The following is a 144179-nucleotide window of genomic DNA, read 5'->3' as shown; positions in this document are numbered from 1 at the left end:
TGTTATTCATGCTTGTCAAATATTTATAAAATGACTATTAGCTCAACCAATAAATAAATGAAATTCAACATTAAAAATAACATCAAACCCAATATACTGAGTAATTTTTTAAAAGACTACTTTATAAATTCACAGCCACTTCCTAAAGTACCATATATTGTACACTATTTTTTTGCTATTCAGGCTGTCCATAACTATCTATAATCTAGAGACGGTGATGATCCAAGTATCTTTCTCTTTTCCTCCCCAGGTTCTTCTTCCATTCCTTTTACTCCATATAGTAGACTAATAATACTTTAGACCAGTGGGTCTCAACCTGTGGATCATGACCTGTTTGGGAGTTGAACCACCTTTTCATAGGGGTCACCTAAAACTGTTGGTAAACACAAATATTTAATTTCTAGTTCATAACTAGCAAAATTACAGTTATGAAGTAGCAACAAGAATAATGTTGTTATTGGGGGTCACCACAGCATGCGGAACTACGCTCAAGGGTCGCAGTACAAGAAGGTTGAGGATCACTGTTGCAGACTATTATGTAGTAAAGTAGCTTCTCTTTTTACTGTGCACCAGCACTAACAGTGACCAACAATAATAGCAAGACCCGGTCTCAGAACCACTAAAATCCTATTTTAAGCAGTACTATTGTAAAATCTTATTGGTTCAATAATGCTGTGGCCTCTCCCCATTTTTATACCTAACACTTCCTGGACGTAAGAGGATAAACATGAATGCAGAGTAAGGGAACTACATAAAAAGCCTGTTGGAAGCAGGAGCTGTTGAAGCAATCTAGTGGATACAAACGTCTACTTCATTAAAGAACACTGTAAACACTCCTTTGGTATCCATGGGAGGTGGTTCTGGGACCTTCACAAATATCAAAAATCTGTGATGCTCAAGCCCATTACATAAAATGGTGTATCTATTTCCTCCCATTAACTTTACATCATGTCTAGGTTACTTATAATATCTAATACAATGTAAGTGTTGTGCAGTGTAGGTACATTATTTAGGGAATAATGGAATAAGGAACGTCTGTGCACGGTCAGTACATTTTTTCCCCCAAAGTATTTTTTATCTGCAGTTGGTTTACTCTACAGGAAAGCTACAAGGGTAGAAGGCCAGCTCCACTGCTAAACAGTGGATGCTCTAGACAGGAGGAGTGCTAGGGTGAGGACAGCATTCATAACTATTTTACACACACAAAAAAAAGGGACGGTAATAAAGGCTTCCAAAGTAGCCAGATTCCTTAAAATTCTGTGAGAACAGAACAATTTTTCAGCTGACAACAACAACCTTCATTGCTGCCAAGCCTGGTAGCACAGGTCAATAATCCTAACCACCTACTGGGTGAGGCAGGAGGACTACAAATTCAAGTCCTGTCTAGATTACTGGACCTTGTTAATTTAGTGCACCTCTCCATTAGAATACAAAGGAAAGAGAGAGGGTTGGGAATCAGCTAAGAAAGAGTATTTGCATAGCAGAAGGAACCCCCCAGGCTCAACCTCCACTATTACAATAAATATTTGACAAGTTACTGTTTCTTTTGTAAAGTGGAGGCAGTACTAGGTTAATGAAGGTAATATAGAAATGCCTACCTAGCACACTGCAGGTATTGAAGGGTGGGTATCAGGGAAACATATCCAAAAGCATTAAGGCAAGACATGAAGCATCAAAACTCTAAGTTAATGTAACTAGAGTATGAAGTCACAGGAGGAAACTGAAGAGGTAAAGATAAGATTACAAGACATTTTAAATGTTCATTAAGGGACTGGCCTCTGTCTCTGAGGCAATGGATACATATTAAGACTTAAGCACTGCATCTACTAGAATAAATATATTTAAAAATATATACTTGTACCTTTTTTACAGAGTCTGTATTGGAGAAGAGCTTAAGTGAAGTAGAAACTAAAGGAAACTGTGGTAGCAATCCAGAAAGAAGCAGAGGTGAAATGGCGAGGCGAGCCTGAGGGGTATCAAAGGACCAACCAACTAGAATTTGGGAATAAAGGGGACAGAAGAGAGTCAACTCTAACTCCCAAATCTGATTTAGACAGCTTAATAAACCAAGATGCTACTTGCTGAGATGAGGTAGACGGAGGGGAAGGGGAAGCTGGGCATGCTGAGTTTGAGGAGGCTGTGGGATAATCCGGCAGAGATCCTCAGCAGATGCTGGGATACTGTGGTTTGGGCTCAACAGAGAAAACAGGAGCATACTGATATGGAATCTGTATAAATTACACCAATTTCATCTTCAAGACCAGGTCTCTGTAGAAATTTACACTACCAGAAAATAATTCATTTCTTACATAAATACTAGTGACTAAGGACAAAACCAATTACACTATCTTATTCCAAAGGACAAAGATACATCCAACCATCTAAACAAAACACTCACATATACCTAGACGAAGAAACTTTGTCATCAGAGCTCATTCTTGGAGGAAAAATTTAAAAGCTCAAGAAAACAGAAAAGTAGACACTGATTTTTTTTTTTTTAAGACTGGAGCCCTGATTAAGACAAAACCTAAGGGCCAAAAATAAAGTTCCGTGCTCCTGAGTGCTGTGCAGCCAAATATTGTTTATGTAAGTTGTTATATAAAGATCCGTATGATGGGTCTTTAGTCCCAGGTACCTGTGATGTCTTGGATAGTGCTTCATATAGAAGAAACTAGGCAAAGCAGAATGTAGTTAAGATTTAAGTCTGCTTAAATTTCCATTATCAATTTCTAAATAACATGCATGCTTCTTTTGCCGTAATTCCAGAGTCCCCATAAACGGTAACAAAGTCTCTAAGCTGTTCATCTCTCACTTCAGCCTCAGCCACTTATTCAGGGCATCACTCACAGAGCCTTGTTGGTTACTTATTTACTAGGGTGACTGTGATAATAGTTACATTGTTTTCCCCTCATCCTGAAAAAGACAACATTAAAAATAGGGACAATTGAAGGCCCAAGAAAATCCTTTTCTAGGTTCCTCAACTGTCTTATGCTGAAAATGTTCCAAAGTTAGAAGATGAAAGGTAGTGACAGGGCCACAAAGTTGTTAGAGAAGAATAGAAGGAAAACTGCTCATCTGAAGACACAGAAAGAAGAAGAGAATTTAGATTCAAGAAGCCTATGAAATACCACCAACTGTGACTAAGAATTCTAATGACTTTAGTCTTTTATTACCACTTTTAAAGTATGTCATCATAATGACTTAGTACACTCTAGGATACAGTCACTGCCAAAACTTATTCGATATATTGTACCATAGCATTAGTAAGTGCCTACTTTACATTAAGAAAGAGGTTTATAAGTCAAAATTAAACTGACCTTTTCTTTTATTTGCCATGATGAATTTCCTTCCGGATACTTCTTTTTCCCCCACTGCAATATTACCATTCCACGAGACTGAAGTAAACTGCCACAGACGTCCCTCATTAGCCGGGACACACATGCAAGCTGGCATAAACTGAAGCCATCAAGGAAGCCTGCAATATGTTGGAGTACCTCAAAAGGGAGACTACTTAGACGGTCACTGCGTCGTAATCCCAACACACAGTTTCTAGAAGGCTCTTCTAACACTGTAGATACACATGGCTGAACTCCAAATGACCTTAAATGGCGGTCATGTATGATCTTTGCTCCTTGTGTCGATGGGCAAAATCTACGCTGAGAGTAGGTACAGCCATAATACGCTAGAGGACACCTCTGTTCCATCCATCCATTGAGTCCAGCATGAATGTCACCATGCACGTTCTTAAAATGGGAAGAAAATTCTTTTCTTCTAAATAACTGTCCGCATACAAAGGTAAACATTGAACGCTGCTTAGGCTGGTACCTAGCAACACATTCCAAAACTAAGTCTAGCCCGAGTGTCTGAAAAGGGCTTGGATTTGAAAGCTGTGGATTGGCATGATCACAAGCTGAAGCCGAAGCTATTTCTCCAACCATTGTATTTGTGGCTAATATTGCAGATGGAAGTGAAAAAGTCTGCGTCCCAAAGTCAACACGATAAACATCAACCATGCGGCTATCAGATATTCCCCTCCCGCCTGGAGAATCTCCCAAACAAAACAGTAATGCTGCTGTAATCAGGTCTATTCCTTGGAGGCCCATGGGATCTTCTGCAACTTCTAAATCTGATGTATCAATTGCTTTGTCTTCCTTTGATATATACCAGGAATTAGAAAGAAACTTGAATGCAGGTGCATGACTGAAAGGTGAGCCATTAACATCCTTCAAGTCCCCTAAATCTACTTTTTTCCAACGCAAGTCCTTGTCATCATCTTCATCTGGCATGAGGATACGCTGAAATGTACTATCTGGCAAAGAACTGAAAGGACTTATTTCCCTAAGTTGTTCTACTACTGAAAGTGAACTGGAAGGTTCTGAAGTATCATCTGCTTCCACACATTCTCCATTTATTATGTTACTTTCTGTGGAATCACCACGAAACTTTTGATCCTGGTCTTTGACCTGTATACACATCTTCTCTGAAGGGAAGCCATTACAAAGGACAGAAGGACCATAAGGACTTGTATTTAAGTCGCATAATAAATCACTTGAGCCATTTTGTTCAGCCTGAGCATTCTGACTTGTGCCATTATAATCAACTCCACCTACTGCCCCGATCTCACTCTCATCAAGATGGTCCTGGTCTTTCAAGTTTCTGTCCTGGGAGCTTTCTCTGTTAATCTCCTCATCCATTTCATTTGTGGTAGCACGGAGACTCGTATTTAACATGCCAATGTCTCTTGTGGCAGAATTTAGGATATCTAAAGCAGCAGCCAAACTTCTGGTTGTTTCTACAGTAGCTTGATAGAGTGCACCATATGATTCTTCATCAACGGATACCAACCCGTTAGTACGTGGTATTTCCTGAACACTTGATTTCACTGAGATTTGTTCTCTAGGTTCAGATATTTTATCAGTTGCTTTTGACATCATGGTGGCTACTTTGAGAGATTCCAGAAGCATTCTTTGATCTTGAAGAGCCAAAGCCATGTCTAATTGTGCCACTTCATCAACATCTCTGCTTAGACTTTCATATGATTTCCGGTCTGAATAACTAACAGGCCATCGATTCCATTCCATAGTACAGCATACCACACTTGCAGGACACATTTCTAGATGTTCAGCAACTTTATTTCGTGCCAGGGTAAATGGACATCCAAAGTTACTATTTAAGCAAGGTACTCGTTCAAAGGGACACAAGAGTCGATGCTCGTCAGCTTTACAAGAATGGAAAACTGCTCCACAAACCAATGGGCAACCAATCAAGTCACAGGAAACCCCAGGCTCTGGTCTGGTCATACACCTTCTACTGACACAATTCACACAGTGTGAGTGCTGCTGTACCTCTTCTTCCATAATGGCCAGTCCAGCTCTAGTTTTTGAAACAGAAAAAGGTAAATAAATAGATAAAATTAAAAACTGCATAATAAATCAAAACACTGATATACTTGATTATTATTGAGAATGAAATATACAAAGTGTACAAAACATTTAATTGGTTAATTTGACATGATAAATACATCTTAAAGAACTTAAGCACTTAGAATATTCAAAGTATAGTAAGTACTGTATACTAAATAAATTAATTCTAACAACAGTGCTATTTTTAGTTCCTGACTTTCAGAGAATACTAGACTTTAGCTTTTCAATTTCAATGAGCCTGACTTCGGTATGCCTCATTGCAGACCCCTCATCATATTGCTGAGAATAGTCTGCATTTTATTATTACATTTAGACAAAATTTTATTAGTTTCTTTCTTCCCTCTAAACATATGAATTCATGTTTATCTACTGACCTCTTCTATATGGTCACACAAATTCTACTAATTATCAAAGGATTAACTAAAATATACAGCAACTTTACCAGGAAAATACTGGATCATATTATGGGATCAATACAATAGAAGGAAAATGGTAGCAAAGAGAAGATAATTCACATAGGAAAGGGCTAGAACACGTAAATTAGGAGGGGGGATTGATTTAGTTTGATTCATTCATTTCTAAAGTAACAGCATATGAACTGACAAAACATGTTCAAAATTCCTAATATGAAGAGATTGTGATGAAATGCTACAAAGTTCTGAGAAATGAGGACAAATGGGAATTGGGTCAATCATGAGTGGCACGTGCTCGTCAATGAATCTCAATTTAGTAAATTCAGGAAGTGAGCATCACGGAGAACTTTAAGGTAGAGAAGCAGTCTCTATCAACTAAGAGGGATTATAGACACACCCTCATCTTAAAATTGATTAACAATTCATCAAGCAAGGTTTATACCAAAAATAAGAGAAAGCAAAACCAAAATATGCAAATTTAATTGTAACTGGACTTATTCAATACATTTTTTCTCCTAAATCTTTAACTGCTTTCTTTGTTTCGGTTAGCTGTGAGAAGATAAATAATCCCTGTCTTTCACAGGTACCACCTAGACGGCCGTTTTATTCTCATCACCTTTGCTGTGTTATTAGAATTACTAACTTTCTGGGCAGTGGTGGAACATGCTAAGCTCAGCACTTGGGAGACAGAGGTAGGCTGATTTCTGAGTTCGAGGCCAGCCTGGTCTACAGGGTGAGCTCCAAGACAGCCAGGGCTACACAGAGAAACCCTGTCTCGAAAAACAAAACAAAACAAACAAAAAAAAAAGAATTAAAGAATTACTAACTCCTGTGGGACTGTTAATCCTTTCCTTACTTCCATGTTATCACACTTAAACAGTTTCCCTTCTACCTCTCTTCAGTCTTTTCTTTACATAGTACTTTTCTTTAGCATTTCACGTCATTTCTTGTTCACACTATGCATTCTTTCTGGGTGTGTCAGGGTTTTCCAACTTTCATTTACCATCTATAAGGTAAAAACTCATCTATATATCTTGCCTAAAAATCTTCCAAACTCCAGACCTCTAGCACTATTTCTAGACGCAGAACACTCTTGAGTTTCAAAATAAATAGCCTCTTCCATTGTAGACTGAAGAGGCAATTCAACTTAATGTTTTTCAAACTTAAACTGTAGTATATAATATTCTAAATAAAAAAAATTGTAGCCTATTTTCTTTATTGGGTGCATATGGCTGCTAAATCTCTGGCATTTATTTGATAAATTCTAGCTTGGTTTCAGGTAGGTAATCATTCCACAAATTGTTACAATTTTTTCCTCTGGTTGAAGACTAACATTCCTCAAATAATACTAAGACCTAAGCTGCTATCGACAGAGCTCTTCTTTATTAGGAGAAAAGTCTTGAATTGCTAATGTGACGTTTGTTCAGTGGAAAACGGTACACATTCAACATCAATTTATGTTTCATTGTGCTTATAAATAACAACGAGTTGAATACTTTTTATGTTATTTTCTCACAAAATCCATAGGCAAGTGTTTACTCTAAATTTAAACTGGTTGTACTAAAAGAAACACAAGAGGAAATGATAGATTAATTATAACAAATATTTATAATTGAAGCAATGAAAATGCTTCATAAGAATTAAGACAAACCTTACTGAGATGGGGTTAGAGTGTGAAAACAGCTGGAGCTTTCTTATTTTGCAACAAGGTTGAGTTTATCTCACAAGCAAGAGGTTACTGTTACTAAGAGAGAAATCTAAAAACACAAGCAGTGTTTTTGAACTTGATGTGGTGGGGACACTTTATGTTATTATCCACGCAATCACACCAGGCATAGCTTGATAATATTATTTAATTCAAAGGTGTTTAAAATAATAACCACTGCAGTTCTGACTCACATGCAAAGGTAAATGCAAAAGGCTCCTCAGTTTCAAAATAAATAGTCTCTTCCACATTACTCCCCTCTCAATAAAAATGTTGTAAACTGTAGCCATAGCAACATGTCTATAGTATTTTATTTCTTTTTGAAGTAGACTTAGACTTAGAAAAAGGATTAATATCAAATGCACATCTCTTTTATCCTTAATAAATACAAAGTCAATTTCTTACAACTCAGAGAAAAGCTGTGTTCAATAGTACTAAGTGGCTGCCCACAGTCATCTGTCTAGTAAAGTGACAGAGGTGGGGACTTAATGTACATCTTATCACTATTTATGTGGGCTAGCAGACATGTTTACTTATAAAAATTTAAGAACATGAGTTAGTTCTTCAACAACTGGTGATTCAATTCTAAGACATTCTTTGACAAATGAAGATTACACAATTTTGCTTGTAGTTTATTCTAACACTTAATCACCCTGTGATTAGAGCTAGTAAGAGCTAAAATCTTTTAGCTCTCTATAATTATTAAGTCATAGTACATTGCTTTGACCATATGTTTTAAATATGAATACATGAATTTAACCATTCTCCCTCCGCATGTCTATACAAAGTAGGAATCTAGGTCATGTCCATTTTATAGTTAAATATACAAAGAAATAAGAAAGTTGAGTAATAGCCTTTCTGGGGAAGGGACTCTGGCTTTCAAACTTTAAAGCTCTTCTAAATCGACTGTTTCAAATCAAGGTCACTATTATAAAATTTAAAACGCCTTCACAAGGTATTTGAAACTGTTCATGAATCCTGTGTAACAGGTTTTTAAAGTTGAATCTTTAATTTATCAGTTAAACAGTGGCACACTAGACCTGGAAGAAAGCATGTTGTTAAAATTATGGCTTCACCTTTGAGATGAGCTTCATTAAACTCAATAGTGGTTATTAAACATAACCAAGTCAATTTCTATTAAGCTACACTTAAAAGAATTACTAAAAAAGTGTTAGTGGACAAAAAATTATTTGTTTATGATGGAATTTTTTACAATTTCAGTTTTCTCTAAGAGAAGCTGGTTGCCGACTTAGTCTACTCTGTGGCTGACTAGCAGTCCTTAGTCATGGTATTTTCCCATACAATGAAACAAGAGCTTCTTCTCATTTAAGGCACAAAGACAGTGCCTGCTAATAGTTCTCAAAATTCACTAACTGATAATTTAATCATAAACTAGCACAATTTTAAAATATGCTAAGAAAAGAAGTTGTTTAATACAACTGAGGGTGTTTCTAATGTCTACCTAAGACATACACACACACACAGATACACATCTCTCCCTCATCAGATGCCATGTGAGTCAACTCTAGTTTCAGCTTGTAACCTTCCCCTAGAACCCAAGGCAAGGCATGGATCCCTTACAAAACATATGCTATCATGTCTTGTACTTCCTATGGCAGTGCTAGGGACAACTGAAAATAAATCTTTTTTGTTTTGTTTTGTTTTTTTGTTTTTTTTTTTTAAATAATCAGCTCAATGGGAAAACTGTAATCTCCAAGAACACCCAAACTACACCTGGCCATACATAGTCTTCTGTTCCCTGAGTTCACAACTGTGCTTCCATTTCATATGTACTTGTGTAAATACAGGAATGAAAGAATACAAGAAAATAAATTCCCGGGCATTCTTGACTTCATGGAAAAATACATCATGACATGTTTAAAAAATGTACATATTTAGCATTAGAAAATTAGTTTAAAATAAAATACTTCAATTAGCCATACAGAGTTAATGGTGCTTAAACACTAAGCATTCAGTTAACATGTCCCAGGCTTCTTATATAAAGTTAAAATCTAACATTTTATAAAAGCAAATCAAAGAAAAAGGTAAATCAAACAGTAACTTCAATTTACACTAAAAACAAAAACAAAAAAAAACAAAAAAACAAAACAAAACCTTAGAAAACTGGATATCTAGAAAAGCTCTAGGTTTAAAAAGAAAGGTATTGGTTGTTGCCTGTAAATGTACAGGTGCCTGAGCAGGGTGTGAAGGAAAATAACCTCACAATCAGAAGTGGCCACAGCCTATTGCTTAGCATTACACTTTTATGTTATTAGAGGAAACAATTCTACTAGACATGTTCTAATGGAAGGCTGGTGTGGGACCAGTCTTGTCTAATTCATTAATTATGATAAGGAAGTTTATTACCAAAAATCAACAATTTATCAGTTATGTGTCTCTAGGAAAATCTTATCTTTATGTATAGGCAGAGGTACTAGTACGTGATAATCAGAAATACTTGCTGACTCACTAACCAAATGGATGCATTTAGTTTTGAAGTTAACAAATCTATATCTCAGTCATTTTATCTGCTTTTAAAGGCTGGTGGTGGTGGTGGCCAGACACGGAGCTCAGCAGTAGAGCACTTGCCTACCAGATGCAAGGGCTTGGGTTCCGTTTTCACCACAGTAAAAACAAAACAGAACAAACAACATAAAACAGTCAAAGCTTTGGTGGTAGTGATGGCTCCACTCCACATGATGAAAATTAGGGTTCCCACTAAATTCCCAGCTCATAGCACATGTATCTCCAATCCACTGATTTTCTAGTTTCATTATACTGCTGAGGTAGCACATAAAACACCTGGACCAAAGCAACTGCAGGGAGGAAAAGGTTTGTTTCAGCTAACACTTCCAAGTCACAGAATATCCAGGGAAGTCAGGATAGGAACTCAAGCAGAAGCCATGATGGAATGCTGCTTTTTTTTGCCTGCTCTCTGTCTGATGCTCAGCTAGCTTTCCTGTATATATAATCCAAGATCATCTACCTAGGGATGGTACAGTCCACAGAGGGCTAGGTCCTCTTCCAGGAATTAAAACAGTCCAGCACCGACATCCTCATAGGCCAGTGACCTAGGTACTTCCTCAATTGAGGCTGCTTCTCTCAGACTCAAGGTTTTGTCAAGTTGACCACTGAGACTAGCCAGGACAAATGGCTAAATGAGTTATACTTTAATTATTTTATTAAACTTGGTTTCTGGTTTTACAGAAAAATGAGCTAATGATATGGAAATTTATGTTCTTATCCCTCCAGATATAATCAAAACATACAGCTGTCACTTCTAAACCTGTTCATGGATAAAGTTTTTAAAATAAACGTTCTAACTAACTACTCACAATTTTCTCCCCTAAATACACAAATGAAACAAAATCATGAACTTGGATCAGAAACTTAATTTACTACTCCAATGAGAACTTGTTTAAATAAATACATAGATGAAAACAGGTCTCCTCAAGTGGCAGAAGGACTCAGTCTAAGATGGCAAGGAGAGTAGGCTTCTAGGAAGCCTCAGCTTTTGACCTTGAGGCAATTATTGAAAGCAATCCTGAACTTCTGAAAAGCTGACTACAGTTACGTCTGTGTCCAATAGTACATAAGTACTCACAAATGGAATTACTCTGCTTGACATCATAATCAGATTTATATACAACTACTTTTAAATGTTACTTAAATTACAAAGCTTACTAAACGCAGTTATAAGAAACCACTCTACCCAGTGCTAACATTAACCATTCTGTAAAAAAGAAAAAAAAAAGGCACTTTTTTGTTTAAAAAAACAAAAACAAAACAAAAACCAACAAAACCAACCAGGTTTTAATTGAGGTGTATTCAGATGTATATTCAACTACTTCAATTTGAATCTCACCTATCTCATCACAATTAATATGAAATGTAATATTTACTCAAGTCTTTTTAACTTACAATTTTTATCATTGAATATAATGCATAAATGCAATGATATTCTCCAAGAAAAGGCCCAGCAAGAATAAGTCCTTTCATTAAATAAACAGCAGTCTTAAAAACCTATTTAGAAGATTATCCAACAGCTACATTTTAGAAATATGCTATATCAAATAGTAAACACATAACTAAAGCCTGTTTGTCTGACCTTAAAGCACCTCTCTGTATGGCTAGTGTTAGCAATTATTTTATGCAATATTACTTTTTAAGGTATATTTTATTTAAGTATTTTATATTTTAAAACAAAAAATATACAAAAAACCCTCTTAAACCTAAATCTAAACATTCAGCAACATTAGATTGAAATTAAACACATGGAATACATAGGTTTCAGTTTCTTATATCATTCATAAAACACCTACTATTTCTAGAATCACACACACACACACACAAAAGCTTATGTCCCTATGTTAAGTATCGGGTACAAACTAGTGATCTAAGAAGTTAGCAAAACATCAAGTTGTCCCCAACTAAACTCCTACAGCAAGAAACAGTGACTAAGCATAAAGGAGAGTGATTCAACGAAACTGTATGCTTTAGAAAACTCAAACAGGGATAATTCATGGAATCCTTTGTCTCTTTGTCAGTCAACATTGGATTGTTTGAGGAAACTAACGTAAAATCGTGCAAAACATGTTAATGTAACTTATGCCTGAAATTTAGCAGGGAGCAAATAAAAAAAAACCCTCAGAAACTTTTTGAGACTTCGTTTTAAAAACGTTAACCCTCTTTGATACCAGAATGCCCATAAATAACTTCATCTTGGACCACAGTCAACAAAGCAATCATGGAAGAAAAGGTCAATTCCTTCCCAAGCATCTTTTTATCCCGGATTTACCACGGGGCTCAAAGAAGGGAGAGGGGAGCAGGAGAACCACGGTAAATACAGGCCTCCGTCGAGGTTAAAATGTATTCCCTCTCGAGTGACTTTGAATCCGCCGTGCGTTCCTTGTTCTGCTTCCAATCTGGAACTCCACGAGCCGGACCCAGTAACTTGGGGGGGTGATCGCTAAGTCTCCCTTTAACGAGGGCCACGGCTAAGCCTCCGCGCCTCTCACTTCCAAGAATGGAAAAGTTACCAACTTCGCTTATCCCGCGGAGACACTTGGAGATGCCTCGCGGTCCTTTAACCCGTTTGCGCCCAAACTACAAGTCCCTATGAGCCCCAGAGGGTGCGAGCCACGCTTTCCGGGGTCCCCCGGGGCTCCGCCGCGCTCATAGTGGGGGTGGGGGTCTCACCCGGGTCGGCGTCCCCGGGGGTCGAGGCGCCATTTGCCGAGAGCCTCAAGGGCGGGCCACACAGGCGGCCGGGCGCGATCCGCGGCCGGGGCGAGCTGGACCGGAGCCTCGGAACTGCGCCGACACCACCGGCCCCGCCGCCCCCGGGACCCGCGCCGTCCCGGTCGCTGACCGCCCGCGTCCCCGCGCCAGCCTCCCGCGGCCTCGCCACACTCACCGGCCCGCGCGGGCCGAAGCGCCGCTCAAACCCTGGCTGCCCTGGCCGTCGCGCTTGGCGGCTCCGCAGCGTCCCCGCACCGCACCAGACCGGACCGGACCGGACCGGACCGGACTGCGCACGGAGCCCGTCCCGTCCCAATCCTCACGCGCCTCTGCCCCGGCCCGATCGCCGCTTTTTCTCCTCGGCCTCCAAACGCCACCGCCCTCCTCGCGCGCCCCGCCCCGCTGCGCCCCGCCCCCCGGCCTGGCCGCGGGCGCGCGGGCCCGCGCACGTACGGCCGGCGAGGATGCGCACGTTGCCCCCTGCCCATGAGGCCGGCCTCAGCTAACTCGTGCGGCGTCCCTGCTGGCGTGTCGCCGCCTCTCCCTGCGATGCTTCCGCTAGGCTCCCACTGTGCTCCCAGCCCTGTTCGGCTTTCGAACCTTTGCTTTTTTTTTTCTTTTTGGAAGGACTCCCAGAGCCCCTGTGGCACTGTGGAGGACACAGGCCCCAGGAGCGCGACCCGTCCTCCTAGCTCGCCGGCAGCTCGCACCCGCAGGAAATAGGTCAGCTCCGGTTGTCCGTGGTAACTGCCACCACCTCACGTGCCTGAGCCCTGTGACTCGGTGACCGCTCTGCTCTGTGACCCGTTTCCCCTTGTAAGGGCTCTGCCGCTCGTCAGCCCGCGGAGGGCGGCTTCGGTGGGGCGACCCACGCGGCCTCCAGAGGGCGCGGCGCGGCCTCCGGTTAATGTCTTAGGGCCCGAGCGTTCCCGTAGCCACCCAGGGCTACACACACCGCGTGTAGGCGTCCCCCTTACTACCGCCGAGCCAGGTGTGAGGCTGAGGGACGGTGATGTCACCGACGCCCACCCCGTCTGGAGGCCTCCTGCCGGCTTCCATCTCAGAGCCACCTTGAAGGAGTCGTGGCCCTGGCTGGCAGAGGTGAGAAAACCCCTTGGGTGGCCGGTCCGGTGGCTGCACTTTTTATCCCCAGCTGTTGGAAACGGTGGCTCAAGTGATTCACGGTATTGAAGGGACTGAGTCTCGGACTTTTTCACCTTAAAGACCAGCACATTCAAACAACAACTACACAAAACCCGGAGGAACTTAAGACGGAACACACTGTATAGGTCCGAGTTTTTGTTCTGGTTGGTTGGTTGGTTGGTTTTGTTCTAATGAAGACATTCGGATTTTGAAATATTTAGTGGGTATGTGTGGAGTGCATAGGAAACCGTGTATTAAATTTTTGTTTGGCCTGCTTTGGCTGTAGGAGGTAGGCTCTTGTCCTCAGTTCAGAGTGAGAATCAGTGGGGCCAGGTAAGAAAAATGAAGCGGACAGATGAAATGGTGGGAGACTTGTGTGTACTCTACTGGTGGTCCTGACTGGGTCACACATCCTTCCATCCCCTTCAATAAAATAAGGGGACTGCAGCAGGTAATCTCAAAGGCTCTCTGCAGCTTCAACATTCCCATGATTGATTGTATTTTGGGGCTTTCTGCTTTTCTAAATCACCTAGTTGATGCTAGGGCATCTCCCACCTCAACCTGAGTGGGGTCAGTGCAAACCAGAAACCTCTGCCCTTTCATAAATGGCAACCAGAGACTACCAGAAATCAAATTTCTTCAAGTAGTCCTCAGAAGTATATGTGGACTTTGGTCTAGACTTGTGGAACAAAGCTTCCATTTATGTGGCTTAGCCACCCAGAAAAGCAACAGGTACTTCAGCAATTTAAAACAAACAAATAAGCAGTAGCAGGTTTGACTTGTCTACTCTTTAAAGAGAGGAGCATCTCCCCCCCCCCCCACACACACACCCCTGTTCTTAAATTACTCTTGCATCGATTTAGGAAAAGTACATATCCTTGTTTTAACCCCTAGAGGTCAATTTCATGGTGGGTGCTATAAAAACTATGGGATGGGAAGGTAACTCCATTGGTAAAGTTTTTGCTGAGCAAGCAAGAGAACCTGATTTCATCCCCAGCACCTATGTAAAAAGCCAGGTGTAGTGGTGGCATGAGTATTTAATCCCAGGGCTGGGGAGGCACGACCATCTGGTCTCAGTAAGAGCCCCTTTCTCAAAAAGTAGGGTAGATGGGGCCTGAGAAATACCACCTAGGGCTGGTCCTTGGTTCCACATATATACAAAAACAAGTTAAAATAAGACACCAGTCATAAAGCCTGCGGGCAAGGCTGGATTATAAAAGAGAGGAGCTTTCAGAGAAAAATTGAATTGGCTAAACAAATCCTGACAAATAGCTCCTCCATTTGTTGAGTGTCAAGGCGAATAGCAGCTTTAATTTAAACAAGTTTTCTTGCGCTATTAGACCACCGGCCTGTATTTGGATAGCCTAAGGCCAAAGCAATCGAAAAATCAAGACTAAAATTTAAGTCATGTGCTAATTATGAAAGCATCATTGACCAGAGACGAGTGTGAGTGGGTAAAGGCAGATTTGCAGCTGTGAAGCCATGAGACAACTGGAATTAATAACTGAGATAGTAATACTAACGGGGATTAGTATTAGATACTAATACCCGGTATCGAATATTTACCAGTTGTAATTATGTTGCTAATGCACATTCATTTGAAGTACAAAAAAATATGATAGCATCAAATTGCAATTTAGAAGAAACCTCCCACGGACAAACTTTATAGCCCCAAGTCAACCGTGTAGTTTTAAATAAGTAATCAAAGGAATTTGAATCCTTTGGAAAATAGAAGGTCCAGGTTTTGTCCATATGTATTACAGACTTCTTAAACTGTATTGTAGAAAAGACTGTGAGTATCAGTGCTCCATGTGTTGAGTTAATAAGATAAACTTCTCTATACAGTGTCTAGCATACAGGATATGTATTCACTCAATAAATGAATGATTCTGCCCTGCCCCCACTCCCAAGCTAAGCCTGCAAAGTGTTGCATTTCAGGTGACTAGCATTTGATGGTACTCACACATGGGGTTGAGGAGAGAACCAGGTGGGAAAGATAGTCATTCTTTCTCTCATCCGTCTAAAAATAATGTGGAACTTGATGCTAACTGTGCTTGGTAGGGAGGTAGTAAATTTTTCATTCAGAAACAAATATACATTAAACAGGAGAAACCAATTTTAAAGCCCATAAATGAAAATTCCATTTTCATCCTTACTGTACTCTCCTGGAGTGGTGTCGAAGAAAATGCCATAGTGTAACAAGTAGACTCGGAGGGCGCTGTTGGCAGCAGAAGAAAGAGCACACTACACTGTTCTAGTCAGCCTCTGGAGCACACGGCAGTAGAGGAAATAGTAGCTCCATATCTTCTGTTTTTTTTTTTTTTTTTTTTTATTAGAGCTTCTGAAAAATCCAGCTAGTTACATGAACACCATATGATGTTTTTGAATTTTCAAAAGCCCCATGTGTGCATGGCTGGGGCTGAGAGGGAATCAAGCACCACAACAAAGTTTCATCTTTTTAGTGAGTCATGTAAAAGATGATAAAATAGAAGTTTGTGCTTATTTCTAGAAATAGTCTGGTTCTTAAGCTATTAGAGTGTCACTTTCCCCTAAAATGGATATCTGTGCTGAATGGCTGACTTGTTAATTAGCCCTCAGCTCCTTGAGAAATTCCCTTCAGTATGACAGACTCTAAGACTGCTGTGACCCATGCCTCCTAGTAGCCACATTAAGGATGAAATGTGTTAACATCACCTTGCCATTCATATAGAGAAATACTGTAAACAACAGGTGGCCCCATTTCTTTCTTAATGAAATCATACATCTTTTTTTTTTCCTTTGAAAAATAAAACACATTGAGGCCTGTGCACTAGTATAAATTCACTTTCTCTCCATGTACCAACAAAGGGAAAGTCCTAGGCATTGCCTTCGAGCTCTGAAGCATGAGGAGGGCTGGAAGTATCTGCAATACCTTTTCAGCCTCAACCTCCTGCTTTAGGAATCACAGGCACATTGAGCCAGGAAAGCTATATTTGGACCACAAAGCAGGTTTCTGTTACTCACTGTCTGAGTCTGATCTCTGCCTTTGAGTTCTGGTATGGACATTTTTCTTTTTCTTTGCTGTTTTCATGAGAAAACAAGTTGTTTTCCAAAAGAGTCATGAATCATCTGGATAAGTAGCTAGAGCTCAGATATTTAGAGGGTGTCTTAGGGTTTTACTGCCATGGATAGACACTATGACTAAGATAACTCTTACAAAGGATAACATTTAACTGGTGGAGGCTTACAGATTCAGAAGTTTAGTCCAGTATCATCAAGGCAGGAGCATGGCAGCTTCTAGGCAGGCATAGTGCTGGGACAGCTGACAGTTTACATCTTGTTCTGAAGTCAAACAGAATATTGGCATCCAGGCAGCTAGGAAGAGGGTCTCAAAGCCCACTTCTACAGTGACACATTTCCTCCAACAAGGCCAAACCTCCATGGTGCTACTCCCTGGGCCAAACGTATTCAAATCACTACAGAGTGGGAGCCCTGAGAAAGCCAGACAGAGAAGGGAGGGACACACACAGAGTCATGCACACATACTGAGATTCAAGCCCAGGCCCATGTACATACTGGGAAAATACCATTGAACTAAACCTATCCCAAGAAGCCATTAAAGTTTTTAATATATTTAAAATTATTTCAAAGTTTATGTAACCATATATAGCCAGATTAGAACTTTGTCATGCTTGTGTATCAATCATTTTCATTTCACATTCAAGCAAGTAGAGAGAAATAGGATATTGAGATCTTGTGATTCTCTGTGTATTCTTTCCAGAAAGACCTCAGTTTTCAAGAAAAAAAAATATTCTAGCAAATAAGTTGGACCTTAGAGATGATTAGCCTCACCATTCTATAAAGGCAGACAAGACATGTCTATCCAAGTCTTGATGTTAATCACTGAATGCCACAGAACAGCTAAGACTTAGTTACCTATTTGGCTTCTATACCACTTTGACACAGAACCTTTTTCTGAAAGGTATGAACCACTAGACTGCTGATGCCTCTGTTTTCAGTGTTTACAATATTTTCCTTCAGGAACTCTGTAGATTGCAACCTAAGTCTCTATAGGATCTACTTCTGTAATTGTTGTTCCACTTGATATGGAGGTTGGTAAAAGATCATGGTTCCTTCTGAATAAAACTTAACCTTCTCAAGATGCCAATTTTCTTTATTGCTTTCAAGGCTTAATTTTTAATATAATTTATTCTTTGAGGATTTTATACAATGTATTTTGATAATATTCATTCCACACTCTCCTGTCCAAAGTCTCCCATATTCACCCTATCCACTTATGTTCAACTAACAACTTGTTCTTTCTTTTATTAACAAAGAAAGTTTAACTATATCTGTATGTGTGGAAAGAATAAAGGGGATACATAATTAAAGGAGACTTTGGTAATGAAAAGATTAAGTATTTGATTTAGAACCCATCTACTGGCATCTGGGATTTGCAGGCCAAGGACAAGAAGTTCTGTGGAATAGGAGAGACACCAGTGATGACAGTGGGGACAAATAGATCCTACATGAGGAAAACAAAAAAACAAGACACTCTCTTCACAGTGGTGGATGGGTGGAATAAGAAGACAGTTTTTAATAATTACCTCTGAAAGTCATCTATTGGTCCAGAGAGATGGTTAAGCCGTTAAGAGCCCTTCCTGCACTTTAGAAAGACCTGCGTTCAGTTCTCAGTACCCACATTGGGCAGCTCTTTACCCCCAATTCTAGGAGTTGTAAGATTGTCTTCTGGCTTCTTGCACTTCATTTACATGCACAACCCAGCCCCACCACACAGATACACACCTATACACATAATTAAGAATAAAGTCTTAGTTAAGAATTATCTGTATTCTGATAGTATTTTGCTGTATTTGTGATATAGGGAATATTAACCTTATTTGTTCCATCTTATACACAAATTCTTTCAAATAACAAACCATACTATAGTAGTAGGGTTCTACCATAAACCTTATAACAAGAAAATTATTTCCCACCACAGGAAGTCTTTGAGAATATTTTTGAAAAAAACCATTTAAAATTTACATTTTTCCTTGTTTCCTATAAAAGCCAGTCAGTATATATTTACTGATAAAATACCCAAATTTCCTCTAATGAGTATTCATTACCTCTTCATTAATATTAATTACATAGTATACACCTACTGATGAAGCAAAAAGCTATGGGTTATACTGTAACTCAGAATCCCTGGGGAATGAAAATTCAGTGCAGTCGGGGTCAGCCACTGGAATACAAGCAGTTTGAGAATTTACTGTCACAAAGATTGACACAGTTTTGTGCTGCCTGGAGAGTCCACAAATTGCTGTGACCTACCTCAACCTGTTTGCCTCTGGCTGTGTGACCCATGTTCTTGGCATACCTCCCTTTGGCATGACTACTGCTGGCCTCTTGCAGTGGTCTGACCTGCCCTCTTCTACTTCATTACTTTTTGATGCTTTGTCCAACAGCCCTGCTTTTATTCAGCCTCTTGTCCTTCCTGACTATTGTCACTGAAGAAGAGAGGCATCTTGAAAGAATGCATATGGTGGCTCATGCTTGTAATTCTAATATTCCAAAACAGAAGTACTGTTGGGTCACTAAAGCTAGTCTGCATTACAAAATGAGTTCTAGCACACCTCAAACTAATAATTACAAGAAACATATTTGGAGAATTTAAAAGGTTAGTTGGAACAGAAAATTAAGATCTCGAATGAAAAGATCTTACATACATATATACTGGTTTCCTCTTTGAATACAATTGTATCTTCAAAATTTTGAACCAAGAGTGCATAAAATAAAATTTATATACTAGAAGCTGGAAAGATGGATCAGGAGTTAAGAATACTTGCTGCTTTCCTGCAGGACAAGAGTAATTCCAGTTCCAGGGCATCTGTTACCCTCTTCTGGTCTCCATAGGCATCAGGCACATACACTGTGCAAATACAGAAACTCAGACAAAATATACACAAAACAGTTAATGAAAAAATACTAGATATTATAATATCAAATATAAGGGGAAAAAATGAAAGAGAAGATATATCAAAGTTTATACCAACCTACATTTTTAAGGTTGGCATTGGATTCTATAGTGAACTTCAGTTAATAACAATTCAGTTTCTCAGGATCCCATACTATCAGGCTAGAAGCAGCTTAGTGGTGAAGTGTCTTGATAGATTTGCAACCAAGCTGCCCACAAATGGGCTCAGCTCCTTTTGTGCTCTGGATATCCATATTTGCCTTGTCTACTTTGGCAGAAATATTTTTCTTTGTACTTTTTAAATTTTTGATAGAGTGAATGAAAGAAGTCCAATTTTAAAACATACAAGTGTGTGTGTGTGTTTGTGTGCATGCATGCATGTGTTTATGTGAGGCCTGCCCTCTCCCCTCTTTTCTGAGACAAAAGTCTCTCATTGGCCTGGAACTTGCATGTGGGCTAGGCTGGCTGCTCTCTGAGCCACAGGGATCATGTCTCTGCCTCCCTATCACTCTGATTACAAAGCCCCAAACCTGGCTCTTTATTAATTTTTTTAATTAATTAATTTTTAAACCATGAAATCTGAAGATTAAATTCTCCACTTACATTGCTTAGAAGCTGAATCCAGGCGTGGTGTTACCTTCTCATGTATATCTAAAAGTTGACTTTTGGTTTGTTTCCATATCACAGTATTTTTTTTTTATAATGATCATACAAATTATCAGGTCAGTATTTACATATTCCAAATTTTCTATGTAATAGTCACCATTTTGAAAAATCAGAAACAAAATTAAACCCCTGTGTTATAAGTAGTTGATTTTTGCACCATTTTTTAAATGTGGAATTATAATTTTCATAGAGCTACACCTACCATCTAAACATCTTAAGTTTCAAGCAAGACATATGTTCTTGCAATTAGCATCACAATCAAGACAATATTTCTGTCACCCCTAAAACTTTTCCTGCACCCCTTGTTAGTCCTCCCCATCCTCAACCTCTGGCAAGCACTAAACTCGTTACTACTATAATTTTGCTTTTTCCTGTCAAGCCAATAGAGCCATACCACAGAGTTCCTTTGAGTTACAGAAAACTGTAGCACAGAGGCTCTTGCTCTGTGCATTAGCGATTTCTCCCTCCCTTTTGCTAGGTAGTACTTCATTGTATGGATGTGCTCTCACTTGTTTCATAACCTTTTGAAACTTTTGATGGCTTTATCCTTGGAAAGTTATATGTAATGGCTCTTCCAAGGATCCATGTATAAATTTTCATTAACTTGGGGAAATTAAGGATATGACTTCTGGGTTATATGTTAAGTATGTATTCAACATTAGCAGAAGTAACTAAAGTGTCATTCTACAGTGTAATATTTTGTGTTCTCACAGAAACATGAAAGTATCAGTAGTTTTCCACTGCCAGGATATTTTCATATTGTCAATATCAGATATTGTCAGATGTTTCCTCTTTTAACAGTAAACATTGTAATAGATAGGTAAAGCTATCTCAATTTTATTTTAAGCTAAATTATTTTAGTAAGTAATGATGAGTTATTTCATTAATTATTTGATCTTTTTTTTTTTAGTCTATTTGCTTGCCCATGTTTTGTGGGAGATTTTTGAGAATTCATATATTCTGGATAAAAATCATATGTTTTGAAATTTTACTTCTATCTAGTCTATAATGTCTTTCATTCTCTTAATAATGACTTTTGAGAAGCGAAAGTCTTTAGTTTTGATGAAATTAAATTTGATCTATAGGTTTTCTTTTAAAATAATTACTTAAAATATATTTACTGGAGAAATTAAATTGCATAGCACACATTACAGTTGGTTGATGTGTCTCTCAAGTTTCTAGAATCCCCTAGATTCCACTTTTCTCTTCCTTCAAGAATGGTGTTTATTAAAATAACTAGACAAGCTGCAGTGGTTGCCTACTTAGTAAAGATCTTGCTGCGTAACTATGAAGACACAAGTTCTAGCCCCATCATCCGTGTAAAAAGATGATTTTGGAGAGACATACTTGTAATCCCAGAACTGGGGAGACAGAGAGAGGGAGATCCTTGGATTCAGTAGCCAGTCAGCTGAGCTTAATCATTGAGCCCCAAGTCTTATTGCTTGGCAAACAAACATCAGTACCTTAGACCAAACCCTAGAATTCACGTAAAGAAGATGCAAGAGGACATATATGTCTGTGATTCCAGTACTCATATGGAAAGCTGGGAGGTGAGACAAGAAAATCCCTGGAAGCTCATGGACCAGCTAAATCAATACACATAGGGGAGAACAGGCGTCAAGGTAGAAATAGAAGAGCGATACCCTCCAATGCATACTAGCAAATATGCACACAGAGAAATACTCCGTGCACAACCAGTATGCACACACATACAAATTATATGTAACCAGGTTGTTTGTATAACAGAGTCTCCAATAATGTAGAGATTCCTGGTTGCCTATCATGCATGTATTTGCTGAAAATTAGGAATTAGCCCTAAAGGTTTATGAAACTTACTTTTTTTGTTGTTGTTGTTTTTCGAGACAGGGTTTCTCTGTGTAGCCCTGGCTGTCCTAGAACTCACTCTGTAGATCAGGCTGGCCTCAAACCCAGAAATCCACCTGCCTCTGCCTCCCAAGTGCTGGGATTAAAGGCGTGCACCACCACTGCCCAGCTGAAACTTATTTATTAGTAAAAATATTCTATAGATTTTGTCAGTGAGAAGCCGTAATATGTGATAATTAGACTTTGAGGAATATTTGTAGCCATTGAGGACAATGGCTATAAAGATTTTAAATTAAATAATATTCTATAATCAAATATTGTTCATCCTTGACATCTTAATTTATTATATTTTAAATGACATCCTAAACAACGTATTGGGCAGACTTGTCTTACCTCTATTTTTCTATTTTTCTCATGAAGTCACTAAAGTTCTGAGATAGGATATGACTTATTTAAAGTCATAAGCAGTCAAGAAGTTAAGGACTTGTATGACATTGAATCTCTTGTCCTTTACATTAGGAAATGGTGCATCCCTACCAACTATGGTCATAAATAGAATAATTTGAAAAAGTTATAGTTGGTAAAAATGACATTGTTCTTAAATGTACAAGTTTACAGCACAGAACAATGGGCATGAGGGACATAATGACATAAGCACGTAGGAATCACTACCTATAATAAATGCTCCCTGATTTCGTTTTATATATACACTTTATAACATGTTATGAAATACTCATATTTATTTAGCTTAGTTATCTTCCCATCACCATTTCATGAGACTTAGACTGGCACAAAATTGAGTAAATCTTCCATCCTTTGAAATAAATTACCCAACACATATATAAACACTATTTAACATTGAGAAAAATACAGAATATCATTAAATACATTTATTGCTAGAATGTTTACTAGTCTTCTGTATGTACCCATTCTTTATTTCAAAGAACAGAATTTATCCTTAAAACTTAACTAGTCAGAATATACCAACATCCCAGAAATCAGAAAAGAATGAAAATATATGTTTGATAAGTAGCTGAAATGTGGAACAGTGCTCAAAGCACATATACATATTTTTTTCCACAGATGGTACAGTTGAAGTACTTAAAACCTACATTCTCTTGCTTTATACATAGTATTTTTGAATGTAGCTTCTAATATCTTAACCAACTACAGATGAGCCTAGACATTGATAACAGAATTGAAATAAGACCATACATCAACGGAAGGGAGAAGTAACTGCCTAAGAGACTGCTGGAAGAGGAACCAGTTGGATATTTTCAACAGAAATTCTGAAAACTACAACTATTGGGTGTCTGTATGATTTTGTTGTTCCTGGTAAAAGTGCTATCTGGAACGTTTATAACACTGCAGATGGAAGAGAAGGTTTATATGACTAGTACAATCTGTTAAGTTATTTAAGAAGCGTGCACACTTAATGAAAATTTTATTTAAAACCAGCGAAATTGTTCAGTGTTTAAAATCACTGTCTCGTAAGCCTAACCACGTGAGTTAGACACTGAAATCCACATAAAGGTAGAAGGAGAGATAAAAGTTGTCTCTGACCATGGCATGTGCACAAACACATAACATATACACATATTAAGAAATAAAATGAAATAAAATTTTGGGTGGGAAAGATAATTCAGTAGTTAAGAGCACTTGCTACTCTTCCAGAAGAAGTGACTTCAATTCTCAGCACTAATGTCAGGCAGATTCTAACTTCCTGTCATTTCAGCTTTAGGGAATCTGACACTTTTCTGGCCTCCTTGGGCACCCAACACAACTGGTGCCTGTGCATGCAGCCACATACACACATAAAAATAATTTTTTTAAAAAAAAATAAGGAGGAACAGGGACAATTGTCCCAATTAAAAGAACAAGACTTTAATTTTCAGAGATTTTTATATAGCCAAGTTTTCATTATAAACTTACAATTGAATCAATAATTCTCAGAGTCCCAATTAATCCATTTCTAATGACATAGATCCTTTTGAACTCTCAAAGTAGTAATCACCTTTGCTGACTCATTATTTCTCCAACAAGAGTATAGAATATAGAGCATCTATTTACAGGCAGGGAACCCTCCACTCTCCTACTGAGTAGTCCATTCAGGAGATGTTGACTGAGTGACTACTACTATAATCCAGACAGTGGCTCAATCCTTTTATAAGGAATAGGTTCACATTAAATAAAACTAGCTTACTTCTGGATTATTTTTTATTCTCTCTCATACATGTCAATAACAAATAAGAGGGTGAAAACATTGAGAATATTTACATAATTGCCAATCTCTTGCTATTCTTGATTTAATAAGGATATATGGCCCAAGGCAAATTATCTCAATATAAACAATAAACTTCCTGTGTGAATTAAGACATTTTAGTCACAAAAATACCAACAGACATAAAAATGTATTGGAAATAGTAAACTAATGTCCATTCTTAAGTGGAATCAGTAAATTATTAGTAAAAAATATAGTAATTATACTATTTATCTGCATGTTGCCTTGACATAACAATCAGTAAGGAAAGCATCTTTCTATAGAATAGGTTAAATTATTGACTTATGACTAAGCTAATAGTAATATCCCTTGATCAATACCAATAATCCTGAAATTCAAATTCATTTTGATGCACAATCAATACTATAGAGCTTTAGTTTGATGAATGAATTATTTTAAAATAAAAACATAGGCTCTAGGCATTTCTTTTGGGACTTATTGGCCATTGCTCATTGGACACAGGCTTTTCAAAAGTAAGCTATGATAAATTAAGGTAAGCTTGTGTTTATACGTGTCCACTATTTTCTTTGTTAAATATCTCTTCACATCATTTGTATAACATGGACTGGATTGTTCTTGAGCTTTTTTTTTGTTTGTTTTTGTCATTTAGTTTGAGGCTTTTTATCTCCAGGGTTGTCTCCCTTTGTGATTTCTTTATTGTTTCTATTTCCATTTTTAGATCCTGGATGGTCTTGTTCAATTTCTTCACTTGTTTGGTTGTGTTTTCATGTAATTCTTTAAGGGACTCTTGTGTTGCCTCTTTAAGGGAAACACAATAAACATTAAGTTAAAAACACAATTATATTTCCTCTTTCTACCTGTTTGTTTACCTGTGTTCTCCTGTATTTCTTTAAGGGAGTTATTTATGTCCTCCTTAAAATCCTCTATCTTCATCATTAGATGTAATTTTAAATGACAGTCTTGCTTTTCCAGTGTGTTGGGGTATCCAGGACTCACTGTAGTGGGAGAACTGGGTTCTGATGATGCCAAGTAGCCTTGGTTTCTGTTGCTTATGTTCTTGTGCTTGCCTCTTGTCATCTGGTTATCTCTAGTGCTGCCTGCCCTTGATGGTTGTATCAGAACTCCTCAGAGTCCAGCTGTCTCTGGGATCCTGTGATTCTGTGATCCTGTGATCCTGGGTGTGTCAGAACTTGTGGGAGTCAAGCTGCCTCTGGGATCTTGAAATCCTGGGGTGACCAAGCTCCTGAGATCCTGTTGACAGATCTACTGGAAGTCACGCTTTCTCTGGGTGTTGCAGGAGTGGGTGGAGAGACAGAGCCCTGGCTCTGCTCTGGGCACAGGTGCAAGCTGAAGGAACCCATGTCTATGGTTGGACAGGGGTTTGTGTTTCCCTGGTTCCTGTGGGGGTCCCTTTTTATATATTCCTTTTATATATTCTAGGATGTCTACCCCTTCTCTTAAGGTCACAATAATGAACTGAAACAGGATTTCACCAAAGTTCACTCTGGGGAACCAAAACATTTATTGGGCTTACATGCAAGGCAAGGGGTTACTTGCAGGCATATGAGTCATCTCCCACGAAAGACCACACAGTGTCCTGTCCAGCAGGGCATTAAACAGGGGTCCAGGGAGATGACCTGAAAGAGAAGATGGGGGAAACAGGCAAACAAAAAGAAATGACGATCTGTCTATAGTCTGATAAGATCACAATTTTTACTTTTTCACATGGGTTATTTACACAAAAAAGGCAGGATGTGGGGAAGGGGATGACGCAGGAATGTGGGTGTTCAGGGGGAGTACAGATATCTTCCAGAACAGAGTGTCAGCTGGGTGAAGGTTCAGGGGACAGATCACTACGACTCCGCCTATGATTCACTTGGTACTAAGTTGGTACTATCCACTAAGGCTACCTATCTACAAGGTCTATGTATTCAGCCTGGCAATTTTCCACCAAAGCTGCTTGTTTACATTAGCTTCTAGGCATCTGTTTCAGTGTTTTTCCACAGAGACCCAAGACTTTGTGTCAGCAGGCATGTATGTCAGGCCTATTGCTGATTTTAGGCCTATGGCTGATTTTAGGCCTTCAGTGTATAAGCAGGGCTGCCCCTGACAACACAGGAAAATTTTTACCTTTCTCCTCTTCATGTGTCATCTTACCCCACTGAAAATTTCCCTCCCTATGCTCCAAACTTATATAAGCAAGAGGCTGATGCAATAAAGTTGAGTTCCTGCTTTGACAAGACTCCAAGCTCAGTATAGTTGACACTCACTATCCTGCTCAGCCTGGGAGAGACCCAGCGAGACCCAGTGGGTCTTGGGCTTCTCTTCTCACAGCTACCTGCCAGCAAAGACCCAACAAAATTCAAAATCAAAATTCAGTGTATCATGTCACCTTGTTCACTGATACTGATGTGTATATGAAAAATAGCTTCTTTTGATGGAAGCTGGGTGTTCTTGTGTATTTGGGTAAATAATTCTCTGTTGATACAGGCATTCAGGCACATTGTCTTGTAATTTTTTATCAACTGAAATTATTGATAGTTTTTTAATATGAAAATATCGAGGGCTTTTTGGCCATTATGTTTTAAGGATAGAAATTCTTCTACTCATTTCTACAAGGGAGTAGAGTGGTTTCCTGGAACTGTTTCCATTCTTGGCTTTTCACATAGTATCCTATCCCTAGCACTTCTCTACAAGAATATAATTATTCCCTTAGTTGGCAAAGTAGGTAGTTGCTTGCCAGTGAGTACATTCTTAACTTCTTTGTCATTTAAGTATGTCATTAAGCTTGTATGATGACTAGTTTTCTGCTGTCCTATGCATCATCCTATGGAACTCACATCCCTGTGATGTGATATGAAATATGTTCTATGAAGTATCGCAACTTTTATGAAATATGTCACCCCTTTTCTTTTGATGCTAGTTTAAAAATAATTATTTGAAACACTGGTTTGTTTTTATTTTTGTGGATACCATGAATTGTGTTAGCCAGCAGATTACCCACATTGCATTACAGAGAAAAATTATAATATAAGCTGTGATACATGATCTCACAGTTTCCATTTAGCTCATTTCTATGTTTAGTTTTTACCATGTGTTTTGTTTCTCTGCTTTCCTATGAGGTAATCTATAGTTAAAGTTCTGTTGGTGTTTTTCTGGTAGCTTGTTGGTATGTTTTATAAATCCCTTTAATTATCTTAAAGGTCTCTCTCTCTCTCTCTCTCTCTCTCTCTCTCTCTCTCTCTCTCTCTCTTTGGTTTTGGTTTTGGTTTTGGTTTTGGTTTTGGTTTTGGTTTTGGTTTTTCGAGACAGGGTTTCTCTTTATAGCCCTGGCTGTCCTGGAACTCACTCTGTAGACCAGGCTGGCCTCGAACTCAGAAATCCGCCTGCCTCTGCCTCCCAAGTGTTGGGATTAAAGGCATGACCCACCACTGCCCGGCTTAAAGGTCTCTTTCAATCAGATGTTAATAAGTAAATATTTTAATTAATCAATGTGGTGATTTCAATATGCTTGGCCCAGGGAATGGCACTATTAGGTGGTGTGGCCTTGTTGGAGTAAGTGTGGCTTTATTGGAGGAAGCATGTCACTGTAGAGATGGACTTTGAAACCCTCCTCCTAGCTGACTGGAGGTAATCATCTCCTGTTTGCCTTTGGAACAAGATATAGAACTCTCAGCTCCTCTAGTGCTATGGCTGCCTAGGCTCTGCCATGCTTCCCACCATGTTGATCATGAACTGAACCTCAGAACCAATAAGCCAGCCCCAACTAAATATTGTCCTTTATAAATATTGCCTTGGTCATGGTGTCTCTTCACAGCAATGGAAACCCTAACTAAGTCAATTATCAAAATGTTCACTCCATTGTGTATAGACTTTAACTGTTGTCATTTCTGCTTTTGAAAGACTCTGAACCAAAACAACATTGTGGAGAATTAGTTACTGGTTGTTCTTCCAACCACTTCTTTTTTATTCTGAAGAAGGAAATTTCTTTTAATGGAGACTGTTTGTTTATCTATGTATTGTCTATCTCTGGAACATATGGAGTACTGCAGGGATGAACAACCAAACCCAGCTGTTCTGATCACTGTCCCTGGAGACACTGCTTGAGTTGTGCCTTGGTTTGAGAAGGACATAGTGGAGGGCAGTCCTCCTATGATGGAACTGAGAATGAACTGCCTGTGATCATATTTCTGCCACATGGAAAGGGCCTGGCTCAGGGACAGAAAAAGCTGGCACAGAGCAGAAACAGCAAGGAAGGAAGAAAAAAATGAGAAAGAGACCTGGCATTACTCAAGTTCCTGAGGATACTTTATGCAATACTTTGCCTGCCTGTGTTTTGACTCTGCTCAATCACATGAAATAAGGTGTGAAATTTCTTTAAAAAAAGGTATTATAAGAATATATTTTCATTTTAATCCCAGGTGTGGGATATAGGGACGCTTCAGATTATCCACAACAGACTGTGATTTACCCCATGCTCAGGTGGACGGTGTGATTTTGCCAGCTGCAGATAGCTCCTGCAGTTGTATGATACGTGGAATTCTGGGAACTTTCAGAGGGTATATAAGCACTAGGGCCCTGAGAGGTGGCAGTGGTGGGGTAGGTATTCAAATTTATGAGACATATGAGGACAGCTCATGTAACTCACCACAATGTCTGTATCAAATAAACAAACAAAACCCTATCTGAGTGTGTGGAATGAAAAAAAAAAACGCAACGTAATTTTAGGCCTAGCAGCTTCAAATGCTCTTGGTTTATAACTAGACCAAGTTCCTCCATCTCTTCCAGTTCTACCCTAGGTATCTTGTAAAAACAGTAGCATCCACTTCACAGTACTGCTGTAGAAACTAAGTGTAAAGCCTGAGGCAGTGGTCTGAGTGTGTCTAACTTCCAACACCAAAATGCTCCAAACTTTTAACTTTCCCGTGTGACATGATTCCATAGGTGGAAAATTTCACACCTACATATGATTGAGCAGAGTAAAACACAGGCAAGCTAAAAGTATTACATAAAGTTATCCTCAGGCTGTGCTTGATAGCACACACTATAATCTCAGCACTTGGGATGGAAGGGCAGGAAAAAATGGTAAGAAATTAAAGGAACTTGGTTTATGTAGCAACTTCAATCCCAATCAGGGCTACATAGCAAGATGGTCTCTCAGAAACCAAAAATCAAACAAATACCTCAGACCATTAATACACAGTATAGATGAAACTCAGCATGTGTAAATTTGGGTTTCATTCTCAGGATATCTTACTATATGTGTAAATATTCCAAGATCTGAAAAATAATAAAAAATACAAACACTTGTGGGCTTAAATAAAAAAAACCCCAACATATCATAAGTGGGAGCCATTGTTACTCTGTGGCTCCATATGAAAGACCATTACAAAAATCAGAAAATTGCTTTTAGCTTTTGTTCAGAATCCATATTCCCCCCAAAATATGCATACACATGAGCTATATCTGTGTCTTTTGTACAGCTGTTCATTAGTTCATCACTCCAAAAAAAATACCCTTACAATATATTCTTTGGGATTTGTTCAAGAGGAAGAATAAAAAAGATATTCTGGATTATTTGTTTTCAACCTAATGTAAGATGAGATCTTGTTCCCTTGTGCGTTCTCTTCCTCACCCCGTTTCCTTCTCTTTCCTTCTTCCTTTTCTGCTTTCTCTCTATTTAAATCTTTGATCATTAGTGGAAACAGAATTAAACAACTGTGTCAATTATCTACTCAATGCTTATCAGTGGTTGCTGTACATGTAGAATTAAGAAATCATTTCCAAATTATTTCTAAGCATGCAGTAGGGTGTGAGTAATACCTACAATTAAATGTCAGCACCATTTCATAAACTGTCAAATAAAGACTGCTTGATACAGAAGCACAGGGTGCCACTCCCTTAGTCTGGTAGTTTTAGGACAGTCTGCTGCAGTGTTTTGGAAACACCTTTCAGTGATTCTAGGTCAACTACAAGCAAATGTTTGAGAAAAAATACAGTTAAAAAAGGATGGGCTTATATTGGCTCACAGTTTAGAGGGATATAGTCACCACAGTAGCAGGAGTGGCTTTTAGTCTGTCAATAGGCCTTCTCTTTTTTGCTGCCCTGTTTTCACATCTGGTTAGGTTTGTGAGAAGAATCATGTCTTTCATATCCCACAGTTCATACTGTGAATAACAAAGAAGGACAAGTCATATTCCTTTAGCTTTATTCAAGGTATCTAACGCAGAGAACAAGTAAGTAAGCAGAGGAAGGCCATGCCTGTGGCTGGGTATACGGTACATATTTAGAGAACTTACATTTCCTTCCTTTCTCTGAAGAAAGCTTTCCACTTTCCACTGTGTTTTTATTCTTTCATTTACCCAATACCTGTATTTCTTGTTTACCCATCAATCTGAGTTAATATGTTGTGCTATAGCAGAATATCATAGAAAGGGTAATTTGCTAAAAAGAGATAAACTCATCATAGTCTAGAGGCCGGAAAACTTTAGACCAGGGCATCAGCAGGATCGATGGTGAGGGCTGGTAAGAGCTGCTCTCTGCTGCTGAAGCAGTGCCTTGTTACAATGCTGTCTAGAAGGCTGTATGTGTACATGACAGAACCAATAGAATAGGTACAAGAAACAGATTTCTTCAATGAAGCTCATTTATAAGAGAAACTAACTGTGACCACCAATGAGGGAGGGCAGAGGCCTGGTGACTCAGCCATCACCTTCAGAACTCTTTAAAAATGAACAGATTCAGTTTCCACAAGAGTTTGAAGATAAACAAAACAGCATTATCCTCTTCCCCAGCTAGGACAGGAAGTCATTGAATTAGAAGCTCTGCCTTCCTCCTCTTAGACTCTGCAGTGTATCTTACAAAGTGGTACATAGTTTTCAGTATAGTGAATAAAAAAAATCACTGGTCCTTATTTAGAAAACATTTTTCAGGATAGCAAGATGAAACAATCATTAAGTAATTGTACAATGCCTTTCAATGATGTAAAGGTTAAGAGACAAAACAAATAGACATAATTATTTGCTCCCAGGAATGAGGTACAAGTAGAAATAATTTATCACAATAATATTTTGTTCTCAGTTCTAGAAACCAGACTTAATTCTTTTGTAAAGAATATTCAGTCTCTGTGCAAAGTATTACAATTAAAAATGTACATAATGCTGGGCAGTGGTGGCACACGCCTTTAATCCCAGCACTTGGGAGGCAGAGGCAGGTAGATCTCTGAGTTCGAGGTCAGCCTGGTCTATAAAGCAAGTTCCAAGACAGCCAGGGCTACACAGAGAAACCCTGTCTCAAAAAACAAAACAAAAAAAGTACATAATGTATATATATTTTTTGCATAGTAAATGTCCTGACAAACCTCAAAATGTCTTTGGAAGAGAAATCTGGGAAGTTTTTCTGGGACAGTAAGTTTTAATTTGCCTAACAAAATATATGTCAGACTATATGTTAGAGCAAGAGTTTCTATTTGGGGTTAAGATATGCCAGCTTCTAGAGATTCTCCTCATATGGTTGCTATCTGGTATCTATCACACACTCAGGTTACCTGAGTTGTATACAGTAATGTCACTGGTCATTGGGCACTCTGTACAAAAATGAAAAGGTAATTATAAAGGTGATACATATTTATGAAAGTAAGATTTTTAAAGAAGTTACATTTCAAATTGCAGTGACTACTTTCTGAAACAAATAAACCACCTATTTTCTTATTTAAGTCATAATCTGCAAGTTTCAGTCAGTGTGTGAAATCTTTGCCTACACTATGTTTCCACCTTATCATTTTAAGTCTTTTTGTTTTGTTTTATTGGATATTTTCTTTATTTATATTTTAAATGTTATCCCCTTTCCTAATTTACCCCCAGGAAACCCCATCACATCCCCCCACTCCCTGCTTCTATGAGGGTATCCAACCACCCACCCACTCCCTCGTCCCTGCTCTTGCATTTCCCTACACTGGGACATCGAGCCTTCACAGGACCAAGGGCCTCTCCTCCCATTGATGCCCAACAAGGCCATCCTCTGCTATATATGCAGCTGGAGCCATGGGTCCCCAATTTAAGTCTTACTGACAAGGAGTGGGCATGAAGTGCTGTCCTCAACAGCATAATTCAGGGGACATGAGAGAAATTAACTTACAGCAATTAATTACTTCCTGTTATTTTAGGATAGAGCCCTTCAGACTTCAGATAAGACTTCTAAGGTGTTTTGCTTTGAACTACAGTACAAATGTATTTTTCTAACTTCAAATATATCCTGGTCTCTCAGTATTTTAATTGAGTTTCAAAGGTAGAAACAAGAGTAAAGTAACATTATACTGTTAACATTGACTGTTGCGATTAATTTTACACTAAGCCATACCAACTTGGTAAAATGTCACTCTAGACATTTCTGTGGAAGTGTTGTTTTAGATGAGAGTAACAGTGAAATAGATCAACTTTGAGTAAAGCAGATTACTTTCCACAAGGAAGGTAAGTCTCCTTCAGTCCACTGAAAGCCCCTAGTCTTCCACAGAGGGAATTCTGCCAGCCGATGCCCTTAAACTCAGACTGCAATAATGCGCTTCTTTGAGTCTACAGCTGCCAGACTACTCTGCAGTTTTTAGACTCCCCACATCTTGGACCATATAATGTAGTTTCTTACTAACAATCTGTGTCTGTCTCTCTAATACATATATCATACATATAGTTAGTTGTATTCCTGTGTCAGAACATGGCAAACAAATGGAGTCATGTGAGAATTCTGAGTGCTTATGAGAAGACTTGAAGAAAACAAGACAAGAGTCATGTGACTTCAGTTTCTTCAAAACAAGGAATTGTTCTTGGGATATGTTTTCATGCTTTCTCCAGGTATTGCGGATAGGAGTGTGTTTACTTCATATTACTCATTATTGCTTGTTGATGTTATTCAATTAAATGTTTATACTTTATATGCCTCTATGGAAAAATATGTTTTTGACACTTGAAACTTGTCCTTGTGATTGTATACAGCTTGAACACATGAGAACTTTACTCATGTGACCTTTCTTAACCCTCAGAGTATAAATTGTCCGATGTTCTGAATAAAGTTGGCTTATTGCATGATGCTTCACTCTTTCTCATTTATCAACTACGTTCTCCCAGGTCCCATCAGCTGCTAGAGTAGTGACACTCTTAGAGTCCTGGCTGATGCAACTGTTACTGGAACCTGAATAATGTTAGATGGTATGCCAGAGAGATTTCATTGTATTGATTTGCTTTAATGATGTATGCAATACACTAAATATCAAAAATGGAAAAGCTTACATAAAACCAATATCTTATAAAATTTTATATTAGAGTAGAATATCACTTACTAGATAAACTATAATCAATAGATATTTCTCACAGGTCTATGAAGCAAAGGTGTCTATGATCAAGATGCTGCAGATTTGTTATATAGGTAGAGGTGCCCAGTACTGCAAGATGCCACCCCTTGATATGTGCTCAACATGGAGGAAGGGAGAGAAAAGGAGACACTGTCATTACATGATATAAGCACTAAAAGAAAGAAAAACACATTAAAGTGCTCTATCAGCCCCTTTTAGAGCAAGAGTCAGTTTCTGGGGGAAGAGACTTTTTTGGACTAATCATCTTCCCAGGACTCAAACTTAACACTATCACATTGAAGGTTAAGTTTCAGCATGAATTAGAAGTAATACATGTATTTCCAAACCATTGCATCCAGGAATTATTTTAATTTATGTCTAAAATAAGGCATCTCTTGTGTTCAAGGCAATTTACCTACACCCCTGAACTGCAGTTACTGTCTGCTCCAAGAAGAGCAGAAGTAGATGGAAAACTGGTCCTGCATCATTGATGTGATGTCAGGACTACACATCTTAGATACCAGAAAGCCATACAAACACTTAACTTCCCCTCCCACTTGGGAGGGATGTGGTGAAGCAGGCAGTAGAGTCTACAAAGAGAGTTTCTGATTTTCTTCTACCTCTTCGCCAGCCATGACCATTCACTATTTACATGTACAAAAACCCGAGTTCCTTCCTAGAAGCTGATATTTTTCCAGATTTTCTGGTTGGTAGAAACCATAAAAAGACAATGGGTCATCAATTAATCAATTATTTAATACTTTTCAGGCATTTGATGAGTTGCCGTTCTGTTGATCCCTTCTTTTCTATATATGCAATGGTACCTGCAGAAATACAGGTTATTTGTAGAATGAGCAGATATTTTATCATTTATACCAGTACAAGGGAAAAGAGACACAATAATTAACACATTGATCCTATATAGAGATACCTAGTCATTAGGCATGTCTTCCTCTACTGTTGGCCTAGTTTCTCCTTAGTGGTCCTATGAGTAAGAAGGCCTTGTGCTGTTTTACATCTAAGTATCTGTCTTTTGTTCAGAATAAAGAATGTAATAATGCCATGCCTCCATATGCAGCATGCTCTAAGGAGGAAGGAGTGAAATGCTCAGGCCAGTCTGTATTTCTGATCCAGGAGGCAGTCTTCAGTTAATTAAATTCAAGTAGAGGAAACTAATACTTCAATAAAATTATGTCTACATCGGGGAGGGGTGGTGGGGAAACCCACCATACAGGAGTTGGCTTCTTTCCAAGCATCTGTCTAACATCCAGCCCCAGGAAATTACTTTCTGTAAGGAGATAGCCCAGTGCATAAAAGAAGTCAAAGGGGGCACCATGGTATGTTTAAAAAAAAAATAAGAAAACAAATTCCTTTAATTTCCTCAGAAATCAATGGTGTATTATCCTTCCAAAAGTAATGGGGCCAGTAGAGGAGAGGATTCTGGGAGACGCTGGGAGTCTTTGTCATCAGTGGAGGAACAAGGGAAAGAATAAGGAATGTTCCCTTTTTCAATCTTGGTCCTCCTTCCTGAGGACTGGGGGGTGGGGATAGGATTATTTAACTTGCAAGCTGCCGTTTATACAATCTGCTTGGAAAGCATTTTGTTTATAACTCGTAACTGTTCCAGCTTCCATGAATTCCTTTCCTTTCTTTCTTTTTTTAAAAGGCCTGACATGAAATACTGTCTGTTCCTCATCTCAATAGCCTCTGTTCACTCCTCCAACTTCTGCTTTTCCCTGGCTTAGACTCTCACAGTCAACTACAAGCAAAACAGATCAAACATCTGTTTGTATAATGATAATGAGATAAAGCTCTTATCTTCTGTACTGGGTATAAGGACAAAGTTTTTCAGCATTTTGTTAAAAATATCTGTTAAGCAGAAAGTTCTGAAAGATTCTGGGAATTTTGAGCAATAAACTCCAGAGTTTGGGGTAATATGATTTTTACTACAAAATAGGAATCTGCTACTTAATTTAATTAGTTCTCAATGTTAGCCTTTCTCTTATGATTATTGTCTTTGTGAGCTGTGTCAGTCAGCTAGCTGGGTAGATTCTTTTGTTCCCACAGCTAATGTGTGTATCCATAGTCCTTTGTGTTTAGAGCAGCTTCACTAAAAATGTATTTTAGTTCTTATGGTTGCAAGGAAAATCTTTTGTGATTTTAAAACAATGTTTTTCTGTAGAAGTAAAACAGATAAGCCATCTCCTTCTAATAGGATCAGAACATATTCCAAAAATGTGTGAAAAGTATTGAAAATGTTTTTAGTATTCGACTTTTTTGAGAATTTCATACATATTTTTCCTGTATTTACATACTTTCTATTCTTTCCAACTATCCCTACTGATGACCCCTTTTGCATAATTATTGTTACCTATACACATACATCCATGTATTCACACGCACACACACACATGCACACACACGCACACACACGCACACGCACGCACAGAACCTACTAAGTCCATTTAGTGTTTGTATATACATAGTTTTAGAGCTGAATACTTGGGTTTGAAAAATTGTTCTGTCTGTCTCTCTGTCTGTCTGTGTGTGTGTGTGTGTGTGTGTGTGTGTGTGTGTGTGAGAGAGAGAGAGAGAGAGAGAGAGAGAGAGAGAGAGAGAGAGAGATATTGCTTGCTTGCTTTCCTGTTCATGCTCACATATGGGAATGTGCATGTAGAATGTGCCAGAGGTTAAGAATGAATGTCTTCATTATTGCCTTCCACCTTATTTTATCATCTTGTCTTTTAAATTTAAATTTACTTTTGGGGGGTTTTAGTTGAAGTAGAATTACATTATTTCTTCCTTGTTTCCTCTCCTCTTCCCAACTACTTCCTGATACCCTCTATTAAACCCCTCAATGTCTCAAGTTGATAGCCTCTTAAAAAATATTTAGACTTTCAAAAAGGTCTTTCTTTAGACAAATATGGTATGTACTTACTTATAAGTGGATATTAGCCACTTATAAGGATGACCATGCTACAGTCCACAGACCCAAAGAAGCTAAGTAACAAGGAAGGCCCAAAGGAAGATTTGTTAATCTCACTCAAAAGAGGAAATAAAAAATAGACATGGGGGCTGGAGAGATGGCTCAGTGGTTAAGAGCACTGGGTGCTCTCCCTAGAGGTCCCGAGTTCAATTCCTAGCACCTATATGGTGGCTCACAACTATCTATAATGGGATCTGATACCCTCTTCTGCTGTGTGTGAAGATAGCTACAGTGTACTCATATATATAAAAAGAATAAATCTTTTTTAAAAAATAGACATGGTGGGTTAGAGGAACGGAGCAAACTGGGTGGGAGAGTGAAGTGGAAACTTAAGGGTTCTTTGGAAAGTCAGTTGTGTTAGATGATGTTTTGCTGGGGCAGACACAGGAAAGAATGTTCTAATGAGGCAAACACGGGTGAAAGGCTAAGACAGACTCATGGAGGAATGTTTCATTTCACTGAGGCAGACACAGGTGAAAGGATGTTCTGCTAAAGCATGTGAAAGGACACATACTGGAGGATTCTTTGCTAAGGATACACATGTATTCGTCTGCTTTATATTGTGTAGTTGAGCTCCATTTGTTGGGATTCCATAGAGAGATATGCACCAAAAATCTTCTGGTGGTCGTGTTGGGGCTTCCACAACCACAGACCCAGGCTGACAGAGTGATGTTAACTGAGACTGACACACATGCTGAGACAAGACACGTGTCCATTGGAGGAATATAAAAAGGACTCAATGGACAGCAATGGAGAGCAATGGGGGCTTAGGTAGCTTGCTTGTATAGCTGAGCTCTTCTTGGTCTCAAGTCTTTGCTGATCTTCATTTCGCCAAGAGAGACACAGCCAAGAACTCTGGTGTTCTTGTTGGGCCTGGTCCCTCCTGTTGACTCATGATGATTCAGGTTAAGGCATGACTGTTCCTGCTACATTGTGCCACTGCTACTGCTACCCCAACACTCCTAAACTGTGCTATGGGTATATAAGTGTTTACAAACACATCCAGCTGCCACTGCTGACCTGCTGATTTCCTGGAAATACAGATGGGATTTGCTCCAAAGAACCATTTCTAAGCAGGTCCACTTCCCCAGGATCCTTTCTTTTCCACTACCTCTGGTGGGTGATGGGCTAGAAGAGAAATTAAAACATTTAAGAACCATCATTAAAGATAGGTATTTTAAAAAATAAGTTACAGGAGAGGGGAGGGAAGGGAAACAGGAGGGATCAAGTGTGGGCAGGACAGAGAGAGGGAGGGAGGGAGGGCGGGGGGGGGGGGGGGAGGGAGGGGGGGGGGGGGGGGGGGGGGGAGGGGGAACTGGAATTGGTGGTGGTGATCATCTCTGGGAAAAGCTAGGAATTTAGGACAATGGAAACTCCCAGGAATCTATGAGAGTGATCCTGAGACTTCTAGCAATAGGGGATATGGAACCTGAAATGGTCACCTCTTGTAACCAGGCAAGGCTTCCAATGGAGAGAGGGATATGAACATAATCACAAAACTTTCAACTCACAATTTTCCTGCCTACAAGATGTACAGGGATAAAGAGGAAGAAGTTGAGGGAATGGCCTCAACCCAACTTGAGACCCATCCCATGAGAGAGAACCCAACCCTGATACTATTAATGATAGTCTGTTATGTTTGTAGACAGGTTCCTAGCATAACTGTCATCTGAGAGGCTTCACCCAGCACATCTGATAGAAACAGATGCAGAGATCCAGAGCCAAACATTAGGTGGATCTTGGAGAGTCTTATGAAATAGGGGGGAGGAAGGACTGACTGAAGGAGCCAGAGAGGTCAAGGACACCACAGGAAAACCTACATAATCAACTAACCTGGGCCCATAGGGGCTCACTGAGACTGAATCACCAACCACAACACATGTATGGGCTGGTCCAAGGTCCCCTACGCACATATAACAGCTATGTAGCTTAGTCTTCATGTGGGATCCCTAACAGCAAGAGCAGGGGCTGTCTCTGACTCTGTTGCCTACCTTTGGATCTCTTTCCCTTAACTGAACTGCCTGGTTTGGCCTCAGTAGAAGATGCACCTAAATATGCCAAGGCAGGCTGACATCCATGGAAAGCCTCCCCTTCTCTGAGAAGAAAGGGTGTAGTATGGAGGAAGGGGAGGGGGGACTGGGAAGATACCAGGGAGCGGAAGCTTTGATCAGGATACAAAGTAAATAAATACATTAATGAAAAAACTTTAATTTTTTTATTTTCTTGTGAAAATGTTATCTTTAATTGATTAGCTATCAATTCATTAAAACTCACGTTTACTTGATTACCTTTTTCTTCTGGAATATCACATCACTTTTTTTTTTCACAGCTCAACCAAGTTCAGGATGATTATTTTATCCTCTGCTTTATGCTAACTTGAGTAACAAAATACTCAAGAGACCAAATATGGAGACAAAGTGTGGGACAGAAACTGAAGGAGGGGTCGTCTGGAGACTGTTCCACCTAGGTATCCATCCCATGCAGTCACCAAAGGTAGATGCTGATGTGGATGCCAGGAAGTGCATGCCGACAGGAACCTGATATAGCTGTCTCCTTAGAGGTTTGCCAGAGCCTGACATATTCAGAGGCAGATGCTCACAGCTACCCATTAAACTGTTCATGGGTTTCCCAATGGAGGAGTTAGAGAGAAGACTGAAGGAGCTGAAAGGGTTTGCAGCCCCATGGGGAAAGCAACAATACCAACCAACCAGAGCTCCCAGGGTCTAAACCACCAGCCTGGGAGCACTTAGGGAGGGACTCATGGCTCCAGCTGTAGGGGAGAGGGGTCTTGTCAGGCATAGGTGGGAGAGGCGATCCTTGGTCCTGTGAAGGCTGGATGCCCCAATATGGGGGAATTTGAGAGTGGAGAAGTGGGAGTGGGAGGGTGTGTGGGGGCACATCCTCATAGAAGCAGGAAGAGGGGGCATGGGATAGGGGGTTCCTGGGTGGGGGAGAAATGGGAAAGGGGATCACATCTGAAATGTAAATAAAATATCCAATAAAAATATTATTTAAGCAAAAATAAAGGAAGAAAGAGAAAGAAAGAGAGAAAAAAGAAAGAGAGAGAGAGAAAGAAAGAGAAAGAGAAAGAGAAAGAGAAAAAGAGAAGAAGAAAGCAGGCTGAGCAAGTGATGGAGACCAAGGCAGAAAGCAGCAACGCTCCATGGCCTCTGTATCAGCTCCTGCCTCTGGGTTCCTGATCTGCTTAAGTCCCTCTAGTCACAGCTGTTATTTGGAAGTGTGAGTGGAATAAGCCCTTCTCCAAGTTGTTTTTTCCCATGGTGTTTGTTCATGGTAGTAGTGACTAAGACAGCCCCTAAGGTAGACAGATACCTTTGGGGGATTTTTTTTAACACTAAATACCGCAGAGTGCCCTTTCCCTTTTCTAGCTAAAAATTTGTGATGGAAGCATTTCTGTGTACTCTACCTTCTACGTCAGCCTTTCAATCCTATACTCCCATCATCTTGAACTCAACATACCCAAAAGTGCCTGTCATCTTTCTTTTAAAAACTACAGCCTTGAATTGAGCATGTTCAGAAATGTATTACATGACTGAGCATGCTCAGGAATGTCCCCTGAAGTAGTTTCCTATAACGCGTAAGCTGCCAGAATCAGCACCCATGCTTGCTTTGCTTAATGAGGATACTGTTTGAAAACATATTCTGTGCACTCCTAACCTGTCTGTGCTTGTTTAGGCTTTGCTGGCACCAAGATGCAAGCCCATTGTGATTGGTTACAGTGGGTGTGTATATAAGTCAGGTGAGTCAAAAGAAGTCTTACTTTTCTACCAGAGTGATCAAAGATCGGCGGCAGTTTAAGCCAAGTTGTTGAATATCATTCAGATCTATTTGCTTTTACTAAAATCTGCAACTAGAAGATGCTGGAGCTTTGAAAAATATATCATGAACAGGCAAAGGCAAGCAGACCTGGACATAGGACAAGAGCGTAATGACAGTGCATGTTGTCCTCCATCCATTCCTAGATGACCATCAACACACTAGGTGTTTAAGATGTGGCATTCCCTCATTTACATTTGCTTGCTTAAGGTGATTTAAGAGATTTTTAGATACACTTTAAGAAAGTTCTAAAATGCTTATTCCTCTTACACTGAAATGTACTGCCACAGTCCTATTTGCCCTAAGGTAGAATCTGATTCCATTTCCTTTTGCACCCCAACCTCAACTTTATGCCTAGATAGAAAGCTTACCAGTTGGTATACCTTTGAACCACACTGTGGAGTTCTGATCACTACAGAAAGTCAACAATGACTGAATACTGTGTTTGTTTTGTAGATTGTTTTCCTCCTTCATTTTTTTCTGTAGAACTTTCCCAACACAAAGGCAATGTCTTAGGGTTTCATTGCTGTGAGGAAACACTATGACCAAGGCAACTCTTATAAAGGCAAACATTTCATTGGTTCTGGCTTACAGTTTCAGAGGTTTAGTCCATTGTCATCATGGCAGGAAGCATGGCAGCAGACGTGGTAGTGGAAGAACCAAAAGTTCAACATCGAGATCTGAAGGTAGCCGTAGCCAGGAAACTGTTAAGCCAGCAGCCGGGAGGAGGCTCTGATTCCACACTATGTAGAGCTTGAGCTACACAGTGACACACCTCCTCCCAGGCCAGCCCTACTCCAATAAAGCAGTACCTCCTAATCGTGTCACCTATGGCCAAGCATTGAAACACTTAAATCTATGGGGGCCAAACCTTTTCAAACCACCACAGGCAACAAGAAAAACTTTTAAAGACCTAAAATCATTGACTGTATCTGATCAAAATTTGGATAGACTCCTACTGTCTTTGCATGCTGGCTTTCAGTGTCCAGGACACAGTTTTATCTATCTGCAATAAGGCTCCCTTGAAAAAGGATCAAATTACAATGTGGATCTGTGCTTCTTAAAAGCTTCTTTAATTTGGAATTAGCCTAGCACATGCCACATTGCACATTGCATGATCAGTCTCTTACATGGAGAAGATGGCTAGGTCACTAACCCTACTGAACTGTTATACATACTTTACTCCTAACCTGGCCAAGCTTTGTGCAATTTATACTACAGAGAAACTGTGGTTTGGCATTCTTACTGTGTTAACTTACCCAGAAGTTTGTCATTAATAACTTAAACACTCTGGATCATTAAAAATAGAAGCAAAAATCCCAGGATCCTAATTCTGTCAAATGAGTCACTTCTTATTTTTGCCAATGACCCCCGAGGAGGAACAAGGCAAAGGCTTATATCCTATAAGAGCCAGGGATGAATTTCCTAGTGGGTTATGCAGAAGGGCGTGGAAATCTGTGGCTTAGCAGCAGCTTGTGAGGTTTCTTGCTGTGGCCATTCCTCGCCAACCATCAAAGCATTTTAGTCATAACAAGACAGTCTTAAGAGCACAGTTAAGAAATACTAGCAAATCCCTTTATCTTAAGTCTCTGTTCCCTTTTCACAAAAATGACCATATGCTTTTAACATGTTTTTATAACTTGTAAGTTCATTCTTTGATGGTGTCACACATTGTCTTAAGAGTTTCATTGCTGTGAAGGGACAACGTGACGGAGGCAACACTTATAAAGGCAAACATTTAATTGGGGCTGGCTTACAGTTTCACAGGTTCAGTCCATTATCATCATGGCAGGAAGCATGGCAACGTGCAGACATGGTGCTGGAGGAGCCAATAGTTCTACTTCTTGATTCACAGGCAGCATCTTTCCTACCGGGAGGAGCCTGAACATAGGAGACCTCAAAGTCCCCTACACAGTGATAGACCTCCTCCAACAGAGCCACATCTCCTAATAGTGCTACTCCCCATGGGCTAAACCTTCAAACACATGAGTGTATAAAGGCCAAACCTATTCAAGCCACCACATACAGGTATGTAACCCATTGTGATTACTCTCATCTCCACAACATCTCTGTTCCCCCTCACACCTCTATCAGTTTCTCTTCCCCTAACAAGTCCATTTCCTATACATGTCTTTTTGTTTGGTTCTTGTGACCCACTGAGTTTAACCAGAGCCATCTAGTGACTATGAGCTTTGAGTGCAGCCTGGTGAGCTCATACAAGTGAAGACAACAGCTGCTCTATCCCCAGGAGCCACCAGGAACCATCAGTTCAGGTGAGTGGTAGGTCCGTGTGATACCCTCCATTTATGATTGACTGCTCTCAGATCATCTTGTGCAGGCCTGATTCAGACAACCACACCTGTTGTGAGATCACAACTGCAACGGCTGTGTCATGCCCAGAAAATGCTATTTTTGCAGCTCCCTTTTCTATCTTTCTGCTCCCTTTCCTTCAGTGTTCCATGAGCCTTAGAAGTATTGATCTGAATGTTCTGTTTAGGACTGAGTGCTTAGTTGTATTTATTGTCATCGCCATAAACAGCTGTGATTCTCTACCATCACCAAAGTTCAATGTAAGAATGAGCTTCTCTAATTAAGGCTTAGATTATCAGCTCTCTATCACACACATACCTGTCTTGGTTAGAATTATTATACCATGACCAAAAGCAAGTTGGGGAGGGACAGATTTACTTGTTTTTGGTTTCCACATCACTGTTCATCATCGAAGGAAGTCGGGTCAGGAGCTTTAAAGAGGGCAGAACCAGGAGGCAGAGGCCATAGAAGGGTGTTGCATACTGCCTTGCTCATCATAGCTTGCTCAGTCTCCTTTCTTATAGAACCCAGAACCATGATCCCAGGGATGTTTTCCCCAACAATAGGCTGGGCCTTCCCCCATCAATCAGTAATTTAAAAAATGCCACACAAGCTTGCATACAGTCTGATTTTATGGAGGTGGTTTCTCAATCGAGTCTCTCTCCTTTCTGAAGACACTAGTTTGTGTCAAATTGACATAAAACCAGCTAGTTTAGTATCTATGAAGGTAAAATCAAGATTTGGAATATAGATGAACAGTGTTTGGAAATCAAGGTTCAGTGAGTGCATCTTTACCTCATGCTGTGGTCTCAACTTATGCCTTTTTCTGTAATCTGTTCTCATTCACTCAAACTTTATACATAACCTTAATACAATCTGTTTTGTTTTGTTTTTGTTTTTGCCTCAGAGTCGAAGGCTCTTTCCCCGGACTCAGTTTTCCCTTTCCTCTGCACCTGGCTAATTCCTGCTCTTTGTCAGGGTTCCAGTTCATATTCTGCTGTCTTAATCACCTGTAACTAGATGTGGTACTTCTGACTTTACAGACTTTCATATGCTATGTTGCCTGGCTGTTCTTACTGCTTCCTCTCACTAGTGTGGCTTCACACAGCCCATTCAACCTGGCATCACACACACACACACACACACACACACACACACACACAAAGATGTAACACTTGCTGGATTGGATTATTTTAGGCAGCAAATTGGAGTACAATGGAAAACTTATATTGGTTCTCTTATAAAATGAGCATTCCATATCACCATAATTTTATATCTTTACCTTTTTCATGTGTTATGACTTGAATAGTGATTTATCTTCAAAATTAGGAAAATACATGAGCAGATGCCGTCAATCATAAACATAACGTGTTTTCCAGATTAAATAGAGAACACGAGATTAAATGATCCCAGAGCTTAAAACTTTCTATCTTATGTGTTTAAAATAATGGTTCCAAAAATAAAAGTTCTGATAAGTCAGATATATTGAATATATTTGGACAACATGTGGAAAAGTATAATGGATAAAATTAAGAATATTCTTACTAAAGCCTGTTGTAAGCCTCAAGCCTTCAGTGACTCTTTGGTGGAATGTCTGCAGTCGGGATGCTCAGGGTAGAGTTAAAGATGGAGACAGCATACCACCCTAGTTTTCTTTAGCTCCTTTCTCCCATGGACTGTAGCTCACGGCCACAATGAAAGTTCAGTTCCTTCTTCTTGTGGTTTCTCTTTACTCAGCCATTCTACACCTCTGAAGGATTCACCACCATCCCTGACTCTAAAGGAAGTAGTTCTGCCAGTTCAGGAGAGATCTGTAGACACCTTAAAAGCCTTTCCTCTCACAATAGAGGTAAACAAAATGAGCTCCAGAGAGGCAAAGAACTCCTCTGAGGTAGCAGTAGTGCATGTAGCACACTGGTCCTGGTACCTTTCCTCCGCCCACCATTTTTGCCTTTGGTCTCTCTCTTGTCACTTGATCTGGGTAACTTGTGCTTTCCTCCTCGGTCTCTGAGTTACTTTTGCCTAGCTCAACATCAACAAGGCTTGTAACTGGGAAGTACTTTCCTGTAGCTTTTCAGTGGGGAAAAACATAACCATGATTGATAACTGCTTTTAGAACAGAAGTTTTACTTTTAAAAAATGGAATAATTTGGAGTTAACTTATATACAGTTTTGGTAGTATTTTTCCAATAAGTGACAAGGAATAACTTGAAAATAATAAAATCAGAATTGATAATGCCTTAATAACACTCTCTAAATAGACAAAAGAGGTCTAACAAGGTAGACAAATTTCTTATATATATTTTTTAACTTTGACCACCTAACAAAACTCCAATGCTAGACATGAGAAACCATCTTTTGAGTTGTTGGTGAGAGCTGTCCAAGGGACTCCTCAGACGTTCAGCTTCTTGTTGTTGCCCTGAGCTGCTCCCCTCCAGAGGTAGAAGGTAAGTCCCTGTTGCTGAAGACACCATGTACTGCAGAAACAGGGTCCAAAGACCCTTAAGCTGTATGTAAATGCCTACTCCCCAAGGAGTAGTAGCTTTCATTATATTAGAAGGCACCATCCAAACTTCCAAAGGTGGGAGACAATCAACAGACCTACTCAGTTATGATTTCTATGAACCACATCAATGACCAACAAGGTATATTAACCCTAAGGGAGCCGTAATGGCATGCTTACCTTGGTCCAAACCAACAGCTTCTCTAATTGGACTTAAGACCAGTTCAGCAAGAGGTAACAATGCTTGGCACTGCAAACTTTCTTAACTACTCATTGCTAGTGAAGTCTTACTTATGTTAACACATGAAAAGAATCATGTTCAGCTTTATATATTTTATAATGCCTTCAGGGGGGTATGGTTTAATACTAATACAAAATATAGTCCAAGCTTCCATGGGTTAACTAGATCTAACTGAAGTCAAAATGTAAGTATCGGAATACTTGGGTTGTACATAACTAGCAAGAGAACTTTAGGGAAAACTGCACTGGAAGATGAATTTAGATTTATTCTTATGTTGAACCTAAGCATAATTCATATAGCTTTCTTCCAAAAGACCAATTCCAGAATAGTTTTCTCCATCCAAACCTGCACTGGGTTAAGTGAAAACATATGTTATAAGACAGAATCACAAATATTTCCCAGATTTATGTGGATTTCTCTTTATTTTTCCTATTGTTGTAACACAAAAGCCTTGGTTATCCTCATCAACACAGAGCTATGCAGTGCTGCTTTGCTGCTTGTCATAATAAAGCAGGATCTAGCATTCATCTTACTTTTTGGTGCTAGCAGGGTCAGGGAGAATAATTGGCAGTAACTGAATTTACCTCTGTTTCTAGAAAATAGTTACATGTAAAACAAATGTTTTTAGTAAAAATAAACAGAAACTAGTAGACAAAATACATTTATATTTAGTAGACTATTTCAGTCTAATGCTTAATGGAGACTATGGAGATAAGGCCTATGCTTACATGGGCCTGAGTCCTGCTTCTAAATTTGTATATAATTTCATCAGTTCAGGTACTCCAAGGAAAAGGCACCACAATATAATAATTATATTAGGACTAATGTCAATGACAGAATAGAAAAACTAAGCCAAATTAACAAAGTAACAGAAATAAATGAGAATCAGGAGAGAGGCTTAGCCCGTGATTCAGGTCTGTCCCTGTGAAAGGAGACTAGAAAGGGTTAGGTGGGAACAGCCCCAGAGGAATCTGAGTATAGATAGATTGGCTTAACCAGAAGGAGGATGTGGCACTGAGAGCAACCAAAGAGCAGGCCTGCAGTAGGTAGACATGACCATTAGCAGGCCATGCTAGGCTTCAGATGGGCATGCTCTGGACTTCTGAAGGCCCTGAAGGCTGTCAGCTTAACTACCACATGATAAGTAGCTGTCAAGTAGTGTAACCAGTGTTAATTTCTAAATAATAATCATCCTTTTATAATTGAAATTTAAATTCTATGTGACTATAGTTACCTATTCTCCTGAAACAAGAATTTATGATTACCACACTAAAAGTATACTTCTCAACGCTAGTATTAGACTCAATTAAAAAGGTAAAAACTAAGGGCATGGATATTCACTCCTATTGAACATGGTATGAGAAGTACTACCTATGGTGGTTAGGAAAGAAACATGACTAAATGGCATGCAAATTGAAAAAGATTAAGTAAAACCATCTTTCCTTACATTATTGTAATATCTAAAAGTTAGGTGCATTTCTAGACACCAACAATGACCTACCACAAAAGGAGATTAAGAAACTTTCATTTATTTTTTTGTTTTGTTGTGTTTTGAAACAGGGACTTTCTGGGTAGCCATCACTGTTTCCAAAGTCACAGAGATCCCCTACATCTTCCTCCTAAGTACTGGGAATAAAGGTGTGCACTACCATATCTGGCTTGAAAAATTCCACTTATAATAGCATCAGAAAGACTGAAGTACTTAAGAATAAAGTACTGATAAAAAATTTTGAAGATGAAGTAAATAAAAGGATACCTCATGTTCATGTGTTAGAAAAGCTAGTATTATTCAAATATTTATACCTCCCAAAGAAACTTACTGATTCAACGTGACACCTATCAAAATCCCAATGACGTTTTACAAGTATAGAAAAAAACTATAAAATGTATTTGGAACTACAAAGGAATCTAAATACCAGTGTGATTATGAGCAAAGAGAGAAATGCTTGAGAAAGCTCACTTCATGATCTCAAGACACTAATCCAAATCATACAAGGCTATCATAAAACTAGCTCAGACCAATGGTATAGGAGAGACAGCCTGAAAGTAAAGCTACATGGCTAATTTATCTTTAGCAGGAGTGCCCAAAACACACTATGAGGGGGGAAGATACATCTATTCAATAATTAATACTAAGAAAATTAAACATCCACATACAAAAGAATGAAATTAGGTCACTATTTTATACTATATACAGAGAAATCCTGTCTTGAAAAATGAAAACAAAACCAAAAAAATTATGCGTACTTAAGGGTAACTACTTTGCCAGTCATATAGTAGTGACAACCATTTAGCTTTGGGGTTCAATCATAAAGTTGTGTTATGAACTTGAGGAGCTTCCTTCTCTAAAACAATGTTGCCCTATGAAAGTGAAGTTATCTGTATAAGACTATTGCTAATATTTTCTTATTAAATTATAAAGTCTTATGAAACATGGTAAGTAACATCAAGTTATAAGATTGATTCTTTTCCTAGATTTCATGGATAGGCAGACAATGCAGTTTTAGTGTCTGCTGTCCTAAAGTCTGGCCTACAGTAAGGGCCTACATAATGTTAGAAGAAAAAATAACTGAATGCGTAACAGCAGGCTCTCCTGTAATGCAGTCTCACTGAATTGCAGTTTGGATACAACAACAATCTATGATGCTTTATGTTAGTCCTGAGCTATTAAGATGAAAATCTTTATCTTGAAAGAGCTAGAACTTTATAGGTGCTGTAATCAATGGATAAATAATGATTATGGAAAAAAAACAGGTAGAGAGACAAGGTGTTATTTGTGTTGAGACTTAAGAAATGTTCTGTGTTTTTCTCTATGTGCACAGTCATTCTTTTATGTTGTGGACAAACTAGGACACTTCTCTAATGGTTTGCGTTAACTGTCAACTTGACATGATCTATAGCCAATGGGAGATGGGATGCTGGGCATGCCTGTGGGGAATTAACTTGTAACTTGATGTGGAAGATCCATCTTAACTGTGAGTGGGTCATTTCTCTGGGCAGGAATTTGTTGAACTGTATAAATGGAGAGGGGACTATATAGTGTGCAGGAATCTGCTCTTTGCTTTTGGACTGAATGCAGTAGGATCAGCTTCTTCTGGCTCTTGCTGCCCCCATTGCTTTGCCATGGTAGGTGTACCTTAAACTGTGAGCTAAAACATATCCTTTCTCTCTTAGGCTGCTTTTGTCAGAAATAATTGTTTTGCATAGTCCAAAACAATCTCTTTTCCTTCTCCTGGGGGCTAACACTCTAGGTAAGTCCTGTAGGATTACCATTTGTAGTCTCATCTCATTTCCTTCCTTCATTTGATTTAGGCCTTTATTTTGGGATCTTCACATTTATCCTTTAGGGACATTTGTTATCTAATAAGTTCCATTTATATTTGGGCCAAGCATACTGAAAAAAGATTCTGAATTAAAAATGCATTTTCCTTCTTGGTGACTAGTGCAAAGAAGAGAGTGTTTTCGTAAGTCACCCAGTTTAAGATAATATACAGCTAATTGACATGATTTGAAAATATTTCAAGAATTACGACAAGATTTAACAACCCCCAACACACACACACACACAGACACACACACACACACAGAGACACACACACAGACACACACACACACACACACACACACACACACACACACACACACACACACACAGAGTATTCTTCCCAAGTAAAAAGCCCAAAGGGACCAAGGCTGGATGATGCCCTAGATTTTTGGGAGAGCCTACATTGAAACAATTATTTCTTTGAGCTGCCACATTTGCAGGTCATTAATTCTAGGTAAATTTGTTAATGTTACAAAGTATTAATGTCCTTTATTCAGTCTAATAAATCTAGCCTATCAAATAACACTTAAAATATGGGTAATGTGAGTCTAGTGTCTTTACTTCTAATGCTGAATATTCAGGGCCATGAACTGTCACAGGTTTATAAACTGCAATAGTTTACGTCAGTGTTCTGGGTTGCTGTGGAATGATTGATGTCCCTTTATAATTCACACACTAGAGCCTTCCATTCACAGTGAGATGGTCATTGCACACAGGATTCCTTGGGAAACAAACAGGTTTTGAACAGGTGGTGAAGGTAGAGCCCTGGTGGTAGGTTCAGTGCCTCAGAAGAGATGTGAAAAGTTTTCATTTTCTCCTCCCCATGAGGGGCCAAGTGAGAAGGTGGAAGAGTAGTAGCTTTCTCCAGACCTCAGCTCTGCTGGACTCTGATCTTGGACTTGCAGCCTTTAGAGCTATGACAAATAAATTCCTATAAATAAAGCCTTCCTGTCTGAGATAACATGCTGTGACAGCATGATCTAAGTGCCATTGCGATGAGCTAAGTGTTAATACAATTCCTGTAAAACTGGAGTGTTATCCTAATCCAAATGGCCATTCCAAGAGCAGAGTAAAGCCAGGCGCATGAGAACAAGGTCTAAGGCTACGTAATCTCAGGAGCTGGGCCTCAGCATGAGCATGGGTATGTGGAGTGGCTTCAGAGATGGGCTCAGCTCAATCATTTTTGATCAGCTTCAGTGCACATTTCAAGACAAGACAAAAAAGTAGATCTTTCTGTGAGTAGTTGAACACTTCTGTTTTCTGTTTTGCTTTTATTGGTAGTACTATTTGATATAATAAAATCTGTATGTTTGATAACCCATTGATATAATCAAGGAGATAAGAAAGTACTTAGAAATTGGGTCACTGGTAGAGTTGGACAAAGTCTAAATTGAGTGCCAGATTGTATTGCTTATACATCCTACCCCAGGTTATCTCATTGCCTGGCAGCTGGATTATAGCTGTAAATTGTACTGACCAGTTCAAGATTAGCTCTCTCTTCTTTGCTGTAGGTTCTTTGACTTCCTCCAACCCCATGGGGAATTACTTCCACTTGCTACCAACTTTAACATTCCTTTACACCATGTACATTTGAGCATCTTTACTCCTCCCTTGAAATCTGTTTCCCTTGAAACAAAATCATGTGTTCAATTTTAAATGCCATGTTTTTATACTTTTTATGAATGTTATCTTTGTCACTTAAGTTCCCCAGTCAGACACAGGGATAACAATAATTCCTTCATCTTATTCCATCCTTCTATTTTTAAGATTGCATGAGTCACAGTCAACAGGGCTGCTCCTTAAGGACTGTGTGTCTTACTTAATGCATTGAAGGAAGAATTGTCTTCAAGGTCTTTGTATTATAAAATATTAGACTACTTATAGTTATTCCTATTACTACCAAACATTGCTAACAACACAGGAATCACAACCTGTGAGATCATTTCGAAATGGCCAAAGAGTTCACTTTAGGTAGCATTTGAGGAGTCCAAGGTGCAGAAGTCACATGCTGTGTAAATGGGGACATCAGCACTCCACCTTGGTTTCTGGTTCCAGGGAGGACAGAAAGGCTAAAGGAGACACTAGAAGTTGCCTCTTTCTTTCTAGGCCCTATGCCACCAGGGATTTAGGAGTCAAAAGTGCTTTCTCCACACAAACATTAGCTTGTCTAAAACACAATCAACTTGCCACTTGTCCTGGCCTTTGTGCTGGCTAAGATAAGACGACAGACAGAGTCAGTAGAGACTCTGCATTTCTAGGATATAAAATCTTACGGAGAGTATAAAGGCTTGTTAAAACACTTCAATTCCCTACTGATTGGCTAAACATGTGTTCTACTCTTTATGATCAAAACACTTCAGTTCCCAAATACAAAACCAGACTTTAAAAAACAGGAAGCTAAAATTCCAAATTGAGGTCACTGTTCATCTTTCCCTGCTGCTAAATGAGCAGTAATAAAACATCACTAACAAGGTGTATCAGAAACCAAATTGAACTCATTTACCCCTCACAGTGTGGTGGTTATAACCCCAAAGATGTCAGTTCAATGTTATAACTTGCATATGAAATGTATTCCCTCGGGCTCAAATGTTTGAATACTTGGTCTTCAGGTTGGGGCTGGGAAGTTTTGGGTGATCATAAAACTTTGGAGTTGAAGGTATTGCTTGCCTTGAGGTATGTCACCTAGGAAGAGCATTAGAGGGTTTTATTCTGACTCTGCTTTGGGACTGGCTCTATGATCTTGTTTGGTATCATTCTAAAGCTGCTGCTATAAGCTCCTACTGGTCTGGGCCCACCCACTCCAGTAGCCATGCCTTCTCTGCCATGGTGGAATGCTCCTTCTGAATGAATAGCCATATTATACTTGTCTTCTCTTAAATTGTTTTTCTTCCATTTTCTTTTCAGTGCTAAAAAAATAATACAAACAGATTTCCATGACTATAACAAGCTTTAGAGATAAATCAACCTATAAGAGGGAAAGGCTTATTTCAGTTCACAACTTTGAAGCCTTCAGTCCATGGTTGGCCTGTTACTTTGTGGCTGTGGTAAAGAATCATATGGTGGGATTCTGGTACAGCAAAATATTCAACTCATGGGTCTCAAGAAATTACAGAAAGAGGAGGAAATATATTTTACTAGAGGCTTCAAGTGCAAGATCCTAGTTACCCAAGATCCCCCTACTAGATCAAAGGTTTTACTACTGTCCAATAGAACCAAGCCCAAAATTTAGCCTTTAGTCATGGAACTTCTAATCATTATATATGGAGAGTCATATGAAATTAAGTCAAAGATTTGAGATGAGAGAGTATCTTTGATGAATTTGGCCATGACCTGAATATACACACAAATGACATTGTGAAACGGCAACATAGAGATCAGACATAAATAGGAAAAAGACACTGTGAAAACAGACACTGGTTGGTGTCATATAGCCCAAAGATAAGCATTTCAGTAGTATCTGAAGATGGAGGGGGCAGAGGGACCCACTTTTCCACAAACCATATTGGAGAATTGGAGATCTGCTAGCACCTTGATTTGACCCAAGTGAAACATTCCATAATTCTACCTTTGAGAACACGATACAGTTCTTGAAGTAAACTCCTTTTATAGTTGTTACAGCAGACAACAATCAAATATAGGTCTTTCCATAGAAGTTTGCTTATGTTTTCTAAAAATAAGATAACTTTGCTAAATGTGTATGGCCACTTGTGTTGCCATTATAGGGTATTGCAAACTGCATGGTTAAACCACAGAACTGACTTATATATTGGAGGATGGTAGCTCTATACCAAGGTCAGCCACACTTGTTATTCTTGTGGCCTCTCTAGTTTGAAGATGGCTATCCTTTCCCTGAGCCTTCTTCCCTCTACCTGTCTGTGTCCTGACTTCTTTCCCTAAGCACAACCATTTTGTTGGTTCAGGTCCATGTGAGGTTATACCTAAATTGCTTCTTTTCACTATCTTTAAAACACTAGGTTGTGAGACAGTTTGGATTAAGCCTGATAACTAGGCTAACCCAGATTTCTCAGGGAAACTTTGCCTGTATCATTGATCTTACTCCCCTTTATTATGCCCTGTTAGAAGGTTTAGTTCTTGGATACTTTGAAGTTGTATTTATTTTGATGGCAATGAAAGATGAACGTATTAATCCTTTAAAGTGCTTGGCAAACAAATAAAACTTGTGTTTATTCACCATCATATAACCTCACTGATTACAAGAATGTGGACAAATCACATTTCTGGCCTACCTCAGGCATTTACAACTAAGAGTAAACAAACCATTATAGAACGTTTTATTTTTAGAACAGGAATTCTCAATGTGTCCCTCTGGGGGCTGGAATGTTTCAGTTAGTTAAAAGTGCTTCTTGTCACACATACATGAGGACCTGAAGTCAGATCCTCGGCACTCAAGAAAAATATGCTACATATCAGAGATCCAGTTCTTGGGAGGTAAGATAGGAGGATGAGTCAGCTAGACATCAATCCTTGGAAGTCTGATGCAAATGAGAGTACAAGAAAAAGGCAACAGTACAGACATTTGCATTTTCTTTCATCTTGGTTAACTTCTTGCTTCCTTTTCTGAGTCAGAATCTATGACTGACAGATTCCTCTTTTCAGAGGAAAAGAGGTTTAAATAGACAGGGGGAATGAGAAGACTATCTTATAGGAGCAGCAGTTTTAGAAAAAGTTCCTGGAGTCAGGAAATGATGTACTATAGACCATTACAATGGGAAAGATTAAATGAGACCATCATACCTGACTTTCAGAAAAGTGTTAGTTTAATCAGATGTGGAGGGTCCCTTCAGGTTTTACAGCTGGCAGAGAAATGATCCATAAAAAAACAAAAATGAAACTCAGTTTAGATTTTTAGGTAGCAGTGTTGGGCCAGGACTTTTAAAGTCTGACAACACCTCATATATTTTTGTCATATTTAAGCATCTCACAATTTTAGAAAAATGTTTTCGGGTAACAACTCAGCCTCATGAGTACCTTAAAGCTCAAGATATGTTTACACTGAAGCTGTTTATAAAGTAAATATGGCTTTGTCTGTATTTTTCTGCTGATGACTTTGAAACAATGCCTGAGATAAGGGGTCTAGGGAGAATGACCAAGTTAAATACAATGCCCGTGGGAGTCAGGATTTGGCCTGGTCCTAAGATAACCTAACACTTGGGAGGTTATCAAGTACAAATGACATCTCTCACAAGGATGAATTTTTATGGCTTAGAAGTAATGTTCAATAAAAGTTTTAGGGGGAAAGGGTCTGGACAAGTAAAGCATAAATTCTGGAAGATATGGGCAGAGTCTGGCTCATCAGAGAACAAAGGATCACCAGGCTTTCAACTATATTGCCGGCATTGCAGGAGAACAGGCTAAACATCTCTCTCCTTTGATGGATATGTGTGAGTTTAACTTCCTGGCTTTTCTAGTGCTTATCTGTGTGCACAACAAGCACAACAAGCATTATTATGTCTACATAATGACACACTATTAGTTACATGGTCAGATGCTCAAGACTTAAGCAAGCCACAATTAGTAAATATTTAAGACCTATAATAAATATTTATTGAACTATACACAATTATTTGCTATGTCAAAACTTACTGCTTTCTCTTGGGATAGTAAAAATAATGCTCTTGGAAAAGCTGTATACACAGTTTTAATGTACAGTACCATAAACTTCAAAAGTAAAGAATACCCAAAATATATGGAAAAGCAAATGGAATAGTTACCAGTTATACCCAAGATTCAGGGAAGGACTTAGAAGGGTCTTCTGACCTCCCTTTTATTCAAGATTCTGGCTTTTTATAAACCTGATTACTTCTCATTCCTTGAATTCCATTAATTGCATATATGTCTCTTGAAAAATTACTTAAATTCAAATCTTCCTTCCTTCTCATTTTAGCTTCTTCAATTATTCTGAAGGTCTGTTCAGAGTATGGAAAAGGCTTTAGTTAGACATAGTTCTTGTCTAATTTGAACTCTTTTGAACTCTGATTAAGTATGCTAATAGTTTTTGGAGTTGCTCATATAGCCCAAGGCTTATTTTACATTAGGAGGTCCAGAGACAAACTGACCTATTCAACAAGATCCAGATGGCTAATAAACTCAGAACTCAGGTGTCCTTACTCCAAACTTAGTTGTGCTGGATATATTCAAAAGAGTTAAAAATTAAGGTCTGAGCTTGGGACAAGAGAAATAAGGCGTAGAAATGACATTGAGATGTATTATAAGTCAAGCAGAAGCTGAAGTTTTCATTATACGAAGCCTTAATTAGAAAAAACTTACATAGATAATTGGGCTTAACAGGTACATAAAATGTATCTCCTATTCTGCTTTATAGGAAAATGAGATATATTATGTTGTAACATAAGGATATTTGAGTCGTTGATTAAAAGTCTTGGAACATTAGCAATCCTCTCTCCAACCATAATACTGTTCAGCATCTCTTGAGCCTTCACTGTGTACTATGTAATGCATTACAACTAAGGACAAAATTCTAGCTTTCAGAGTTCAATTTCTGCAGAAAGCTGGGATTTATAAAGTGAATATATCAGAATGCAGTAGAATAAAACAGCCTACTAAGAGGCTTTAGGGCAACAGGAAGAGGATCAAAGGTTCAGTTTTGTGCAGTATGACCGAAATGGCCTCAATGATAGCTGATGTTGGGCAGAAACTAGAAAGAAGGTGGGCAGAAAGCACAACATGTGTCTGGAGAGTTACAGGCCTAAGGGACAGCCAGTTAAAAGGCCTTGTGGAAGTGTGCTTCGTCATGTTTGAGGCATAGTGACACACATTCTGAGAATAGAGCATACAAGTGGGTATGTGGGAAAAGACAAGTAGAATCAGACAGTGGAAGGCTGGATCATGTAGAGCCTTCAAGCCCTTATAAGGATTTAGGGTTCTCTTTAGTGAGTGGGAGGATTTTATATTAAGGTATGACATGTTCTGATTATCTGCCATGTGTCTTAAAACTGATGACTATTCTGGAAAAAGACTGTAGGAGGCTGTCACAATCCAATGAACAATTAGGATGTCTAGGGCAAAGTAGTAGCTGGCAAGATGATGGAAGTTAGTTGGGGTACAAATGTATATTGATGGCTAACTCGACTGATAAATGGGTGTGAGGGATGAGAGAAGAACAACTTACCAGACAATTTCAGAGTTATGGGCTTGAGTAAGAGAAGAATGTGGTGATGTTTAGTAAGATACAGAATATAGTCAGGTGCTTTATTCTAATACTAGTAATTAAAACTCTGATAAAGAAGATCATTTTATTTTTCTAAAGTTCAGAGAGAAAGCTTTAGTGCTTATGTTGTTATACTGCTTTATAATGGCATCTGTAGTGAATTATGTGAACATGAACACTGGGGGAAGATTCTTGCTAAAGCTTTTTGTCCCTCATTCTAGAAAAGGCTACCATGCCATGCTCCTTGGCAGCATGTTTTGATGAGTAAGTGTCTGGGAGATGTCAGCTTCACTGACTCAACGCTAATAAGAGAGGAAGGGAATTGAGGAAGAAAACTGACCCAGAATTGTTCCTGTCTAGAACTGCAGGAACAAAACTGGAGAAGAGATTGAGAGAAAGGATGTCTAGTGACAGGCCCAAATTGGGATCCATCTCAAGGGGAGGCCCCAAGGCCTGACACTATTACTGACCTGACGCTATGGTGTGCTTATAGATAGGAGCCTAGTATGGCTGTCTTTTGAGAGGCCCAACAAGCAGCTAAGTCAGATGCAGATACTTACACCTAACCAATGGACTAAAATCGGAGACCCCTGTGGTTGGATTAGAGAAAAGCTAGAAGAAACTGAGGAGGGTGACCCCATAGCAAGACTAGCAGTCTCAAATAACCTGGACCCCTGAGATCTCTCAGATGCTAAGCCACCAACCAGGCAGCATACACTAGCTGATACGAGGCCCCTGACACATACACAGCAGAGGACTGCCTGGTCTGGCCTCAGTGAGAGAAGCACCTAACTCTTGAGAGACTTGAGATCCCAGGGAGTGGGGTGGCCTGGTGGTGTGTGTTTGTGTGTGTGTGTGGGGGGGGTTGGAGACATCCTCTTGTAAAGAGGGGAGGTGGGAGGAGGAGGAATCACATGAGGAATAGGTGGGCTGGGAGGGGGCTAACGACTGGACTATAAAAAAAGATTAAAGATAATTTTAAAAAAAGTTAAGATAGTACAAACTTAAAAAAAGAAAAAAAAAGGCAAAGGAAAAAAAATTAACCCTGGCCTTAAAAGGCAGAGATGTGAGGTCTACTTTGGTCCTCTCGATGAAGGTGGAAGCTTTCAGTGCCACAATATTAATTCTATAAAGGCATATTTTAGTCTTACTACAATTGTGCTTATAGACATCATCTTCCCCAGTTACAGAATGCAGCAAATTCACATGCAGAGCCCACGAAGTACAGAGGGACAGAACTCCGAGTTTCATTTTTAGGGGACTTGGCTGATAGGCCACAGAATAGGATTTTGTCATGCTGAGTAGTGCCCTTAATCAGAACGTTTCTGAAAACTATACTTGAAAACTCTTAGTGTCCGGTACCAGAAATGTGGAGTCTTGGTACTTGGGAAGCTGTAGAGATACAAAGAATGAGCACAGGAATTTGTGATTAGTCTGGGCAATGGAGAGACCTTGAGACCCCCTACCTGTCAATGGAGAGAAAACTTTACACATGCCATACCCCCTTCCACACACATACAGCACACACACTTGATAATTGATATCTAAAACTGGATTTCAGATGTTCAGGGTAATAGTTTGATACACATACACATTATGCAATAATTTCAATCAAGCCAATCAACACATACATCACTTCATAGTTTTAGCAAATCTTTTACATTGGCAAAACTGATTGTAAATTCATGCTTTTATCCTTTTGAAAGTTTTCCATTTACAAATGAAGAGTGGAAATTTAAAATATAATACCATTAACTCACTGTATCTACAGCTTCAACTGCAATTTCATTTATTGGGTTCAAACTTTAAAGCCAAATATAAGACTTCCAAATGGTTATTGCTGAGGGCCAGACCCGGTGTGAGGGGAGAGATCATCTTTCTTCTTGTCAGTTCTTCTTGAGGCAGCAGAGTGGGAAGAGCGTTGGCGAGGACAAGTCTTTCCTCTTATGAGATATTTAGGGTTGCTGTATAATAAAAGTTTACTTAACTATACTAGAAAAGTTTACTTACTATTGCCACTGTAGCTGACTTGCCTTCGGTGATCCTCTGAGGCTAGAAACTGCAGTTTCTTGCACTTAGCACCTCATCTCAAAAACAGTAAAGGATTAAGTAAAAAAGCCTTTGTACTATCTCAGCAGGAACTACTGGGCTCTAACTTATGCCTGCTAGTCTGAGGTCTCAGGAAGAAAAGACACTTAGAGAAGTTATAGAGTTTATTGTTAAGTGTAAAAAGTTTCTTATAAAAGCTATCTAAAGGGAAATGTGGAAAGGTCCTAAATGGGGAAAAGGAAAACTTCTATCTGGGACAAGGGAAAAATTCTATTCCATATACTACTCTTAAGTGGGGAAAGGCAAAAAAATTCTATTCTATCCCTCCACTGTATCTGCCTCTCATCTCTTTGTCCTCAATACTTATACATGTATCTTTCAGAATACATGATCACATGTTACAAAGTTCATCACAAGTTCACACCAAAAATCAAATCATAAATTAAAATAGAAGTTTACAACAGAGAATGTTTACATGCATACCCGTCTAGCTCCACAGGTTCACTGAAGGTTTAAAACTATAACTAAGTTATTAGTGAAGTTTTGTATAGATAAACCCAGGCAATATTTTATCTTTTGTCCTAGCACCTATAATAAATTGTTAGTTCCCTTTTAATGACCTTTGGTTAATTGTTTACAACCTCTTGGAATGTGCTCTGAGTAGAGAAAGTCTGGTTACTATCTAAGGGCAATTAACTGATGACACTTGGGAGACTGGCAGAGTTCTCATTGCAGTTTTGACTATCAGAAAAGGACCTAATAGCAGTCCCGTTATAAGAGAGCTTAATAATCATTGATATAATTTTAGGGATTCTTATAGGATCATCATTAAGACTTAAGAAGTCATCTATTTGTCTATATAGCATCACCACAAAACAGTACATCTTTGTGGATCTACAGAGATCTGCTCCAAAGGGGTGTGCTATTGCTTAGTGATTGTTATATATGTTTAATAATAATAGGAAAAGCATATTAATAGGAGGAATCTTTCCTAAAATAAGTACCTTAAAGCCTTGCTGAGTAAGGGCTCACTACAAGTGATTATATAATAATCCAAGGCAAGCCGTTTCAGGATGATCACAGGCTAGTTATTAGCTTGTCTCATTATGGGTCCTGACAGGTCATTGTATTTGTTAATTTTCTTTTTGCTGTGACCAGATACGGGGATCCAAGGGACAAAGGCTCAGAGTACACAGTCAATCATGACCAGAAGCAGATATTACTTTCAAAAGCCTGCCCTCAGGGATTCTACAATGTCCTCCAAACATTGTTACCATCTGTCTAAACCAATGGGCTGGGAGTTAGGAGCAGTTTATACTCATCCTAAGTTACTTAAACTAGCTATGGTCAATTAAACTGCTTTTTACTCAGTATTCTGAATATTTCATATCGGTGATGAAAAAACTGACTCTCAATCCTACCTGCCCCTGCCCTAAAGATATTAGTAAACATTTTTATTTGGTATAAATTGGGGGTGGAAAGTTATAAGTAAAAGGAAGATGTTGCAGATACTGTTCAACATTTTTTAATGTACAACAAGAATTATCTAACCCAAAATGTGGTTAATACTGAGGTTGAGACTGACTTATGCCCATTCCACAATATGTTCTACAAGAACCTTACTTACAGTTTGTCAAGTCAGTATCAGAATGCTGAAGAAAAATCAGCACTCAGGAGTTGGAAGGCTGTTTGTTTCTTTAGAAGCTGGCAAGTGCCGGATATCTAGAGTACTAATAAGAGTGCTTAAAAGTTAATTGTCTGATTTGCTTCATGCCAAAGAACTTCATCTAAGCATTGCTTGGTCATTTTAACTATAAGATAAGCTAGTTCAGTTGGGTGTGACTATTAGCAATTTCAGACATAACAGCTTTGAAACTGTGGTTGCCAATTATCAATTGAGAGGTCTCAGGTACAATATTTTCTACAACATGGGCATCATATTTTGATGACCATCTGGCTTATTTTCTTCTCCAACTAGCTAGTGGTGTTAAGCCAAGAATGATAATCACACAGCTATTCCTAAACCTATTTGTGTAATACATAGAACATTAACGGAAAAAAAGAACACAAAATGAGTTTCTAAAAACATAATATTTATTGCTGGATCACCTATCTTAAAAGAATCATCCTGTGAATATTACCATAAACACTATTCTGGAATAAATCATCATAATTAGGAATAAATTAGTTATGTTAAGCACTTCTGGAAATGAACTTATCATTTAATAATACAGGGTAGAAATATATTATTCAGCATGATTTGTCCACATTTTTCCTGTACAACTTTGATCCAAGAGGGCAAATTATAAGGTTAAAACAGAAAACAAAACTTGAATAATTCCAACCACAACTGACATCCCTACATAAATAGGGGAAATCTCACAGGGCTCCACTCCTTGATGAAGAGCTACAAACAATTCACAACTGCTGAGAATTGGTCTTCCAGAGAGATGAGCCCCCAAATCCTTATCCAATACCAAGTAGTACTGGATGTTGCATAACCAGCCCTAGAAACATATACACAAGGGCAAGCAAGCAACACTGGATTAGACTCAGCAGGTCTTACTTATGTTTGCTCATTTATATGTATCAACAATGGTTAAAGGGGAGGCAAATTTGGAGTGGATTTGAACATGAATGAGTAGGATAGAGGTGAGGGAGGAGAAATAATATAGATTTTAATTAAATAAAACAAACAAACAAGGTTAACAATCACAAAGTTCACAGCTGAAACACAGAGAATTACTTTTCTTGTTTGGTAGCATGTATGGCACCTTCTACGACCATAAGGAAGAAGCTTCCAGGTCCAGTGGAAGTTTGATTTCCCCATGTTTTATGACTCAGGTATACAGTGTCTTCAGCAAGAGGTTCTTACAGTCCAGTTCAATAGCATAAATAGGAGGGTTGGCAATAACCTGTAACGTTAGGATGTATGTGTAGGATCTCTATGGCCAACAACTGCAAAAGATGTAACCAGGTCCTGTTAATGGGACTTTTTGTGAGTCTGTGGTGTCTAGGGAAGAACCTACTACCATTATTCTACTACATGGATATAATATTAAACTTACTCTTATACTCACTAATTAATGTATCTGAATCCTCATCAGAGAACGATTTTATGAAGCAGATGATTAACACAGAGACTCACAACTGGTTCAGGTGCAGATAATAACAGACTGCAGAATACTCATCCTCAAATAGGACATTTGTCACACACACCCACCTCCAATGTTCAGGGATCCAGCAAGAGGGGATGAAAAAACTGTAAGAGCCAGAGGCAATGAACGACTACAAGGAAATTACCTGGACACAGCAAAGTAATTGCATATATAAGATGGCATATTATGATGGGAATTCTGATTATATGCTACAAAAAGTGAGTATATCTTATATTCATTTAAGTAGAATTGTAGTCACTTGTTAACACAGGTGTTTTTCAAATTTCAAAGAAGGTATCTGCAAGTTTAATAAACAGACAACTCAATCATACTGATTTTGGGAAGAGTTAGCAAATGAGAGAAGAGATGAAAGACATTTTTGCTTTTGTCCCTTGGAAGAGGTTTTCAGCTGATAGCCACAGCCTGATAGATATTTATAAGTAGTAGCTTTTGTTATGAACTAGTATTGCTTGTTAAGCATTGGTTCCATGTTGAGATTATTAATGTTATTAAAGATGTGAAAGGGATTTTTTTTTTGGAGGGGCCTGAAATCCAGAGATTTGTGCATACTAAGCATATAAAAAGACTTTGGGAAGTATTTGTGCATACTTCCCAAAAGGACCAATTTCTAAAAATGGTCCTTTACCTTAAGATTACATCGAGAAATACTGATGCTGCAATAAACACAGTAAAGTTACTTGGATTTTAGGCCAAGTTTGTAGAATGTTTATAATTTACATAGATAAATCTTCAGTCTTAAGTAAATCCATCTGGAGTTACTTGAAAAATAATTCCCTAAATATAAATACATTTAATCTGTAAGGACTGGTCATTTCACTTATCCTCATTGGTTTGCTAGCACCGTGCCCATACTGTGATATTTCAGAGAATATAAAATGATTAAGAAGGGAAACCAAAATTTCTTTTGTTTGCAGCCAAGATGTGGGGATTATATATTTGTACTCATTAGTTCTGAAGCAAGAGAATTATCATAATTGTTTTAGAAGAAATAACAAATATAAATAAAATATGGAATAGTGTAGAATTGGCAATTTGATACTATCTGTTGAGTCAATAAGAACCAAAGTTCATATGATCCAAACCTTAGAAATTAAACAATCCACAATTTCATTTTCCATTAAAATATTTATTTGAGGTATCTTACTGAAATAAATAAGAGTAGTTTTCCTCTAACACTGATAAGTATAGATACCTATCTATATGTTATTTTTTAATTGAAGCATATCAAATTATTTTTCCTAGAACATAGCACATGAAATATTAGGAAACAAAAATAAGTACTTAAACAATCTCATTCTTAAATTACCAGCACAAGGCTTCTGAACCTCAGCATGGTAGACGGTTTGGTGGAAGAACAGTAGATATGAAGCCAGGGGGCCTGGACTACTTTGTCTATTTGCTACATATCATAGGCAAGTTTCCTCCTGAGCATTAGTTCTTTACCTTCAAAATAGGAATGACACTAATTATATCCACTTCACAGGACTGTTGTGAGTATCAACTACATCAATATACAGAATAGCTCTTTGTGAATGTAAAAGAGCTGTAAAAATATTATGTTTAATTTCATATAAAAGAATCAATGCATATCTCCCTTCAACTAAAGAATAAGCACCCAAAATGTGCCTTCTTCAGCTGAACTGTCACCTATAAACCTGGATAGGAAAATGCACCGTAGCTTAAGCACCAGAGTTCCCTGGATGAAGGAGACCCAGGGACTATTTCTAGTACAGTTTTCTCAACAGTTAGGTAGGAGCTAATGAATCTCGAGGGTCACTTAAAACTTCAACAGCTAAAGGAAAGAAAACAAGAACATTTATATAACAACACAAGGCTGGGATACAATAAGCTACTTCTTATTTTGTGATTTCAAAGTCATCTATGAATTCTTCACAGAAGAGACAGTTTAACCACTTATAGTTCTATGCATGTGTGAACACAGCATTCTCTTGCAGTAAGATCAAACACTAGTTCCTAAGGAGAGAGTAACTGAAATGAATAAACTCTACTGTAAATTTAGATAACTAGTGACTAAAACGATGAGTTACAGGAATACTGGAAAGGAATTCAGTACACTGATGATTTTAAAAAAAGTCATACTTGCAGATACATCATCTTAAAACACAAAAAAATTCTTACTAAAAAGACTAAAGAGCTTACTGTAGGTAACTGTTAATACACTTAAAAACACTAACAATGATACCACTTAAACATAATAGAAAAATGAGTTTTTCAGTATTTTAATGTTTAGTAATAAAACACAAAATAACCACCTAACGATTTATTAGGAGCTGTACTACTTACTGTAAAGTTCCAATGACAGTGTTACAGTTTAAACTCATGCAAATAACTAGTTATTATAGCTTAGCATTTTCGTAAAACATTACTGAAAAGATAATAGTGAATCATATGCTAAAGATGCTGAAGGCCCTTTTAAAAATGTCATTTACATTGGCTGTATATATCAGGTCATACAAAACTAGACTAAGTTACCTTCTTTCTCATGTAGTCTGTCTTGTTAGTTTAGTTATATCTACTACTGAAAAATTATTTAATACCTTCTTTTCTTAATTCCTCTGCCATATCAATTATAGATATACATGTGGAACATAAAGTAAATGTTTCAGGAGTGTAAAATTAAAATTCATTGTAAATGGTTTGAAATCAGTATACCGAAAAGGAGCCAATTGCCAATTATTACTAGGCTAGTGTATAACAAAATAAATGTATTCAACTTAAAATAGTATTGGCTAATATTTACTAACTTTTTGTCTTCAATTTGTAACTTTGCTTTACATCTGTGAAAGCTAAGTCCTATCTTAAAATGTGTGGAATGATTTGATGGCATTCATTCAAGGTCCTCATTCTCTTTGGTAAACAGGTCTGCCAGGTCAGCCACAGTCAACACAGAGGCTTCAGAATGCTTCCCGGATGAGCTTGTGTGGCTGTAAGATTTCCAGAGGCACAGTGAGAAGGCATGGCCAGGAGTTAGTGACTGTATGCATGACAATAAACTGAGGCACAAATCTGCCATATGTAGTCATCACTGAGCCACAAGTAGATAGTAATTGTTATATTTTGTCAAAATCAGTGAAAATGCGTAAATAATTCTGAAGCTTTGTCAGAAAATGCTCTCTATAAACAATTAATAAAAAAATCAAAGCAAATAAAAAACAGAAAATAAAACATCTGACAACTGTTGCCAAGCAGGTTCTAAACTCACTATTTACTTTAAATTTACAAAGAAGTTCAGTATTATTTTAAGTAATTGAAATAAAATTCATGATGTCTGCAGCACTTGACAACAAGAACAAAACTCTTTCAGGTTTAGATGAAAAACCCTTGGGATGGCTGGCATCTTTCCTGTTAAATCAGAGTATGGAATTTCTGGTTTGAGAAAGTTTCTGTTACCAAGTACCCTAGAGATGCCCATCCCTTTGAAAGAGCTATCATGTCATCTCTCTTTGGGCGACTTCCAATCCATCCGTCTCACAGGGAGGGAGGAAGGTACTAGTTTACTTCAAGATGACTTTAAAGGAAAATTACCGTGCAAACGTTAGAAGTTTAATGACTGCAAGGCCAAGTCCTAAATAGTTCAGACTGTTCATCATTCTACTACTATGACGCCTATGTATTTGACACAAATCACCAGCCAAGACTGTAAATTCAAACACACCTATTGACCTGTGACTGGTAAGCATAAACTATAAAACATTAATGCATGTTTAGTTTTACACATATCAAAAGTTTAGGTAAGACAGAACAATACATTTCATTTAAAAAGTAATCAAATGCAGCAAAGACAAGCCAGCTACTTTTGCATATTATAACCTATTAAATTATCTTAAGCCAAACACAGGATGTCCAAAGTATTAACTGGGACATGCTTTAGATAAAATGCTTTTCTTTGGTTTTGGAAAAAAAAAAAGTAGTGTTTACATCAGTTCTTGTCAACCAGGAGATGATCTAAAACTCTCCAATGATGGGGAATCCCCATTTGTAAATTATTACCTACCTCCTCTCAGCAGTTTTTAGCATTGCCTGCATCCGTTCTTCTATTGTTGCTTTAATTAAGAATCTATGTACAATAGTAGGTCTAGAAGGCAAATAAGAATTGTAAGTTTAAAGACCACCTTAGACAAATGGGTAGAAGATGACCTTATATAGACATGCTACATCCATTAGTCCACTGGTGCCCACTTGTGGCAGGTCTTTATAAACATGCTCAGGGACAGGTTAACAGTGCATACTGCCAATGTGATCTTCATGAAATAAACTCTCATGGAGGAGACAAATAATAAACACACAAGAAAATCAGTTGCATGCATAGATTATGTATGACAAGTTCAATTGAAAGAAGGGAATTAGGCACTAAGTACAGGAGGAACAGGAAGAGCATGCAGACAGAAAACAAATGTTCATATATATTACTGGGATAAGTACATGCTTGGGCAAAGCTAAAAATGTTTCCAAGGCCAACATCAGGCTAGCGCAGCACAAGTGTGTTATAAAAGCAACAGGTCAACATGAGGTTAGAGGTGGGCAGGGTTCAGATCATAAATGGTAGTCCTGCAGGATTTGATCAGGAACTGAATTTTGTAGTTATAAAGGAATGTGCTCCAGTGGTTATGCAAATTTTGATTTACACTGACTGTACTTTGGAAATGCCTTGGCTGCTGTGGAGGAAGAGAAGAGATATAATTTGAAGTCACCATGGCAAGAGGAGGAGATGGATTGTGCTTTTTGTCAGTGGGATAAGAAGTAGTCAAAAGATGAAGAATATCTTTGAGATACAAGAATCAAGATGAAAATTATTTGAATAAAAGACATACAGAAAAGTCCTAGATTTCCTGTCTGAGTAAGTATAGATGATAAAAGTCACATTAAAATAAGAGGAAAGCTTGGACTGGCTGAGAGTAGCACAAATGTAGTTTTGCTTTACCTGTACCAAACTTGAGATATCTAGTCAATATCCTGGGGGAAATAAAAAGTTCCTAGATACATGTACAGATAACAACTAGATACATAAAGATGGTAATTTTAAGGTTCAGGGATACACTTGTGAAGGTTGTCCACCTACAAATACTACTTAATGGGTGAACTACCTGGGTGAACTAACAATTAGGGAGAGTAGATAAAAAGAACCACTGGACTACTGCAAGAAGTAGGCCACCAGTTAAACTCTAAGCCTCATTTCAGTGGTATTACACTCAAGGGTAGCTACCAAAATAGAAAGGCTGACAGAATAGAAGATCAAGGGGGTAAAGGTAGATTGTAAAGGATTGCCACTTTAAAAATGATTAACACTCAGACATATTCATGTGATTACTTCAAGATGAAGGCTCTTGAGAACATGAAAAGAGGTGGCATTTAGGACAAATGGGATGTAAAATGGATACTTCTTCCACTGTAACAAAGGGACAAACACTGCGCCCTCCTAACCATTAGCAGAGCCACACTCTTGCCTGAAAACAATCAGTGTTATATCCTCTTGCCCAAGCATGGAGAATATTCAGCATACTCTTCTGTCTTTTCCCACATTTTCTATTTCTAAATGAATCATTCTCTAATTTTTTATTTAAAACAAAAAGAAAATAATTTTTAAATTTATTCTCTTCTTTTACTCTGCAACAAAATCTCTCAAAATCCTATTCCTATGGGCTGCACAGTAAGAGTGGGGAGCCATGGTTAAAGCATGGACAGGGAGGCAACAGGGGTGTGCCTGCCACTTTTTACCTAACTATGACACTATACAAGCAATGTAATCCTATTTGTGTTTGTTGAACTAGAATTTAATAAAAAAATCATTGTAAGTAGTTGCCTATACTGCTCCATTTAAACTGATTTTGATCATGATGCTAAATAAAACTAATGGTCAAAACTCCAATAAGATTTCTATTTTGACATTTTGCATCAGGTGACAGTTAAGCATGTGTCTTTCCTTTTCCCAGAGCCTTGTAATTTACGTGTGCCAGGATTTATTTAGTTCTTGGCCCATCACTGTTCTTTCTCTCCTTTAACAATCCCATTCGTGCTCATAGCTCAAAAATATCATTGCATACTACTGATATCCAAGTGTGTGCCTCTAGTCCTGGCTTCTTTCCCAGTCTCTGAACATACATATCTTGGATGATAACTAATAAAATCTCAAACATATCTAAAGTAGTTTTGTTCTTACCACTGAATCTGTTCTATCTCACAGTTTTCTTCTATTCAGACAAAGGCTTTCTATCCTCCCAGCTGTCTAGGCCAAAGCCCACAGTGTTGCTCACACCCACTGAGCACTATGACCACAAACATTGTCAGTTCTACTCAGGGATAAACTGAGAGCCTGGCCACTACTCACTGAGTGCACTGCCACTACCATGCAAGCTATCTCCTGCTGTCATCAAGACTACATGGCCTGCCTGCTCCCCATACTCACTCCCTAGCCTGCACATCATACTCAGAATGATTGTTTCAAAGCTGAGGTTAGATGTGTCCTCCTTCTGCTTGAAGCTTCCCAATTAGGGCCCAATATGACCCCCAAGCCCCACTGAGTTCCTTTCTGACCTGTTTTAGTTTAGCAACTGTGGCTCCTTGCTAGTTTTTTAAAACCAGGAACACTCCTGACTTACAGATATCACACTGATTTTTACTAACTGCTTAATCATTCTTAAGATATTAGTATAGTTATATTTCCAATCTTTTTCATGCTTTGCTCAGATGTTACCTTCTCAGTAAGGCTGGCTTCCAAGTCATCTGTGCTCTTTACTGTCCCACCTGGCTTGAGGTTTGTAGGTCCTAACACAATATACCTTTTACTTAATCTACTGCATCCTGTCAATAGACCAACCTGCTTACAAGTTATAAGTTGCATAACGTTATCTCAAATGCTTAAAACTACAGAAAGTGTTCAGCAAAAGTCCTCTGAAAGAAGCATGTAGAGACTGATGGAACACCAACTTACATGATAACTGAATGATAAGGCACTCTCAACTGTAGGAGGCTAGACTGTCACTGGGGAGAAGGAGGATACAAAGACTAAAGTAGTCTCTTGAAAAAGAAAAGAAAGGCTATTTACTGGGAAGCAATAGCCTTAATGGCTTTAGGCTTCTAAATCTGAGACAAGTCCATCTATGTTTTAAGAAAATGCTGGTGTAACAAGAGGTCAGTGTTCAGGGCTGGTAATATGGCTCAACTAGTAAAAGTACTTGATAAACTTAAACCAACAACCTGAGTTTGATCCTTAGCACCCACATTTTTACTTTATTTTGGTTTGTTTACTTATGTATGATTGCTGCTGAATGTACCCTTGCATGCCAGAAGAGGGCATCAGAACCGTTTATAGATGGTAGTGAACCACCATGTGGCACTGGGAATTGAACTCAGGGCCTCTGAAAGAGCAGCCAGTGCTCTTAATCACTAAGCTAACTCTCCAGCCTAGCACCCATACTTTAAAAAGAAGTAAGAAGCAGTGTATCAGAGACCAGTTAACCTGGAGTGTGCAAACCACCAGAAAAGCAAGCAAGATTGCCTCTACAAAATGGAAGGCAAGAACTGACTTCTGAAAGTTGTCCTTTGACCCCCAAATACACAACTGGCATGTATATACCTACATTTACATATAAACTAAATTTAACTGCATTCTAAACGACACTGGACGGACTTTAGAACTGTGTATTGGTTATAGTTATCCTACTTTGCCATATTTTGTTTTGGTTTTTTTGGAAGAGTGCAAAGGCTTATCTTGACCATCAATTTGATGAGATTTAGAATTACCATAGAAACACAACTGTCAGTTCATCTACATGGATATTTCCACAAAGGTTTAAGACATATGTGCAGAAGGGAGACCTACCTGAGTGTGGACAGCTGAGATCAAAAATGAATGAGGACAAAGTAAACTAAGAATCAGCATTCATCTGTCACTGTTTCATCACTTCGGCTTATATGACTATCTACTTCCTGTTTCTGCCACCCTGAATTTCCCACTATACTCTCAAAACTGTGAGCCCAAATAAACCCTTCCTTTCTTAGCTACTTTTGTTTGATGTTTGTCACAGCAATGAGAAAAGTAATTTAAATATAGAATCTGTCTCTTTTTCCACTGAAAATTAAAAGTGTATTTGGTTTCAAAGCTGAAGTTTATGCAACAATAAATATTTCTGACTCTGGCATGTAAAACTTTATTCACTACTTCTCATGTTTTACCTCAGCAGTTCCAAATTGTTCACAACCCTAGGAAATGTCAGCTTAACTGCCCTTTATTTGTACATATGCAACTCTTCGACAATTGTTTTCTAGCCTAACTTTAAAATAATCATTCCTTCAGCTTACTGTCTTTCTTCAGGACACAAAGCATATTGTTCATAAAACTTTAAATCATCTTGTACTTGTGCTTCACAGTGGCCTTTTATGTATGTTTCTAGATGGGAATAGATTATGTCTTATATGACTGGAATCTTTAGTATGTAAAGTTTAGATGCTCAGTAATACTAAATAAGTACTTACTGTGTGGTTATTGTGTGTGTCTGTATGTCTTCAAACATTCAAGGCCTCTGATACCCATAGGTAAAATAACTAGGAAGCTGAGTTACAGACACTCACAATTTGGTATTTGAATAAAGGAAGTACATATCACATAAAAATGACTATTGGTTCATATACTCAATGACTATTGGTTCATATACTCCACTAAATGAAACTATTTTTAACTACATTGACTTATTGGTTCATTCACTATGTGTGTGTGTGTGTGCGTGCGTGCATGTCCAAGTGCCACAGAGCATGCAGACATGTAACAAAGTAGAAATGTCCATATCTGACTTCATGTGATGGGTTGTAGTTAAAATACATACTAAAAATAATGTATAAAATTATTTCTAGACTATGTATGAGGTGAAAGAAACATAAATCAATCTTATGTTTAAATATATACTCCCTTTCCTCAAACAGTCCAGGTTGTAAAAAACAAAAAACAAAAACAAAACAACAACAACAAAAAAATCAAAAACCCTAAACAATTTCTGACACCAAACATTTCAGGTGTGAGAGATAGAATGTGTACTTAAGAAACAGGAGGGGTATGATAAGCATAAATAAAAAATTTAAATGTTGAATTAGTTTCCGATAATCTGAAGCAAGGTAATAAAAGCCTAGTTTAGTCCTTACTTTGTCTGTCCAATTCGGTGCACTCTCCCAATGGCCTGAAGCTCATGGGCAGGGTTCAGTATGGGCTCCACCAGGAGGACATGAGTGGCTTCAATGATAGTTAATCCATTAGAGCCTGTGTGCAGGGGCAGCAGCAAAATATTGATTTGGGGATCATATTTAAACGCTGAAAGGTTCTCCTAAAAGAAGAAAGGTACATTTTAATTTAGGCTGGATCGATTAAAATAAGAGCAGTTATGTTACAGCTCAAGATAAACATAATAGGGAAGATTAAAATGCTAATCCACCAATTTTAGGAATTGGAATGTTGTTGTTTTTCTTGATTTTGAAGAGAATCATACAAACCCTTTTGCTTTCATAGCATGTGGGAACTACAACATACATATATGTGATACATAAAAACTGAACTGTGTGAGTGTACAGGAAAACTATGTCAAGTTAATGTGAGGTAAGATAGGACTCTACTGTATTTTCAGTTGTTCTCGTATGTGGTGTGTCTCAGATTATACGCGTGACTATACTGAATTTGATATAAACAAAATTTTAATCACATGTACGTTTTTTAGAGAGGGGGGGGGGAATAATCCCAGGGTACAAGGACCCCTTCAAAAGAAATACTGCAAGGCCATTTCTTCCTACATTAAAGAAAAAGATATTAAGACAAAAACATCTTTTTAAAAGATTTTGTTTAAAACATTAATTTCACTGATAATTAAGAACTTAAAACATTCTTATAGGGTTCAGGACAGAAGATAAATGAAGTCAGCTAGAAAACAGCAGGTTCAGTTTGCAACTGATCTGTTAAAAACATGAGCAAAATTATGACACACCTGGAATGTCTTAATGCGACTGATTTGTGTAAATTCCATGTTGTTGTCGGTGAGAGCTTTTGAAATAATATCTAATACATCTTGCCACTAGAATATAAAAGTGAGAAAAAGTGTTTACATACAGCTTTTGACCAAAGAGACTTGAGAAGGGAATAAATCATAATTAAACCACAGTAACTTTTATATATCAGTTAAATGAACAAAACCAAACCCAAACCCTCAGATGGAGAACCAACAACACTAGCTCTGTCGGGAAACAGCATTTTCTTTTCCCATCAAATACTGGTTGAACAGCAATATAATAAAATACAAGCATCACTGAAAATAATTAAAATATAAATAGAAAACAATGGTGTGTTTAATGTATATAGCTTATCTTTCTAAAACTAGGATTTTACTATATTTATAAATAATACTTTATTTATAGTACATTAACTACTTTTTCTTAAATCAGCCATTTCATTTGTGAATCTTTGAAGGTTACTGATTCTAATTTTCAAATATCAAAAATATCTCTAAATGACATCAATATAAAATCTAATACGTAATGCTAGGAACTTCCTTTATAAAGTATTATCACTTTTCTCTATATACATAAACATAAGGATACAGGGAAAAAATGACAGTAATTCTGAATCTTCGCTCTCTTTCAGTAATTTTCTTAAGTAGTTATTTGGTAGACACTAAGTAAAGGCAGAAGACCAGCTAGACTGAAGCAGAAACTCTTGATTATACCGTCGAGAAAACGAGTGCTTTGGCTCCTGGATCTCTAAGTTGTATTTTCATCAGAGTTCTGACCACAGCTTCCACTTTTGTAGAATGGCTACCCTTTGAAAACAAGAGGAAAACATATTAGCACCAAACAAAACCTAGTTAAGGAAAGAAAGAAAATTGGTATAAACCATTTCATTCAAACTATATATAACAGAGCATATATATATATATGTGACATATATAATTTAGCAAATATATATGTGATAAATACATGTATATATATATATATTTCAGCAAATATATATGTGCTTAGTATATATAATTTGGCAAATACATATGTGCTTAGTCTATTTTGTGTTTGCTGGGAATTTTTTTTAGTGTCTAATTGCAGAAATGAATGTTTATCACCAAGGTGTTTAATAGACAGCTCAGTGGGTAAGCAACATCCTTGGCATGAGCCTGATGACCTGAATTTCATTTCCTAGAGCCCACAGAATGGAAACAGTCATTATTGACATGCCATCACTTGACTCTGCACACATGCCGTATCATGCACTTTCTCCCCTGTCCCCCAAATCTAAGAATAAGGATTTCCTAAAAGAATTTATATCCAGTTAATTGAACATAAATGCATTCTAGAAAGTCCTACAGTATTGATACCAAACACTCTGTAGTTAGGTTTTATAGTTACTAAATTCTGATACAATAAAGAAACAGAATGTATATTTAAAAACCCTTCCTTACTACTCCATTCACTTCAGACAATTTAAGATTAGAAATGTAAGAATACAAAGAATGAAAACTCAAGGCACCTTGAAAACTGAAGGATTCAACCAATGAATACAATTTCCTTGCAATGGCATGACCATGGACAATGATAGATACACAAGATGTCGACTAACAAACAGGCAGATAGAGTCACTTTACAAGAATTTTTTCTCTCTCTTTTTCAACTGTTCCATCACAGGAATATGGAAATAGAAAAGTAGTTTAAAACCTGAGGAATAAACAAATGATGAACCCATCATCAGTGTGTTTAACCTAACCCTAGTAAAAAAATAGTAACAGGTTTTCAGACCTTAGACATGAACACTACCATGACCTCAATCGAGGTGTGGGAAGTGGACAATCCAAATGCAAATGGATTACCACAGCAGCATTCATCCTTTCCTCAATGCTCTCAATACACTTATTTTTACATGAAAAAAATACAGACCCCCCCCAGTAAACAAGGAAGAAAGTTATTCTAATTTAATGGGAAGACAAGATTTTGAAAAAAAAAAGTAAGGCGAAAAGTCTGCATGCTAAAATAAAGATCTAATATTTACTTTTTTAGACATACAGCCTCTCAGTTATACATACAAGGTTTAAAAAAAACTTAAAGGGGACCATACTATCTCATACTACTGATTTAAAATAATATTAAAGAGAAAACAGAAAAAAGAATACAAAGTGATAATTCAGCCCTTCAGATAGAACCACTCATATACCCTATACCATGCCACCTTGGAAAGCTTCTCACTTCCGATATGGCTCAGTGGGTAACACTGACAAGCCTGATAAACCTGAGTTCTATCCTTCTTACCTACGAGGTAGGAGAGAACCAACTCCCACAAGCTGTCCTCTTACCACCACATGTAGATTCGTGCCAACACACACAAGAAATATATGTTAAGTGAAGTATAGGATAAACACAAGTCCTTTACTGAGCTGTTTCTTACTGAAGATTCAAAAGAAAACAGAAAGAAAATTTTTATAGGCAACATTCCAAGTGGGGTATTAACTCCATGTAAGGAAAGATCAGCTCATTCTCCTGTTATAAAAATTAGATGGTTCAATGGTTCTCAAAAATATCCCCATAGGTTCTGAGCCATTTCACTGAATCACAGTTAATTATTAAGAATAATTGTGTCAGGAACCAAAAGCTGCATCTTCCCAGGAACTATAGAGGGGAAAAAGGTTATAGGAAAAGACTGCCTGTGTCTCTAGGGCCCCTGTTTTGAGTCTGCATGCCCTTCACAGATTTGAAAACAGAACAAGCATATAGTGTCAGAACTGTATTTAGGCAGCTCCATCTCTCCATATGAAACTGTAGCCAAGACCTCACCATGTAGCCCAGGCTGACCTTGATTTCACACCAGTTCTCCTGCTTCATGCTCTCAATGGATGAAATTAGAGGCATGAGCTACTATGCTTGGCTAAGATGAAACATTTCAAACTTTAGACTATTTTTAGACATTTAAATTACTAATTATTATAAAATGATACTCTAATGGGCATATGCTTTCCATTTTCTTGGCTATATAATTAAGAATGGAATCTTTGGGTCTACAGTAACCGCTGCTTTCATAGTACTGCTGGGGACTAAACCAAGGCTGTGTGAATGCTGGTCACACTCTACTTACATGCCATACTGCTAATTCTTTACCTTGTAAGATGCTATGTTGAAAGTTCATTGCCTCGGTGAACCTATTTTGATTAAAAACTCGTAATTTGTTAAGTCAAAAGAAGATGCTCTAGACAACAAAGGATTACTAAAGTAAAAAAGGAGGCAGAGAAATAGTAACAGATGCTCTCTGCAAGTGTGTATGCTCATCTTGCAGTCAGATTGAGCTCCCTGATAAAGCTAGTGCTGCTAGACAACTTGCTCAGGGGATCCCTTCTCCACCCTCCAAGGCTGGAATTAGAGGCAAGTTGCCATGCCCATCTGGCTGTGTGTTGGTTCTGGGGATCTGAGCTTGACCTTCATGTGTGCTATGCACTGTAACCATTGAGCCATCTTCCTAGAAATGGAAACCGTATTTTCTTAATCCAGTCATGAGTTTGTTGACACTTGGGTTGATTCTATGTCTTGGCTGCTGTGAAAGAATAATGCTTCAATGAACTGAGAAGAGAGACAAAGGTTTTAACACTATGCTCATAGCTATTGCTTCTGTTTTTCCAATTGAGAGATGATGTCAGCAGGCAAAATAGTAAAATAGTTAATAAAGAAATGACCTCAAACCTTTCTATTAAGTATAATAGAGAATAAACTAGATTTCTGGATAAGTAAACATATAAAAAATTAGTAAAAATATATCAGCACCAAAGTCCAACAAAGGGAATTTCCTACGAAATCTGGCCTAGATGTCATGTAGAAGCACAACTCAAAATCAGAAATGCCAGGCAGATTCTTATTCTAATAGGTTTGACTAACTAACTTTAATCAGATTAGAACAGAACAGTCATATGTTTTTGCTGCAAAACTCTTAAGAATTTAAAATTCTGAGTTAAAATTTTCACTGTGCTGAAAGGATTGAAAGAACAGTGTTTACTGCTGCAAATTTAGTGGACTAGTAGAATTATAGCAATAAAGCAATCAGGGAATGTCTGGCTTAGAAGTTAAGCTCTCCTTGCCCATTTAGAATAAAAGCGCTGTACAATGCAATTCTGGGATAAGGTGCTCTGTGGAGAGAAGAGTGCAAGGATAGTAAAAAATCTTTATGCATTGTTTTAGTTTGGGTTTTACTGCTGTGAACAGACATCATGACCAAGGCAACTCTTATAAAAACAACATTTAATTGAGGCTGGCTTACAGGTTCAGAGGGTCAGTCCATTATCATCAAGCATGATGCTTTAGGACGGCAGCGTCCAGGAAGGCATGGTGCAGCAGGAGCTGAGAGTTCTACATCTTCATCCAAAGGCAAACAGGAAAGATTGGCTTTCAGGCAGCTAGGAAGAGGGTCTTAAAGCTCATGCCCACAGTGACACACCTACTGTAAGGCTATACCTTCAAGTCATGCCACTCCCTGGGCCAAACATATTAAAACCATTATATTCTACCCCCTGGCCCCTATAGGTTTGTTCACGCACATCAATCTATTGGGGCCATACCTAAACATAACATAATGCTAAAACATTTAGTCTAACTTCAAAAGTCCCCATAGTCTATAATAGTCTCAATAATGTTAGAAGTCCAAAGTTTAAAGTCTCTTCTGAGATTCATCTAATCACTAAACTGTAATCCCCAAAGCAATACAAGAAACCAGATGGCCAAACTCCAAATTCTGCATTTCCATGTCTGATGTCAAAGCAGTCTTCACATCTCCAACTCCTTTTTCATCTGTGTTAACTACAACAAACTTCTTTTTCCTGGGCTTGTCCCTATTAGCAGCTTTCTTGTGCAGGTATCCAAAGGCTCTGCCATCTTTAATATCTTGGGGTCTCCAAGTCATCTTCAACTTTACAGCTTCTTGTTCCACACATGATCTTCTGGGCTCCTCCAAAGGGCTTGGGTTACTTCTCCAGATCTACAATCTCTAAGATCTGCTTGACTTCACTCCGCTGCTGCAGTTCTTGGTATGGTCAGCCCATGGTACTGGCATCTCCAATATGCTGGAGTCTTCTGCTGCAACTAGGTTTCACTGATAGCCTCTCATAGGCTCTCTTCATGGTGCCAAGCCTCAGTTCTTTTGCACGACCCCTTCAGTCCTGACCCTTCAACTGCAACTGAGGCTGCATCTTCACCATTGGCCTTTCATGACCTCTCACAGTGCCGAGTCTCAGCTGCTCCACATGACCTCTTTATGTATGTCTTCAAAAGCAGCAGCATCTGAGTGACTCTTAGACATTACCAAGTTCAACTGCAGCATAAGATACAACCTTGGCTGTCTCTGGAACACAGCTTCTTTGTGCTCTCAGAAAACACTTCCCAGAAGATTTCATGTAAGTGATGTTGGTCTCTCCTTGATCACTGTCCCAGTAGTACCTTCTATTCATGACTCTAAAGCCAGGGCTACATGGCCAAAGCTGCCATGTTTGTTGCTTGCTGAGCTGGAACATGGCCCCCCTTATTCTATTACCAGCTTTCTGTTTTCTAACTCTCTCTGCTAAGCTTGGCTATCCTGGAACTTGCTCTGTAGATTGACCTTGAACTCAGAGATCTTCATGGCTTTGTCTCCTGGGATCAAAGGTGTGTAGCACCATGCCTGGACCTAAACTTAGCTGGGTGGGATCTTGCCCCAAGGTCACCACTTCCTTAATTCAATTTAATATCCTTGAACACAGGACTCAGCTGTGTTCACTTCCTGGTATTCCTTTAATACTTGAACCATATATTTTATAGTTTTCCTTTCTAAGCTTGCTATGCTTATTCAAAATACTCTTCAAGAGATTTAACCAGAGAACACAGTCTGAGACTTCCTTTGTCAAAGTCTCTTCACTTTAGCCTCAAGCAGACTCTTCAGATAAGGGCAAAAAGCAGCCTTGTTCTTAACCAAAACACCACAAAAACAGCCTCTAGGCCACATACTGGAGATCTTCTCCATTGAAACCCCTTGGGCCAGGTCTGCACAGTCAAATCACCCACAGCAACATAGTCTTCCATATTCCTATTAGGATGGCTCATTAAGTCCCACTTAAAACATTTCATGCTTTCCAAATCAAAAGTCCCCAATTCCACATTTTTCCAAACAAAAGCAAGGTCAGGCCTATCACAGCAATACCCCAGTCCCTGATACCAACTTTTGTCTTAGATTTTTACTGCTGTGAACAGACACCATGACCAAGGTAACTCATAAAAAAATTTAATTGGGGGTGGCTTATAGGTTCAGAGGTTCAGTCCATTATCACCAAGCAGGGAGCATGGCAGCATCCAGGAAGGCATGGTGCAGCAACTGAGAGTTCTACATCTTTATCCAAAGACCAAGAGGAAAAGATTAGCTTCCAGGGAGCTAGGAAGAGTGTATCACCCACAGTGATACACTTACTCCAATACTACCCACTCCCTGGGCCAAACATATTCAAATGACTACATGCATGAAATGGAAAGACACATCATAGTTGATTTAACTCTGGTTCCTTCACATCTGCTCCTATCTGCTGAGATTCTTTATTAAAAGAGAGGCAACGAAGTAGAAGACATTCAAGATCTCCTTGCTGCAGTATCAATAGACTACTTGATTTGAATAAATAAAATTACTCAAGTAGAAAAATATCATTGCTTTGTATTTTTAATAACTTCTAATAAAAGTAAATGTGGGGGGCTCACATTTGGAAGTAGGACATGCCAATTCATGATGCTGAACAGTGATCTTACTGTATCCAGCCTTTCTGTTTACAACTCCAGGGTGGGGTTAAGAGAGTGGGGTGGGGGAGGTAGGGAGGGAGTAGGAGAGGGAGAAAGAGTCAGAGAGAGACAAGACAATGATGGGGGGGGTAAAGGGAGAAGGACAGAGAGGGAGGGAGGGAAAAAGGGAGGGAAAGAGGGAGAGAAGGAGGGAGAGAGAGGGGGAGGGAGGGAGGGAGGGAGGGAGGAAGATAGAGAGAGAGAGAGAGAGAGAGAGAGAATGAATGAATATGAGAATGAGAATGAATGAGGATGAGAATATGTATATGAGTTCCAGGTCTATTCATCACCTGCCGCCACTGGGATTCCAATGACTCTGCTAATTCCACTTGTAGAAGTATAGGTTAAAAGTCCTAAAGAACACCAGAGAAAGCCAACATGATTTGTTAACAACAGAAAAAAATGACATTTGTGTTTAGACTACCTCAATAAATAAGGAAGCCATATTTTTAGAGATTTTATATCTATTATATATTAATAGATATTTTATGCATGTAAACTAAATGTACAGTGTAGTATATCAGTAACACATCTAGTCAAGTTCTATTGTAGAGGAAATATCACTTTAAAGGCAAATTTAATTCATGATAAAAAGCTAAGAATTCTAAAACTGGTCATTCATATCTTTTAGCAAATTTCTTGAAGCTGTCTAACACAGAGAATGAAGAATGTTAATGATAATTTCATGGATAAATAAACACTGAGTAAAGTTGCCTTAGAAAACAGAAAGATAATTAGAAAGAATATTAGATTTGGGTGCTCAGAAAATTCTATGAAGGGGATGAGTAGGAATGGGAGGAGGACAAGAGAGAACTGGGGTTGAATATGACCAAATACATTATACACACCTATAAAAAACATTAGAAGAATCCCATTACATACTTAATATACTGAAAACCTATTTAAAGGCAAAGCTCAGTGGCAGAAGACTAGGAAGATACTCTTTGATATGTAACTTCAATTTTTCTACTTGATTCTATGATAAAAAAATTAACATTATAATACTGCACATGCTACTATTCTTTTTTCTGGATATAGATATATCTACAATTACATAATAAAACATGGCTATAATGCATATTATATTAAGAACACTGACTGTTCTTCCAGAGGTCCTGATTTCAATTCCCAGCAACCACATGGTGACTCACAACCATCTGTAATGGGATCTAATGCTCTCTTCTGGTGTGTCTGAAGATAGCTATAGTGTGCTCACATAAATAAGTCTTAAATACATACATACATACATACATACATACATACTTACACATATATTTAAAAATTAAACATACTAAACATGAAGGAGGGAGAAGAATACCTATACTAATTTCTTATTTTAAAAAGAAAAGCCAGTGGATTCTGACTACTGCTAGTACTCAAAGAAAAAATTGTATGTATTGAAGGTCATACAGGGTTTCCCTGGAAGTAGTCACAGTAATAGAGCAAAACAAGAAAGAAGGTAAATACCAGTTTTCACTTTATGACATTTTCAAGATACTTATTTTTCCATTATTTTATTGATTATTTCTACTAAACATATAAGAACTATTTTCCTGTATTTTTTCTCAAATATAAATTGGGCTTTAGGGGAAGAAGTGGGAAGTTTATAATTCTAGGAATTGTTACTCCAGTGATATAATCAGGTGTTCATTTACCAGAGAGAGCTGCCTCTGGACCAACACCTACTACAGGCCACTGTACATATAGTACTTCTTACTGCCCATGGATGTCCAATCTGTACCTACCACAGAAGATATATTCACCTTTACCAGGTGTGGGACATTCGCATCTGAAATAGCACAGTAACATTTTATTCTTATAGTCATTACTTGGAGTAATTTTTGAAAACTTATATACATACTATGCGAATTAAAGGTCCTGAGAATACTGCTTTTGAAAATTTCCTCTGAGAAATGAGATTTCAATGACGACATACCCACACAGCTTAGTTTCCTCTACTTTCCATTAAGGCAAAGGTGGTTCTCTAGTCAGTAAATTGAACAACTGCAATGGTACTGTATGGTAATATATTTTTTTATAGCTTTCCTCAGTGGTTTGTAACTTGCACAGGAATGCTCAAAAGCTCCATTGATTGTTCAGGAGAAAGTCAGTTCCTATTTTGGTATTTTCTGATTTTCACCCTGTACTTTTCCATTTAGCTCTTTCCTGGTGCCAAGTTGTCATGTCTTTTCTGTTCACACTCGTTCACCAAGGTAAAACCTATGCTGCTGCGAAAAGCACAGCAGTCAAGTTTTAAAGCTTGTCTGACTGACCTCATGAAGTAGGAGTACTTCTCAAGCATACACCAGGAACGATTGTGGGCTTATTCATTCATTTATGTGTTACTTTACAAAGCACAATGGAAACTTTCTCCAGGCTGTGCACAATCTTATATACATTAGGCCTTAAAATCATTATACAGTTTTTAAAACAGTTTGCAGAATTATTTCAGACATAAATAACTATTTCTGGATCAAAGAGATACTTAATAACCATCCAGGTACATATTTACTGACTATTGCACGCCAGGTGTCATGCTTAGGATATAGTAGAGAAACTCAAGAACAATGTCTCTTTATATTCTAATAAGTGTCAACAGTCCAAAAAGGACTGTGGTACTTGAATATGCTTGGCCTATGAAAAGTGCTATTATTAGGAGGTGTGGCCTTGTTGGAAGAAGTGTGTCACTGTGTAGGTGGGCTTTGAGGGTTCCTAGTGCTAAATTTCTTCCCAGTGAGGAAGAGTAAATTTCCTGCTGGCTGCCTTCCCATCAAGATGCAGAACTCTCAGCTCCTTCTCCAGTACCATTTCTGCCTGGATGCTGACATGCTGCCTGCCATGATGATAACAGATTGAACCTTTGAAAATGTAAGCCAGCTCCAATTAAATGTTGTCATTTGTAAGAGTAACTTGGTCATGATATCTCTTCACAGCAATAAAACCCCAACTAAGACAGAAGTAGGACTATGTTTTTCAAAGAGATAAGTAAATAAAAATAATGTATACATCTTCAGACTCTATTGTGTATCTAACTTATTATATGGCATGGTCAACTTTCAGTATAACTAAGAGAACTACAGACTGACTATTCAGAACTATAATTGTTAACTGGGTCATTAAATAGAAACTTTCGCCGGGCAGTGGTGGCGCACGCCTTTAATCCCAGCACTTGGGAGGCAGAGGCAGGTGGATTTCTGAGTTCAAGGCCAGCCTGGTCTACAGAGTGAGTTCCAGGACAGCCAGGACTACACAGAGAAATCCTGTATTGAAAAACAAAAAAGAAAGAAACTTTCTTTTCTCTTTTGACAATTAGAATTTTATCTACATATACTCACTTAAACAAAAACATCAACACCATTTTCAATTTATCAGTTAACATGGATGTATAACATGTATGATATATAGGGATATTTAGATGTACACATTTAAATACAATTAAGTATAGATTTGATTTATGAAGTTATTGTATAATTACTTTAAGCAAACTCACAATTTTATAATTAGTTTTTTCTTCTACCCAGATATTTAATTACATGTTGGAAAGTATGAACAAGCCAACTTTTGATAACTTGAGGGAAGCGGAAAGAAAACATTCTGGGTATTTTGCTATACTCAGGATTCTATACATCTTATTGCTGTACTGATTTTCTTGGAATTAGAATATAAATACAATATTTTCTCTATAAAGTTGCATCAGACTTTTCTAAAGTTAGTAGATAAGCTTTGTTAAAACCAAACATACTAAATCATATCTTATCTGCAATGGGTCCAATCTTATTGAGACCCATAGTACTACTTCTGTCTTAGTTGAGGTTTTATTGCTGTGAAGACAAACCATGACCAAGGCTACTCTTATAAATGACAACATTTAATTGGAGCTGGCTTACATTTTCCAAGGTTCAGTCTGTTATCATCATGGCAGGCAGCATGTCAGCGTCCAGAGTCTCAATAAGATTTCAATAATTTCAGAGTCTGAAAAAACTGTTTCTAAAAGCACACTGGCTGATTACGAGGTGCTCAGAATGTATAATGAGGTAATAGTACATATGTGGTGAGTTGCTGGAAAGGGAGCTGTTTTGCTGTGTTTATCTATGCATAATATTTTGAACTGAATAGACATTCAGGAACTAAGAATCCTGTTCAGTATCAGGGCTGGGTTTACACCAACAAAAGTGCTTTGTATGAAATCTTGCCAAACATAGGACACATGGAACAAGCCATGTGGCAGTATGTTCTGCCAGGAGGCCTACTTCACCACATCCAAAATGCTTTGCAGTTGTCAGAACTTGCAAGGGGAATTTTGTTTACTTTGTAACATGCCCAGTAGGTTCCAAGGTCACTTAGGAATACTGTCATTGTTGCTATGGATGATGCAGTTTTTATTTAAGTGTACACACCAAAGGGATACTGGTGATCTCAATATCTTACTTCTATGTTTAATCCACAGGATGCCTTATACTGTGAAATCTTCAATTTCCAAAAATATCATTAGAACCAAAATACCGAAGACTATTTATTATTATTTTTGGATTCTCTGAATATCTTTTATATGATCTCAAGTTACATGATTAAGCACTATGTATGCTGTCATACTGTCTGCTATGTACAAAAGTCTTGTCATAAATACTTAAGAGTGAAATAAAAAAATTAAGGTTATAGAAACTTATGTATTCATATTGTTAATTAAGTACCAAAATTTGACAATAAAAGAACCTTCAGTTTTAGAAGTTGTAGGGAACAAGTCAGAAAAGTAGCACAGACTCTGAAAACATATTCAGCAGATGTTTGAAAGAGTGAGTGATAGACAGTAGAGTATAAATATGACAGAGTCAAAGAAGTGACAGGTAACAACAGGCAGAAGTGGCAGACACAAATGGTGACAGAAAAAGCAGACAGAAAAAACACAAATGTGGTAAGAATTAAAGTAAGAAAGTGGAAGAGGACGAGACGGGCTTATATAATATATAAAATATTTAGTCATGTTTGATAAAAAAGAAATGTAAGCATGTCTGTGTCAATGGTAGGAAAAAATATCTTTACTAAAGTCTCTAATCTTTTAGTCTTCTAAATAAGACAGTAAATGCATGTGTTCAGACAGCCATGAAAGACACGCAGCCGCAAGAGTACTTAGCAGTATTTCAACACTGACATCTCTTTCCCAACAGGGCTGCAGACGTAACTGTACTGGGTAGAGGAAAGCTGCCATACATGAACAGGTGTTTGGGTCTGCTGGTTCAGTGACTCAGTGCCACAGCTGTGCAGTTTACTGGCAGCTAGAGCAACCTCCTTCTAAACCTCCCAGCACAGGGCATGGCAGCAGCTCTGCCTCATGTTGGCTCCTGGTGCTATCATTAGTGTTTTCACTGTATAAGGGTAAGCTGCCTCATCCTAGCCACTAACACTACTTGTGGCTGTTAGCATACCTGTAGCTAAAAGCAGAAAGAGAAGAGAAAACAGATAGCATCTTTAGGAAAATTGGGAGAGAAATACAAAAGTGTGGAGATAGTGGGGGAGAGGGCGGGATCAAAAAGGACAATTCTAAGAATAGAGCACTGACCACAAATCCTCAAGGCTGGCCTCTGGGTTGCTCCAACCACAAACTTTACTTTGCAACTTCTTCTTTTTTTTTTTTTTGTTTTTGTTTTTGTTTTTGTTTTTTGAGACAGGGTTTCTCTATATAGCCCTGGCTGTCCTGGAACTTACTCTGTAGACCAGGCTGGCCTCGAACTTTTCAACTTCTTAACACGTTTTTAAAGATTTATTTATTTATTTTATTTATGAGTACACTGTAGCTGTCTTCAGACACACCAGAAGAGGGCATCGAATCTCATTACGGATGGTTGTGAGCCACCATGTGGTTGCTGGGATTTGAACTCAGGACCTCTAGAAGAGCAGTCAGTGCTCTTAACTGCTGAGCCATCACTCCAGCCCCCTTAACACGTTTTTAAAACACATTCATCCAAGGAATTCAGAGACAGAATACATTCTCCTTAGGTCACGCTCCTCTCCTCACTTACCCTTCCCAAACTGTACTACAATTCATACTTGTGTATTTACCTCTCATTTATGTCCTTTCAATCTTGGGTAATTTACTGGCATAGTAAGTGCTGTAAGACCATCATCATCATCATCATCATCATCATCACACCACACAAATGTAGGTAGATTATTTTTTTAAACTTGTGGAAACATTGTTCTTTGTCCCTTTTCTTAGAGCCTAGCTGTCCTTTGAACACACTACTTTCTTGGGAGCCCTTTTAAATATTAAATGTTGACTTTCCTTTGTGTTCTGCATTTGAGCATCAACATTACTTACTTCTCCTGAACACAAATAAATTTGAATTCTTGCTCTCCTCAGGAGACTCAATTCCCCTCTAACTCGTTCTTGGTGTCATTTAGTAACACCATCTTTCATTTGTTCAACACTTGGGTACCTAATTTAAAATCATTATATACCTCAGACTGAGACATTCATCATATCCTGTCTATATATACATTCAAGTCGCACCTAGCACTATTTTTCTTTACCTCACTTAAACTATCCCATTCCAGATAAAGACACACATACCCTTACAGTTTGTTTGCTCAACAGTTCAACCTATAACTACTTGAATTCAATGAGATCTCTATTTAAGAGTCTAATACTACAGATTATTTTTCTTTCCTATATTTTCAGGTTGCCCTTTTATTTTTCTGAGTGTGTACATGTGTGCACACACGCATGCCACAATGTGCATATGGTCAGAGGACAACTTGGGGAAACTGTTCTCTCCATCCACCTTGTAGGTCTCAGGAAAGAACTCAGGTGGTTAGGCTAGGCAGCAAGTGCCTTTACCTGCTGAGTCCTCTGACACCTGTCTATTCCTTTATTGGAGATTAAATATGCTTTAGAATCTTTTATCTTGAATACAATTAAACAACAGAGAACTTACTTTCTACAGTTGCCTCTGGTTACAAGTCTTGATTATCCACAGTCTGATTTTTGACATCAGCATCCAGGGTACCTCCCGTGCTATTCCTGGCAATGCTCCATTATATTAGTGTCCCTGGAGCACACCCACCTCTTTCTGACTCTATTGTCACCACCTAAAGCTTCTGGACAACGGTGTGGCCTCCTAAATAGGTCTACATGTTTTCCACTTTTGTTCTTCTCTATCCCTGCTAACTGATTTTCTAGACTGTAGCAAGAAAGATCATGGCAAGATTTAGAGCCTGAGCCCCTGCCTCACCTGCCCTTTCATTTTATTTTCAGTTTGGCCTTCTGCCCTGCAGCCACTCACTTCTGTGTGAGGCTTGTTTGTCTTGACATACTGTGAGTTCTTTTTCAGTCTGAGAACTTCCTATAGGCAAGACAGGTCTACCCTCTTCCCATGTTGGCCAATCCACTCATTGTTTACATCCTGTTGCTTAACACTCATTCCCTCAGAAAAGCTCAGGTTGGCTTTAATTTTGTAGTATTTATCATAATTATAAAAATAATCATTGTTTAATGTAGTATTTATCATAATTATAAAAATAATCATTGTTTACTGTCTTTACTTTGTGCTGTAATTCAAACTCCTCTACATTCCTACCACCAAACTGTAACATCAATGAGTACAGCAACCACATCCCGATTGTGTATTGCATCTGCGAGGCCTAGAACACTGCCTGGGGCACAGGATGCATCCAATAAGTATGCACTGAAAGAATGAATGGAAATTCATTCCAACTCTGGGAACAGCAATGGGATTGATACCTTAACATTTATTCAAAAAGCAACTGCTCTTTTAACTGAACTGCTGGTTTCTTAGGAGGAAGAACACTCTAACACCTATCTGTCAGTAATTTCAACTTGCCCTCAAATCTACTCAGAAAACACATTCTTAAAATATGAGAATGTCAAGAACCCAGAAGGAGCAATCAATGAGGAAGAGTATACTTCCTGCTTAAGCATTAGTACAACCATTGTCTACTCTGTATAGCTGGCCTCCAATGCCTATTAAATTAACATATTAATTTACCTTTTGACCAAGTCTGAGTAGAAAAAAAAATTAAAAGCATATATAAGAAAAACAAGAAAAAAAACCACCTAGTATGCCTTTTTAAATAAATGAACACATTTGGGGTAGAAAGTCAGGTGGATCCTATTTGTACCCTGAATTAGTAATTTTTGATTCTGAATAAAACATGAAAAAGTTAAGAATATAGATCCAAGTTTACCTATATTCTGAAATGTTAGTCCACAGTGCTTTAAATCATATTGTGTCATCCCTGTGCCAATCAGCTAATACTAAGAACCCATATATTTTCTCTTGGTTTAGACTAGATAAGTAGAAAGCTTAGGGGAAAAAACCAAAAAACCAAAAAAGATCAAGAACTGAAAAATGGGACCTCATAAAATTGCAAAGCTTCTGTAAGGCAAAGGACACTGTCAACAGGACAAAACGGCAACCAACAGATTGGGAAAAGATCTTTACAAGTCCTACATTCAATTGAAGGTTAATATCCAATATATACAAAGAACTCAAGAAATTAGACTCCAGACAACCAAATAACTTATTAAAAATGGGGTACAGAGCTAAACAGAGAATCTTAACTGAGGAAACTCGAATGGCTGAGAAGCACCTAAAGAAATGTTCCACATCCTTAGTCATCAGGGAAATGCAAATCAAAACAACCTGGAGATTCCATCTCACACCAGTCAGAAAGGCTAAGATCAAAAACTCAGGTGATAGCAGATGCTGGCGAGGGTGTGGAGAAAGAGGAACACTCCTCCATTGTTGTTGTGAGCAAGCTGGTACAACAACTCTGGAAATCATTCTGGCAGTTTCTCCGAAAATTGGACATAGTCCTACATGAAGAAGACCCAGCTCTATCACTCCTGGGCATATACTCAAAAGATGCTCCATCATATAACAAAGACACATGCTCCACCATGTTCATTGTAGCCTTATTTATAATATCCAGAAGCTGGAAAGAACCCAGATGTCCTTCAACAGAGGAATGGATTAAAAAAAAAATGTGGTACATTTACAAAATGGAATATTACTCAGCTATTAAAAACAATGAATTCATGAAATTCTTAGGCAAATGGATGGAACTAGAAAATATCATCCTGAGTGAGGTAACCCAATCACAAAAGAACACACATGGTATGCACTCACTGATAGTTGGATATTAGCCCAAAAGTGCTCAACCAAGAAACAACTCACATACCACATGACACTCTTGAAGAAGGAAGACCAAAATGTGGGTGCTTTGGTCCTTCTTAGAAGGAGTAACAAAATACTCATGGGAGCAAATATGGAGACAAAGTTTGGGACAGAACCTGAAAGAGGGGTCGTCTGGAGACTGTTCCACCTGGGTATCCATCCCATGTGCAGTCACCAGGTAGATGCTAATGTGGATGCCAGGAAGTACATGCTGACAGGAGCTTGATATAGCTGTCTCCTTAGAGGTCTGTCAGAGCCTGACATATACAGAGGTGGATGCTCACAGCTAACCATTGAACTGATCAAGGAGTTCCCAATGGAAGAGTTAGAGAAAACACCGAAGTAGCAGAAGGGGTTTGTGGCCCCAAGGGAAGAGCAACAATAGCAACCAACCAGAGCTCTCAGAGTCTAAACCACCAGCCTGGGAGCACTTAGAGAGGGACCTATGTCTCCAGCTGTATATGTAGGGGACGATGACAGTGTCGGGCATAGGTGGGAGATGAGGTCCTTGGTCCCATGAAAGCTGGATGCCCCAGTGTGGGGGAATACGAGGGTGGGGAGGTAGGAGTGGGCGAGTGGGTGGGGGCACATCCTCATAGAAGCAGGAGGAGGGGGGATGGGATAGGGGATTGCTAGGTGGTGGGAGGAATGGGGAAAGGGGATCACATCTGAAATGTAAATAAAATATCCAATAAAAAGAAATTAAACAAACAAACTAACAAAAAAACAAAACAAAAAGCAAAACCAAAAAACCCTTAACAGTAACTATATATTTGGATAAAAAAAAAAATCCCTTTTCAATGTTAAAGAGTACACCCAGTATCTTTGGCATGGTAACCAAGTATTCTAGCACTGATGTATATTCCCAGTCTGACATTGACTGTAGTGAAGAGAAAACAGCATACAGAGCAGGGAAATGCAGTCCTTTAGCTCTTAGTGGGTATAGCTGCAGCTAACTGTATTAGGTAGTATGTGCTGAGCTCTCTCCTTCAAGGAAGCAGTGATAAAGCTGAAGTTGCCAGCTGGCATGGATATACTGAACAGTACTTTCTACACTCCCTGTGCCAACTTTCTTTAATGCTTTACTTGGTTAGACACTAACTGCTGTAGCATTGCTTTGACTGTGTATGTTCTTGACTTACCATACCTTCACAGGGATATCATCCTCTTGGTTTGCCTTCTCTGAGGTGAAGACATAGGAGACTTCTTTGTGTGATGTGGTCTGGCGGCAGATAGCACACTTGATGGAGCTTCGATGAGACCCTACACTGTACTGTTCAATTATAATTGAAGTGCATTCATTACAGAAGCAGTGTCCACAGGTCAGCACTGCCCACTGGAAATAAACAGACATGGCAAGCCTTGGTGAAAACGGGTCACTGAGACCTTCCTATCCATAAACACAAACAGGGAGATATGCCTTACAACTGCAATTCCTAAGTATTTCATGGCAAGATAGGCTTTCAAATTATTTTTAGCCTAAGAGAAATACATTTTCATAATTTTCAGCTTCATTTTCCTTAATAGTCAACTATCATTATAAGAAGCTAGTGTTCTCATTTCAGATTTAAAGAAAACATCAGACTACTATAATGAAAAACTGAGAACATCAATGTGGAGATAATATACTCATTGCTACTTAATTTATTAACATATTTACAGTTTCAGTTGCTAACACATTTATACAGAAAATAAGATGATATTTCAGATTTGTTTGGAAAGACAGGAAATTTTTTTGTGGATCCTTTTGTGAGACCATTTGTCTTAGTTTGCTGCTTTGTGGCAATGGGTCTTAAGCTCTTAGCTTGTTTTTTCCTGTATTTGGACCCATCTGTATTTGCACTGAAAGGGACAGACAGAACTCTAAAATGGATCCAGGAATCTCCTTAGAAAACAATTCAGACTAGGGCCAGAAGAAATTGGGGTAGACAGTGTGGCTTTAAAATAGTCTCTGAAAAAAAGACGCTCACTTTGTTTCAGTTGGGGAACACGTTTCTTGCTGCTCCCTAGTTTCACCTATATAATCAAAGGCTTACTCCAGATTCTTCAGACCTGTCCCATACAGATTTGCTTTACACAGCAGCACTATTGACTACCTTATGGAACTCAAGCAGTAATGGAAATGTAGGATACTTTATATGATGTACAGGACTTTTGTGACTCATAGAATTCAATTCATAATGTACAGAGCAAGACAGGCCCACGTTTTTTCATAACAGGAAGAAATGACTGAGCTACGTGAGCACAGGAAAAATGGTCATTCAGTAAATTGACTGAGAATAAATGGCTCAACAGAAAGGTAGGACACAGAGCCCCTACAGCATGGAACTTTACAAAAGAAGTTTCAGAACTATTTTTGTAATCCAATTTTAAGTTCAGAAAACATTGGTAATACTAAAGAAATATATATGAAGAAATTTTCAAAACTGTAGTAAGACAAAATAAAATTTCAGAGGTAGGTAAATGAATCTCACTAAAGCTAAAATTTCAGAAGACATTATTCTGACCCAAACCAACTCCACCTTTCTGGTGCTTCTGGTGCTAAAGCTTGGACCGAGAGCTAACAGCATGCTAGGTAACACAACAACCCTAAGGCCTAATCCCTTCCTTAATAATGTTGTTTTTATTTGAATCAGACATTATTATTATAATACACTATTATATATGTCTATTCTGCTGCTCAATGTTTAATGTAGCAGCTTCCCTTTTAAGATTAACAGTCTCTTTTGAGAATATCTTTCTCTGTAAATGTTAGATTAAAAGGCCCTTTTTTCCCCAATTATTGCTCATCAGAACATAGAAATGATATATTTAACTCTGTACTTAATTCCACAGGGAAAATAAATCCATTGTAAAATAGGCCAATTTTTAAAAGTTGAAAAGTAACTCAAATTCTGATACTATTTATGCTGATTTACCACAAAAAGCAAGAATAAATCAATAGACAGAATAAAAATTCTCAATGAACTAAAATTATGCCATCATGTTTACAGGCATTTTATACTAATACACACAAGCTACTGCTTATTTCCTCCAATCTCCAAAACAGGAAACTTCACATTTGATTCTGTTAGGAGAAGCTATCTGTACTTTAACATCTTACTGTTATTAGGAGCTACATCACTGTGCCTCTGTACTACTAAACTTGTGTTATGTTATACTTTGTTCAATTACCAAATATGTTAATGTGGCAAAATTAATGACTTGTCTAGAAATGTATATAACTACGCATCTTTAATGAAAAAGATATGGTTGTTCTAGGGTTAAGTTTTTAGTTAGGAAAAAGACGACTCATGTATTTGTAACCTTAAGAATGTCAATTCAACCTCTGACTCTACCTGAGAACTAAACTCTTTCACAGTTATGAGAAAGTGCATATATTTGTATGCATGCATAAGACACAGAGAAAAACTAGCTAGATGTAGAAGCCTTATACATTGTAAGGTGTTTTATGAATTCATGTGATGCTTATTATCACCTTACCTGTTTTCCCAGCTGTCGAGCACAGATTGGACAAGGCTCTGGATTGATACCTCCTGATGTTTTGTCTTGAGACTATAGAAAAAAAGAATCCCAAAACATGTTAGCTATGTTTTCATATTTAGGACTTGAAGCATGCTCTGAAATTCATTTGTAGGAGTCTATGCTGGTAATTTCAATCTTAATTATCTAACTATCATCAATTATGTCACCTAATATAGTATATATTACCCAATACTACTACTACTATTTCTGGAATTAATTCAGGACACAACTAAAAGCAAGGAAACCCCTTTTTTTTAACTACAGTTTACAGTATCATGCTACTATACTTGTGATTACAATAGAAAGCAAATTTAAAATCAAAATACAAAGAGCTAAATTTTTAAAATTTATTCTCAGACTATATTTTATTGTAAAGACATAAATTAATAACTGTTATAGTGACACACAACTGTAATCCTAGCACTTGGGAGATAGAAACAAATAAATCAGGAGGTTGAAGGTAATCTTGAGGGAGCTCTGACTACATGAGACCCCTTTATTTCTCTCTTTTTTTTTTAACTGGAAAAAAAAAGAATTACTTAAAAACACTTTAAATTTAGAGCTTTGAAACAAACAGCTTCTTAGCTATTACAGCACAAGTATGCACTTATGCATATGTAGCCCAAGAACAGGCATGGGAAAAGGCTGTCACTTAGCACAAGGACAGACGTGGGAAAAGGTTGTGACTTAGCACAATTCTGTATTAATAGTGTTGACACTGGTGTGTCTAGAAACTGTATCAAACTGTAATAGATTCAAACACCTCCTTAAAATTCTTATAACATTTTAAAGAGTTTGATAGTCAGCAAGGTAGACAGGTCTTAAAATTGAAGACAACTAAAGATTTTTTTTTTCTGATTTCACTAACCAAATATTCTAACATTAAAGAAAACATTTAATTTCTAAGTAATTATAAAAAGACAAAACTACTTAAACTCAGTATCTATAAAGATCCAGAAATTAGCTTATACAGTCATTTAAAAGAGTTGAATAAATTATTTCATCATAGTATTGATCTGTTTCAGATCACACAAAGCAAATCACCTACAACATCATGGTTAAAAACAATTAATCATATATTTTACACAATTTTGCAGGTCATCCAGGTACTTTCCTGGATGAGGTGGGCCGGGAGATAAGATGTTTCTGGAGATATAACGGTTGATGATCATTGCAGTTGGTAAGGTATCTCCCTAGTCAGGGAGGGGCAGAGGCTGAACTGAGGGTTTAGCAGAGAGGGTCTATATAATTATTGTAGGCAAAAGTAATCTTGATTCATCTAACACAAACAAAAAGTCTGTCCTATTCATTATAGGACTGATATTTTCAGTGGAAAATATCACTAAAGTGTTTCTTAAAAGATAGTATAGGGAAAACAGCATTTTAAAAGCTATACCTTCTCCAAATTAGTTAGGTAAAGAAGCTGTCCAAGTTTCTTCTGAAGCTGTGATGTAGCAACAGCTTTATCATTCACCAGTTTTATACGATTCTGTTCAACCTAGAAACAAACAAACTCTTCATTCCCTCTCAAAAAGATATTAAACATACATAGTTTTTCTGAATAATCAAATTCATATCCCATCCCACAAAATACCATTTTTACATTAAAACTTAATTTTACAAGATTAATATTGACAGTTCCAGCCCCAAAGCCAGCCTTCCCCTCCCCTTACAAATATCCTTTTTACTCTTTCTGATCTCTTCAATGTTGTGTTTATTTTAAGCATTGGTTTTAATAAATTGTTAGTGTTTGTTTTAAAACAACAAACAAGATTAATACTGAAAACATAGTTTAAAAGGATTTTTTTTTTTAAACAGAAGTCAGATTTCCATAAAGTTCTTTTAGAAAGCAGCATCGTGATATATAGGAAATTGGATAAAAATCAATCTGAACCCTATTTCTGTGCCACTTTTAAATAATACATGCATAGGATGAAGACAATGACACAATACACTGCTTGGTATGTGTGGTTTATAAAATACAGGAATATTATCCCTGACTTTTCTTCCTCTTCTGCAATACATCAGAAAGAAAAGAGAATTAGATAAGAGGGGATTTCCTTATTACTTATGTTTGTAGTGCTGTAAACTTAAGACTAAGACATACATTTGAAGAAAAACATCACTACCAATTCATATTTAAGATAGTATATAACAAAAATATCTTAAACTTTTTCTAAATCATATTCTAAATTCTTTACAAAAAGAAATCAGTTCAAAATATTAAAATATCCATAAAGGTTAAACATAAATAACACAGGAAATATGTTTGTTATGCCATAAGAAAGAATTCTGATTGAATCCTGACACAAATGGAGATTACTACAGTACACATTGTAAATATCTACTCTTTGCAAGAGAGAAAAACGTGCAAAAATAAAAGCTGTTAGTTACTTTTAAGAAATATGTTTTTCAAATTCTGTTAAAACTGAGGCTATAAAATCCTTCTAAAAGTGACCAAGAATATCTATTTGATTTGATGCATACAAAGTATTCAAAAATAGAATGTGCAAAAATAAAAATAGTGGACACACTAAGGATATACCACATACAAATGAAATTGCTCATTTTTATGACAGTAACAAACAGACATTGCTGCTTTGGCTTTATGTCTTCAGTACATTTTGGATTTTTGCTGGGGCCTTTCTTGCGATCGATTCTTAACTACCTCATGTGGTTCAATGATGTGATGGACAGGTGGGTTTGGCTTTGGCTCTTTGGGATGGCGCACTCTTAGTCGCTCTGTAGCCATTGCAAGTTCATCAACAGCAGATACACGATTTCTCAGAGTCATCCAGTATTCATGAAGTAACTGATGGGGAAACATAAAGACAGGAGCAAGAAACCAGATTAAAATTGTCCAAAATCACCAAGATGTACTTTGAGCAAAAGGCTTCAAAGGAGGCCTACATGTTTTCATTAACCTTCAAGGAAAAGCAGTTACTTAGGCTAATTTAGAAATGTGAGATTTCTGAAGTAACTGACCATAAACTATCTAATTCAAGAGATATTCAAAATAATTTGCAAATATGGGAAGATTTCTGAAATAACTGATCAAAGACTATCCAATTAAAGAGACTTAATCAGGCAAATTCCTTAGAGAGCCCTAATATTATTATTCTCTCCTTATTCTTCCTCCTTCAAAGACAAGCAATTACTTTTAATCCTACTTTTCACTGGGAAAATGCTATAAGCAGTTACACAAGTTTTTCAAAACTTATAAAATGTTACCAATCACTATATATTTTGATAAGCTGTCTTTACTATCATATTTTAAAGTAGATACTAGTTGGTACATCTACTCATTGGTTTTCCATTTCTTGTACAAAGGTATAAAGGAAAAATGCACAAAGATGGAGAGAGGCATGATAAGCCCTCACCTAAGCTCAAAGCACATGACACGAGCAGGCTACAGAGAACAGTGCAGGAATGGCAGGCAGGGAGGCACTGTACAGGGCACTGTCTTCCTTCACGGTCTGCTGTAAAGAACTGTGCCCATGTGCATTACCTCTATAACAATTACAATGAACTAATGACTTCACCTTTATAAAAGCATCATTTCTCAACTTATCAAATGTTTGAGCTGGCATTTTACCTAGATAAAATATCTTCTCAATACAAAACCTTTTGTTTTAAAAAAAATTATAAAAATAGCAACACGCAAATATGACATATAATGTAAAGGTATTCTGTCTCCCATACCCATCTCACATGCAAAGATCAAAATACAACAAATATGAAAACTGATTTAATAAAAAAAAATACGAGATGTACATCTCACACATTAGAATGCAATGGAATCACTGAAGTAAAAAACTAAAGGCTACTTTGTGCTGTATCCATTGTAATGCTTTCCAGATTTCCAACTTGGAAGATATTTACTATGCTTCCCAATATTCAAAGTTGATACTGATATTTGGTTGTTATTCCCCATTACAAAAACAAAATAAAGTCAAATGCTAGTTTCATAAAATAGCTATTAAGATGCAGGTTACAATAAAACGCACAATTAAATACTTTTACATATTAACTGCAAATGTCAGCTTTTGTTTACTAATTTAATGAAGAAAATGACATACAGTTTCCAAAGCAGATTTTCAAGTTAATGTAAAAAGGTTTTTAATTTTGGAAGTTTAAAAACAGTGTACCTTATATTCCTTCTTCCATGCCTCGAAGAGATCCATTGAAACACTTCCTTCATCTACATATTCAACGTCAAACCTATGTGATCTTGCAAATGATAATATTGCTTTCATAGATCGCTCCGTCTCACTTACGGCCCACAAGCCTCTGGTAGTGGTAGGTACTCTATCATCCACAAGTCCTTCTTCATCTTCTATCATTTCTTCAAAGATCGCAGTCTGGCCTTTGACTCTGAAGAGATACCAGAACCAAGTAATTTTAACTGTCACCAATGAGTAACTAGCACTGCAAATGAGCAAGGCCAGCAGGTCACACAAGCCAGTTCAATACTCTACAGTAATTTTCACATTAGTAAGAGCATTTGTAGGTCCTAAGTAAAAAATAGTAATCCTAAGAATTGTCTTGTGCTTCATTTTTTGTTTTATACTTTTGGGACAGGGTCTCACGTAGTTCAGACTAGCCTCCTAGTCACTATGTAGCAGAGGCTGGCCTTGAACGCCTTACTGTCCTACTTCCAGCTTTCAAAGGTTAAGATTACACATGTGTGTTTCTGCTTTACAAGCTCAATCCCTGATAGCAACAACAAAAACAAAACCCTTTAAATCTCATTCTACAAATTACATTCTAAGAATCCTGAGCCACCATCATTACCAGGCATTAAAAACCAAAAACAAGACATAGTGGCAACAGGGCAAAGGCCACAATCGGGATACAGACATGCCAAGTACAACAATCCCAACAAAGCCTAAGTTTTTTGATGACAAAAATAATAAGCACTATAATTTTTTAATTAGGTACTTAGTATGTACTAGCCTTCTGCTAAATAGTTATATATATTTTCTTATTCAATACTTAATTGTAGATTAAGTTGTTACCTTAACTTCATGAGGGTCAAAGAGGTAATTTGCTCTCGACAGTGGTCAAGGATTTGAGTTCAAATTCATCATAGTATTGAGGCTCGGATCTTACTACTACTCTCAATTTCTCCTCAACTACAATTACAGACTATCCCTTATAAACACTTAGCTACAGCTTCTATCGAGAAAAAAATGGGCATGTTAAATGCCCAAGGATTACTAAACTGATTTAATACAGGAAAAATATACCAAAGATCGTAACAGAAAATACAGTTGCATAATAAAGACTTTAATCTTTTGAAATGTTTACTTTTTCTCATGAGTAATAATCAGTGAACTTACGTGTTAGAAAATAGCTTTGATTCATACTCTGTGAACAATTCATCAGCTTTACAAAAGACACAGCTGAAAGAGATTATCAGAGAAATATTTACAAATATGATGAGCAATAATATCATTTAAAAAAAAAAGCCAGCATTTTGTATTTTATTTTTCTAACAAGTAGAGCACTTAAGAAAAAAATGATTTGGTTTTCAAGCACACAATCCTTGATTTGCTTTAGTTTAAAACATGTATCTCTATATCTATCTGAATTAAGATAAAATGGTTCAATTTATGATGAACCATTTCTTAGGTCAAAGTGTCTTCCTAGAAGATGCTGGACCCTGTAGAACTTCCCCAGACACCTACCAGTTGAGAGGGAGTCTAGCTGGCCGCAGGTGGCAGACAGTTGCAGACTCAATCACATCACGGGACGGAGGCTTCTCCAGCTTCTTCACAGCCTCCCTCACTAGCTTCTGGAACTTATGGAGCTCTTCCATTTGTGTTGTAAGTAAGAACTGAAGACCTCTGCAGTCACGAAACCTTATTCCCATCAGCAGCACAGCATATAACACAAAGGAAATAAGTCAGTTTCCTCAGAAAATGTGTGTCAATCATGGTGTTAATGAAACTGGCAAATTTACGCACTCCACTGAGACTTCCGTTCAGAGTCTACCCACTGGTTCCTACTCAAGGTTTAATAAAATGCAAAGCCTGTTACAAAAAGATACCAAAAAGTTTGGTAATTCTATTCTTGGGACCTAAAAGAGAGGATACAGTATCTTTCAAAAATCAGGACTAATACAGTCTAGCTTTCTAAGGCTAGATGACTACAGACAGTCTTTTGACATTCTTTTTGTATTTAAGGAGAGTATACTATACGGTCTAAAACAAAACAAAGTTGAGAAGAAAAAATGGATAAGAGTACTATTTCTTGTTATAAAAATGCAATTAAGTTAGATGTAGTGCTACAAGCCTTTAATCCCAGCACAGGGGGGCAGAGGTAGGGGCAGAGGCAAGCGGCAGGTGGATCTGCAAGTTGAAGAACATCCTGGTCTATATAATGAGTTCAGGATAGGGCTACTTAGACCCTATCTCAAGCCAACAAGAATACGTATGAAACAACAACAGCAACAAAGAACAGACCCTCAAGGCTCTAAAAGGAGAACATGTCAAATGGCTAACAGAAGAAAAAAGATCCCTGTTTTATACTTAATATCAAATACTTTTGTTTTAAATAATTAAGCTATAAGCCCTAGATGTTCCTGTTGGGACACTGGACTGCATGCACCTCCTGATACTAAATTATCTGAACACTTGTATACAGTGATTCAGTTTTGTATTATTGTCTTACTTCTCTGACATAGAGAGCTTGTCAGTTTGTTGCTTGTAGTTACTGCTTATTTCATTTCGCACCCGCTGAACAAGTTCTTCATCAACAGAAAATTCCATTGCTCTATGGATTACATTCAGCCACCAAGGAGAATTAGAGTGAATCTGGAAAAAAAGGCCAAAAGTGATCAATTACTGCATATATTTAGCATTCACTGGGAAAGGAGATATGAAAATGAAAAAAATATTGATAAATTCTGTTCTCAAAGGATTATAACTGATAAAACTGTATTTATATATCTATTTCACACAGAAAGACACCCAAACTGTGTATATTGGGCAAATACTTCTTTTGTATTCATACCAAGAGAGCTATTTTTTGGAATACTCTAGACGAATGATATTCTATGTAAAATTTGTGTATCAAAGCTGTTTCAAAAAGATTTTTACCAAAATAAAAACTAAATGTAAAAGACAACACACTAAAGAAAGGTTAGATCTAATCAATGAATACTGAACTAAATTCCACCCCAATACATAACAAAATTACAACTAGGAACTAATTAATTAATGAATTAGGAATCATAACATGGGAAACAACTGATAAAAAATTTGAAGTAAAAGTCTATGTATTTGTGTTGTTTCCTGTTAAGATTTTGCTCTGGTGTGAAAAAAAGAAACTCAGAAAGGACAAGTATCTAGTCTGCAAGAGTAATACCTGCAATCTAACTGTGGGTCATACACTGCTAAAATCAAAGAGAGATTATAGAAGTCTTTATCTTTTCTTTAAAGGATAAACTGTTATTTATCCAACATAAAAGAAATCCACCATAATTTAAAAGAAAACAAAATTTCAACACAGCAGACTCATCAACATACTAGTTCACTCCACGGAATAGACACCACTAACTGTAAATATACTTACTGTGGTAGTTTGAGTGAGAATGGCCCGCATAAGCTATTATGTTTAAATTCTAGGTTCCAAGTTGGTAGAAGTATTTGGCAAGGATTAGGAGATACGGCTCAAAGGAAGTGTGTCATGCAAGTGGGCTTTGTGGTTTCAAAAGACTCCCTCCATTTCCAGGATAATTTCTTTCTCGGTCTCACACATATGGATCAAGACATGAGCTCTTAGCTGTTTCAGTCTCTGTGCCTTTGTTCTGCCACCTAACCTTTGAAATCATAAGCCCAATTAAATAATTCAATTTTTTCCATAAGTTGCCTTGATCAAGATGTTTTGTGAAAGCAAGAGAAAAGTAACTAAGATATCTGTGTTATAGGCACACAAATAGGTGCTAAGAATTTGAAGGGAAACAAAAAGTTCAAACAAAACCCAAACAAATAGATCCAAAATGCTATCGGGTGACAAGTACCTTCCGTTGGAGCTCCCTAATGGACTGCTGCACAGGCTGCAGGGCTTGCTGAGCTTCGGCAACTTCTGTGTTACACTTACTCATATAGTGTTCTCGAAGCTGCTTGGCCTGTGTGGAAATATAAAGTCAATATAAACTTTCACTTGAGATATTGATCATAGTTTAGTATTATGTTTCAGGAACAATGAATGTAGTCACTCCATATATTTAAAGTTCTTGGATTTAAACATAAAATTTCATATTATAAGAAATATTCTAGAAATTCCTAAAACAGACAATGAAAAGAACAAAACTAATATGCTAAAGCCACAAAATTTTAAAAAGCCTTGTGATTTATTCCTTACAAGATAAAAAGACATTAATATTTCACAAGTGAGCTGCGATCTTACAGAATTACTTGTCGGATTTAGTTGTAGTACTTTTAAGAACTGCCATCATTTAAAAATAACTCTTGAGTTACACAGTAATAATGGTGTTAGAATTGAACCTGTTCCTACAAGATTTGTACATAGACATCCTACCCTCAGTGTGACTGCACCTGGAGAAAAGGCCTGTGAGCTAACCAAGGCTAAAGAGGGCCACATGAGTGATGCCCTAGTGCAATCCTTATAAGAAAAGAAATACTGGGAGTGTACAGGTGTCAATGAAAGGCAACAAGAAAATAGTGGTATCTAAATCAAAGAGAGGAGCTGCAAGAGAAATTAAACCCATGGTTTGAGGACATACACTTTGACTCTGGACTTCAACTTCTCAACTGTAAGAAATATTTATTCTTTAAGCCTCCCGGCCTAGTATTCTGTTATGGTATTCCTAGTGGACTAATACTTGCAGGAATTAAAAAAATGTTACCACTCTTTCACCTTTTTAAAATTATAGTGAACAAATAATTCATAAAAAAATATGGTGTACAGAGGTAGGGAGATAGCTCAGTGCTTACAGTGCATGCCCAACAAGTAAGAAGACCAGAGCTCAGATCTCCAGAACTCATATACATGCCAGAGGACATGAGAGCTTGCCTTTAAATCTAGCCTTGGAAGACTGGGAGGAAGGATTCCCTGAACAAGATGAGTAGCAAGACTATCTCTATCACTGAGCTATGTATTGACTCAGAGAAACTGCCTCAAAGAATGAAACAGAAGAGCCTTCCAGGATGATTCCTGACATCAATCTTGGGCCTCTATATTCATGCACACACATTTACCAACAAAGGAGAGCCTGCATACACATATGCATGACATATACATATAGAGTTGAAAAAAAAGTGATAAAACACACACAGACAGACACACACACACCAACCACACAATGGCATACTGTTCAGCTTTCAAAAAAGGAAAATTTTCTGTATAAACATAGAGGATATTATACTAAATAAAACAATTGAAGCATTGAAAGATAAATCTGCATGACTTCAGTTAGAAGTCATACAAATAGAGAATAGTAGTTGCTAGGGACTGTAGATATAGGGGAATACTTGTCAAAGGATTATAGTACAGTGACTATAGTTACATTATACTACTGAAAGTAGATGTGAAATATTTTTACTATAAAAATCAAGCTCATAAGATAATGGGGAAAAATAACTTATGCTGTTAGCCACTCCACTCCACAGTATCTGTATGAATCTATAAATGTATACAATTTTGTCAATAAAAATTACTCTTTTTAACAAATACAAAGGGTTAAAAATACTGTAAAATCACAGGAAAACATGGCTGGCTACATTTATTTAAATGTTATGTAGAAGTATCAACTAGATGAAGTATAAAATTTGAAAACGTAAACTTTTATAGCAAGAATGAAAAGACTAACAATTACCTCTTCTTCAAGTTTGCCATCTCTCAAAGTGGGAGGTATCCCTGGGTGTTTGGCTACCAACAACTCCATTAAGTTATGTGTGGCATGAAGTCTCTACAAACAAAGAAAAGGTGAAGCTATGATGCAAGGCAGCAGACATCAGAGAATCTACAGTATGGCACATAGGGAATGAATTCAAAGTTTATATTGTCAAATAGTTTTCCTTTGAAAATATTTGAGTAACGTCCCCCCCACCCCTGGCCAGAGGAAAAAGAACAGCAAACGTGTTTAATGATAACATCAATTTTTTTAAATTAAAAATACACTTTTTTTTTTCTGCAGCATGGCTATGTGTTGGAGGTTGTTCTGGTGCTGCTATGTATCCAAATACTAAATACTGGCCCCCAGGATCTGTTTGCACTCCCAATGAGCAGATTCTCAAATACACCAAATGATGTTGTATAAACATTGCTCGCCAATCTTCTATGACTGCTGAATAAAATTGGCTATAGCCAACTACTAGAGAGATAGAGGTAGGCAGGGTTTTGGTTAGCAGGCTGGGAGTCTCAGGTAGGGAGCACAGGAGAGGGAGAAGAAAGCAGATAAGAGAACAAAAGGTTTACATTAGATGCGATGGGCCAGGAGCATATGGCCATGACAAATATGCCCCAAGGACAGACTGAAGGAGTAGAAATAACCCTGGCAAGACTTGAACCAGCAAGTAGCTTGGGGAGCACAGGTAGGAAATAGCCAGTCTAGTATAAAGAAATAGTTTAGGGGTAATCATCTAGTAATTATGCTAAAGCTGATTAAATAAATCAATAGGACTATGTCTCTATTACTGCGGGGAAGGGGCTGGCTGGGTCATATTAAGACCTAGCAGAGTTAATTAATAGCATTAATTGGTGCCCAACATGGGGCCAAAAGTAGTGCCCCTGAAGACAGACTGACGACAAAAAAGGAGCCCGGTGAGACTCAAATAGCAAGTAACTTGGAGAGTAAGTGCAGCTGGGAAATAGTCAAATTTAGCATAGAAAAATAGATTAGGGATAATCACCCAGTAGCTGCGCTAAGATGATTAAATAAATCAGTAGGATTACTGATGGGCTGGCTAGGTCATATTAACAATAGAGTTAATTGATAGCATTTACAACAACAGCTACGTACTCAGGAACAAACAGATATATAGGTGTACTCGAATACACCAAGCTTAAAGGATGAAAAGGGGGAAAGTTGGAGTTGAAGAGATTAGTGGAAGAAGAAAAAACTCTGTATTTCTGTGTTAATGCACAAATCTACTTCTGCCCTGATACTGAGTCAGCAGCTTACTAAAGGTTAGAAGCAATGAACAGAACTGAAATGAAATCACAGTAGTTTCACTCTTAAATTTATATTTTACCTGGGAAGATAGCTAGCATCACAAGATTATTACGAGAGATTTCTGCTCAAATATGATTTGGTGCCAAAATATGATTCAAGACGTTCAGTGTTCTTTCTATCTGGGCATAAATTACTAGCTATAGTGTAAGTTTCTGTGGAGTCTACATTACTTCAACTGTCTTAACCATTTTCAACCTGGCTTCTTAAATCACATGGTGCATAGTACTAATAGATTTAATAGTAAAAATCTGCAAATGATACTAGAGATATGTGTTTCATCTTCTCTGTGTATACTTGTGGAAGAGGAGATACCAGTTTTGTACAAGTAATTAGAGGGAAAGATATGTGCAGCATTTTATCCCAGAAGAGCACTGCTGAGCTGACTGGACCAAGTAAGGATTAAGTGAGCAACACTGCTTGTCAGCAGAGGTGAACTAATGAAAAGCAAGAACCAAGCTCATCACTCATCTTTGGATATTAAATTCAAAGCTTTGGAACTCAAACTGTCTCCTTGCCCTTCTTGCACATTTATTTATCTTTTTCAAGAGCAGGACATATTTCCCATTAGGTACTCACATGTGTTTAAGGTCCATTTCCTGCCTTGCTGTTCAGCTAACCTGTGCTCCAACCCTGTCCTTCTTATACTCCTTTCCAAATGTCCACTGTATCACATGAATATGTAAGTTATAAAGCCTGAAAAGTCAACTTCCCTAGCTATGAAGCCCAGGCCTGCCAAGGTTAGGACGTGTGTCTTTACATCTCACTTAGCTAGAATTTTACCTGCAGTACGCTTGAAAAACACAGTTACTGGCATAATTCAAACATACATCTCCTCCTAAAAGGCCTCTAAAAGTCTAGCTTAGAAGATCAAGGGGGTCACATTTATTTAGTGTGCTTATTTACATAGTCAGTTTACTTTGTTTAGCTATTTTTTTTCATTTTGATGAAAACTATTTAACAAATATGTTGATGTTATATGGAAAAATTATAAAATTAGCCTACTCTCTAAATTACAAATAATTCAAACTATCTCCCAGTGTAGGCTATAGGCCGACATAGAAAGAATGTTGATTTTCAAACTTTATTATATACACAAATCATTCAAGATATTAAAAAGGAATCCCAGCTTTTACCTCTAGTAATTCTGACTCAATTCATTGTTACCCTTTACTTTAACATTAACATTTTGAAAAATTGTTGTTTAAAGTAATTTGAATATATACTTGAAATTTTTCAGGCTGCACTTACTTGAAGTGAATCCGTCTTGAGTTTTCCTTTGTGTTCCTCAGACGAACGTAATACTTCTCTGTAGAGCTCCGCTGCCAAGGCGTATTCACCTGCAAAGAAAGGACACAAGTCACAGCACTCCTAGTGTTATCCACACAAAAACAGCAATTGTAACTCTTATTATGGTGATTATTATTGATTCTTCAGTGCTGGGGATAAATTTGGGGTTTTGCACATGCTGGACAGCAGCCCTTCACCAACGTAATACTCTCAAATATGCATCTCACTAAAGAATCTGACCTCTAATTAGGATTATTCCAGCTTTTTTTTTTTAAAGGTGAATATGGTTCCTTTATTTCACAGGATATTTTATTGTTTCATATTATAGATACATTTGGAATAAAGTATACTTATAATGACTTAAAATCATAGAGAAAACATAAACTTAGAGAATAATCTTCCTCTTACTAGACATAAAGTTGCTAATTAGCATTCATTATGACTTAAAGGTAAGGACAAATTTTGGTCATCAATAGTGATAAAGTATTCATGACACTGATCAATCTTTATCTAATTTTCAGAAAAATAATAAACTTTTATTGACATAGTTTTGTTCCTGGTATAAGGCATAAATAATTTTCAATTAAAAACATAAGCTAAACAAGAACAACAGTAATAGGCCAAACTGGGCAGAAAGAAAGACTAGGAAGCTTCATCCCCACACAAAGAACTAGAGCAACTAAGCATTGCTGGGTGGAGAAATGGTCTTCCCTGGGGAAGAGTTAGTTCATCAGTTGGTTATCCAATACCAGTACGAAGTCCTGAGAATAAATATACAAGTAACAGTATACATACTGAGAACATTATATTTAAGCATATATTTGTGTAAGCATATACATATATGCATGTAACAATTTTTTCCTTTTTTTCTTTCTTGGATATGTTTTTATTTACATTTCAAATGTAATCTCCTCTCCAGGTCTCCCCTCCAGAAACTCCCTATCCCATCCGCCCTCCTCCTGCCTCTATGAGGGTGCTCCTCCACCCACACAATCACCCACTCCCACCTTCCTGCCCTGGCATTCCCATACACTGGGGGATCGAACTCCCACAGGACCAAGGGCTGCTCCTTCCCCTGATGTCCAACAAGGCTCCATCCTCTGCCACATACACGGATGGAGACATGGGTCCCTCTCCATGTGTACTCTTTGGTTGGTGGTCCACTCCCTGGGAGCTCCGGGGACGTGTGGCCTTTGGACACTGGTGCTTCCCCCACAGGGCTGTAAACCCCCTCAGCTCCTTCAGTCCCTTCTCCAACTCCTCCATCAGAACCCCGCACTCAGTCCAATGGTTGGCTGCAAGCATCTGCCTCTGTATTTGCCAGGCTCTGGCAGAGCCACTCAGGAGATAGCCATATCAGTCTCCTGTCAGCAAGCACTTTCCTGCATCCCATATCAGTCTCCTGTCAGCAAGCACTTTCCTGCATCCACAATAGCATCCAGGTTTGGTGATTGTATACGGGATGGATCCACATGTGAGCAGTCTCTGGATGGCCTTTCCTTCAGTCTCTGCTCCACACTTTGTCTCCATATTTGCTCCTGTGAGTATTTTGTTCCCCCTTCTAAGAAGCACTGAAGCATCCACACTTTGGTCTTCCTTCTTCTTGAGCTTCATATGGTCTGTGAATAGTATCTTGAGTATTCCATGCTCTTGGGTTAATATCCGCGATCAGTAAGAGCATACCATGTGTGTTCTTTTGTGACTGGATTACCTCACTCAGGATGATCTTTCAAGTTCCATTCATTTGCCTAAGAATTTCATGAATTTATTGTTTTTAATAGCTGAGTAGTATTCCATTGTGTAAATGTACCACATTTTTTTGTATCCATTCCTCTGTTGAGTGGCATCTGGGTTGTTTCCAGCTTCTGGTTATTATAAATAAGGCTGCTATGAACATAGTGGAACGTGTTCTTGTTACATGTTGGAGCATCTTCTGGGTATATGCCCAGGAGTAGTATTGCTGGGTCCTCAAGTAATGCTATGTCCAATTTCCTGAGGAACCACCAGACTGATTTCCAGAGTGGTTGTACCAGCTTGCAATCCCACCAACAATGGAGGAGTGTTCCTCTTTCTTCACATCTTCCCCAGCATCTGCTGTAACCTGAGTTTTTGAACTTGGTCATTCTGACTGGTAGGAGATGTAATTTCAGGATCGTTTTGATTTGCATTTCCCTGATGACTATGGATGTTAAACATTTTAGGTGCTTCTTGGCCTTTCAATATTTCTCAGTTCAGAATTCGCTGTTTAGCTCTGTTCCCTATTTACTCCTCTAGAGTCTAACTTCTTGAGTTCTTTTTATATATTGAATATATTTATATATATTTGTATATATTGTATACATTGGATATTAGCCCTCTATCAGATGTAGGATTGGTAAAGATCTTTCCCCAATCTGTTGGTTGCCATTTTGTCCTATTGACAGTATCCTCTGCCTTACAGAAGCTTTGTAATTTTATGAGGTCCTATTTCTCAATTTTTGATCTTGGAGTACAAGCCATTGGTGTTCTGTTCAGGAAATTTTCCCTTGTGCCCATGTGTCCAAGTAGATCAAGGACCACCACAGAAAACCAGATACAGTGAATATAATAGAACACATGAGCATGTAACAACAATTAATGAAAAATGAAGCAATGATTTTTGACCATGAGCAATGAGAAGTATATAGGGGGGCTTAGAGGGAGGAGGGAAATGATGTAATTGTTATAATCTCAAACAGACAGAAATAATTTTTAAAAACAACCTTTGAAAAGCCAAGAGCTGTCTGTATAGTACTATGAGGGACAAGGACTGGGTCTTTGAGGCCAGCCTGCACTACACAGCAAGCTACAGGCTAGCTGGACTAGAGTAAATCCCCATCTCAAGAACAAAACAAGAAAAACATATGCAGAACCCAGGCACAAATCTTAGCAATCTTTCCAATTCTGATCACATCACAATGAATTCATGCTTATGCTGTTTTCTGTTTGTACTTAGCAGAGTACTCACAGGAAGCACTTCAAAAAGTATCTAGTAAAGCACAAACTGCCAAACAGTGGTCTGTGGTTCAAATCTGACCTTCTAGATTTTTATATAATTTCTCAGTTAAGAATGGCTTTATATTTTTATTCTTTGAATGCTGGGGATTAAAATCAGGCTCCATGTAAGCCAAATAGGCAAACAAAATGCCACTGAGCTACATAACAAAGCTAGTTTTACATTAATTTTAACAGTGGAAAGAATTTCAACATATGTTTTATGACATGAGAAATTTAACAACCATAGTTTTATTGGAGCCCAGCTCTGCTAACTCCTGTGCTGGCCATAGCTGCTTCTGCATTATACAAGTAGTAATGAGTGGATGCTGGGGACCCCATGGCTCACAAAGCTGCAGGGTCCTGTCTGCTTATTACATAGAAGGGTGTTGACACTGATGGGAAGGAGAGAGAAGCCATGGTTAGTGGCTGAAATGAAGCATCTACTTTTATTTGCTGTCTGAGGAAAATCTGAAAACTAGTACATTACAAATTAAACTTAAAACTGTCAGAAAAGTTATGAAACACAAAAAGGTGCAGAGATATTTCAGTTTCTCTGCCAAGAAGGTATGATAGTCTACTTAAAATAAAAACTTTAAAGTAATTTTAGTAATATTTAGTGTTGTATTTATAACCAAAATCAGTTTTCTACATAGATATGTACACTTCTGTAAATTTTGAGTTGCCTTTCTCTTTTATGATTCTAAGTTCACATATATGCACATATATATATGTACATATATATATATATTCCTATATAAATACACATAGCATTCTAAAATACATACTTTCACAATACTGAGGACTCAGCTAATTTCTATTTGGTTCTATAAGAGAGAAAATTATTTTCATAAAATAAGTCACCTAATATAATGTGGAGTAATATTCAATTATCGTCATGCAGTGAATTGTTTTGTTTTTTCAAACAGGCTCTCCCTATTTAACCTCATAACCTTGAATTCCCATTTTCATGCCCTAACCTTTATAGTGCTTAGACTGAACTGCTATTCGAACATATGGACATGATTAGTATCTATTCATAAAAAACAATCATTTAATAAATTCCCATTTAAAGGGAGCATTGTGCTTAGACCATAATTTAAGCAACTGATCAGGAATGAATGATTCATTATAGCATCTGGTTCATGTTTATAGAAATACATTGTCTGACAATGTATAAAATACAAATGTATTTTGAAATCTCAAAATACATATATGCAACAAGCAGCCACTTGATGGCACTAGCACTTCCAAGTTACTGTACTAGATTTGAGAATTCCAAACTCAATTTATTTCCAAAGAGTATCCGTAGAAAGTATGGTGTTTAAACTCATAATACCATGTGTTTAAAATACCAGTCACTAAGGATCTGAAAATATTCATTATATATCACACATTTCCATAATATAAGAAAGTGTTTCTAAAATTTGAAAATGTAGATTTCTTTTAAAAGTTCAGTCTTTACTGACTGATCCATATATAAGCAGAGTCTAATAAACAGCATTAGCTACTGTAATTCTATCTACAGACAAGAAACTAGAGTTTCTTGTCTACTCTTAGAGTTTCTTGTCTATGCAATGAAACCACTGGCTAAGAGTAGCAGTGCAGCTTGTTGGGCAGTAGCACGGGATTTCTATGCAGAAGCCTATACATTCATCCTGCCAAAGCCTGACCACTTGAGAATGAGCAAACAAGATGTTCTACCTCAATCCTAACAATGGAGCAGGGAAAGGAAACAATCAATCTGAGAGGGAGACAAGATAAAAGCCAGGGGACAGAGATCCACTTATTGTTGCTACTACAACATAAAATGAAGAGAGAGGCAGGTGGGATGGTCCACATCTGAAACCCAGCACTAGAACACACAAACTCTGTGGCAGATATTCTGAATCCCATGTGCTGGGATAACAGGTGTATGCACCATGTCAGGCATTAGCAGTGTTGAGAACGCATCTAAGCCATGTGAATATTTCATTAAGCAAAATGGAATAGTATCTCAATCACCAAGCAATTATGCAAAAAGAATAGTGTAGTTATGAAACTCCTATGCATAATATAAAATACATATAGTAAAAGATCACTTCTAGCTGTATGCAAACATGACTCAGGAGGCTGAGGAGAGAATACAAGTTTGAGTTAAACCAAGGCCACACAGCCAAGTTCAAGGCCTGCTTAGATTATAAAGCGAGACCTACTTTAGGGTTGAAGGGTACCATTTCTCAGACAGGATGCTAGACTTTAATGACCACAAAGTATTTTGATTACATTGATTATTTACACATTTTCAAAGGCAAGTATGCTTATTTTTTATTTGTAGTAGTCAAGTAATCTACACACTGTAATCACAGTTACTCTATTCAATAAAGTTGACACTGTAAAAAGCTGGTATTAGATATGATATGCATTTTCCCAATTTTTGCTTAATTCTGTCCAAGTTGGTATGAAATAAAGTTCAACTGTAAAATTCTTTACCAGAGTTGCTTGTCTATTCAGTCTTTTTTTAATGGACAATAAGGCTCAGATAATTTGGAGTTTAGATTGATCCCTAGACTACTACTACAGAGCACACTTATCAAAATGGATAAAAAAAAATATAGGAAATGTAAATTTGTAAATAATATTATTTGAAAGAGCCTATCCCAAAAAGAAACTTTTCTCAAAGTTGTAGGTACCATGTTTGGAAAACTTATCAGACCTACTCTAAACCCAAATTTTTGTCCTGTTAACTATTGCTAATAAAACTTACACTGTGAACAAGATTAAATCACTATCTGAGATCTTTTCGTATTGTATTATAATCCATAACATGAGGAAGATCTGGTTTTCAAGTTTTCAGTGTTTCCCTGTTTCATACTAAGAATAACACTTTTGGGGGGAGGCAAAGCAAGGGCTTCTCTGTACTGTGCTCTAAAGGACAGACATAGATGTGCTGTGTGTCAGAGACCAGCTCAAGCATGACCGTAGAGAAGCCAAGCATCTTTCTGCCCTGCTGGACCTGCTTCTACCCAGTTTGAATGGCTCACTAGTTCTCAAGCATCTTAGAAAGGAAGAGACACTCTCCAGGATGGTTCTTCCATGCCAAGGAACAGATAACAAAGGCTACTTGAAGGCTTAGAATGCTTATTTTGTATTCTACAGAAAGTACATATTTCTCTGAATAATCTTCTGTTTTTGTACATGAGCATGCAGGTACATGTGTATGTGTGATGCACATGCATTTGTATACACATGTGTATGGAGCCCCAATGACAATGTCAGGTGGCTGCTGTTGCGCAGGTACTGCCTATGTTATTTTTGGAGATGTCGTCTTTTTACTTGCCTGATATTCTCCAGGAGCTAGGCTGGATGGCCGATCTGCCTTCTCACTGCTGGATTACACCTAAGAGTGGTTCTTTTAAGCATGTTCTAGGGGAATCAAACTCAGATCTTCATGCACGCAAGGCAAGGAGTTTTTCCACTCCAGGCCCTTCTAATGATGTTTTAAGTTGTTACCTAAATGAGAACAGCTATAAAATGCCCCATGACAGCACATCAAAGTAGACTAATACATTAGTAACTGTCACGGTGCTTGATAGTACAGAAGAGGGTTACATGTGGAGGACTGAAGGAAATGCTATTTATCACAAGGTGGCTCCCTACCTCTAACGCACGGTGAAGCAGATCTCTCATTAGCAAGGGCTATAAACAAAGGCACCACTAGTAAACATAAATCCTTCATAGTGTACAGTGCTAAGCTCAATGCATAGTTTCTTATGCACATAATCCTATGGTAAAGTTTAATTTATAAATTAATGTAACAGATGTAACAAAACAACTATTAACACATTTTAAAAAATATTTTCTGCTTCAAATTTCCCTTAATTATTGATACGCAGGATCTCACATATCTTTATTTTGTTCTCATTCACTTCTAAATACTTCCTAGCTTCTCCTTTTGAATTTCCCTTTATACTGTGCTACTCCCTCCCCCAAATATGTGAAGTACTTCTAGTTACTTTTAATTGGTATCTATTTTTTCAATTACATTTACTCACTGATGGGGCAGGAGGGCATGCATGCCACAGAGCACATACGAGAATAACTTATGGGTTCTCTTCATCCAAAAGGTGGGTGCCAGGCACTGAACTCATGCCATAAGTTTGGCAGGAATCCCCTCACCAGCCTGATAGCTAGTTCAATTCCACTGTGGTAATTAAACAAGTACTGGAAGACTTGAATCCTTGTATCTACTGTCTTGTTTCCTATTTTAGATGTGTACCTGAAAGGAGCACACATTCCTCTGATGCTGGGCAGTGATCAGTAAGTCCTGACTAGATCACTTTCATACAAGTCTTTGTTACACTTAAGTATTGACAACAATATCTGCTTGTTCTGCAGTTGGGTTGGAGATATCAATACCTGCTACTACAATTACAGATTTGCCTATTCTCATAAGTCTATCAATTACTGTGATTATTTGGAAACTGTGGATTTAGTTGTGTATGCAAGATTTGAGATTTTACTTTGCATTTTCTTTCTAGACCATTCTTGGCATACACTATGATATGAAAAAACTGAATGTACAATATCAATTTTAAAATCAATTAACAATATGTCCAAGAATGTGTTACAATTTAATCATTTAATTCTATTTCTAAGTTTTCTGGTTGCTTTTAATTTTTCTCTATAAAAGACTAACATAAATATGGGGACATCTTTGTTTATGTCTTAATTTCCTAAAATTTTCTAATTTACTAATCTTCCCAAGGTAAAACTGATTGCTTAAGGTACATGTACACTGATTGATCTCAACATACTCTGCATAAGTGCTTGCTATGTAGCTATGTAGTGGAACCCATTAAACTCGTATCAGAAGTGTGTGAGAACATTACTCTATAATTAACCTTCCTCAAAAAGTACTGGAAGAATCAAATATAATAAAGCAATCACCTTCTACCTTTAATGATGTGAATGCCTGCTAAGCCGTTAAGGGCACAAACAAGTTGCCGGTGGGCCTCTTCACATTCCGTTCCACATTTCTTCTGCAAAGATGTCAGCAACTCTTCCATTGTCATGGTACTAAAAGAAGAGACAACTTTCAAAATCAGTACTGAAACCTCCAAGCATTATCTGAGCAAGAAAGTCAGTGCGCTAGAGAAAGGGCACAGTGCTCTTTAGTATTTGCACCACATCTTCCTTCAGCAGCTTTCATCTCCGCTTCTAAGCATTTATTTATGAGTACTTGACTGTCTGAGTGTGATGTGTGTGATGTGTGTGCGCGTGTGTATGTGCGTGTGCGTGTGCGTGAAAGAGGAGGTGGGGGAGGAGAGAACACGAGCATGCACATGCACACTGAGGCCAGAAGATACTCCCTGGAACTGGAGTGACAGGGTGTTGTAAGCGACCTGACATTGTACTGGGAAGTAGACTCAGTCCTTTGGAAGAGCAGGAAGAGTTTTTTGAACTGCTGAACCCATCTCCAGCCCCTTCACTTTCAGTTTTACAGTTATGGCTTATACTTAATTGTTATTAATCCAGCAAGTATTCTCCTCCTTAATCTGCTTTCTTTCACATTTTACTCTTTACTCAAAATGAACAATATGACATATTTGAAACAGTACAAGGATCACAATGTAAGACTGGGTCTAAATGAATTATATCACTACAAATTAATTAGAATTATGCTTTACTGTAAGTTTAAATTTTAGTTTATAAAATAAAAATTGAGATGTTCTAATAGTCAAGTCAGATGTCATTTCCACTAGAGAGATGTCTTAAACTATTTTTTAAATGGAAAGTGTTTCCATAGCAATCTATAATATGTAAAACTTATATCACGTTCAGTTTATATATGAATTTATCATCTTTGCTATTTCTAACTGTCTATAATCTACTCAAGTAAGCCCCAAATATAATCATCGTTACAATTCTTTGACAGCTAAGAGAGTTTCTTATAATACCAGGTACTAAACATAGGCCCCCTTTTAAGGTATAGTCCAATCCACAAAAAGAATTATGAAACAGGACACATATAGCTAGTACATTCTTCATGTGGGAAACTAGAAGTATTAAGAACAAAAAATTTTACCAGGTGTGGGGATGCCTGCCTTTAACCTGGGAGGCAGACAGAGACCAGCCTGGTCTACAGAGAGAGAGAGTACAAGGGCAGCCAGGGCTACAGAGAGAAATCCTGTCTTGAAAGAAAAAAAAAAAAAAAAGACAGAAATCCTCTCTAAACCAAAAATACAACCACAAAAACCTGTTATAATAATTTAAATTTTTAAAAGAAATGAAAACAATTTTTATGACTCTTTCACAAATGAGGCTCCACAGACACAAAACCATGAAACTAACAAAACAAACAAACAAACATAGCTGCTGCCTAGCCTGAAGTCCCTGAATAAAACTGGGAGTCAAAAGTGCCTAAATACTGCCCACTACTGCAACATAAATCCCACAAGAGACGTGAACTGATGGTCAAACCTCTTCTGGAGTGGCAGGAACTCCCCACGCACAGCCTGTGGATGGCAGCAGGCCTGCCGAAGCCGCAGCAGTGGATACAGAATAGAGGAGACGGTCCTCCTGTCCAAGCTGCTCAGTCTCAGGGCCCAGTCAGAGATCTTCCTGAGCTTCACCACGGCATCCTGGCAGCACACCTCATGCTGTCGGTGATAGAAGTGCCTCTCCACAGGGGAAAAATGGAGCCAGTGCATTTCTTCAGTCTGAGGTGGAATCTGGATCTGAAATGGAAAGTTGAAAACAATTTAGCCTGATATTTTAACTTTAATCCCAGCTTTTTTTTTCTTCTAACATTTGTAGCCAGTAAAAGTTTGGCATACTGACTTGGTCAATGACATCTTTCTTTGCAGACCTCCACATTATCCTGGCAATAAAACTGTACAGGGGCTGAGGATTTTTCTTGCAGTATGGATGATAGAGAAGTCGAATCCACCAGTGTTTGACACAATAAGGTTCAATCCCAAGAAAGACCACCAGCCCAAAAAGATCTGTAAGGGAAAAGCCACAGGACACAGGAAAATTGTTTCAGGATTTATTTTGTTGCTGCATAAGCTCACTCACAAACCCACAAAGCATACAAAAAACTTACCATGAAATAGAATGCATCTTGTAGCCTCTTGAATATGAACATTTTATCCCAGATCAATTTACATTTTTGAGAATCTACTGTGCTCTAGGTTCTGCTTTAACTTTTGGGATACTTAAGGCGTAAGAACTACTACAGAAGCTTGCACTTTACTCAAGAGCCTGATGCTGCTATCAGTGAAACTTCAATAGATTTGCTTAATTAAGACACATGCCTTAAAGCAAGACTTGTTAAATGAGAAAAACATGAAAAAATAAAAGTAGGAGCTAATCTCATGTGATGCAGAGAATCAGAGAATTTGCATAGAATAACTAACATCCCTAATGATCTTTCCTCTACTAACTTCATTTCTAGGAAACTAACATAAGACAATAAGGAAATGCACACAAAACTTACTTAGAGAATCACCACTCGTAACCACTATCCCATTTCTCCATGCCTGAGTGTAATTTTCTTTACTTTTATGTTTCATTAGTTGAAAAAACACAATATATGCCTTCTTCAAAAGGAGTAAAAATTATTTTTAAAAATGCCATGATTCCCAACCAGAGAAAATCCCTTCATGGAGAGGAGGGTTGGGAACACAATCCCATACTATGCCCTGGAGCCACTGGCTATCATTACCTTATGGGAAAGGGAGAGTAGATCTTGTTAAGTCAACTACTCTCTGTAAGGCCATATACCCTAAAATATTTAGGAGCACAAACTTGTCATGAAGGATTAAAACCTGGGTGGGTGAGTGAACTGGGGAAGAAATAAGAGAGGCAGGTGAATATGATTAGAATAGACTGTATGACTCTAAAGGAACTAACAAAAATGTGAAACAAATAAACAAACTACCTATTACACCATTTGAGGATGGCTAACAAACATTTTAGGTTGAAATTACTTTTTAGACAGGGCCTTGCTATATAGCTGAATCAAGTGACTCTGATAGCACACATGAATTATATACGTTTATCTGCAGAAATCAAAGATTTATAGTTCAGATCACATCAGTCCAATTGTTTTATGTACTACTTACCTAAAGTCCTCTAATTATATCTGCTGGAAACAAATTAACAATCTTATTTCCTAAAGATGCTTTCCTTCTAGCATAATTTATAGACGTGTATGACTTAGAAATTTATCAGCACACCACACTTTGTTCATTTTCCTCATCCACTTTCTGTTTCTCTAAGACAACTCTAGTCTAGACCCACAGTGCTAGCATTGCCTGCCTCCATCAATTGCTGCAGCCAAACAGCTGCTATCCTAGTACATACTCTGCTCTCTGACAACTACTCTCTGTTACAATGACAGTCATCTTCTGAAAAATAAATTCATCCGTAAGATGAATTTATTATATTGTGTCTAAATCCTTCTAATAGTTCCCAATTTTTCAAAAATTTCCCAAATTTTCAAAATTCAAATTCTATTTTTCAAAAAAAAAAAAAGAACAGTACTTTATTATGGTCTAATAGATCCGTTTTGGTTTTCGCTGTATCTACCCATTCAGTCTCTTCATGTTTGACTGCCCTAGCTGTTTGCTCTTTAGCCACACTGACACTTAAGTTTAAGGTCTCCTGCAGCCATAATAGCTTCATCTCTTATCACTTAACAGTGCTACAGATCTCAACTCAGCTGTCATTTTCTTCAGTATCCAATAATATAAATTTGATTTTCTCACCCTCATGCTTTCCTTTCTTCTCAGCTTTTAAACCTTCTTTGGAATTCACACTGAGTTGAGACCTCTATCTATACTATAGAATGGGTATAACACTTGGCCAATTTAAAGCAATGTGAGTCCCCACTATGTATCTGTCTTCATGAATACAAACTGAAGCATCACCCAAGTTCCATTTACTTCTTTTTTTGTTTGTTTGTTTTGTTTTTTGTTTTTTCGAGACAGAGTTTCTCTGTATAGCCCTGGCTGTACTAGAACTCACTCTGTAGACCAGGCTGGCCTCAAATTTAGAAATCCGCCTGCCTCTGCCTCCCAAGTGCTGGGATGAAAGGCGTGTGCTACCACTGCCCGGCCCAAGTTCCATTTACAAATTAATTGTTTTAAACTATAAAGAGCAAACTCTAAGTAAAAATACACTTAAATAAAGATTTTGACAAAAATTAAGCATAGCAGTACTTTCCCCTATAAGTAAGCAGCTCTTCAAGTATGGTGACTGTGGAAAGCCTGCATTACCTTCCAATCCTCTCTGCACTGGAGTGCCACTGATGCACCACCGATTAATCCCGCTCAAACGCTGGGCCATTTCTGCAGCCTAATGAAAGAAAAATATGAGTTGGAACAAAACACAGAAATCAGGTATGTGTTTCCTCATGAAAATGGCCCACTATATATCCTATTTCAGATAAGATACATCTGCTTTAATTTATGAGTTTTCACACTCGATATCGAATGTCATATTCAATAAGCCATTACCCAACACAGTGGTTCTCATTAGCAGGAGCTCAGCATGAGCTACAGAGATGCAGGGGTAGTTCAAGCATGTACCACTATGTACCATAGAGGTGAGCATTTGTGCTATGAGATATGATTCATCAATTCAGTTCAGGCTACAGACTAGTCACTGGAGACAGAATAAAGATAAATAATGGGACTTGGGAGATTGCTCAGTCAGTAAGGTATTTGTTACACAATACTAGGACCTGATGTTGGATCCTTAGCACCAAAGTAAAAAGAAACATGCATAGTAGTTAAATCCTAGCACTGGGAAACAACGGCAGGGGAATCACTGAGTCTGGCAAACCAGCCAGTCTAGCTAGCTAGCTCAGTAAGTTCTAGGTCTAATGAGAGACCATCTTAAACAATAGGGTGGAGAGTCACAGAGGAATGCCTGACTTATACATACACATAGAGATAGCTATAATACAAATCAATACATAAGAGTCATTTTCTTTAGCCATTTGCTACAAGGTACTGGAAAACACATGATAAGCCTTCAAATTAGGTGAAATGATTTAGAGGTCCCTAAACATAGTTTGCCTTGAACTGTGTCATACACACACTGATACCCAAGTATTCCACACAAAAGTATCATTCAGAGAATTAGAATAATTTCAAAGGATTATGTAGTAGGTAACACAAAAGAGTGTTTGGCAACAAATGTTCCAATTCTCTCAGTACTGTGGGTTAAGTGAATTCCAACTACTGTACCACTCATGTCCTTCCTTCCTCTGCACTCAAAGATGTTGCAGAGACTCTTACTTTTACTGTAGGACATTCAACCATCTGAGCTTCATCAAGACAGATCCTCCACCATTCCACTGCTACCAAAGGGCTGGGGATGGCCATATAACGCTTCTGGTTCCTCAGGCGACGCCCATCTTCACTATTGCTATGTGGGATATCGACATAGTTTAGTTCTGAACGAAGAACATCATAGGTAATGATAACTATATCTTGCTCTGCCAAAAAATGAGGCTGTAAAAAGCCGTCTTTCTTCACTCCTTGATATACCTGGGAAATAAGCAGCACCAAGAGTTATTACAGAAAACCTTGGCAGAGGCCAAAGAAATACTCATTTATTTATACTCCTACTGAACTGAGCCCTTCCTAAATTTGCTTTTGGCCACACATACTATAGACAAATTCCATAACGGTCTGGAGAAACGTTATGTTTTAGTCTGGGAGCCAAGTGACATAAACAATGCAAATAGAAATATCATAGAGCAATTGTGACAGCACTGGTGGAAAGACCAGTCATGCAACTGACAGTTAATTCAGAGGAGCTACTGTTTCCGTTAAGTTTTGAAACAAATGCTTAGGGCGCCTTCAACTGGACAAAAAGGGAAGGAATGTAAGCAGGCTGGTAGATGGACTCAGCAGGGGTGTGAAAATCCAGTGGTATGGAGAAGCAGAGTAATCACAGCTACCATTTATGAGGTATCCATCCTATTTCAGATACCATACGAAGAACTTTCTCCAAATTTCAACAGCCATACTATTTAAGTGCTATTTCTTTCTCACATAAAGGAAACACTGACCCGCTCAAAACTGAAGGAGCTAAGACTGAAAAGCCTATCCACACAGAAAAGAGCTGCTCAATGGAAAAACTGTGTTTTATTTATTGTTACTGTCTTCATGTCCATGTCAGTGGCCGACTATGGAAAAGCTACACTATTTACATGGGAGGAAGAAGGAAGGCAGCCAACAATAACAACCAATGACTCTGGGTCAGCACTTGACCACCTAATTTAACCTACACAGCAAGCCTATGAAAGGCTGCTTTTAGAACTGAACATAGCTCCTAGAAAATGTCAAGGACTGAACAAAGATTTGAATTATTCTAATGAGGTAATTGAGGCTCCAGAAGACAATAAGATGACAGGTTAAGTGACATCTGCAATTATACTATGCCATCCTGGGACTATATCTTTCTCTGAAATCACAAATGCTTCTACCAACACATTTTCATCTTGATGATCAAGAATCTTTAAAAAGCCTTAATATCAATATACTCTCAACTTTTGAAATCTGGAAGTCAAAAAAGAATATAGTTTATTCTTCTATTTCTTCTTTTCAATATTCTCTTCAAGCTCTGGTCTAACTAACAGCATAACAAATAATTTTAGTAATATACAAACAGAGGATGATGGTAATATGACACAGTGCTACAGTGCTTGCCTGACATGCACAAGCCCTTGAATTCAATTTATTGAAAAAAAAAATACGAAAACATTAACAAAGAGCTTTGGGCAGAAAAGCATAAATAAAAGTAAAATCATCCATCATCAAAAGTAGAGGCAGGAACATCAGGAGTCCAATGTCATCCTTGGAGCTATCCTGGGCTACATGAGACCTTGTCCAATCACAATGAAAACTATCACAAAAAAGCAAAAATGTCCATGTTTTAATCCCTCTTTAGCTGCAGTGCCTTACCAAAACTCGAAGAGACGATGACCTCACGTGCCGGTTGATTTCATCCACCCACTGGTGGCAAATGGAGCTGGGAGAGATGATCAGAGTTGCTCTTGTTGACACTGGCTCCATGGCAACAAGGCAGTGGGGGCAGTAAAAAGGCTTCACCTTCAGATTCTTCTCCTCATAATTGACACACTTCGCATGCTGCCACAGGTGACACTTCAGACACTGAACTCTTGGCTTGCGGCCAATCTGGTCAAATTCACCACATATACACTCAAAACGGTAATCAGGCATCTCACAAGGACTTGCAGTGTTAGACTGTGCCAACTCCTTGGCAGCAGGGTTTGGAGACTCAGCACAGTCTTTTGCTTCTTGGGTTTGCCTGTCTTCAGAGATGCATGTGCTTTCTGACACATGAGCATCATCAGCACTTGCAGAGTCTCCAGCAGCCGGAGCATCATCTTGGGAATCCAGGTTAGCAGGCTGACCCTTTTCTTTTTTAGTGAGTAAAACAGGCTTCTTCAACTTACTACGGCTTTTTCTTGTCTTACAGTAATAATAATAAGGATCATCATCATCAGAAGTGTTTGATGGCAGGTATTCAGAATCTGTATCCTTGTTCACTGACTTCCTTAATTCTTTCTCAATTTTTCTTGGACTCCCTACTGTCTATGAAAAGTATTATTTAATTAACATGTGCCAATAAAGTTATAACTGTGAAATTAAACTCTAAAATATATATATATGCGTGTGTGTATATTATATACATTATATATAATTTGTTTTACAAGCATATATATATACATATACATATACATATACATATACATATACATATACATATACATATATATATATATAAATTTGTTTTACAAACAAATTCAACAGTCTTTATCACCTCTTTACCCAAGGAGACTTGTTCCTGATAAACATATTCTAATTTATCCCCTGAAAGATCCCTCTCTGTAACCTTCAAAGAAGCGAAGGTTCTACTTGATCCCTGTATAGTACTGATGGGAAAGATAAACTATCCCTTTGTTATTCATATTTTATGATTTAATGTCCACTTAAATCAATCAAAAACAGAAATTTAGAGTACATACAATTTCAAATCATCATGTACAAATAAAATGAAGGTTGATTACTATTTACTGCCACCAGTATAGACTTTTCTCTTTGCCTTTCTATGTCTGTTTCTTGTCATTTTGGTTTGAATGTCAGTTCTGGGCCAGGTATTGTCTCTGAATAGTAAGTAAAAGCACATTACAGAAGTGCCTACAAAAAGCATGTAATACAGTCGGGGTGTGACAAACAGGTAGGTGACAGGAACAGCTCCCTGAAAATAGGAGCAGAACTAAGGGCACACAGAAGAACCAGGATATTAATACAGAACAATGGCACTGATTAGAGATCCCAACTCCTGGTGGCAACAGGGCTGCAAAAGCACATCTCACTGCTGTGCTTGCTTAGGCACAAGCTGGATGGTCTCTACTCTAGGAGATGAAGTGTGTCTGTTTATTTTCTCTACTATCTCTTACAACGGCCAAGAGAAAGCAAGCAAAAGGCTTTCTTTCATACTCTGATTTGTTGTCAGCATTCTTTCCTTAATGATGTTTACAAGCACTGTGTCTACTTTTCTAAAAGCAAATTGAAATTACTTGCCAAATGAAAATAGATTTATAGAAAATATTAAAGTCATTTTAATGATGATGTCATTGGGAACATGATAACTTTATATAAAAGACTTGAAGCATTTACATACATGCAATGTGAGACATTAACATTTCTAAAGCTGGGAGCAATGTTTGTAAATGCAGACAGCATCTTAACAAGAGACAAGTTACCTTAAACTTTAAGGTATATGAAACCAGCTCATTTTAGAGTTCGTCCCATTGAGTACTTTTACTGTGCCAACCATACTTCTCTGGGTTCAACGGTAACTAAAATAGTTGTTACTTTTGTGACACTTAAATTCAGAAAGTAGAAACGTTAAGTCACTCACTGCCATATACTTTTTCTCATTTCTGATTTTTGTTTCTAAACTCTGAAAGCTTTAGTGTTAAAGTAGACCTATTCATTTATTCTGTAAGGCATTGTATACAAATATATGTACTTAATAAATGTTACCTGCTTTTTTGTTTTATCAAATACATCTTCTTTGTAATTCTTCCCCAATGTAAAAGTCCCAGAGAAGCCATGGCCTTTGATCTGTTTGACAAGACCTTCAAAGATTAAACATTTCAGCATCCGCTTCAGAAGACTCCGGTTCCGCTGAACATCGTATCTGAATATGGAGCTGACATACTTATAGATAGAAAGAATAGAAACCCCTTTCTTCCCGTTCATTTCTTTCACAGCTGTCAGGATCATCACACGTGTAGCTAAATGTACAGTGGATAGACAAAAGGATATCATAATTACTGAAAATAATTGATATGAAATTCAATCTTAATCTTTATTAAGTACTGGGTACATATAAAAGACTTAAATACAATCTAGTATTCTAAAAATTATGTAATAAAAATGTACCTTGAATTAAGAAAAATTACGGTAGTAGAAATAATTTAACAAAAAATTATTCACACTAATTTATTAATTTGATGACACAACAATCATTCAAATTATAAAATACCATCTCTTGAATGTCCTAATATATGCTATGCTATGATTTCTAAGAAAATTCTTCTGCTAATAAAAATTATAAAAGCTACACTCAAAATTAAACGAAACTGAAGGAATTAAAATATAATAAGCTGAACTAGTACTTTTTATTTTTGACGTAACTTCTAACCATGCTCTTATGTTAAATACAAACAACTAAAAAAAAAACTCAAATAAACAAAACCTGTTATTTTAAAGAATAACATAAACTACAGTAAAAATCACCGTAAGAAGTCACGTGAAGAGACCACACTTACGAGGGCAGTGAACCTTCTCTTTTGGTTCATACTCTGTATCCTGGACTTCTCTATTTTTCACTTTCCCTCTAGGACAATGAGTTGGGATGAAATAATTTACCACTTTTCCCTGAAATACACAATTTTGGTAGTTGAAATATTTTTGTTCAGTATTATAATTATCCCTTCTATTAAAGAAATGGAAAATACCCATATACAACTAGGAGATAACTAAATATCATTTATTATATACCAATTTTTCACTTTGGAGCTTATAACCAGCCATCATTTTTTAATTTGTATACTTTAAATTACCTAAATGTAGGGAATTTCTGAAAGTAACTTTTAAAGATACAGCTAAAAATAGAATTGATACATTAAATTTGAATAATGAAATTTTAATAGTTTAATAATGCAAGTTCAGAAAGAAAATATGTACTGAGCTTAATTAAAAATCTATGAAAGATGTTATTAATACTTTAAGTCATATACAGTGTATTTTTAAAAATAAGATTTGAGAAACCCTGCCTTGAAAAACCAAAAAAAAAGATTTATTTTCATTTTATGTTTAAGGGAATTTTGTCTGCATGTATGTCTATACATCTCATGCATGCAGTGCCCATAGAGGCCAGAAGAGGGAGAGACATCAACTAGATCTAGAGTTACAGATGGTTAGTTACCCATGGGTGGGTGTTGGAAATCCAACCTGAGTCCTCTAGAAGAGCAGCCAGAGCCCACAGCTACCAACTGTTGAGTCTTTTCTCCAATGTCCTCCATCATAGCTACATATTTATATAAATTTATAAAAGTGTATTTATATGAACTTATGTAAGTATAGCCATACATACAAAGATATATAAAGATTATTCTTTTCTATTTACAATTGAAATCACTAAGGTTTGTTATATTTACATGAATTTATCAATAGATTACATAAGTATTAAAATTGTGGGCCTGGTGTTTTCTGAAGATCCTTAACTAGTTCTACCTTTGATTAGTGGGCTAAATTCATCAGGATTTAATGTGCTGGCTTCAGGTTTTACTACTGGGAAACATAGGATATTATATTTTGTGAACTCTAAAATTCATATATTTATACAAAAAGTTTTCCATCTAACAATCTATAAATACTAAGCTATCAGTCAATCAGTTAAGTTCTACTTAACAGAATCTGAGGTTTGTAATTAAACAGACAGTTCTTTATTCAGTGACAATATAGACCTTTTAGTGTTGACAAGATATGTGAAACACCAACAGGATTTGTTTTAAAGGTCCTGCTAATTAGTTGGAAGATTGCTAACTCACTGCTGTATATTCTCTTACTAGTTGGTCTACATCACTTAAGAAAAGCCTCCTGGGCAACCAAAGTCCCATTCTCTGCAGTAACTTGAAGGTAACCAACCATGAATATAAGCCATTTTCATACAATGCACAGTAGGGGTTGACTCAAGGGCCAAGCAAATGCTCAATGTTCACTATAAGGTCTCCTGACATCCTTTGTCCCCATCCTCTGGAGCACTGCAGTATTTCTTTGTACCTCAGGAAGGGTGAGAGCATCCTGTTTGACATCTTGTCGGGTATGTGTCAGAATCAGAGCCAGAACTTCCACTGTCTTTCCAAGACCCATTTCATCTGCTAAGATTCCACCAAGCAACTGTGGCCCAGCATGTGGAAAATCTCGAATGATGCTAAGAGAAAATACAACCCAAGGATTTAAATAAAATACTGTCTTTTATTAGTATTCCCAAAGAGACCTGAAGAAATGAATGAAACTTTAAGTTTACTAAAACTTCATTTAGGAGGAAAAAGTCAAAAGTTCCAAATCATACATAACAGGAATAAAATAATAACAATAATTGAGCAGACAACTAAGTCTGTAGAATTAAGAATGGTGCTAGTACATCTCAACGTATTATTTCATCTATAATTAAAGAGAAATGTTATGTAGTCTAGCAAGATGGCTAAGCAGACAAAAGTGACTGCCACCAGGCCTTCTGACAAGCATGATGAAAGTCGAAAAGACAAGTTGTCTTCACAGGTATACCATGCCACCTCTCCATCCTTGGCCACAGAATAAATATATATATAACGTTTTAGAAGGCAGTATATTCCCTTTATGATCTCCATGACTCTGTGATTAAAAATATAAAAGACAATAAATACTGACTCACTAATTATGCTCAAAGATCCTGACACTTATTAAATCTATAAATTGATAATTAAACATATAAAAGTTGGTCTTTATAAAAAAATGCCATGACTTGAGATATAAATCTAATCTCTCCCCCTCTCCATCTCTGGGGTAGCATTGTACTACATGGTCCTTGCTGACCTAGAACTCTCTACATAGACCAAGCTGGCCTTCAACTCAGAGCTTCCAAGTGCTGGGATTAAAGGCATGCCTCACCCTGCCCAGCTATCTCTGTCAATCTTGACAGCTCAGCAGCTTCAGTCTATAATGGTAAACGTATTCACTGAGAAATGACAAGTGCTTTTTAATTCTGAGTCTATCCTAACTGTAGAAATATAGAGTAAGACTTTTAGTATTCCTTAATACTGAGCATGTGTTAAATTCTCATGGCTTTTTACTGTATATATTTTATAACGATCAAACATATAAGATTTTGCCTTACCAGCCTGTGTATGGATTATAGTATAGTTTCAAGCCATCAGGTGTAACAATTTCTCGCCACAAGAAGTGCAGAGAGTTATCTAAAGAGAAGTATAAGATATAAGTTTTGTTTTGATTTTTTTCTCCTGCCACATAGTGATACTACGATAAAACAAACAAAATGGCATGGGATACTGATTCAGGAGACCCATGTTCTTGAGAAGGCTCACTCAGGAAAGGCCACATGAGTGCCTCTCACAATATTCTTCTAATACTATTTGTCAGCTTCCTTTGCTTTTGCACAAAGTCATAAGTAATAACACAGAAGAGCAAAGTGCAACAAACAGCTCAGGGGGAAAACTAATATGCAACACCAATTCTAACCTGATAAGGGTTTTTTGCATTTGTGAAGTGCAAATATGTGTCTCTGTGTCTATATGTGCTTACTATACTTTAATTTGAGGGCTTTCTGAAAACTAGTAGAAACTGTAAATGGTACCCAAGTAAAGGGAGTTGGTCCTGACTGGGACTGGCCTTGGGGACTGTATCTAATCCTGGTCCCCTCTTAACATGTTCTCTGTTTCCAGGCTACAATGAGAGGAAGAGCTCCTCAGCTGCATGTCTTTGCCACAATGTAAACATTGTGAGCACACTTAATATGCTCAATGTCTAAGACTACACTGAATAATCTATAAATTATTTTCAGTACAAAATCAGTGTGCAATTACGCACTTATACCATTACAACTCATAATTACATCAACAAATACTGATATCTAAGTTTGACATTATCCTTCCCAAGCACTGGCAGCTAAAGTGTGCTCTACCATAGCTAGGTAAAAGTATTATAATTTTAAAAAATTGAAGATGTATTTGATAGCATTCCTCTACTTCTGAAACAAGGTATTTCTTCCCTCTAAATACTAATCTCTCCTCGAGTCCAAAGCAATCAGGCTAGTCATTTTTTGCAATGAACCATGTCACTCAGTGATTCTCTGGAGATGACGTTCTCAGATCTCTGTCACCGTGGTGGAAGCCTGACAAGACTGGCTGTTGACTCCAAATTCACAGATTTGTCAAAATACATCAAATGTTATCTTTAAGATCAAAGCATTTTGTTGTATGTAAATTATTCCTTATGGAAATTAGTGTCTAAAAATTATTTTATTTTAGAGAAAAAAAATAGTATGGCCTATGTGGGGCTTTATAGAACTAACAATTTCTCAAACAAATAATGAAATAGAAAAGACTGAATGTGAGCTGGGCAGCGAAACACACAGATTATGAAACTTTACCAAGAGCATCCAACTCCAGAGTTAGATGTTGGTTTCAGGATAGGGAAAGAAAATGAGTAAGAATATAAATGAATGAGAATGTAGGAGACAGGGAAATAGAGATGAGGAAGGTAATTTGGGGAGAAGACAAATGTATTGATATTAACAGGATAAGGAGTAAGAAATAATGCTGCCTATCAATTTATAATTCCTAAAAGGGAAACTTAAAAACAAATTAGTTTGCTAGAATATTTGGGAGAAATAAGTAATATCATCTCAAGTTAAATGAAGTAAATCTATACAGGAAGAATCAGAACTAGTTAATAACTTGGTGTATTGAGTTTCAAAATTTGTCTACTCATTTAAAAACAGTGCTGGCCTAGTCATGCACACTTCTACGCCCAGTGCTTAGCAGGCAGAAACATGAATTCACAGTAGAGCTCGAGGTCAGCCTGGTCTATGTAGTGACTGAGTTCTAAGATAGAGTTACACCAAGACCCTGCCTCAAAAACAAACAAAAGTTATTACTAAAGTACACCCCTGTAATGAATCTCCTGGTTTTATTTATTTTGTGGTACAAGCAAAAAATATAAGCTAAGAAAATTAGTCACATTTGCAAACCTACTGTCTGTTGATAATATTTATTGTCAAGTTAGGAACTTTCTTACACATAACTAATAAAGTTCTAAAGCAATTCTTTGTAAACAAGTCATGATTTTTCCTCTTCTTTCCCCTACTCTTTCTCTTCCTTTCTCTTGAGATAGCAAGGCACGTAGCCCAGACAGGCTGGCCTGGAATCCACATCATGGCCTGGGATGACTTCAATTCCTCATTTTCCTGCTACTACCTTTCAAAATGATATTACAAGTAGGGACCATGACTTAAACTTATTTCTTACTTTTCATACATTCCCATTAAGGCTGAAGGAAGAACACGTTTAAATTTCTAAAAAAATGAAGGAAATTCACATATTAATCTTTCTAGATATTTTGAAAGACATCGTAGAAAATTATTCTCCTTTCAGTATGATTACATGCCATCACCCCAATACATACCCCACTATTAACTATCTCCAAGACTGTGCCTCCCGAGGAGCCCTTCTTTAAGCATCTTATACTTGCCACCAACAGGAGTGCTTCTGAATTGCTCTTGCTGTAACATCCAGTTGACTGCCTCTCTCTGGTAAGGTCTCAGCACCGGAATCAATGCAGGGTGCTGGACATCCACTTGGACTGACTGTGTTTCTTGCTGGTGTGTTTGCTTCACAAAGTGATAGAGCTCATCAATGTCTTGGCCCTCTGGCTCACTCTCTGAATCTTCATCTTCTTCCAGCACATCTGTATATCCAACAAACGTACTCACAACAGGCTCTGCATTGTAACCCACAAGTACTTTTTTCTTTTTAAACCCTTCCCTTCCCATTCTGTGTGTTTTGTAGACACTTTGCAATGCTCTCTGGCTCGGTCTCACACCCAAGCGCCTCACTGCTCAGTGTAGGGACTGGGACTGTAGATGTCTGTGCTACACAAGGCTTGCCGACCACAAGTCCTCATTCCAGGAAATCCCATGCAGCCATCTAGCTCCACAGTCCTGTTATGTGTATTCCATGATGGAAAATCCGTCCTCAAAAAATATCTACCTACGCAATTTTAAAACGCGTTCAAATGCTGCAATGCTGCATGGCGTCTCCTTTCTGCTCCGTGCTCATGCGCTATTTTATACTTTGGCTGGAGTGTTTCTGCTTTCTCAGTCACCTATGTGTACTTGTCACAGATCCTCAGACACACTGACATGCTCTGTTCTCATAAGTATTTAGTAAGTATGAGAAACTGAGTATAAATTTCACCTGTAATTTATAAACTATTTATCATTTTCACATCTTAACATAAAAAATTCTTATTTTTCATGCTTATTAAGATAATGGTTCATTATTTTTTTTAGGCTGAGAAGAAAGGGCAGGCCTTTGGTAGCAGCAGGAGTTAGTGAGGAGACATGCTGAAAGACTAATTAATGTACGCATGTCAGGCTATCTATCACATTTCACCAGATGAACACAAGTGCCCTGTATAAGACTCATGGTAACTTGGACAAAATAAAAAACACACACACACTTGAATTAGTCTTTCAATGTGAAGAAATGAACCATTTTTATTTCTAAGCTGTTCTCCAAGAGCACATCATAAAACTACATGGTTTTACAGAATTCATCTAATACACTCAATGACTAAGAGTGTATTGAATAATCTATAAATTATTTTCAATATAAAATATCACATAGTATTATCACAACCACACAATGTAATTATACACTTATTTCATACCATTGCAACAAAATAATTAATGTAACCAAGCATTGATGGCTAAGCTTGAAGTTTTCCTCCGGAACCTGGCAGTTTAGGTGTGCTCCAACACAGCTGGCTAAAATTCTTATAACTAAAAAAAATTCTAGATGTACTTGATAGCACTTCTAATTATGAAACAAGATATTTTCTTTCCAGTAAATCTTTAATGTGCAAAATCAGTATTATTAGTATTGTGAAGTTCTGAAAGAATGAGCTATGGCATCAATGTACCCACTATGTTCAAAAACAGATTTTCAAAACACTCTAACATGAAAATTTATAGGGCTGAAGCTATAGTTCAGAAGTGCACCACTTGCCTAGCATGCCGTTCTGGGTTTGACATCTAACAAATAAAAAAGAAAGGAAAAGAAAAAACAAAGCAAAACAAAAGAAAGGAATGGGAGAAGAGACTATTCTACAAATTACACCTGAAAATACAAGCACATTAAATTCTCCACAGTAATTCGTAGAATCAAGCTGTTTCTCCAGCAGCATAGCTGGGTACCCCCTCAGCCACTCCCCATGTCTATCTGTGGCAGACAGTACTAAACCAATAGTGGTTTTTGTTTGTTTTATCTTTACCACTGAGCTACATTTACTAATATTCACAGGCCCTTAGGTGCATGCTAACCAAGAATTCCATGTCCTGCCAACAAACAACAAAGTCATCTGTTCTTTATAGAAATGTAACTCTTGAGATTCTTTATCAGACTGCAAGGGAAAATAGATTAAAAGCCAGCAACAATCTCTGGCTATTAAAAATTTTTGCAGAATAGCTAAGAAAATCAATCAACCAGCTTCAAAAACTTTTTGTAGAATAGCTAAGAAATAAATACATAAATAGTAATCTAACTAGTTTAGATGTGTTTTGAGTGCCTTTTGACTTTGTATATTGATTTTGCAAACATTTCTTGAATGCTGGGCATAATATTAAGCAATTACAGTAAAAAAGCGAATTGTATCAGTAAGGGCATTTCAGATTTTGTCACACAGTACTGTATAAAGAAGACTCAAGTTTCTTCATTTTATTACTTGATTTTCAGGTTGTTATATGTACAAGTTGAGGAGAAACTGGCAATCCCAAAATGCAATTTTAAATTTTACTTTGGTAATTACCTGGAATAATGAAATTATGTAACTTTTCCATCACTCTCTTCATGAGCTGATTGAACTTTTTCATTCTGGAACCTGCATCACTCATGAAGTCTAGTCTTGTTAGGCCAGCTTCCAAGATGTAAATTCCCACCTACAAAGAATCAGCAAACATACATTTTACTAGGAGTATACTGTTCTTATAAGGATATGAGAAAAGCTTTTTCAGAGTTACTGTTTCTCTAAAAAAAAAATGTTTTTTTGAATTTTTTTATGTATATGGTGTTTGTGTCTGCATGTATGTCTGTGTATCATGTGTGCAATGACTATGGAAGCCGACATGTCGGGGCTGGGAATTGAACTCAGGTCCTCTGCAAGAGCAGCCAGTGGTCTTAACCACTCTGCCAGTTCTCCAGTCCCCAGATTCACCATTTTAAAGGTTTTAACAATGTTTGATCCACAGGCATGAGATACACTTTTATTTTCATAAATTCATTCTATAAATGTCTATGATGAATTATTTATTAGAAAAATGAAAACAAAAAGACTTCCTTAAACAGGACCAAAACACAAAAAATACAATGAAAACCTCAATTCTACCCACCAAGACACTGGTGTCTAAACCTAATGGGCATCTGAATAATCAGTGAAGCACAGTACAAGGAAGCATTTCCTAGCTCAGTCTTTTGAGGTTATGTTTGCGAATCCTTTTCAATGGATCGATCCAGTAATATGAAATAAAAAGTGGAAGAAAACAGACCTTGACTATGTTAAGTATCTTAACTTACAAAACAATGCAGCTGTTGAATCATAAGAGTTGAAATATTCAAATTTAAGTAGAGACTGATATTTAGGAGTAAAAGAAATTTAGGAAATATAACTTCTGTTTAGACTCAACTCTTCTCATTTTTAAAATGGAAAGTCTATGAGGTAGCCTAAGTAGTTTAATTTTTGAGATTTCTAACAGTAAACGATGCGTTTTCTTTGTTTCTCCAGTTATCCTGGGCCTAATTCCCTAATGACTGAAATCCTTCATTTCTTCTGCTGAAATTTTAAGAATCCAGCAACATTACACTTTAACAAATGGCAAAGACAACATTTCAGAATTGTACATATCTGCCTTCCGTTCACCTGGAGATGGCTTAAATATTTACAAATTTAGCCCAATCAAGGTCAGAGAAAATGGAAGAGATTTTGATATGGTTTTAGGGACAGAATACAGACACATAGGCTATGATTTCTTACATTCCTGCTATCTGCAAAATTTTGGTCCTTAAAATCAGTAGACAGGGAATTGGATGGTTGAATTCCACTGTCCAGAGAAAAGTTAATTGCTGTATAATGCTTTTAAATGTTCTCTATTCTTTAAATCTATGGCCATTCCACCCTAAACACAACAGATCTCCTCAGAAATAACAATTAGCCTATTGTTATAATTTCTTTTGAGAAATAAGAAAAACATTTCGGTGACACAGAGATGAAACACCTTCTTAGGATTTTTCTTTCAGCCTTTAGCATGAAGGCTTACCAATCTACTTATATTATCTCACCTGATCCTAGCAAAATCTATCATAAAAGAATGGGTATTCTTTACAGTTCATAAAAAGTTGGTATTAGAACATTTGATCTGCACATATTTACACAACTTATTGAATGCAGATCTTGAAATGAATTACAAATTTACTGATACTGTTAGGTACCAGGCACTTTAACGGGCACTGAAGATAAAAGACTTCACAGTTTAGCAAAAAGGAAGGATGCCAAATGTGTGTTTCAAGCAGTGTCTCAGTTAAAAGTTTTACTGCTGTGAACAGACCCATGACCAAGGCAACTCTTATAAGGACAACATTTAATTGGGGCTGGCTTACAGGTTCAGAGGTTCAATTCATTATCATCAAGGCAGGACCATGGCAGCATCTAGCCAGGCATGGTGCAGGAGGAGCTAAAAGTTCTACATCTTATTCCAAAGGCAAACATGAGAAGACTTGCTTCCAGGCAGCTAGGATTAGAGTCTTAAAGCCCATGCCCACAGTGACACACCTACTTCAACAAGGCCACACCTCCTAATAATGCCACTCCCTGGACCAAGCATATACAAACCATCTCAAGCAGCCAAAAGAAAAATGAGAAAAAAAGAAAATAGATACACTGGGCAAGGGCACGTAGCCCCACACCTAGGACTTAAGAAAATTTCTCTATGTATCCATGCATTAGATTCTTTCTCAACAGACTATCAGAGAAGAGAAAGAGGAAACCAAGAAAAGCAGAGACAGAAAGACAGAATATGGGAAACAAATTTTGGAATTTCAGGAGCTGGATAAAAAACCACAGTGACAAAGGGTAAAGTTCAATGACATATGATAGGAAGTTATAAGTCAGTAAAGCAAGGTTACGCTTAAGTTTACAATCAGGAAATTAAGTCATATTTCAGATATACCATTTCTGAAACAAAATAGACAAAAGATTTGAAAACACAAGGTATTATAATGCAAGATGGTAAGGACCAAAGCAGGTAACTGAGCATAGCAGCAGGGAAAGAAAATCAGGAGAATCTTCTTAGGAAAGTACAACCTGGCCAGTTGTTACTGGCAGGAAGACACAGTCTTACAGTTATTTAAAGCCCCATATGAAGTTATTCTTTGAAACTTATGAGGGGCTTATTGCTGTGTTTTTGAGACTTTCTAAGTTAAAGCTAATGAATTACAAGTGTAGAACCTTACAACACCACAGACCCTGAGTACCTTGATTGTATGATTTCCTTCTGGTCTCTGGTAGAGTTTTATTCCTCTTTTCTTCTGTAGCCAGGCCAAATCCTGTAACATGTCACTACTAAAGGAGGATTCCACTCGAATACCCTTGCCACAAACACTGGGTGATCCTTTAAGTACATTTTCTTGTTTCTCTACATTTTTACAATCTGAATGAACATAGATCAGGAACTGACTGCTTGACTCTGAACTCATCAATGTAAAAGTCCTTTCAGAAAAATGTTCAACTAAACTCTCGTTGGGGAGAAGCTGAAGAGCAAAATCTCCCAGAAATGCTTTCCAACAATGATCCACACGATAGGGAGAAACTGTAACATTCAATGTCACAGACAAAGGGGTCTCTTTTTCAGTGGATTCTAAGATGCTCACAGTCTCTGAACGCCTCCTTTTATCTCTGTGAACTGTACTTTCAGGAGGGTCATCATCTATGATGATGCAATCAGAAGAGTCTGCATCTGAGCAGGCCTGCTCCTCAGCAGTCAAGGTGAGCTGCTCATTCCTCAGGTCCTCATGCATGTCCCAGTGAAGCTGCTGCTGCCTTTCTTCATCCACCTTCATCGGGGGAGCACGTTTCCTTCGGCTGCTCATCTTCACTTTTACTCTCTTGGTTAGTAAATGTGAATTCTAAATGACAAATCAAACAGTTGACATGAGGCAGGATAAAAACAGGAAAATTACGAGAATACACCCCATACACTAAGTCTGGCTAAAGCCTCTGGCCAGTTGCAAATCCAGACTCCAGACTCCAGACCAATTAACAACATACATTTCCTGTGAAGGTTACCAACATAGAGACAATGTATCTTTTATGAGGAAATACTTTCAAACAAAAACATTAACATTGCAATATTCAGGCTTAAAGCCCAAATTTGCACAAACCTAGGCTGGGCTCACTCCTCTACTGGAAATTTTCTAGGGCTGTCAAACACAGACTATCTCCATTCACAGTGAAAATATCCTCATTTCCCAAATCATATTCTAATCCAGTTATTTATCTTAACAACAGCCCTGTGAGATTAGGCACATTCCTTAGCAGCCCTTACACAAAACTTGAAGTCTGTTATGTAATGTGAACTCTTCAAAATGGGTAAATTGATAAGAAGACTTAAGTCAAATAATAGCTGTTGTGCTTTGGCCATAAAAACTCCTGACAGATTACATGTCAGAACTGATACCTGATGGTTTTGGGAGGTTCTGGAAACTTGAGATGGGGCCTAGCTGTAGGGAGTTCAATGCTGGATGCTGAGCCTTGTTTCTTATCCTGTCTGCTTTCTAACCTACCCAGGTGTGAGCAAGCAACCTCACCAAGCTGCTGCGACAAGAAGCATTCTCACCCGACTGTGTCTTCCCCATCCAACGGATTGTTTCCTCAACTCCCTGTAGCTGCTTATTGTCTAGTAACTGGTCACCTCAAGGAGAAAACTAACAGGTAAGAAACACATTAACCATGATCTCATGTATCAAATGTTGTAACATGTTTCACTCATGTTTAGTAGAAAAATTTAGTTAAGAGACAATCCCATTAAACAAAACAAATTATAGTATTATACTTGATGGCTAACAACTAGGAAGACAAACCTCTCACAAAGTCATAAACAAATGCCTGTCTCACATGTTAGTTGTGTTTAACCCCACATCACTGCTGTTTAATTCCAATGAGCTTTACAATCCCAGAGCATTAACAAAACTTTGCTTGATCCGTATATAGTTGAAAATCCCTTAGAAATATCTTTTCAAAGAGAAAAAAGGGGGAGGGGAAACCACACACACACACACAGACACAGACACACACACACATACAATGGTTTTGTGGATAAAAAAAGTGTGACGGTTGTATACGCTCGACCCAGTGAGTGGCATTATTCAAAAGGTTTGGGTGGCACTATTCAAAGGTTTTGGGCCCGTTAGAATAGGTATGGCCTTGTTGCAGTAAGTGTGTCACTGGGCATGGGCTTTAAGTCCCACATTCTAGCTGCCTGGAAGCCAGTATTCTGCTAGTAGCCTTCAGATGAAGATGTAGAATTCTCAGCTCCTCCTGCACCATGCCTGCCTGGATGCTGCCATGCTCCTGCCTTGATGATAATGGACAGAACCTGTAAGCCAACTCCAATTAAATGTTGCCCTTTATAAGGCTTGCCTTGGTCATGGTGTCTGTTCATAGCAATAAAACCCTAACTAAGACAAAGAGTAAATGGAACAGTTCAGACAAAGAATAAAGTCGTGATAACCATCATGGGACCTGGGCAAATAGAGGAGCAAAGACAAACATGTAGGAGAAAAACAAAGACTTCCCAAGATAAATTCAAGCCGTGCGGATTAAAAGGCACCACGTTGAAATGGCAAGTCTTTAACAAAACTGGACCTCTGACAAAGTACCTTAACCATAAACCAACATCTTCATCCACCAACCTAGCGCCACTTGCGGTGTCAAGCGTCAAAGTGCACAATGCACAGGAGCCAGGGCGGTTCTGAAGGCGAATGTAATTCATGTGTTTCCCTCCCCCCTCAGGTAGCTGAGAACTCGCCAGCCTAACTTCGCGGCCTCTGCATCCCCCTCAGCTCTACCTGCAGTCCCACGCATCACCAGCCGGCCCCTCGGGGCACGTCGAAGGCATAGGAGGGCCCCCTAAATTATCCTCGAGAAAGGAGCCGGCTGCCAGCGCCCGGAGGGACAGCTCGTGACAGGGCCTCGGCACGCGAGCATGGACAGCAAGCATCCGTTCCACGCGAGAAGGGCTCGGCCCACGCCCGGCCTGGGGCCGAGTCGCGGGGCCTCGCGGGGCAGATCGCTCCCGACCCTGGAGCTCCGCAGGAGCCCTCGGAGTTTCCCTGAGGCGCAGAGCCAGTTTCCCTCCGCGATCTCTCATCCCAGACCCCGCGCCCACCCTGACCTACCTCAACTGCTAACCAAGAACCGGTCGTCAGGGCCGGCCCCCCTCGTCGGCTCCAGCTCCCAGGTCGACGGTCGCCACACACACCTGCCGGAGTCGCGCACGCGCGCTGCACGCTGGGTGGAGCTGGCCACCGGAGACGGAAGCCACAGCACCAGCTGAGGAGAACAACGGGAGCGCCCGCTTCCCGTGAACGCGCAGGACCAGAAGGGACGCCCCGCCCTCTCTCTCCCACGCTGGCTTCAAAAAGCGCTTCTGCGCATGCCCGATCCCTGTGCATCTCGCTCTCCCCTCCAACCCCCTGTGAGAAGACCGTTGAAGTGTCGCGGTGGTTGCGCATCTCTCTTCTCCCCCCCACCTCCCGTGGTATTAGCAAATAAATATAGGATGGGCGGGGCCAAAAAGAGGGGCGTTCTCTTTGCCAGAGAGGACGGGACTCTTCGCCACAGTGGTAGGGATGATGGTGAGTTGTGATTTTAATAAAAAGGCAGAAACTTACATGAAACGGAATTCACGATGCCGAGCAATTATGATACTCAAAAAAGTGCAATTAATCCACTAAATCAAAAGAATTCGATTGAACAAGGAAAAAAGATGCAGAGAAGATGTCTCCAAAAGGAGCTCAGAGAAATGAGATCAGAGAGAAATGTATTCTTGCCAAGAAAAATACTAAGGCTTTAAATGTTTAAACGTTTTAAGAGAAAGAAATTATACAGCTATGCTGCAGCTGGCTTCCCAGTATTTTTTTCTGAAGAGAGCATTCTGTCTTCAGTAGACATAAACAAAATCCTCTCCTGAGGATTTCAATAGTGTTTTTACCAAGAGCTTTGTATATCCTTCGAAATTTTTCTCTGTGGAGTAATGTTTTGTTTTTTGATTTTGTAATCACTAGAGCTAATACCAGGGGAAGGAAAAGTTTCGCTTGTTATTTGGCTTTCTGGAAATCCCCTGTTGTGAGTCACCTGTTCATAAAAATATTGAGTCTTGCCACCTAGTAGATGGTAAATAATCTAATAACAATAGTTACTAGAGAATCAACTTATTAGACACACCCAGATCTTACAAGTGAATCCCCGGTTTTCATATAACTCAACTGCCTTGTTTTGTAACAAGGTGTGTTATGGATAAGCTAGGTTTGGATCCAGTCCATAATGATAAACTAAATATTTCAATAAAGAAAATCTTGAAATTTTTCTGGTTTCCCAAAATACATAAAAAGTTATTGTTTACTTTGTGCTGTGGTACAGTAAGTATACAACATGTCTAAATTGAGTATAAATATCAAAATGTTTAAATATTTTGCTACTAAAAATGGTAATGAGTGTCTAAACTGTCAGCTCATACACCTTTCTCCTGATACAGGATTTGCTTTGAAGCTGATGGCTGCTGAGGCAAGTTCGTGACTGGTAGAGGGGAAGGCACCTATAGAAACTTGTTAAAATTAGAAAAGAGTTCTGGTTTGCAAAGAATGAGACCACTACTCTATCTGACGCACACAACATGGGTGCTCATACTGAACTCAGGTCTTCTGCAAGAGAAGTGAGCTCTTAACCTCTGAGCTATCTCTCCAGCACCCTAGGATGTATTGCTTAAATAATCATATTTAAAAGCCAAAATGACTCCTTTCTCCATGGGTTGAAAGTCTGATGATATGTTGGCAGGTATGAAAAGAATATCAGTCTCATCAGACATCTGCACTGAAGCTCTGGGGGTAACTAGGTACATTAAAAATGAGAAGCAATAGTTTGAAAATCATATGTATTTTGAAATCTTTTGAGCAGTGTGTGTCAACAATGAGCTTAAAATATTCAGGGAAAACATTATAAGCAAACGATCTGTCATGGGGTCGGGGGTTAATACACTTCTTAAGAGCCATAGAACATTTAGAGCAATGTGTTAGTATTTAACTCCAACCTAAAGTCACCAGCTAAATTATTCTCCCAAAAGAAAGTCATCCCGTGATTAAAGTTTGAAGCCACTCACTGATTTCCCTTTAGCTATGAAAGTCCTATATGGAATGTTCTTCCGAAAGAGGTCTGCTTAGTCTATACTGTGTTTCTCCCAATAAAGCTATACAGTTTCTTCTCCATCATTTGCTGTTTCAGTTTATACTTTAATGTTATAAGAATGCCTTTTTCCTCCTTAAGCATCATGAGCAGAGCCTCTGAGAGCTTCACATTCCATGTCTCTCAGCCTTTACACAGTAGAAGTGAGTCAGGACTTTGCATTGCATTAGGCTTTGGCACATGAAAATGTAATTGGTTTGATTTTCTATCCAATTTCGGTATCAGCAATGAAGTTACTTCTCTCTATTATAGTTCTTGTGTTTACTGAAATAATTTTTTTGGCAGTTTTTGTGATCAAAGAACCCACTTACTTTCCTTCAAGAATTTTTTTTTACTAATAGTTTGTTGCAAAAGGCCTGGTTTTCATCCTATCACAAGTTAAACTTAATTATTTCTAGCTTTAAATTGGAAATGAGAGACCTGTGACGTAATTTCTTGATATCCTAATCTCAAGATTGTTGCTTCAAATAATGAAGTGGCTCAAGGAGAGGGGGAGAGATGGGGAAGCATCTGGTTGTTGATATAGTCAGATCACATACTTTTATTAAAGTCACTATTATTGCATCTCAATGCAATTACCACATTCATATAAAAGATCCCCAAAGATAGAGTGTCATAACAAACGGTGGTAATAAGGTTTGAAATAGGATGAGAATGACCAATGTTTGGATTTGAAGCAGATACAAGTGCCCATACGCTGTTGAGGAAAATGGCAGCAGTAGACTTGCCAAATGCAAAGCTGACACAAATGAACCTTCTTCCATTCATGAACTCATACCACAGTAGTGTGGTGAGATGCTCAAGGGATGTAAATGCGAAGGCAGTCACGTCGTTTGTTCCTGTATGTCTTCTCAGTGGCTAAAGTAATGACAAGTCCATTTCCTCTTCAGGACACTAAGACGTTTTCATTCTTATGGTAGGCCTAACTCTGGACTTCTATTTCCCAAGTGAATGATTTAGGTTGTTCTCAAAGAGAAAGAGTCAATCTTTGAGAGTAAGGCTCTGTGAAAGGAAGTTATGTAAGGGAACAGAGTTTGATCTCCCTTTGGGCCAGGAATACGATAGCCTCAGGTATCTGTACAGCTTTTGATTTTGCAGACACCTCTCCTGTTGATTTTTCTGTGAAGTTCTCAGTAATATGAACTACTGTTCAATTTGCACTGCACTGAAGAACCTTGTAAGAGTCAAAGTCATCTGTTGGTTTACCAGGAGCAGTGGTTCACAACGTTCCTTACGCCGTGACCCTTGAATACAGTTCCTCATGTTGTACCCCCCATCCTAAAATTATTTCATTGCTACTTCATAACTGTAGTCTTGCTACTCTCGTGAGTAGTAATGTAAATACCTGATATGCAGAGTAATGCTGGACCACTTGAAAAAATGTTAGCAAAATTTATTCCAGGTTCTCTACTTATTGTAGTAGGTAGATGCCAGACATGATTGACAGTTGCTGACGATGGCTCCTTCTTGCCAGATCTCCTTCTAACTACTTGTCTTAGAATTGCTTTTTGTTCTTCAGATAAAATGAAAGTCTTTTAGGGTCAATGTCACTGTATCAGAGTAAATTATAATATCCAAGTCCACTGAAAAACTCTAGATAGTATTAACAGAGTGTGAGAAGGAAATCTGCTCATAAAATTGATGCCTGCAGGGGTCATGGGCTCTGTCAAAAAGACAAATTTTGTCTTACTATATAAGGATTTATACCAATGAAATCCTTAAGCCTACAAGGATATACAAAATTTTGTACCAGTGTAAGAAAATATAACCTTATTTTTGTATCAATATACAAAATTCTGTAGTAATATAAGAGTGTGTCTATAAAATGTTTTTGTTTCAAGAGTAGATAAAATAATCTACCCCTACTTGTCTAATATCTTATAATATTTCTATATCCCCTCTTTTTTCAACCCCCTTTCCCTTACCTAGGAAAAAGAAAGAAAGATAGAAATGCCTGAGTCTAAGCTCCCAAACACAAACAAACAAATAAAAATGGCCCATTCAAAATAGTGAGCCTGGGACCTGAACAGAAAGTGTTCTCAACAGAATTTATACAACAACAAAACTGGCTAAGAAATTTCTGAAAAAATGTTTGTCATCACTAGCAATTAAAGATATGCTAATAAAACACAACTCTTGAGTTTTTGTCATTTCTGTTCAAATAGCCTAGGTCAACAAACAACTGGCAAGGATGTGAAGGAGGAGAGAATCCTCATTCACAGTTGGGCTTGAGGACTGGTTCAGCTACTTTGGAAATCACTATAGGGAACACTCAAGAAGCTAACAATAAATCCCTGCATGACCCAGCATATGACCTTGACATATGCCGAAAAGAGTCAACATCTTACTCTATAGATACTTGTGAAGTCTTGTTCATCCCCACTGTTGTCTCAGTAGCTAGGAAATGGAAGGAACCCAATGTCCTTCAACTGATGAGTGGATAATGACAATGTAGTACAGATACACTATGGAATATTACTTAGCTGTAAAGAAAACCTTAATGATGAACTTTGTGGGTGAATGGATGAAACTAGAAAATATACAGAATGAGGTAACTGAGACCTAGAAAGACAAACACCACATGTGCTGTCTCACTAGAGGCTCCTAGCTCTAAATCTTCAGATGTGAGTACATATACTGGAATAACTGCAGAAACCAGGAAAGTAAAAGTGGACTGTTTGAGGGTTGGGGAGCAGTAGAGAAGGGGATAGCAGGGTACATGTGATCTAAAAAAGAAATAGGGAAGGGAGGGGTGTAACTATGGAGAATGTGTTTAGGGGGTATAAATAGAGAAGAAGGAGAGAGGAGGGTGGAATAACAGTAAGGGTGTCTGAAAAGGTCACAAGGAATCATACTATTAGCTATCTACCTAAAAAATACCTATAATACATGTAAATTTGTGTATACGTATGTAGTTTAAATGAAACTTTCTCATCTCTAAGAGCCAAAGGCCATCTAACAAAACCAGGCATGAGAAGTCCTCTTTTAAGTTGCTTGTCAAAGTTGTCCAGAAGTCTCTCAAAACCTTGTAGGCTACTGCTGTTACTGTTGGTTGCCCCAAGAGGTGGAAGGAAGGTTGCCATTGTTAAAGACACTATGCACTTCAGACAGAGAGTCCTGAAGCCTCTGAGCTGGAACTGACTCAAGAACTTCCTCTCTGAGAATTAGCCTTCTTGGTACCAGATGCCATACAGGATTTCAAAGGAGGGAAGCAACCAACAGTCCTATCAGCTATGTCACCTATGAACCACAATTATAACCAGCATAGCACAATACCCCTAGGGGTAGAAGAGTGGCACACATACATACATTGGTGTTAATCAATAACTATGTAATTGGACTTAAGATACCACCACCCCCTTCCACAACAAGACGGAAATCACACCTGGTTCTGGAAAACCAGTCAACTACCCAGGGCTTATGAAGTCGTGGATCTTGAAGGAGAGACTGTAATTCCCACTTTACTAAACCAGTATAATCCCTAACTACATTCTAAATATTTATCCTTACCATAACAGAGAAGTGTAGCTCTATTCCTCATCAAGGAAACTTCTTATTGCAAAAGACAGAGACCGTCACAGAGAACCATAACCAACAAAAATACAGAGTTGTAGATCCCACTCCTGAGTGATACACCTAAAACTGTTTCTAAGGCTCAGTGACCATTTTAGAAGAGGGAGCCAAAAGATTGCAAAAACCAGAGAAAGAGTTTGCTGTGTGATTGTGTTTCCTAGAAATGTTAGAAGCTACATTTATAAAATCTCAGTAACATGACTGCCTAAACCTGAGCTAAACAAGGATAACACCAATTGACATACTAACGTGGATGAGGGAAAGCTCATGAACTATGTAAAGAACTACAGGTAATGTTAAAAAGAGGAGAAGGAGTCTTCCCCTGGGAAGAGCACACCATCTAGTGACCTAATACCAAATGGTTAGCCCTTTAAGAAGTTCATACAAATGACCTTATATAGACTGAGCAGGTTATATTTAAGGATGTGTGTGTGTATGAAAAATTAATGAAAAAAAGAGGCCATCAGCGTGAAAGAGAGAAAGGAGAAGGAGAAAGGAGAGATATATGTGAGAGATTGGAGAGAGGGAATGAAAGAGATTAATGATTTAATCTCAAAGAATAAAAAAATTATTCTGAAAAACTCCACCCAAATTCAGGAGATAGCTGAAAAACTGAACAGTAGAGTTACCTGTTAAAACCAGATGATGACTGTGTAAAGGAGTTTCATTGTAGTCTATCCTCTCTCTCTCACTGCTCCCCTACCAAAAACAAATATTACAGTATATTAAACAACAACAACAATGCACTAGGGGCTGAAGAAATTACTCAGGAGTTAAAAGCATGAACTGCTCTTTCAGAGGACACCTTGTTCCTTTCCCAGTACCCACACTGAGCAGCTCACAACTGCCTATAACTCTAGCATGGAGGACCTGATGCTTCTGGGTTCTGTGGGCACTGCACTTATATGCAAACTCAGACAAACATGCATACAAAACGTTGAAAATTAAAGACAACAAATGATAGATACCACCAATCATTCAGAAAATGAACACCAACCCTTCAGTGAGATAAAGAAGCTATAAACAAACTGGCTACTTTTTAAATTTTTAAAATTAGGAAGTGTGCTTGAAGATGTGGAAAAGAAGAATAATTTGTATCTCATTCAAGGGACTGTAAATCATCTCAATCAGTATTAAAAACAGCATTAAAAACAGTACAAGCATGTGACCCAGCAGTTCCACTATATACTGAAAGGAAATGAAATCAGTATGTTGAAGAGATATCTGTACCCCTATGTTCCTTTTAACATTAGTCAAAGAAGTCAAGGGGTAGAGATAACCTGGATACCATGAGTCAATGAATGCACAGAGCAGAATTACACTGAAGTATTAGTCAGACATAAAAAGAAACACCCTGTCATCTCTTAGTGTGGACAGATCATTGCTAAATGAACTAAATCAGGCACAGAGTGATAAGCGTTGCATGATCTCACTTACATGTAGAATAAAATATAAAAATTTGATCTCATAGAGTCTAAGAATTAAATAGCAATTCTTAGAGTCCAGGGAAGATGAAACAAAATGGAGTTGAAAAGTAAAAAGTGGATGAATATTTAATTATCTTTAGATAAGTGCCAAAATCTCAGGTGTGTTATTGCACAGAAAGACAACCACAGATAATGATCATGCTCTATACATGTGAAGAACCTGGAAAAAAGGGTTTAGAATGTTCTTACTATCAAGCAATAATAAGTGTTTAAACATTGTAAAATGTATGCCCATATGGAAACATCACCCATAAATGTCATTTAAACAAAGAAATTATCTATAAAATTTACAATCACCTTTATGTAGCAGTATTTAGCATTGTAGCAATGTCAGGAACAGATCAGTAGATATTTTCTGAAGATTGGCATAAATGTCCCACTGCCAGCTGAGTGCATGCAGAACAGCTATGTCCTCTGAGTGTATGAGGTACACAGACACTCCTGTGTGTGCTCTAGGGCTGTTCACAGACAGGGCACAGGTCCACCTTCACACCTAGTAGATTCTTTCACAGCAGATGCCTATCTCACATGGGACAGAGTGAAGCTAGTGAAGGTCCTCTCTGTAACCTCTGGCTACCCACTTACTGTTTATTGGTTGACAGAGATGAAATAAAAATAAATCAGCTATTCAATTATCCCAGGTAACTCTACTGAAAATAATTCAGAGACAAATGCTGGGAGTTACTTGGGCAGATAATCTCCTATTTATATTCTAATTGATTCTGGAATGACTAAAAAGCAAGCTTGTTGCTGTGGTTTGCATCTTAAATATTTCTGTAAGACCTATGCATTTAAGGCTTTATCCTGAGTTGCTGCTGTGAAAGAGTGGTAGAACCTTTAGAAGGTAAGAGCCTACTAGAAGGAAGCTAGGTTATTGAAACATACCCTTGAAAGGAATTGTTGTAATCCCAACTCCTTCCTGTTTGCTTCATGGCAACTCAAATACAAGCAGGCTAATTCCAGCATGACCTTTTGCTGTGCTAGACTGTATTGTCATAAGCCCAAAGCCACAAGGCCTAGAGACCACAGGCCAAAACCTTGGGAACTGTGAGTCAAAATATACCATTCCTCTTTCTGATTTATCTCAGGCATTTTACCACAGTCCTACGAAGCCTACAAATAATCTTGCAGAAGTTAAATCTTTGTTTCCAATAGCAACAAAGTTATAAGTGAAGGCTCCAGTCCTTAAAATTAATTTATACGCTTGACATGCCAAAATTAGCATGAAAACAAACAGAAAAGAAAATAGAATGCAAACATACTGTATTAGTTAATTTTACATTGCTGTGATCAAATGCCATGACAAGAAACAACTTAGGAGAATTTATTTTAACTTATGGATGTAGATGTCAAGAGTCCATGATGGTGGGGAAGGCACACCCTGGGGTCCAGGGCCAAGAAGCTGGGTGATCACATTTCCTCCATACACATGAAATAGAGAGTGAGCAGGAAGTAGGACAAGGCTAGAATGCCTAAAATACACCTATCCACAGTGCCGTACTTCCTCCAGCACCCACAGTGACGTACTTCCTCCAGCAAGGCTCTATCTTCTAAAAGTTCCAGGACCTCAGATAGTGCCACCAACTGGGGACCAGGTGTTGACTATGTGATCCTCTTGGGGAAGTTTGTCATTCAAACCACCATATCTAATGCTTTATCAGCATATATTTTATAGTATAGTAAACAAAACTCAGAGAGTTATGTTGTAAATAGTATTCTAAGCTACTTTTTAGAATTGACTAAAAGGCCCAATGTATCTGGATCGGCTAAAAGAAGTTAAGAAAGAAATGTTAGTGCTTTGCTAATTATCCTGAAAATAACAATCTTCTTAACAAAACAACTCCTCAAATAAATTATCAGAAGATACAGAGCCATCTAAGGAATGCCAGCATCTATTGCCCAGATCTTTGAGACAATAGCAAATCAAAGAGCAGCTAGATCTTTGGTTTCATAACACAATGATTACCCAAGATAAATGCATTAATACGGAGGTTGCTAAATCCCTATTGGATTCTGGTGGTCATTTGGTTGTAACTGTCATGGACTTAGTTGCAGGGATGGTGGAGTGGGATTTGGGAAGAAAGTTCCATCTGCAGCCAGTGCTGCTGTCTTTAATTTTCAATCTGTATGAGTTCTATATGGAACAACACAGCAGGAAAGCAAGAGCTATATAAACAGAGACTGTGACCCCAGTCTCTTTCATCTATTACCCCAACAACTCAGCTAACGTTCCAACTTAGCCTCTTTACTAAGTGTACAAATCATTGTACAAATGATTTACTCTGACAATTACTCTTTTCTTCTGAAAAGATGAGGTTAATAGTATCCTTCTTACATACGCCACGGAAATTCTGGACTATTCATGTGATAGAACCACCCTCACCACAAGGAAGAGTGTTTTTAATGTGTTCAGACATAAATGCATAAAATATGGAGTTCATATGGAAATGACTAGGAAATGATAGTGCATAATGCATCTGAATTAATGTGCTTTAAAGCATTAGTCATTTGTAAATAGAGTTGTTATGGAATTTTCCACTCTCACCTCATCCTTAGCTCCATCATCCTTTCAATTATGAATTTGTCAACGAGTTTTTCACTACTTAAAAGTCATCTTAATCCATAAAACAGC

At 37.9% G+C, this 144179-nt stretch overlaps 2 protein-coding genes across 2 annotated transcripts in view; both read right to left on the bottom strand.

Annotated features, from left to right (window-relative positions):
- Positions 1-5368, bottom strand: part of Fbxo30 (F-box protein 30) — a 7140-nt gene extending 1772 nt beyond the window's left edge. Inside the window, exon 1 of the mRNA XM_028777787.1 lies at positions 3318-5368. Coding sequence (XP_028633620.1) covers positions 3318-5357 — 2040 coding nt within the window. The 5' untranslated portion in view covers positions 5358-5368. The remainder of the gene's footprint in view (positions 1-3317) is intronic.
- Positions 5369-62680: 57312 nt separating this feature from the next.
- Positions 62681-134575, bottom strand: Shprh (SNF2 histone linker PHD RING helicase). Its single transcript, XM_028777783.1, has 30 exons — positions 134426-134575; positions 131504-132154; positions 128787-128916; positions 126450-126665; positions 124078-124156; positions 122982-123132; positions 121466-121574; positions 120675-120928; positions 118563-119216; positions 116889-117140; positions 115863-115941; positions 113422-113585; positions 113062-113318; positions 111536-111657; positions 103549-103637; positions 100942-101034; positions 99124-99231; positions 97773-97915; positions 96788-96961; positions 96440-96502; positions 95246-95471; positions 93766-93909; positions 92494-92595; positions 91056-91127; positions 88720-88908; positions 72294-72386; positions 71559-71645; positions 70729-70907; positions 65591-65671; positions 62681-64520 (listed from the first exon to the last, which is right to left on the bottom strand). Exons 2-30 carry the CDS (start codon positions 132116-132118, stop codon positions 64424-64426), a joined length of 5022 nt encoding a protein of 1673 aa, XP_028633616.1. The 5' UTR covers positions 132119-132154; positions 134426-134575; the 3' UTR covers positions 62681-64423.
- Positions 134576-144179: the final 9604 nt, after the last annotated feature.

The sequence above is a fragment of the Grammomys surdaster genome, unplaced genomic scaffold (genome assembly GCF_004785775.1).
Source record: "Grammomys surdaster isolate TR1022 unplaced genomic scaffold, NIH_TR_1.0 315, whole genome shotgun sequence".
Taxonomy (NCBI): Eukaryota; Metazoa; Chordata; class Mammalia; order Rodentia; family Muridae; genus Grammomys; species Grammomys surdaster.
This window is presented reverse-complemented; position numbering and strand designations above follow the sequence as displayed.

Bases quoted from the DNA above. Each gene is read 5' to 3' on its own strand.
- Shprh (XM_028777783.1), bottom strand. From the start codon at position 132,118: ATGAGCAGCCGAAGGAAACGTGCTCCCCCGATGAAGGTGGATGAAGAA. The intron at 121,575-122,981 runs GTACAAAGAAAT...TGTGTATTTCAG, and splicing joins ATGCTCTCACCCTTCCTGAG to GGAAAAGTGGTAAATTATTT. The intron at 91,128-92,493 runs GTATAGCTTTTA...TTTTTTCTATAG, and splicing joins ACCTAACTAATTTGGAGAAG to TCTCAAGACAAAACATCAGG.